This window comes from Siphateles boraxobius, unplaced genomic scaffold (genome assembly GCF_051911475.1).
Source record: "Siphateles boraxobius isolate OS27281-9 unplaced genomic scaffold, OSU_SipBor_1 50, whole genome shotgun sequence".
NCBI lineage: Eukaryota > Metazoa > Chordata > Actinopteri > Cypriniformes > Leuciscidae > Siphateles > Siphateles boraxobius.
Window position 1 is genome coordinate 1,818,694 of NW_027509142.1, and position 144,179 is coordinate 1,962,872.

General features: G+C 39.3%; 2 protein-coding genes across 4 annotated transcripts; both read right to left on the reverse strand.

Moving 5' to 3' along the window:
- Positions 1-1,669: 1,669 nt before the first annotated feature.
- Positions 1,670-29,356, reverse strand: tspan2b (tetraspanin 2b). Its single transcript, XM_077204706.1, has 8 exons — positions 29,160-29,356; positions 16,271-16,370; positions 7,863-7,960; positions 6,706-6,780; positions 6,529-6,612; positions 6,089-6,151; positions 5,465-5,548; positions 1,670-4,397 (listed from the first exon to the last, which is right to left on the reverse strand). Exons 1-8 carry the CDS (start codon positions 29,226-29,228, stop codon positions 4,332-4,334), a joined length of 639 nt encoding a protein of 212 aa, XP_077060821.1. The 5' UTR covers positions 29,229-29,356; the 3' UTR covers positions 1,670-4,331.
- A 15,229-nt stretch (positions 29,357-44,585) lies between these two features.
- ngfa (nerve growth factor a (beta polypeptide)) lies at positions 44,586-81,266 on the reverse strand. Of its 3 annotated transcripts, none has more exons than XM_077204702.1 (4): positions 80,927-81,118; positions 74,074-74,202; positions 47,004-47,118; positions 44,586-45,631 (listed from the first exon to the last, which is right to left on the reverse strand). In XM_077204702.1, exon 4 carries the CDS (start codon positions 45,615-45,617, stop codon positions 44,925-44,927), a length of 693 nt encoding a protein of 230 aa, XP_077060817.1. In that variant the 5' UTR covers positions 45,618-45,631; positions 47,004-47,118; positions 74,074-74,202; positions 80,927-81,118; the 3' UTR covers positions 44,586-44,924. The 3 variants fall into 3 exon arrangements, with proteins under 3 accessions (XP_077060817.1, XP_077060818.1, XP_077060816.1); XM_077204703.1 differs by having other exon boundaries at positions 44,586-45,628; positions 80,927-81,099; XM_077204701.1 differs by lacking the exon at positions 74,074-74,202 and having other exon boundaries at positions 44,586-45,628; positions 80,927-81,266.
- Between the last annotated feature and the right edge of the window lie 62,913 nt (positions 81,267-144,179).

A 144,179-nucleotide genomic window follows, 5' to 3' on the forward strand; every position in this document is an offset into this window, starting at 1 on the left:
CATTTTTAAAAAAGTTTCTTGAACATTTTAGCTGTTTTTAAATGTGGAATGCCACACAATTATGAAGTTTGCTTGGCTAATCTATTTGCTACTAACACTGCTGAATAATTAGGAAGCTGTGTATAACGATACATTAAGCAAAACCCTTTTTAAGATGTAGTGAAGTATGTGATTCTTTTCAATTTTAAAATAATTGTAATTTTTCTATCAAAATTTTTCAAAATATTCTATCTGCTTTGTAAGTAAGATGGTGTTAAGAGATGTGAAAGACACTAAAAAACTAATGATAATTTGTTAAAAAATGACATGGAACTTAATTAATTAGTAGTGCAGTGGTTGTACTCAAGCCTGTAAACAAACTGTATCCTTAAGTTAAGTCTTAGCAGTATTGAAATATAACACTTGCATTTATTTTTAGCCCAAAAAAGAATAATAAATGTTTTATACAGTATGTATTATATATGTGTATTATATATATATATATATATATATATGTGTGTGTGTGTGTGTGTGTGTGTGTGTGTGCTCCAATGAAAATAACAAGTTAAAGATTTGAATTACACATGTTGCAGTAGTGTAAAGGAAACACACACATAAACAGACATCTAAAGTGCTTGGTGAGTGTTAACTAAGAACACATCTGAGTTGGTGAAAAGTGCACACTGTGCAGTGTAGCTGAAACTTTAGCCTGTGCGATTCTGCCCAAGAGCTTCCTGCATAGCATTCACTTGCAGCTGACATGCAATTCACGTCAGAAAGACTAAACAAAGTCTTGACTTCATGTACGTGGTGTACGTGATTGTAGCAAGCAGTGTAATTTACAATATTTTTTTCCCTAACTTCTGTATTTAAAGACATATTTAAAAAAAAAAAACTTACAATAACTCTATAAGATAATAATGAAGAATAAACATTTCTGTTTGACTCTGGTGCTCATGTGGCAAGAAATATAAATAGATTATTTAAAAAAATTATACATTTCTGAGCTTTTGTAGGAGGTTTAGGCATTTTTAAATGATTTTATTTCCATTTATATATTTATACATTCTACATAAACAGTTTCATATCAAAAACATTTACATTTTCATGTCAATATTTGGTCAGAAATTAAGATTTGATGAAACATTGAAAAATTACTTGGTGGACCTAAATAATGTTGAGAAAAAAACGTTTTGATATATATGTAGAACGAATGGGGTAGTAAAAGCATTAGTTTTTACCTTATGACTGCAAGCTGGTGCCAAATTCTCTCTCTCTCTCTCTCTCTCTCTCTCTCTCTCACACACACACACACACACACACACAAACACACACACACACACGCACGCACGCACGCACGCACACAGGCACGCACGCACGCACGCACACAAATATAAGACTCAAGCCTGTCATATGATACAACATGGATTCAAGACTGTGCTACTAATATTTCACATCCAGTGTCTTCCATTGCAGTCAGTTAAAAAGACAAACAGTGATGATGTTATGTGATGAGGGTCCCCACTAAGGTCCTGTGGTACACTGTATATCCTACTCGGTTTGCTTAGGAAAGCGCACCCACCTGTGCTCCCATACAAAACTGAATTCAATGGATGGTCCTGTTTACATGGTACGTCTTATCTGCGACATGTCGCTGGTGATATGAAAATCTGAAAAAACACAAGACTCAGAAACTTCAAACAAGTTTATTTGTTCTCGTGCTGCAATGTTCCTGAGAAACTCGAATGCTATTTTTGAACTTGTTCTCCAGAAAATAAATTAAACACACACATTATAAACACTAACATAAAAAACTGCAGTGTTATGTTTACAGTACAAACAATCTCTACATCGTTTACACAAATTGGAACGACACACTAGAAATAGTTTACAACACAGTCTCTACTCAAAAGCTACACGCTCCATACTAGTTATTTTACAGTCTGAACAACCACAAATGGGTTGCTGTTGGGTATGAGGACAGAACTACTTCAACATTGAATGTGAACGAAACACTTGTTTCATGTGTTACTCTCTGTTAGCATCGGCTACGACGTATCCTAATCGCTACACTAATGCCACTTCAACTTGAGGAACTTCAGCAGTGACGCACCAGCAGAAATATATCTGACCAACCAATGGCTGTCCCATTATAAATAATAAAAAAGAGAGATTTTGTCCCTTTTTCAATCCTTTCATGAAAAAAAGAATCATTCAAAAAAATATTAAATGATTAGTTCACTTCAGAATTAAAATGTCCTTATAATTTACTCACCCCCACGTCATCCAAGATGTTCATGTCTTTCTTTCTTGATGATCCCAGCCGAGGAATAAGGGTCTTATCTAGCGAAACGTTCTGTCATTTTCTAAAAAACAACAACATTTATATACTTTTTAACACAAATGCTCGTCTTGCATTAGCTGTGATGCGCCACACATTACGCAATCACGTTGAAAGGTCAAGCGTGACATAGGCGGAAGTGCCGACCTAGTGTTTACAAAGCGAACGTGCAAAGACTAAGTCAAAGGGCATTTGCAAAAAAATAAATAAAAGGTAAAACAACGTTTAGAAGTTTTTCGCCCTACCCTACAACAAGTGACCCTTATTCCTCGGCTGGGATCGTGTACAGCCCTTTGAAGCTGCAAAATTTCGACTGAAGAAAGAGAGACATGAACATCTTGGATGACGTAGGGTTGAGAAAATTATCAGAAAAGTTTTATTCTGAAGTGAACTAACCCTTTAAGTTGTCTTTTCGAATCAATTAAAGAAGGCACCTTAATATTCAAATGTAAAAAATGAAAAAAAAAAAAAAAAAACACTGGCCAAAGCTGCCCTTTATACACATCAACCACACAATACAGATCTTCATGATCACTGCAACTATAGTAAGAACTTATGAAACTCTCACACAGATATGTACACAGAAATTGTAGTAACACAGAAGTGTGTTTTTAAAAAGGCAGTACATCAGGACTGAGTTCAGTATATGGAAAATTTGGTTTATTACAATTTGGAGATAATTTTGAATTTGATCAGTTGAAGTTGAAGGGTAGATGATGAAAAAAAAAGGTCCAACATCAAAACTGTAAGGTAAAAAATGTTTGGGTTCAAAAGTGTGAGACGTTGAAAATCCGGAAAACAAAATCTAATTAAAACCTCAAAATACGCCATATGGTGCAGATGTACCTTGAGTGACCTGAGTTTGTGCCTGTCTCGAGGTCCTTTACCGATCCTATTTCCCTCTCTCATTACTTCCTGTCTTAACTCCATGGTCCTATCCAATAACTGGCAAAATCAAGAAAAAAAAATCAACCTTTTATAAAAGAATGTGTGATATTGTAGAATAGAATTCACATGGCCAATCTTATATTAGGTCACCAAATGCACTTGTAATTTAATCATGCATTTCATATAAATGCATGTTTAAAATAGTTTTAGATGTAGCATGTCAACCTTGAGGACGCTGCTTGGACTGGTGAATGAATCAAACAAATGATTCAAATGCTATTCATGTCTGATCGGTTTCGTCTTCACGGCGCAGATGGTTGGATGCAACCACACACAGACAGAATAAGGCACCAGATAGTGTCAGCCTTGAGTCTTTACTTATAGCTACATGCATAAAATAACCAGGAAGCTCCACACCACAAGACAGTACCGTTATCAGCTGTTGCATAACAGAAACCTCGCCAGAGTTCAATCAAAGTAAGCGGAGCTGGAAATATGTGTTGGTGTGTTTTTCCTGAAGTGGAAAGGACATGGAAAAATCCCGAAGCAATACTTAAGGAGACTTACTGAACAATATGGACTTCAACGATGCAAGGACTCTTCTAAAGATCTCCTGCATGCGAGTTTAGGGTTTGCCATGCATGTGCGTGTCGTTTTGATCATTCATAAATGTTTATCAATCTCTTAGTGACAAAGAAGACTACTTTCTTTGTGTATGAACATTAAGTGAAAGGCATCTGTGGGTCTTCTCACCGTTCCCACCAGCAGTGGGTTTGCCACCGAATACCTGGTATCACATTACACAATATTTTTATCTGACATGTGAAGCCACTCAGCAACAGCCAAGAATAGCATGAACACGCAGATCAGCGTGCACTAAAACTGAAGTCACAATCTAACCTATCTTATTAATACAATTTTTTTTGTTCCACTTGGAAATCCAGCTCGGCACCTAACCAGTAGGCATTAAATAATGACAACCCAGCAATTTGAAAGGGTTAAAACAGGATTATGGACATGGAGTTTGTTTTCAGCTCCTGAGTTTATAGGATGGCAGAAGAACCCCTTGAACTTGGTAGGAATGTTATTGTTGTATATGCGTGTCAGGGCGAGGGAGACTGTGTTAGATCACTTCCCTGCTGTTCCGGATTGCACAGCACAGGACCATACTGAAGATCATGCCAATAATCTGTAAAGAGAGAAGATGTTACACATACACAAAGTTGTACATAACACTGTTTGCTTCCTTAATAATTATCTCTAATCTTCCAGTATACAGTAGTATATACATATATATGTCTTTAATAGCTTTTCGGGGCCGGCAAGTTTCAATCCCTTAGAAGCGTATGGAGGAGTGATCCAGCTCTCAGATTTAATCACAAATATCTTAATTTGTGTTCCGAAGATGAACGAAAGTCTTACGGGGTTGGAACAACATGAGGGTGATTCAATACTGACAAAATTTTCATTTTTGGGTGAACTATCCCTGGCCCTCACCTCTCATCCAATCCTTTGCAAATCCTTTTACCGCTCTACTATTGAAAGTGTGTTAACGTACTGTATTGTACTGCAGCAGACAAGGCAGCTCTCCAAAAGATTATTAATATAGCCCAAAAAAATCACTGGCTGTTCGCTACTCTCCCTGGAAATCATTGCTTGCTCCCACTATCTCTCAAAGGCCAAAAACTTCACCAAGGACATATCACATCCAGGGCACCACTTGTTTAATCTTTTACCCTCAGGCAGACGATACAGATCCTTAAGAACAAGGACCACAAGACTAAAGGACAGATTCTTTCTAGTAGCAATCCAGACTCTAAACTCAAACATGCACTAATGCACTAAAGGCAAAGGTTAAAATACTATTCCAGTCACGTTATTTAACTACATTTATTATTTTTATTCCAATCTCTCTTCTGTCTATACTGCTGTCTAATGTAATGTGCAGTATGTCAATGTGCAATATCACCACTTGAACACTTTAATTATTAGGACTTAAAACAAATGCACTAAATACGAGATTAATGTGAATACTAAGTCTGTAACTGTACTGTATAGTCTAGAGTTCATTGTTGTGGTTATATGGTTGTCTGTTATAAGGTTATATGTATGTCTTTCAAACATCATTCAGGAGCAGCACTCCTAATTTCGTTGTATGCAAATACAACGACAATAAATGTTTTCAATTCAATTCAATTCAATAGAGATGGAAATAAAAATGTACTTAATTGACTACATTGAAATATTGGATTTTACCATGGCTCCTGCGATTCCGATTCCCACATAACCGACGATGAAGAGCTTACTGTTGAAAAACTCTTCAATGGCCACGTCACATTTCTGCAGACAGCGAAACAGACTGATAGTGTGTATCTTTTAGTATGTACCACATCCTTCTACACCAGTGGTTCCCAAACTTTTTCTGCCTGGCTCTTCTTTAGTAGCTTTGGAGCTTTGGAGTATGTCAGAAATAACGTTTTCTGTACAACATAAGTTTTTTCCGAAAGTTTTTTCACAAACTTAATAATTATAGTTATTACAGTCCATAATTATAGCAGAACCATGAATCAAACCATCAAGCTGGTGGGGGGGTGATGATGGGGTTTGGGCGTCCTGTCAACACCACCACCCATACGCAATGGGAAATGGGAGCACTAGCGCACGACCGTTTGATAATCCGCCCCTGCTGACTGTACACTATCCCACGCCCCCTTTTTATAACTCCGCACCACCCAGTTTAGGAACCACTGTTCTACATAATTCAGTGTCAATGCATGTTGAACAGGTGTCACACTAACCGAAGTGTTCACAATTTTCTAATTCTAAACATACTGGTATTTACCAAACAAACTTTCTACTTATTGCATCAGAAATCCTCACCTGGTTTGATCCGATGTCTCGACACATAGTGGGCTCCGTTGAAGGAGAGCCACAGCAGTTCAGCTGCAGATGTAAAGCATCACAAATTCAATCTTCCATGACAAGGTTGGGCAAATATACAACCATTATATTATATTTAGTATATTAGTGTTGTTAGTGTCAACTGAAACTAAAACTATTTAAAACTGATAATTGAAATAAAGCTGAAAAAATACAGTAAAATAAATATTAGACGGAATACTAATTTAAAAAAAAATTATATTTATAAATTATATTTATAGTAATAAATACTGTATAAATAATACAAAAATAGCAGTGATTTATATTTCAACTTATGACTCTTAAATAAGCATATGACATTTCAAAAATAACCATTGTATTCAGTAAATATTGGTTCCATTTAGAGTTAGAAAATTAATTTAATAAAAGTTTAAACTCACAATGATGTGGTAGGACTGGACAGTTGCATTGTTGTTGTTGTCTTTGGCTGATTCGTCATAGAATTGTTTTATTTCCTCAATGATCTAAATGACACATTAATAACAATGCGTCGGACACTTCAGACTAATATAATTCAAAATGAACTCTGAATCAACACATTTCCAGTTTAGTAGTACCTTATCTTTGTTGAGAAACCCAAACACTCCAGCTGCAACTTCTGCTCCAAAGATGACCAGAAGACAGGCGAAAAACTGCCATGCAGGAGAGACACAGCACCTGGGTTACTTCTACTTTATTTTCCATATTTTTTATTAAATAAAGATTCTGGTTGTTTTTTCTTTTTGCTCCTTTCTCAAAATGAAATGTTTAAAACAGCATAAGCATCAGTAAGATATGTATTTGATAAATTATGTTATGTATTAGTTGATTTGTCTCAATCTAAAACATTCCATCCTGTTTGAAAAATTACACATTTAAGGGCCGTACACACCGGGACGAATATCGGCGCGCATTATTCGCCCACGTTTTTCAACGCGTTTTTTGTGTTCACACCAAAGCGATTTTCGCTGACGATGAGCCGAGTGAACATGCAAATTCATTCCCTGACATTAGATGGCGCTTAATGTAAAACAGAAATACCCCAGAAATAACAGAAAATGTTGGAAAAAGTTACAAGCCTATGTACATGAAAGACAATTAAACTCACCATCAAGGCCCATTTGCTCTGCAATACCACTCCATTACAGTTCTCTTTTATCAATATTTTTGTAGTCGCTGTCGCTTTTGTCATACAGTTCATTATGTTCCGACACCAACGAGACCAGCAGCTCTACATTTATCTTGGCTTGCATCTTCCTGGCAATCTGTAGACGCTACCTGGCGTATATATATTATTCGCTGTTACGTATGTGTGCTCGGCAAGACCGTTTTGTGTTTGAGCGCTCCCAAGTTGTGTTTTACTGTAACTTCAGAAACTCCAGACACGTGAGCAAAAGCGCCAATCTCATTGGTCAGATAGTTTTTGAGGCGTTTTTTAAAAAATTACGCTTTTACGGGTGGCGTGTTTCGCGTCGGTGTGCACACTCACATTAGCGCCCTTTGTTTAATCACGAGGCGTTAAACATCGGCGAATATTGCGCGTGAAATTTGTCCCGGTGTGAACAGGCCTTTAGTGCGATATGATATTATCAAGATTTTTAAAATGGTTAAAAAATTTACTAAATTCATTTTAAGTTGACAGCCTCATGTAAGCTTACTGTCAGTTTCTCACTGAGCATTTTCTTTGAGCAATATTGTTTTGTTAAACCAGAAGAATGAGCACTATCTCACTCACCAATCCCAGCAGGCACTGAGACTCCCTCACAGCACCACAGCAGCCGAAGAAGCCCACCAGCATCACCAGACCCCCGGCCGCAATGAGGATATAAACCCCTGCGCAGGACACAAGAACAAAGCAACAGTCAACAAATCACATGACACGTAAAACAACAACCAGACCCACATGTAACACCAAGCCATTTTATGCTTTTTCTGCACCAACTGATGATAATATCTGTGAAATTTTGAGAAATAAAAAGGCCTGTTGTAAAATGTGTAAAACTGTTATTGGTAACTAAAAACAATATTTATTTAAAAAAATATTTTAAATATGTATAAAACTCAAAGAGATGATGGATGTTTTGAAAGCATTTTTTAAATCTGTTGTCATTACAATTTCCCACCAATATTAAAGGGATAGTTCTCGCCCTCATGTTGTTCCAACCCCGTAAGACCTTCGTTCATCTTCGGAACACGAATTAAGATATTTTTGATTACATCTGAGAGCTGGATCACTTCTCCATAGGCTTCTTGAGGGATTGAAACTTGCCGGCCTCGAAAAGTTATTAAAGACATCGTTAAAATAGTCCAAGTGACTACAGTGACTCAATCTTAAGTTTATCAAGCGACGAGAATACTTTTTGTGCACAAAAACAAACAAAAATAACGACTTTATTTCAACTATACATTTCCTTCTCTGTGGGCCTCTAGTCAGTTAACTTAATGTGATTGCGTAGAGCTACGTCACACGTAGGCTCACTATTGACCGACGCTGGTCATGTGTGTGATGCGTGTGACGTACAATAACAGAAGATTACGCTGTTACACTAGTGAACTGACTCGAGGCCCACAGAGAAGGAAATGAAGAGTTGAAATAAAGTCGTTATTTTTGGGGGGGTTTTGCACACAAAAAGTATTTTAGTCTCTTGATAAACTTAAGATTGAGACACTGTAGTCACTTGGACTATTTTAACGATGTCTTTAATAACTTTTCGGGGCCGGCAAGTTTCAATCCCTTAGAAGCCTATAAAGGAGTGATCCAGCTCTCAAGATTTAATCAAAAATATGAAAAAGATGAACGAAGGTGTTACGGGGTTGGAACAACATGAGGGTGAGTAAATACTGACAGAATTTTCATTTTTGTGTGAACTATCCCTTTAAAGCTTGAGGTTTTAAGTGAAGAAATTAAGATTTAAGTATTGTAATCTTACTACTGTAAAGTAAAATAATTAATATACAGTACTTATTACTACAATGCAGTTTTATGTGATAAAATAGTACTGATAGTTGTATATAATATGCAGTAGCCTATAAACATTAGCTAACAATTAAAAATAACAGTAAAACATAGTAAACACTAAAAATGTTACCTTTTAATTTGTTCAAAATTGAAATATTGGCAATAATGCAGATTTCAAATGATGAACTTCCAAGTAGTCCTGTTCCATCGGAGAAACTGCCACTAATGTGACTGTGAACGCCAAACAATAACTTTCTCCAGGTATTAGACCTGTCACGGTTAGGTGGCTATAGTGAAGCGCACAACTCAGTAGATACTCAAACAGATCTTTCATCCAATAATCAACACAAAATTAACAGGAGAATCACTATGAGATAACACTACCACGTACACATCAACGTTAAACAATACAGGACAAAGAACAGACTGAAACCGAGGGCTAAAATACACAGGGGAAACAAAGGAGCTAACGCATTAATTAAAAAGGTAACAGGTGAGTGGGATGAATTAATGAAATAGGAAAACTTGCTCAAAGGAAAACAGCAACTGAACACAATGAAAACTAAGGGGCTGTTTACACGACACTGTTTACAACTAAAATGTAAAACTTTTTATGTGTTTTGGCCGTTTATTTACATGACAACAGGGTTTTGGGTGCCTGAAAATGCAAACTTTTGAAAACAGGTTTCAAACTGAACGGTTTTGAAAACGGTCTCTGTGTAAACAGGAAAAACGCGACTCTGTGAAAACAGCAAAAACGCAAATCTGTGGAAACGATGATGTCATGCACATGGGCATTATGTGTTCAATCTATAGTGTTTCATTGCCATCTAATGGCCTGGCAGCAGAATACAGCGTTTATAGTCGTTTTCACGGATCTGTGTGAACAGGGATCGTTTTGACAATGGTGTCGTCTGTACGCACAAAACTTCTCCGTTTTAAGCATATCGTTGTCGTGTAAATGTACCCTATGGCTGGCCACACACTTGAAGATTTTAAGACGGATTTTGCACCTAATTTGCACTCATAGCGATCGCTGTGTGTGGCCTGATTCAAGGCTTGTCGCAAATAACTTTTTGTCCACAAAATCCTTAATTGTATGTTGTCATTACAATTATTTTACTGCTCCCTATCGCGTCGGGGCCACAAGATCCCAAATCGTAAATTTCAAACATGAGACCTCAGGGAGATCTCGTCTCACTGTGGAAATGCTACTACAATCGACAGACGTTCCGGGCGAATCTTCTAGTGTGCATTCTAATTAGCAGGATTATAATGCTAAAAATCATTTGAAACGGTCTGTGGTCTCCCACAGTTTTAAAATCGGTTAAGATTTTAAATTCCTCTAGTGTGGGCCAGGCCAGAAACAGACTAACAAAGAAGATCAGAGTGGCTAAAAAGCTACTATGAAAAGCTGAAAAAACAGTTCTCAGCCAACGACCCGGCAACACTCAACAATTGGCTGAGGATCTGAATGTGTTTTACTGCTGATTTGAAAAGCCCAGTCTCACACCCAACACCCGTTCTGACCAGCACTTCACACATTCAACACCACCTCCTGCAACCCCCCTCCTGCTATTCAACTTAAGGTCTGCGTGGAGGACGTGAGCCGAGTTAAAAAAAACAACAACAGAAGATCAGGAAAGCTTCAGGCCCAGACAGTGTTTCACCTGCCGTTTAAGGGGGCTTTCACACTAGCACTTTTGGTGCACACCCGGGTTCGAATGACGTCAGAGTTCGGTTCGTTTGGATGATGTGAAATCTGTCCCGCAAACCGTACTCCGATCCGCATAAAAAGGTGGTCTGGGGTACGGTTCATGTGAACTCCAGTACGGTTCGCTGCGGATATGAACGCAATCGAACCAAACCGCGTAAGTGAACCGCTATTGATGACAGATAATGTATAATGTGGTCGACAGGACAGTCGTCAGTGCGCGCGTGTGTGTATATGTGTGTGTGTGTGTGTGTATACACTTACCTTGACGAAAAGCAGGATTGACCCACTGCAAGCAGAGAGATGATTTATGCGTGCCGCAAAAATGGTCTTCGGCTGACAGCCAGCTGCTTTGGAACGATTTTAATACTTTTGTTAATACTTACACAGACGCAAGTGTGTTTCTGGAACTTTTCTTTGAAAACAAAACCAAAGGTTAAAAAAAAAGAAGAACAAATGTGAAGCGAGCAATTCTATCCATTTTGACGCCTTTTCATTCATAGCGCCGCCGGTTACCAAGCAACACGATTATGCGCCAGCTGCAGCTTGATGACGCAAGTGCACCGCGGTTCGGATACAATATAATGTGATTATATTATTGTGACAATATAATGTAATATAATGTGAACACAGTCCATCGGGGGCAGGGGTAGGGGGGACCAATCGAACTCGGGTTCGGGACAGGCAATCGAACCAAGTGTGAAAGCACCCTAAAAGTCTGTGCTGACCAACTGGCCCCAATCTTCACGCAGATCTTCCACAGATCCCTGGAGCAGTGTGAAGTTCCCTGCTGCTTCAAACACTCCTCAATCATTCCAGTCCCCAGAAAAACAAAATCATTACAGCTCAATACATCATTGGACTTAATGACTACAGACCTGATGCTTTCACATCAGTGGTCATGAAGTCATTTGTTGGCCAACCTGAAGGACATTACTGGACACTTGGTGGATCCTCTTCAGTTTGCCTACAGAGCAAAAAGGTCTGTGGATGATGCAGTCAACATGGGACTGCATTATATCCTGCAACATCTCGACAGACCTGGGACTTGCGCAAGGATCTTATTTGTGGATATCAGTTCGGCTTTCAACCTCTAAAGACCCCTCAGTCAACTGGCTGCCTGGTGCAGTCATAACAACCTGGAGCTGAACACGCTCAAAACAGTGGAGATGATCGTGGACTTCAGGAGAAACACCCCAGCACTCCCTCACTCACCATCAAGAACAGCACGATGGCAGCAGTGGAGTCATTCAGGTTCCTGGGCAACACCATCTCTCAGGACCTGAAGTTGAAATCATAGAGACGTCATTGTGAAAAATCCCAGCAGAGGTTGAACTTCCTTCACCAGCTGAGCCACAGGAGCTGCTGACACAGTTCTACTCAGCCAATATTGAGTCTGTCCTCTGCACTTCAATAACTGTCTGGTTTGGTGGCTGAACCTGAACTGAAGGCATCAGAGGACGGTTCAGACTACTGAGAGGATTATTGGTGTCCAACCTCCAGGACCTGTACTCTTCCAGAGTGAGGAAAAGGGCAGATAAAATCAATCACAGACTCCACTCACCCCGGCCACAACATATTTGGATATGTCGTCCGGACAGTGCCTCAGATCACTAGGCACAGGAACAGTTTCTTTCCACAGGATATTTCCCTCTTGAACAGTTAAATGCCTTCCAAGTGCAATACCCCAGTACAATATCCTTGTAAATTCATTAAGTCATATTTATTCATATTATTATTCACAATACTGTTAATATGTTCAGTATCTGTACATTTTTATAATGACTAATCCTATGTGTGTCTTTATACTTTTATATATTTTTTTATTCTTAAAATGTTATTATGTGTCTTGTTATATTTATATACTGGAAGCTTCAATACCAAAATAAATTCACTGGATCACCAGCAGAGGGAAGCACAAGCGTTATTTGATTCCTTCTGTGAGATGACAACATGTTTTTGAGAACAGCGAGAACGCACACAACACTTAAAGGTGAAGTCATTAACTTTCACTCCAGCCTCTTCCATCATCTTACTATCCTCATTAGAGAAAATAGAAAGAGGGCAAGGGGTGCATGAATTCCCATCTGCCCCAACAACAGAGAAAAAGCAGACAGGTTCAGCATCCTCAGACTCTAGCCTCAAAATGTAATCGAGAGACATAAGCTCTTTAGTTCATTAGTTCTTCCTGAGCCATTGTAATTATGCCACTGGAGACCTTGGAGAGGTGGGAAGTCTGGAAATGAGATATAAAATCTCTCTTGAGAGAGAGAGAGGGGGGGGGGGGGGGATATTGCCTCCCTATTTTGTTATGTAGAACAAAAAATTACAGATGTTGATGTTAAAGCTGCAGTCCGTAGTTTTTCCTCTTTGTCGCCATCTCTGTTCGAAATCTGCAATTGCAGTTATTCACGGAATTATCAACTTTACGCGGGTTGTGCCTCGGCACGGCACAGCGCGGATGAATCCAATGTTTTGAGGAGAATGTGCGGCTGTAGGTCGCCGCGCCGGTGTGGATACTGGCATTCACAATCACAGATTATCTTTTTGGAAGTATGACCAACATAAGAATTCTCACAGGAAAATGTCCCCTGAACAAGTAACATCCACTTTTGTTCTGACCAACTCCAGTCTTATGTGTGCTATCAGTTTTTGGTTGTTTATGGGTTAAAGAACTGCTTCATTTTATTGAGCAGACTGTTGGATATTTAGCTAATTTCACAAGCAAGTAGGCCACAAGTACAAAGCTATAGGTAATCACAGCCTTGCTGATATTTTGAAAAGTGTGATATTGATTTGAATAGCTCCCTGAGTGATAAAAACAGAGAAAAGTCCCAGCTTTTCAATCAAACATCAGAAGCCATTAAAGTAATAATTATGGTTTCATTCATTTCTTTAACAAAAATAATCCTTAGGTTTAATGATTAGGAACTACTATAACCTCGGTAGGAGAAATTGTGATACTTGTCTTTGCAAACATCACTAAACAGAAGCATAAAAAAAAAAACAAAAAAAAAATTTGAATTTTCTTGGAACATATACTACTTCTGGGCTGAGAGTGTTACTTACTCAAGCTCAAAAGCCTCTTACCAATTTGTACCAGTATCTCAAGAAAAAAACCCAGAGCAAATTAGAGCGGAAACTAAAATAAAGTGTGACAGAAAGAGTGGAAACAACCTTTATCTTCCCTCATGACAAAAAACAATCTTGTCACACCCTGGTACACACTGTTGTGTACTCCACAGCTGTGGAGAAGACCATATTTTGTCATTAGCTAACTCTATAATCTAAAAGTCATGTAAAATGTGTGTGTGTGTGAGTGTGTGTGTGTGTGTGTGTGTGTGGTGGCTGGGGTGTAGACAGAGAGGACAATGAAGAACTGAACTGAACTGGTCACTGTCAGCATCGTCAGATGGTTTATTCCAAGCGATTAAGGGTTGGCAGGTTAGCATGGTCCCGTTAACCCCTGCTGCTAGATACTGTAAATCATCTTTCTTTATCTATGGCCATTACAAATGATTTAATTGTTCTGACAAAATATAATTAAAGCAACATGTATACTGCAACAGTCTAATGCAAAAGCTGGACTTATATAGTAAGTAGGGATGCACCGATACCACTTTTTAAGGGTCGAGTACGAGTACCGATATTTTTTTCCTGGTACTCGCCGATACCGATACCAATGCCTGTTGTACTGGGGGGTTTTCTCGTTTTATGTGGCAATTTTCTAAGAACAACACAATGAGACTAATGAACAAATCAGCATCTTTATTTTCAACAACTTAAATAAACTTAAAAAAATAAATCATTCTTATTGTGCTTATCACAAATTTTCAAAGCCCAAATTTCACAGTGTCCAATAACCTCCAAAGGGCAAAACCAAGGACATAATGAATGTAATTTTTACCTGCCTGTCACAAAGTTGTCAAAGTTCTAAAGAAATCACAGACAACAAGAGAATCAAATTTGTCATAAAGTGCCAAAGAAATCACAGAACAAATGTTTAACATAACACTGAGTAACAATGTAATCACAGCCGAAAGTGTAAAGTGAAATATTAGAGTGTACTATTAAATCTAGCAACACTATAACTGCAGGAAGAGTGTTCATAAGAAATATAAGCTAAGGATATACGTGAGGTATCGGTCTTTGGTATCGGGGTATTTTTACGAGTACGAGTACAAGTACATGAGCTTGGTATCGGGCCCGATACCGATACTGGTATCGGTATCGGTGCATCCCTAATAGTAAGTCTATAAATATAATCGTACGTGGGTTGTATTTGTATTTAAATGTGACAAACGGGATGTAATAAGTGTGTGTGATGCCTTAAAATTATCCTGTGTTTTATGACTGTGGGTTGCAAATCTTCATCTGAGCTGATAATGAACTAAAATGATTGTTGGTTTAACTTAAAACTAAGTTACCTGGTTGCCTTAAAATTTTGAGTTCATTGAAATTAAAAATTTGAGTGAATACAATGAAGGAGATTGTTTGAATCAACCGAAAATCAAAATATTATGTTATCTGAACCACATTAATTACCTAAGTTGATTTGACAAAGAAAAAAAGTCGTGGTAACAAATTATGAAAATAGTTTTTTTTTTACAGTGTATGTGACTCTGTGACTGGGAATTAACTGAGACTTTGGGTCATGTTCTTTTACACTGGCTTCTCTTCGCAGCTTTATGTACTGAAAGCCATAAATGAGGGTGATGTCACTGACTAAACCGAGCTGGAGGAGGCTGTTGGAGGATAAGTATATTTTCTGACATCATGGAAGTAAAGTGCCCTCCTCTGCATCTAGATATAGCATTGCATGACCTCTCTCTTTCCCACTGTCCTCCAAGGTTAAACAGTTGCGACAGAAAACCTGAAGTCTTGTGGTTTCCTCCGCATATGCACAATTTGAAATGTCACTTCCTGTTTTCAGAAACACCCAACCTTTGAAATGTACAAGAACTCACTGTGTCTGACAAGGGCTGGGCAGAAGGCAGTTGAAACTTTACCACCCTGAGTGTTTCCATCCAGTACTAATAAACACTAGCTCTGTCTGTCATACTTTTATTTCTGTTTTACAGTATGAGCTACAGTGGCGTCCAAAAACTCTGAAACCACTAAATAAAATACATTTTAATTTAATTTAAATTAATACATATTTGGCAGAAGTGTTTATAATCATAATTTTATAATATATATATATAATTATGATTTAGATTAATTAATTATAGTTATTATGTCATAATGTTTATTTTTTTCAAGTGTAAGTTTTGAATCACATAATTTCAATGTTATCTCAGCTCCACTGAATATTTAAATAAGTCAAGGGACAGATCTCAATCAGTATTTTCACAGGTATTTGTTTGGAGAACTGGACATTGCCCTTTGTAACAATACAAAAAAGGAGACATCTGGATATGTGTATGTCCATGGAGAAGTAGTCATGAAATATTATCAAGTGACTGCTTACCGATAAAGAAGGTATCAGGCCCGTCTTCTCCTAAAAGTGACACGGTATTTGGATCAAGTCTCAGCCAGAGTCCCACAGCCAGAACCAGCGAGCCCATCAGCTGCAAGACCAAGACCAAAAACATCTTTAGAAGACATCCTTTCAAATCCAAATCTGCTTTTTTGTTCTTGGAACACAAAAAAAGAGACATTTTTGAAGACTCATTATCAGACAAAATGAATGAGAAACATATGTTGATATGTGCTAAATTACTTCAGCCCAACTAAATTAAATTCCTCAAAATGAATTAATTTGACAATAAATAAATAAATAAAACATTGTCAGACCTTTATCTAAGGCCTTAAAAGTCTGTACTCTCTGACTTATGTTTTCTCTTAGTTACGGAGAAGTGGCAAAGATATTTTTCCACTCTGGCAGGATCCTTCAGGTCTTAAATCTATTAAGAAATGACGACTGAAGGCCAAACCATGAAAGGAAAAGCAGACCGCAGAATTCAGCCACCATCACTCTTAAATGAACTCTTATTACCGCTGATAAAGAAAGCAGACACTCATCAGTCAAAGCACATCCAAAAGACCATCCGTTGGTTTGAGTAGAGTTTGATTCAATTTGCAATGTCCCTCCCAGTTTTACGCTCTTGGTCTCCTGCCACAACTGAGCTTCATAAATGGGTTACACATGTTAAAATGGGTTTTGTGTAAAACCAACACCTCTGAGATGTCTCAGGTCTGAAGGGCAAAGGCTATCTAAAGCTGTGAAAATCATACTTAATATCTGATTAAATAGAAATCCATGAGGATGATGCAAGACAAGCAGCACTTTCCTCACCCTGTCCTGAGTCCTCCAGCTGTCATACCTTCGGGAGACGCAAGCCCTCAAACACTCAGTAACCCCACTGCAGTGTAACATCATCCGGCTGACTTCAGTGCACTGCCCCACCCTGGGTCGCCCCACCCCCCCTCCCTCCAGAGATCAGGGTTAATCTGTAGGACAAAAGACCAACTGTCTGTCTGTTACACACTACGCTATACAAGACAATGAGCGAGTGTGTCTGCGCGTGTGCTCTACTTCAATCATTTTCCCTCTAGCTATTCATTACACACACAAAAATATGTATGTATGTGTGTGTGTGTGTGTGTGTGTGTGTGTGTGTGTATTCACATACATGCACACATACACACGGTTTAATATATGCAGAATAGAAAATAATAAATATTGCAACAGGATTATAATGTATGTATGGAAACATTTGCATGTTATTAATTAGTGACTGTGACAATGTGGACATGCTCTGTAAAAAATTACATTCTTACTCGTTATCTTTGTCTTGTTTTGGCAGATTTTTTCAATACTTTTAAGTCTAAACCTCTCTAAATGTATTAGTTGCTATTTTTTTTATACAGCATATATATAAGTTATATACACTAGTCTAATGTTTAAAAGTTTGGGTTTGGAACTAAGACTTTTTAATATTTTTGGAAGAACAAAATACAGTAAACATTTTTACTATTGTTAACTATTATTACAATTTGAAAGAACTGTTTTAAATTGTACTATAATTCATAATTTAATTTATTCTGTGATGGCAAATCTTGATTTAATACTCAACATATCATTATATATACATATATTATTTCATTATAAACATATCATTATATATACATATATTATTTTGCTGCTTCATATTTTTTAAGGAAAACGTGATTCATTTTTCCAAGGATATTTTGAGGATAAGAAAGTTCAAAATACCAGCATTTATTTGAAATAGAAATATTTAGTAACATTATAAATGTCTTGATCAATTTAATGCATTCTTGTTGAATAAAAATATTATTTTCTTTCAAAAAAATAATACTGACCCCAAATTTTGTACAAAGTAATATCCAATGACTTTGCTTTAAATGTAAATACTATAGTAATGCAAGAATAACAAACAAAATAATCATAAAGTCTCTCATACTGAGTCTAAAAGCTTTAGGTCATGCAGTTTCCACTCTTAAAATTGTTTGTTGGGTCACTTTTTGCTTTCAGTGGTTATTTTACATGTATGGAAACAAGATTTGGCTTTTTCAAGTTTATTGGGAGTTTTATGGTGTCTTTAAACAGACAATTTCTGAGCATATTCTTATGCAACTTCCATACTTTCTGCAACAAACAGAGCTTTCATTTGTAGCAAAGAAAAAACAGGCCACGATTAAACTACCAGACATTTCTTTGATTTTTCATGTTCCAAGTGACCAGATGAACATAATATAAACTAAAGATCATGAGATCATGAGTCTATATTCTCTAATGAAGAACTTGCACTAAACACAAAAACACCAATTATATGTTGGAAAAGAAGGTGGAACATTTCAAACTGGGACGTTACGAAACAAGAAAAATAGAGACGGGGGGAAAAAATAATGAAAGAATTGGTCAACCCAAACCCAGGAAAAGCTGATTAGATCTCCTGGTGGAAAACAGAATCCAGTCAGCTCAGAGGAGTTTCCATCTTTTCATGTGACAAAAATGTATGTCCGCATTCACAGTATGCATTAAAGAGCAGGCAAAAAGTACCTGGACGACCTCGTTCTGGCGAGATTTTGAAGTGTGCATACGATGGACACTATACCATCCCATGAGGCCACGGGAGACGATTTGTGAATGGCACTGAAGCGACGCAACTGACACTGGTAGATCACATGATAATGACAACATGGCGGATGTAGTACATCCAGATTACATTCATACTACACACATTCATACTATTTAGAACATACTTTTTTTAATGGTCGTGAAGTAATTACTTATATATATATATATATATATTTGATTTAATTTTAAATATACAAATACATATATATATATATATATATATATATATATATATATATATATATATATATATATATATATATATATATATATATATATATATATTATATCTTTAGGTTCAGTGTTAAAAATTACATTGTGAATGCTTAGTGAATCAGGACTAGATGTATTATTTTGTTTTTTGGTTTGGACCAAAACACCTAGAAACCTGAACTACAAGTGTGAACACACCCAAAATAAACCCGACTACTACAACTTGACGTTACATCAACTAAAGTGTGTTTTAAAGGTCTGTTTAGGTAGAAATATAACTGCACAATTTCCAATTTGGGAAATTAGGTTCTTGCAAAGTTGTTATGGTAAATTAGGCTGTAATGACTTGAGGGTTGTAGTATTGAGGCGTGTCAGTGGAAAGGGAGAGTGGTCTATTGTCTCACTCTGAGGGGTGTGGTCAGAGAATATCAGGGGACGCTCTCCACACACACACACACTGTACCAGACCAGACCACCTGCTGTTGCTTCTTTGAGTAATTATGGCCTTACATTACCACAAGCTAAAGCAAAACCTCTCAATGCCCAGTTTTCAACACATTTTCCTTTCTATTTGTGTCTGCCAGCCTGAGACGCGCGCACACACACACACACACACACACATACACACACACACACACAATCGCTAACCCTTTCCTATCCCATCTGACCAATCAGAGCAGAGTAGACCAATCACAATCAGAGATGTGACGGTAAAGATATTTTCCCCCCTGTCAATCGAAGTGTGACAAAACCGTTAATACCGGTAATCGCTCATTTGAAAGCAAAACTAAAATACGCACACGGGCATTCATAATGGTGAGGAGCAGAGTAAGCGTTTTCAATTAATTCCTGGCATAGGAATGAACTGAAAACACACGCTCTGTTTTGCTCACTCCGTGCCTTATCAATCAGAGCAGAGTAGACCAATCACAACAGACTGGGTTAGTGCTGGGCGGAAAACCGGTTCAAACCGAAAACCGGTTTATATTTTCGTCACGATATTGATTTTGAATAAACCGCCATACCGGTGTATTTAATTACACAATGTTCGGAACGAACGTTACGCTGCGCGACACTGTTTCAGACGGACCCTTTACAATGTTGCACTTCTAAGCAGCAACGAGTGAGGGTAAACAAACAGCAGTGCTCTGTTACGTTACATGGACGATGGATGCTGAGCGCATTATTGTAGCGCGAAAGTACATTAATATAATGCGCGAGAGCGAATCTCTCTGCTCGTGCGCGGAATATAATGTGCCGCGCTCTCAGATACACGCTGCACTTGTTAAAATAGGTCTATTTTCTCTGGGCTCGTTTAGAGAATCCTGCACTTAAAACGTGTTCAGTGCAATCGCGAATATCTCCTCTTCCCCAGCTAACAATTTTAGGTTATAAGAACGTTTTCATAACGTTCCCATTAAGTTATAAAAACGTTAACGTTATTTTAGAATGTTCTAGGGACATTCAAAATGTCCAGTTTTTTAGACGTTGTATTAACCTTATTTCTTGGTTATAAGAACTTTATTCAAAACGTTATAAGAACGTTCAATTCTCCCGTTATATAAACGTTGTATTAACGTTCTTGCTTGGTTATAAGAACATCATTCAAACGTCATTAGAACGTACAATTCTCCTGTTATATAAACGTTGTATTAACGTTATTTCCTGGTTATAAGAACGTTATTAGAACGTTAAGAAATAACAATTTTAGGTTAAACTGGGCTCTATTCTATTCTACAATATTCACTAATGACAGTAAAATAGACCATCCTAAGTCAATTTACTGCAGTAATTCCTCTCTCAACCAGTAGAAAATGCTTTGAACACCTGATTATGCATGAAAATAAAACCCGTCATAAACCGGAAAACCGGCATAATTTTGAAAAAAAAACGTGATATAAATTTTTGGTCAAACCGCCCAGCACTATACTGGGTCATCTGACCAATCGGAGCAGACTAGACCAATCACAACAAACAGGGCCATCTGAACAATCAGAGCAGAGTAGACCAATTACAACAGACTGGGTCATCTGACCAATCAGAGCAGACTAGACCAATCCCAACAAACAGGGCCATCTGACCAATCAGAGCAGAGTAGACCAATCACGACAGACTGGGTCATCTGACCAATCAGAGTAGAGTAGACCAATCACAACAGACTGAGCCGACCGACCAATCAGAGCAGAGTAGACCAATCACAACAGACTGGGTCATCTGACCAATTAGAGAAGAGTAGACCAATCACGACAGACTGGGTCATCTGACCAATCAGAGCAAAGAAGACCAATCAAAACAGACTGGGTCATCTGACTAATCAGAGCAGAGTAGACCAATCAAAACAGACTGGGCCATCTGACCAATCAGAGCAGAGTAGACCAATCACAACAGACTGGGTCATCTGACCAATCAGAGCAGAGCAGAGTAGACCAATTACAACAGACTGGGTCATCTAACCAATCAGAGCAGAATAGACCAATCACAACAGACTGGGTCATCTGACCAAACAGAGTAGAGTAGACCAATCACAACAGACTGGGCCATCTGACCAATCAGAGCAGAGCACAGTAGACCAATCACAACAGACTGGACCATCTGACCAATCAGAGCAGAGTAGACCAATCACAACAGACTCGGCCATTTGACCAATCAGAGCAGAGTAGACCAATCACAACAGACTGGACCATCTGACCAATCAGAGCAGAGTAGACCAATCACAACAGACTGGGCCATCTGACCAATCAGGGCAGAGTAGACCAATCAAAACAGACTAGTCCATTTGACCAATCAGAGCAGAGTAGACCAATCACAACAGACTGAGCCACCCGACCAATCAGAGCAGAGTAGATCAATCACAACAGACTGGGCCATTTGACCAATCAGAGCAGACTAGGCCAATCCCAACAAACTGGGCCACCTGACCAATCAAAACAGACTGGGTCATCTGACCAATCAGAGCAGAGTAGACCAATCACAATAGACTGGGCCATTTGACCAATCCGAGCAGAGTAGACCAATCACAACAGACTGGACTATCTGACCAATCAGAGCAGAGTAGACCAATCAGAACAGACTGGGCCATCTGACCAATCAGGGCAGAGTAGACCAATCAAAACAGACTGGTCCATTTGACCAATCAGAGCAGAGTAGACCAATCACAACAGACTGAGCCACCCGACCAATCAGAGCAGAGTAGATCACTCACAACAGACTGGGCCATTTGACCAATCAGAGCAGAGTAGACCAATCCCAACAAACTGGGCCGTCTGACCAATCAGAGCAGAGTAGACCAACCACAACTGTCTGGGCCATTTGACCAATCAGAGCAGAGCAGAGTAGACCAACCACAACTGTCTGGGCCATTTGACCAATCAGAGCAGAGTAGACCAATCACAACAGACTGGGCCATTTGTCCAATCAGAGCAGAGCAGAGTAGACCAACCACAACTGTCTGGGCCATTTGACCAATCAGAGCAGAGTAGACCAATCACAACAGACTGGGCCATTTGTCCAATCAGAGCAGAGCAGAGTAGACCAATCACAACAGACTGGGCCATCAGACCAATCAGAGCACAGTAGACTAATCACATTCAAAATATATTTATATTATATATAAATAAAATATAAATAAATTTAGTACATTCAAAATGTATTACTATATCATTTATATAACTTATTAATGTAATTTCAAATAACACACTACATTTCAAATTATAATCCAGTACTTTAAATATGCTGCTTAACAAAATAAGTGTACTTCTTTAAAGCACAGCAAAATATTATTAAAACAATGATTTAAGATGTACTTTAAAGTACAAGTGACAACTTTAAGAATGCTTTCTTCAATACACAATACACTCAAGCTGGCTTTTATGCCGTTAATATCATATTATCATATAGTCTGAAACGTTTTTGAAAGTCTGGGTTTCTGACAACATAAAAAAAACATACATGAAGGGCCAAGCCATTACACCAAGACAATTGTAATGGGACTTTCATCAAAAAAAGAAGAGGAGTATATAAAACTGCCCGCACTTAAAGAATCACTCATAAACACGCACGCAACGCCCATATACAGTAACACACTAAGTGCACATCACACACACCGCCACAAATATCCCTACAGACATGAAGTCTTTCAAACGCCTAATGGTGTTTACCACAAAGCCACTCTTGTCCTGTTAGCATCAATTATCATAACTCATGTGCCTCTTCCTCTCCTAATGTGCTGGTCTTGTCCGGATCAAGTCTGTGTGGTCAATAACAACTGGTGATTAAGAAATATAAACCACACCTGGGTCCAGTCAAGTCAAGCACATATAAAAACTGCAGAGGCTGACTATATGCTGTACACCTATAGTTACACTTGTAATTGTATGTTTACTTCAAGTAGTGGCCTTGTTTATCTCAACACATCAACTCATCATTTTATCATAACTGCAAAAATGAGTTATAAGGCATTTAACTGGTTACCAAAAATGGCATGGAAGCAGTACAGCCAAAAATAAAACATTTGGTTTCCTTTTTTACTCAATAATCACATTATTGCTCTCGCAGTAAATGGGAATCATATAGTTTGTTGTCCTGTCTCACTTCATTTGTCTTCAGAGACAGTTTGCAACTCTGACCTCACTCATTTATGTCTTCCTGTCCGTTGTGCCAATCTGACAGCATTATTAATAATTAATCAGGCTCTCTGATTCAACACACATCAGGGGAATATGATCTGCTCCCAACAGACCATCCAGGATAGGACAAATTCTGTTTATGGGCACTGCATACACTGAACACAAATGAAGCAATGGATCATGTCACGGATATTGCCAATATATCTTCATTTTTATTGAATCCGGATCTTTCCTAAATGAAGATGATAATCACTGGATCTTCACTGGATAATTTATGAGGCTTATGAGCAGAGAACAAGCTAATGTAAACAAACAGCCAATGCATGCTAAATGCTGTCAGTCAGACAACATGAATGATAATATCTGCAAGATTAATGTGGCTCTAAACAAGCCAGAGACACTATTATCCTCTACAATTTCTTCTCTTTGTCCTATTCTGTCTAGTCCAACTGTGCCCATTTTCCATGGCTGAGCTGCCAGGTTTTAGCTGGGAAAAAAGAGACTGTTCTGAGGCTATTTAGGTTTTTGTGTCACACTGAACAAAGCAGAGCTCCCATGCAGAGATGTTCCTCGAATTCATCCTTTCATTTATTGTCAAGAACCTTCCAGCTACATTTTAAAGAGAAGAAGCAGAGATTGTTAATCTAGGATTGTTAATCCAACATCTTCTCAAAACAGAGCTATGGGAATTTCAGCACTTCAGTTTGATAAAACAGGGATGTTGATCAAATAACTGTGTTGTATCTCTAAAAAGTAGACGTTATTGAGCAAGAAGTTGTGTGTTTGCATAAATTTAGCAACAATACTCGTGCGCTCACTGGTTAACTAGGTCATGACTCATGATCATTCCAACTGTCTCTCTTTAGCTCTCTCTCTCTCTCACACACACACACACACACACACACACACACACACACACACACACACACACACACACACGCACGCGCACGCGCATATTCTCCATTGTTGCAGCTCCTCTCTTCCCGGTCTGTCAGTAACGCTCTGTTTAGTTCATGTCGCTCAGAAAAGCTCAATGTGCTCTGATTGGTCGGCTGGATCAGTGTGTTGTGATTGGTCAAGCGGTTCGAGTGTGTCTGAGAAATGTCTTACCATAACCGTGAGTTTCAACGCACTACTGACTCAATCAGGCCCCGCCCCTTTATTCTGCGCATGCAGTGGACAGGAATTATTTAAATGAGGAATATTGTGACGTGTTCGTTCCCAGAAGAAAACTCAAGACTACAATAGAGGCGTTTCCAGGAGTTCAGAAACAGTGTTACTGATATAGAGAATAACTCCCGCTGGAGGGACTTTGTTACTTTGCAGAGCTTTAGATATATTGACAATATCTGTGATATGCTGTTCATTTCCTACAGAAAATCATAAAGACTTGCCAATCAGATTATGAATGCTAAAATACAGTGTTTTTATATGATAAATTATATAACGTAACTTATTTTGTTACTGTAAATTTCATTGATTTTTGGTGTAATATGGTGTTACTCTCCATTTCTTTGTAATTATTTGTGTAATTTACTTAATTATTTGTTTAAATTTCACAGAAATATACAAAGCAACTGCAAGTAACATTGAATTGAACATGAACATTTGAGGTAGAAATATTAAAATACACTGTAACAAATGTGAAATTTACAGTAAAAATGGCAGCTTTGGTTACCTTTACATTTTAGGTTTTACAGATTGAACTTACATTTACAGTAATTTTGCCAAATCATTACTGATATAATGTTAATATACCAAAATGCTAAAATCTCTTAAATCTGTTTTGTATTTTCTTGTAAAACACTCCAATAATCTTTGTTTTATTTACAGTGTATGCAGCTTACTATTTTTACATCAAACTATGCAGTATTAAGCAATAACAAACTGTTCAAACTGTGCTATTCTACAGTGTTGTCACTGTATACAGTTATTTTGAATTTATTATATGCAGTTTTGCATATATGCTCCATAAATAATCATTCATAATCATTTAACGTTTTCAAATATATTTTTTGCAGACTTAATAAAATAAGTAACTTCTTTAATATGCCCAACCAAGAATATTAGTTCAATTTATATGTTTGCTCTTCCAACATTTTATTGGCAGTTTATTTAACATTTTGGCGAATTATAGTAGATCATCTAAATATTCAAGATTCAAGAATCTTTATTGCCATTATACAAAGTTCAGTGAAATTAGAACAGTCTTTACAGTGCAAACACGTATAACTAGTGCAAGTTAAATGTCCATTTTTAAAAGAATTTAAATGATTATCGGTGAAGGCATTAGTGTAAATTAAGCCAGTTATTCCATAACGATGTATAAAGTAGAAAAGCCGTGCGAGTATTGAGTATTGCAAACTTATTGCACAGTTATGGCATATAACAGAAGAGCCGTAAGTGTTGCATTGTTTTGCATACTACTGGAAGTGTGCAATAGTGTGCAGTCAAGTCAAGTATTGCACGATCATACAGATACAGATTGCACAATAGGCAGTAAAATACTGCATAAGGTATTGCACACAATGGGAGAGTAAATACAACAAAAAGTAAACATATACTGAGTAGTAGCCTATAGAATGTAAATAATTCTATGATTATATTTGTGATTAGAATGAAATTTAGCTCCCAGTAGTTACTGGTATGGGGATGCAGAGGGCATGGTAATGTAATACAAAATACTAATAAAGTTTTACGAGAGTTCTGTTATTGTGGAAACAGAAAAGGTTTCAAAATTTCAGACTTGTTTTAATGGGAATCTAGGCGTTTCTGTGCATAAACCACATTCATGTCAATTAATGTTAATAGGCCAAATAAATTACACCAAACAGATGCACCCAAAATCAGAGCTCTCAAACCCTCAGACCAATGCATTTCCATGACATTGTTCACTATAGAAATACTGTGACAGAGACATTTAAAGATTTTATAATTTTTTGTGATAAATTACTATTTTAAAATTTTGATATGTCCAGGTTTACCATGCATGCAGGTAAGAAATTAACCAAGGCTTAAAGAAAGATAAAAGAAAAACACCAAAATATAAAAGCTGTTGCATTTCATTTCATTCCATTTTTTTCACCTCAGATTTTCTAATATTGTATTCGAGAGTAATTATTCTAATCACTCACGTTGAGAATTTATTATAATGCATGGTTGCATGATTATTAATTAAAGAAAGGTTGCAAATTTACTCCAGAAAATGTTTTACCATGAACTATCATGTGTAAGAAAAGTTTATGGTTAATCAGATAAAAGTGTCCTCAATGAAAAATAGTCATCAAACTGTGCTTCCTGTGCCGTAGTTAATGCGGATATGCAGAGCAGTGTTTCATTAATGAATGAATCAGTGTTTTGACAAATCTTTTAGACGTAGAAACCATTATCATGCACTTACTCAGTTCACTAAAGTCGTTTTAAAAGCACTTGACTACTGCCATCAAAGACTGGCTATACTTGCATGAAATAGCATTTCAAGTGGAGTCTGTGAAGGGAAATTTTATTGGTTATGCCAAACGAAAGAACACACTGTTCATGTAAATGAGTCGCTTCGTCTGAACGAATGAACTGGGACATGTCAATGAACTTTAAAGTCTAGTTTAAAAGTAAATTGAATAACTGAATAAAAAACTAAATGGAATAATTCATTGTTCATGGATGAACTGAACTGAATGAATGGGGCGTCTTTCTTGAATGAACTGACTGACACTGCTAATGAGCGAATTAATCGAATCATAAATTAGGATCTATACAGACCAACAGGGCATTAAAGCCAACCTGAAACAGGTCTTTTCTTTTCTATTGTGACAAATATCTGAGTGAAACACAGGGCTCACAAGTGTCATGCAAGACCTCATTTCGGTCTTTTGTCACGCACTCACACCACACATATGCGGAAAAACTATTTATAATATATTTAATATGCCGCAGCACCCAAAATTTCTTTTGCCGCGCCGCTCTCACTATGGAACCGGCAGAAATCAAGCGCGTCTCCCCTGGTTTTCTTAGGCCCCATCCACACTACTGCGTTTTAGTTTAGAAACGGAGAATTAAAACGAATACGATCTCCGTCCACACCAGCGTTTCAGCTGCGTATTAGAACTGATCTCCGTCCACATTAAAACGACTGAAAACGCGGATCACGTCACCATTCACTTACACTGGGCATGTGTGTGCCGGTGTAAACAGGAAACGGATTGACTATTCCTCAGATTTCGCTGAGGTTGATAAGTGCCGATCTGGACATTCAAAAGTTTTCGCACCATTCTTCAGGAACTACAACTTCATTGATAAAATTATCCCACCATGCGCTGGTTCTTCCCGGCTTAACTCAAAACCGACGCTCCATGTACGAGCGTCCTACATGGGGAACTGTACAGAACTGTACAGTTCCACACGGGAACTGTCACAGATCGCTGGAATAATAGCTTGCCTCCGGCGCATAGGCAGTTATAGCATTGTGAAATGCAGAATTTACTTGCACTAACGTAACTGGTAGTCCAGGCTGTTGTTGTGCGTTTTCTTCCATTGTATGACATCCAATCAGAAAGCCGAGCGTGAGCCTCTGCGTGAGCCTCGCTTCTAAAGTCCTCCGTTTTGACCCGTCTACACTAAAACGCCCTCCGGAGATTCAAAACGCAAAACGGGGTCGGCAGCGTTTGTAAACTTCTCCGTTTAGATCTTCGTTTTTGCCGTTTTAGTGTGGACGGGAGGTGCAAACGTAGCAAAAGGTCTTCGTTTCTAAACTAAAACGTAGTAGTGTGGATGGGGCCTTAGTCGAGGGGTGTCACTCTTGCCTGTCTTCATAACTTGAGAGGGCTTCTCGAACAAGAACAAATGTAGGGCGGGAACTGATTGGATGGTTGTGGTTTGCTATTGGTCGATCTAATGGGCTAAAAAAAAAAAAAAAAAAACATAAATTTTGATTTCCTGGTGGACTGTCCAATGAGTGAGTGATTCAATGAATTTACACTAATAAACAAAGCTCACTGCTCGCCTCCTACTGGCACTAACGATATCCTCCAGACGGGTTTACTGAACTTATCAGCGAATGAATTTAAACGAATCTATTCACTGAACAGATTCAAAAGATTCAAAGACAGTGGGGAGAATCAAAACACCCAGTACTAAAGTACAGTGTCCGGCTGCTGCCCTCCAAACAAACACACGCTGAAGGAAAAAGGGGCGGATTTTCCTCAGTGGAAAATCTGATTTGAGTCGTACGAGCAGTGACTCTCAGCCTCCCCCCGAATCAAGCTTTAAATTCCTGCAGTAGCTGTGTAAACACACTTAACAGAACGAATATTTGACTTGAAAGTGCACGCAAAACTGGCTCCAGATATAGACTACAAAAATACCACACATGATGGCATGTAAACACGACACTAACGTTACTGTATTAGGTTACTTACCCAGAATATAAAGTTGAACACGAAGAGGAGATATTTCACACATTTCATTCCGCCTTCAACTTTCCCCATGGTGAAGGTACAATGGTGAGCGACGACTCTTTCAAAAACAGTGAAATGCGAAGATGCTGTTGCACTGCACGAGCCCTGTCAACATCTGTACGAGTAGCAGCGGGTGATTTCTTCAGGGCGTCTCTCTCAGACTGTCCCGCCCCTCTGAATAATGTGTCGGGGGGACTCGAGGGGGGTTCGGGACGGGCAATGCTCCATCCAGACACTGCACAGTGGCTTCTTTCATAGGACTGCGCGATCCCAGACAAAACAGAGAAAGCTTTTAAAGGCTTTTTGTTTGGAGAGCTAAATAAACATTTAGTTTCACTCTTAAACACCAAAATGATCAGAAAAACTCAATCAGAGGTGCCAAATCAGAAAACTGTAGCGGTCTAATTTAATATTATTTTGTAGGCTATTTACAGCTTTAAAAGTGTATTTGGTAAATGTCAATTTGACATGTTAAAGTCGGCATGAAACAGAATTTGCGATATATTTTCTTTACTTTTGTGATGTTTAGCCTATTCATAGATGCCACCTACGTCACTAGAAATAGAACGCCGCCATATTGACGACCGATCTCGACGGGCGTCGCCCAAACTGCCCATTTGAATGAGAGAGAAAGACAGAGATCGACGGATAGAATTTTAATTTTAGGCTCCGATCCCAATTTGCCTTCCATGATATATATATATTTACCTTGTGCATAACCCCTCCCCATCCAGTGGGGATCGCTTGAAGGCTTTCAAAGAGTACAGACGCGTATCAATATGCTTTGGCTGGATGGGTTACAAACGTTAAAGTGCAGCACCGGACCATCAAGGATTTATATTTAATCATGGGAAATGTTGGTATTATAAAAAAAATTAAAAAATGTATGACTTTGGTGGTAGTTTGCTCTGACTAGGCAGCGAGTTGTTAGCTAGCCAAGTGGCTCAGCTGGTAGGTAGGTAGGTATGTAGGTAGGGAGAGGGAGAGGGAGAGGGAGAGGGAGAGGGAGAGGGAGAGGGAGAGAGGGAGAGGGAGAGGGAGAGAGGGAGAGGGAGAGAGGGAGAGGGAGAGATGGAGAGAGAGAGAGAGCTGCCTAGTCGATAACTTTCTCCCAGTTTGCTGTAGTGAGTTTTGACTTCCTCAGGGCTCAGACACTATTGCCTTTGCACTCTAGGCCTAGGCTTTGAAACAAATTTCATATTGATATTGATTAAAATCGAGAAATCAATCTTTTTAATCCAGCCCTATTATTTTGACATTGCAATCCTCAATACCTTTCTCGTCTCCTTGCTAAAAGTGCTGCCCTAGCTACTGGGTCTGCATTAACTTTCTGCCGGTGCCTAGTAACTCTCTCTTTGTTTGTGGGCATCTAAAATAAATCAGTTACACATCGAAAAAAAAGACAAAAATACATTAAAACATTAATATTTATAAAGATTCATATTTTCTTTTAGTACTAAACATCCCTAATTTTTCTGAAATATACATAAAATGCTAAAAATGTTATCTAAACAGTGACACTGTCATTCAGTGTAATGGATGACACTGTGGTGTAACAGACAATTTGCATTACACCGAATGACAAAACATTACCCTGAATGACGAAACTTCTACTTAAGCTAATATTGCAGGCTAACAACTAGCCACCTATATTAAATAGTTAACTTGACCAGAAAGGTTAATCGTAATTATTCACAACATCTACTTATTTTTCAAAAACTCTAACAATAAAAGTGTTTTTTTGGCATATCACTGAATGACAAGTGTTTTTGTTAATCAAGTTACAGCTATGTAAAGGTGAAATTATCAAATATTTTAAGAGCAATAAACTTAACTTGCTGCAGCACCACAAGATGTTCAGGGTGCCCTTTGATGATGTCACAGACTGCTTGATGACTATTGGTTGTTTATTTAATTTAAAAATTGCTTCCTGATCCTGGTACACTGAATGACCTGTGACAAGCTGCATATTCGGGACAAAAGTCCCCCAGTTATTTCAATACTTAAGGAAAAAAAATAACACATAGTCCTTTTAATATAATACAGCCAACACTTATGTGAACATGCCAAGGAAGCAATTTTTTTTTTTTTTAACATGGCATTTTATACGTTTATTTAAAAATGTAATAGTAAAATCAAAGTCCGGACCATTACGCTGAATGACAAATTTACACTTTGGAGCATTATTTTACTCATATTTTGTCATTTTATTTTCACAAAAGTTATTTGAAACATGAAAGTAGACTCTTTACTTGCATTTAATATGTTTTTTTTTAAATGTAAAATCCCTTTTGTAAATTTAATTTGATGCGGACCAAAATGGTGACGTCTCGTCTTTGAACCTCCCGCATTTCCATGCCCATCTCGGGACTCGGCCGTGAAGCCAGTGCTGAAACGGTCTCATCTGTAGCAACCCGAGCGGTGTTACCGCTGCTGCTGCCATATGCCCCATGAGCCTCTGAAAGACTTTCAGTGGGAACGCTGTCCTGCCTTTTAACATATTCAAGCAGTTCAGCACCGAGCAAGTGCGTTTCTCTGTGAGGCGTGCTGTCTGTGCGTCCGAATCCAACTCCATACCAAGAAAAGAGATCCTCTGCACAGGGGAGAGTTTGCTCTTTTCCCAGTTGACCTGAAGACCCAACTGGCTGAGGTGCCTGAGCACTAGGTCCCTGTGTTCACATAACTGATTTCTCGAGTGTGCCAGTATGAGCCAGTCGTCGAGATAGTTGAGGATGCGAAAGCCCTGTTCTCTCATGGGAACAAGGGCCCCCTCCGTGACGACACGGGGAAGCAGTGACAGCCCGAAGGACAGAACCTTGTTCTGATATGCTCGACCCTCGAACGCAAAGCGCAGAGACTGTCTGTATTGTGGGAGAATCTACACATGAGAGTACACGGCCTTCAGGTCGATCGCTGCAAACCAATCTCGGGGACGGACGCATTCGAAAATGCGTTTCAGCGTGAGCATTTTGAACAGCAGCTTGTGAAGACTCACACTCCTATTCACGAAAAAGAACTGACGGAAATCAAGTTGGCATGAGCTTGTCTGGGTTCATTATGAAATGTAAGACATAAATATGCTTTCTGTGTTGCAGTTTTGACTGTTATACAAATGCAAAAACGTACAACATTTCATGTTGTAAAATAGACAGAGATGGCATTTTTATTACTCAACAGGTATGTAAGGTAGTTTATTTCTACAGATAAATTGCCATATGTAGCTCTCTAACAGTGTTAATTGTAAAGCATTATCTATTGTGAAGGCTCATTTCATTATAGCACTGTGCTGGAATTTATTTCCAAGGAAGTATCGTGTCTATTAATGGGTAAAGCTACAGCAACGTCTTCAGCTAGTCAGCTTGAGATTCTTTCCATCTAAACTGGTTAGATTTCTTAAAGGCCCCCTGAAATCAAAATCATTTTTTTTTAGCTTTTAATATGAATATGATAGCCTCACGATTATGAATAAGCTGGTGTATTCCAAAACAATGACACAATTTGCATGGAGATACTGTATAAGCATTCAAAACTTACAGTCTCTCACTTCTGCTAAAATGGATCCCAATGCTATAAATACCACCTGGCCAAAGCGACCATTGACACATGGCGGAGCAATATGGGCTGGAGATGTGTGTTCGGTTGCTCAAACACTCAAGTTTTATTCAGTTTTCCAACTGTACGTTGGTTAAGAATGAAATGGCTAGAATTTATTCACACCTCTATTGAATCCAACGTATCATCAGCGTTCGGATTCGCTTCCATGATGCTGTCAAATATGACTTGCAGTCTGTGAGGTAAACTAATACTATTGGCTATTTGAAAAGGGGGAGGGGCCATTAAATATATCCCGCCTTAGCTTCTTGGAAATTACGTCAACGCATCATGCAAAGGCACTTTAAGGGTCTTTAAGCCACACCAAGGGTCTTTAAGCCGAGTAGTGAATGTTTTATGAGCAGTAGGATTAATTTAATCAGCATGCATATTACATTTCATAATTAAGATATGCAATATGCATATTGTAGCCTATAATTAATCTGATTACATTTTTTTCACATTTCTTAAATTCCAGTCACATCCTGTCAGTGTTCTTGGCAAGTGTGGACACTTAATTTAGCCTGCTTTCAAAAATATGGCAAAACAGCAAAATTAGATTAGATCAGGATTTATCCAGTTTAGTTGTTTTGGAAATCTACCTGTTTGTTATTATCAGCATTGCTTTGGTTTCACTTACCCTTAGGATATCTGCAAAAAAAGAAAATGATTTGAAATGGAAAATAAATGCATGATGCAAATTTTTTTTTTCTCTCAGATCATTTATTTTCTCGCATGTATTAAAGACACAATTCTAGCTCCATACATGAGCCAGTGACCGTGAACCAGTAATTTATTAAACCCGTGTGAATGCCGTTTTTTGTTTTGTTTGTTTTTTTACCAAAGTGTGCCAGGACCAGGCTCACTTACAATCATGTAGCCCAGAACTAAATTAAGTTTTTTTTAAATCATTTTTTTTTGTTCAAATAGCCTTTGTAATAAATATCTTTATTGTTTCTGCCTTGACAGAGAAGGTGGGTGAAATTGTGTTCACTGTTTCAGTTACAGATGAATGGAGAATACGTCATTAGATTATATCTCTCATTAGATTAGCATGTGCATGAGACCCCTCCGAGACACATGTCCGTGCTATTTTTGATCAAAGCAGCCAGGGGTCTGCACAGTGTCTTGGTTAATTTACCTCATTACCAAATGAGCCGGGCAGTCTCCTAATCCAATCTCAGAGCAACTATAATTTATCTTTTTTTATAGCTCCGATGTCTCCGTTATTCTGTTTAAAACAGCACAGATTTTCCAATGTGCTTCTATCCCTCACAGCCTTGCTTTCCTTTCTGCTGTCAAAAATTAAATATTGAGCTTACTTACCCTAAAGTCAATAAGCATTATTTTTTACGATAGGCTACATCGTTAATCCAGTAGGTGGCGACAGGCGACTGTGAGTCATTTGAATCATTTAGGCTACTCAGAAGCTGATTCATTCAATAACTAAACTGGATTTGCAGCATATTAGCTACCCCAGCCAACTATTCTTTCTACCATATTTTTCTAAGGTAGGAATAACAATAGTAGTATGCAACTATGCGGTTATGAATTCAGCCATCTTCTTTTAAAAATAATCATTGAATCATTATCCACCATTTGTTCAAATCGAGAACATCCAAGAACAAAACATCACACCTGTGTGTTGCTCGTTCGGTGGTGAAACGGCTATAGGGACGTCCCGCGTGACGTCACGCCAAATGGAGCAGCCATTTTGACGGAATAGAAAATGCTATACCGCCGGTGATAATACAGCTCGTCGCGAAATATTTCTATCATGCCCGAGCGATGCTGTGCAATTGGATGCGATCAGATACGTGATCATACAAAAGGAATATCTTTATACCGTATCCCAAAACGGAGAAACAAGTGGTTGGCGGCAATAAACAGGCAAAACGCTGATGGCGGTGTTACTGTTTGGCTTCCAACTCAACACAGCTTTGCACTCTTCATTTTGGATCAGGTAAGTTGTCCCCTCGAAGGCTAATGAATGATTTCTCGGAGTTCGGGATCAAATGTTATAAATCCACTGTTACCATAGACATCCGCAATGTGTGTGTGCACACTACCATTCAGCATAACATAACAGGGCTCTCAAGTGTCACGCATTGAGCGTGACAGTCACTCATTTCGGTCTTTTGTCACGCTCTCCCGCCACACATTGTATTTCACACGCTGAAAAACTATTTGTAATATATTTAATATGCCGCAGCGACCAAAACTCTGGCCGCGCCGCTCTCTGTGGAACCGGCAGGAATCAAGCGCGTCTTCTCTGGTGTTGTTCGTCGAGCTACACAATAGCCAATCAGAAAATAGCACTATTGTATCTGGGTAAGATTTAACAACAACCAATGAAAAAAAATGTACATTCTAATGGTGTATGGGTTGACTAATTTTTTTTACGTTTTTTTTGTACCAGTGAAACCAACATTAGCTAGAAACAGTATTAAAGTAGTAGTAGAGAGTAGAGAAGAGAGCCGTGGGATTGCTCAGTTAGCTTCAGAGTCAGTAACGTTACTGGTAAATGCATTTACCTAACACACTGTAGCCCAATATCAAAACGTTTTTATGTAATTATATTATTAGTATAATAATATACTAATAATATATATTACCCACGGCAATTGATCTATTATTAGGGGTGGCCCACCCCTATTAATGGATCCATTGCCACTGAGTAGCTGACGGATGTATTCCGTCAAAATGGCTGACACGCGGCTAGGGGTCACGTGACTGGGATATCCCATAGTGACAAAACCGGACAAAGTTACATCTAAAATGTAAGTTACTCTATACTAAGTTCTTGTTTTTTGAACTGTTGTTTTAAAACAATATCACATATAACGTGCTCCATTTTTGTTAAGTAACTTCTCAGTCCATAGTTGTAACTGGATATTTGACTTCACGTGCAATCGGAAACATCGTAAATAGTTCCCTAGGTAAAAATTGCACATGATAAATATTCTTTATTAGTCCACCCCCCACCCCCAACAAACGTTACATCGCCTGTCTTGTCATTAAAACAGTGCATGTTTACTAGGGGTGCATAATACTAGCATCATGTCATGATTCGATACTTATAACGATATGAACTCGCAATATTATTTCGATACTCCAAAAGGTTAACAAAAAATGTAGTGTTTTACATTGGGGTTGAAGATTAATTGGACTTGGTGCTGGTAACCCAATGCACAGGAACATTCACTCAGAATTGCGAGATATAAACTCATAATTGTGAGTCCAAAATGTGAGAAATGAACCCACAATTGCGAGAAAAAAGTCAGAATTTTTGAGATGAAAGTCGGAATTTTTATTTTAATTACGTGGTTGAAACTTTCATAGAAAATTCAGCAGCTTCAAGAAGGTGTTTTACCTTTCCTATTTACATGCTCATTCACTAGCCTGACTACGTCAGACTTCCTACTTCCGCTAATTTCATTTCGCTCCTGTAGTCAGTCTGAGATAGCAGCCTATGTTTCTGTTTTCCACCGGCCTGAAAACAGCCTGGCCAATCAACGAACAGAGGGCGGGCTGAAAGCCGTGACGTAGTCGGTAAGCGCCGTGTTTAAGATTAGGTCAGGGAAATCGAAAACGACCGCTGATATGGAGACGCGGATGCAATTCGCTCTGTTGTGGAGAATATTCCCGGCATTAGCAAACTGAAGCCCGAACACGAAGAGTGTGTATTAAACATTTTGAATGGAGGTGATGTTGTGGCCCTACTCCCTTTGGGAAAAGTTTAATTGATCAACTATTACCGATCGTCAGCGAGAGACTGGGGAGCCTTTTGACAGGTCAGTGTCTCTTTTCTTTTCCAGGTCTTAAATACCGTAAAACTTCAAATAATAGCCCGGGCTTTTATTTGCCCAAATCGTCGAACTGCACCGGCTTGTACTTGAGATAGGCGTCTAACTTATATGAGACAGGCCTTTATAGTTGAGATGTTGTTCATTGAGATGTTGTTCCTAGAGTCTATAATCTCTAAAAATCTCCAAATGCTCCACGTGAAACCGCGGTCTTCCGACCTCTTACTATCTTGTCGATTGATTTTTATGAATATGCGCGAGGGAGAGAGAGCAAGACAGCGCTCGTGTTGTTTGTAGACGTGGGAGTGCGCGCGCGCGGCCGGGGCTCTCTCTCTCTCTCTCTGCTCGTTTGTGCCCTGTCAAGCGCAGCAGTCATTCTATTACATCACTCACAGATCAAAAAAGTCGTTTACAGCCATGTTCACTCGGGTATTTCGCTCGCATCATCAAGTGTTTATAGTGGAAGTTCGATCATAGATTTGAGTTCGATGCATGATGTCTGTGGTTCGATGCGGCTGTGTGGTCGCATAACATGCGTCATAAACAAACTTATCTGATTGGCTTACGGGTAACCAATGATTTTAAACTTCAGTACGCGCCCCCTAGCGAGAGAGAAAACACTTCTCTATTATGCTATCCCAGACTCTGTGTACGAAGCAAAGTGAAGTAGCAGAGTCTGGTATTACCAGGCTACTCATTCACAGCCCTCCTGATAAAAGGTGATATTCATTTATTAATTAATATGTCGTCATTCATTCTCACATGCATCCCAGCCATCAACCGAATAATCTGAAGGTCAATTTGGCATCTGTGATCCGAAAGCATAAAACATATTCAAAAACACATGATATCTCCTAAATGTGTTGACCACTCAAGGTCCCGCCATTAAACCACCAGAGTTGTTCTGTAGGTCCCACAGAAGTCTACTTGCTTCCTCTGAGAGCACTCATCCTAGCTTGGACTGTATCCTGGTAACTGAAAAGCCATATCCTGGCGACCACAGCGGGAGAGGGGAGCAGTTGAGATCCATCCTTTGAGATTCACAGAAGAGCAGACAAGTAAGCAATAAGAGCTCTGCCTTTATTTCTGTAATGACTCCAGAATACATTATAATGAGTGTAAATAGTGGTCATGGGAAGAAATGGGTGTTGTTGAAAAAAGTGAATTTGTGCAAGGTGAAGTGAATTTGAAGTAAAAAAAAAAAAGCCCATTTCCGTTGTTGCATTTCTTCCAACTGTGGGCCATTAAGTCCTGAGACAAATATAAGAAGGTTTGCATGTTTAAAGAGGCACTTAACAGAATGATATGAGCAGATGTGCTGTTAACCCTTAGAGACTGGAAATAAGCTAATCACATAATGATGTGGTTCTGTGTGTGTGTGTGTGTGTGTGTGAGTGTGTGTGGCCTGGTAAACCCTACGTTATGGGGACAAAATGTCCCCACAAAGATCGCAATATCCGAAATCCTTGTCCTTGTGGGGAAATTTTTTGGTTCCCCTGAGGAAAACCGCTTATAAATCATATAGAATTATCTTTTTTAAAATGTAAAAATGCAGAAAGTTTTCTGTGATGGGCTGGTTTAGTGTAAGGCGATAGAATATACAGTTTGTATAAAAATTCATTAGGCCTATGTCTAATCAAAGTCCACATAAAACATGAAACACAACGTGTTTGTGTGTGCGGCCGCACGTGTGTGTGCTTGTGTGTATGTTATTTTGTACCAGCCTTCTTGTAGAGGAGATTTCTCAGGGGCTCAATGACTGCCTGCTACTGCTCCCTTCAGAATTATCTGCAAACTATATTTATCACAGCAGCAGATCCTAATTCCTAAAATTATGGAAGCTAAACTTCAAACATTTTCAGCAACAAAATATTATCTGTCCTGTCCATTATCATCTCTGTGAGATTACACAATAATAATCTTATTTCGAGGAGGACATACTTTAAAAATAATGACCGTACTGTCAATTTTCAACTAACAAAGACCTCTCACTTTAAAGAGACAGTATATATAATATTATAAAAAAATTGTGTTTTCAGGTGAACTGTCCCTTTAAAGTGAGAGGTCTTTGTTATATATATATATTAATAAATACCTTCTTAATATGAATCTGTCTTTGGATAAAGTGCTTGAAGCATTTGAAAATAGTTTCTCATATTTATTTAATTTATTTATTATATTTTTATTTTTATTTTTTATTTATTTATAATTTATTAACTAAATATACGGTTTCATTAGATTAAAGGAGGTTAACAAATAACTCCTCAGTGACCGTTGAGATGTGTTATAGTTATAGTTAAGTATTGTAAATTATATTGACAAAAGATATGCTCACAATACAAGCAAAAGACGTTTGATTCAAATTTACAGCATCATTGTGTGGATCGTGTTCTGTCTGAATTTGTTGTGTCAGAAATATGTTTCTTTGCTCATACAGCCCATATGGTTTCTAATATGTTATTTTATAGTCTATTTATAAGGGCCGCCTGATTATGAAATGTAAATATTGATTAAAAAAAATGGCTTTATTGTAATGGGAATTAGGGAAAATGTGCTTAATTGTCATAGAAAATTTCAGCAAAATTAGGTCCTGAAAAATGCTACATTTTCTTTTTGTAAAAATGTCATGTTTTTCTTTTTAATTGTTGGGAGTAATACAGCCAAGACATGCTGTTGTGAGATTCACCTGTCATCCAACATTTACAGACTGCATACACACTTCTGAGCACAAGATGGCATACTTACACTATATACATGGAAATCATACTTCAAACTCTGATCAACAACACTGTTTCTGAGCAGCGACAAACACAGTTTCCCTTATGATATTCTTTTAAAAGCGCTTATTTCTGCTGCCATCTGTGGAAGTGGCACTCTTGGCAGATGAAATTTGAATGATGAAAAAGTCAGTCAGAGCTAATAATACCTATGCTTTGGTCATATCGAAGAAAAGTTCAATAATAACTACATAATTGTAGCTTGTTGTTATTCATCAAACTGTTGTGCAGTAGAAACCTTTAGAGTCTCTGGTGATGATGATGATGATGATGATGATGATGGAAAACTATAGGATAATCATATTATTATGTAACCAGGCTTGAGGCAATTCAAGGAATGCCTATCAGATAATTTTCTCATTTCAAAGACAAGTCTTGGCATGACATAATTCTGTTCTCACAATATTCACAGAAAAAGAAAGTAAGAGTGGCACATGTGTTTTTGGCAGCCTTTATGTTATCTAATACCTGCTATTGTTGAGCGTGACACTGAGACCTCAACAGTGTCTCTCTCATCAGCCTGTGCAGCTGCAACAGTCTTTCCAGTCCAACCACCCAGTGTGTTTCTGAACATTGCACGCCATTACCAGTTACATCTCCGCTGCACTTGGGCGTTTAATGCTTTAATCCAGTTATAATGACAGTGACACCGTAAGTAGTACTTAAGCTGTTTAGTGCCCTTGAGTTCAGCTATTCTTTACAGCATGGCCTCGTTCAGTTCACTTTCTCTAATACATTTATTAAATAATACCCTCTTATACATTAATATTAAGTGAACGTATAACTGTCAGTTAAGTGAAACAATAACAACACCTTATCAAGTTATCGTTGTTATTAGTTCATTAATGTTATATGCTTTTTTAAGGGTAATTTTATGTTCACACTACTGTTCAAAAGTTAAAAAATAAATACTGTTCTTTTTAACTTTTTATTCATCAAAGAAAATGAATCAGCTCAACTGTTTTCAACATTGATAATAATAAGTAATGTTTCTTGATCATGAAATCAGCATAGCAGAATGATTTCTGAAGGATCATGTGACACCAAAGACTGGAGAAATGATGCTGAAAATTCAGCTTTGATCACAGGAATAAATTACATTTTATGATATTCCGATATTCCAGTTATTTTAAATTGTAATCATATTTGGTCCCACTTTATATTAAGTGGCTTTAAGCCCCGAAAAATAAGTACAATGTACATCTGTAATTACATGCAGGTATTTTCAAAATATAAGTACACTGTAAAAACATGTATCAAATTATTAATTTCAATGTTAGTACATAGTATCTGAAGCCACTTAATATAAAGTGGGACCTAATATTTCAAAATATTACGGTTTTTACTGTATTTTTGATTAAAATTGTGATCGTAAGAGACTTTAAATGTTAAAAACATCATACCAACCCCAAACTTTTGAACGGTAATTTTGGTAAAAAAGTATCTGACATTGAATAACATCATCAGCTGATTAATGAACTAATAACCAGTGTAAGGGAAAGTTACTTTTAAAAGTAATGTTGTAATATTGCGTTATGTAAATATATTTTATGGAAAGCAATGTTACAGTACTTTTGCATTACTTTTTCTCACCTGAGCTGGGCTTGCTTTAGTTTTTAACAACACAAAAGTTATATTTTTGGCAAATGTAAAGGCCTTTTCAAAGCACAGGTGAAATAAATAAGCCTCAGGATAAAGGAAAAATAAGTTCACGCCTGTACAGTAGAGGTCGCAGCTCAAACAAACCTTTCAGCTGCGCTGCCGTTCTGGATGGAGGAGAAGAAAGTTCAACACTAAAAAGAGACACAAATGTGATGTTTATCTTAAGTGATTTTTACTTAGTTTACATTAATTTGCTTAGATTAGTTTGGTTTAATTGGATCATCAAAGGTCAGAAGCATAGATATTGGTTAATAAAGTGAGATTAAATCAACCCGATCTCATGAAATGCATCTCTATAGCACGCATTGTGTTTACCGTGCAATTTATACACGGGAATGAGTTTTTAGGTTCATATGATACGCACTGTGAACCCCTTGGCTAGGATTAGTGGTTGGGGGTATGTGGGTATACCACGCCATTTCGCGTATAAATTGCACGATAAAAACAATGCTTGCTATAGAGACGCTTTTCATAAGATCAGGCTGGTTTAAATACATAAAGTATATTTAAGATATTTAATTATTGCAGATTTGCGTAATATTCTGCGTCTGCATTTCACAGTTTTTATTCATTTTGAGGAATACAGAATGTGTTTTGTGTACAAGTGAGATGAGTGAATGCTCACATTAGATCTACAGTAACCATCATGTTTACACATAGCGCACACACACCGCATCTGAACTCACTCATGATTTCTCTCGATATATGGGGACAGGAGAGCTGTCGGGCAATAAATGGGAAAACTTATTTGAAAAAGTAAGGTATTTTATTGCAAATTTAAAAGTAATGCATTACTTGTTACTTGGAAAAAAAGTAATCTATTTACGTACGTCGAGTTACTTATAATACGTTACCCCCAACACTGCTAATGACAATAAATCAGCTGATTGTGTTAACATTATCTCTATGATAAAGTGTTGCTTTTGTTTCACTTAACATAACTGACTTGACACGTCAATGAAGCAAGAATGCAACATCAGTCTGGCAAAATTATTGATTTTTTCTCGCTCTGCCTCCTAAAAAAGAACTGCCTCATGTAAACCGTTTGGCATTTTTAGATCCTTTTTTATCAAGATGACCATTGGACGGTCTCCACAATGTCGGCAATTTCAGGTTTTACTATCATCAAGGTGACATTTGGTCTCCACCTGACCCACATACATATTCTCTCCCATGCTCCTCTTCTCTCTCCGTCTAAACTCTGTAATCAGAAAACATAAACATGTTCTTGCACGGACAGAGGCTCAGTTGGGACATTCTCTCGCAGACTGCCGCCAGGACCTTCATTAATTCACGATGCCCATGCACGATTCCAGATGCCGTTCAGCGCGTGCTCCTCACCAAAGGCAAGACAGCTGCTTCGCTTTACATGTGATCTCCTTTATAGCTGGAGATGCACTATTAATGCCGATCTGTTTTTCCCATTGTATATCTTCTTGACGTGACCCAAGAATCCAGAGTGAGATTCTAGCCTGAAATGTCTGCTAGACGTTCCAGGCCACCTTGCATGGCTGATTGCACTATGAGTGCAAGTTTTGTCTCATTTATTTGAGCTCATTTTTATGATCCTACATGGATTGGAAAGGAAAGAACACGAGGGATCCCAGATAGTCCCTTAGTAGCCTATTCCAGATAATACATTCATCTCTGAGCGGGAAACAGACAGGGATATGTTTTTTTGGAGTGCAAACTCTACGTCAGTGGATGAACTTATGATACACCCTTGCACATCTGACAGTAACAGTTGTTGCTATGGGTTATAAACAGCTACTCACTTCAATTTTACCTTATTAAAAAATTTACAATGCATTAGATTGCTTTCATCAGCTTTAAAAAGGGACATTTCCCAAAGTCTGTAATAGTTTTCCAAATGAGATTCTTCATATTCCTAGATTTGCATGTAAAACATTATATAATCAAGAAGTTATGACAACATATGTTCTTACATTGCTTTAACTCATCAAAATAAGTTGAGCAATTTTCAACTTTTTTTTATTAGTTATACAAGATTCAACTAATTTTTTGGTGGGGTCAGTTTAATGCATTTTAGGTTGCATTAAACTGAAGTAAGTTGAAATGACTTCCAAGCATCCAAGTTGATTGTACTTAAAAATTTAAGGCAGCAACTTTTTTTGCAGTATACTCAAATGAATAATGTTAAGCTGTTTAATAGCTAAAGTATTAGAAAAGCTATCTGTTGCCATTCTCATTCATCTCATCTGTGTTTTTCTTGGCAAACACCAACAGTTCTTGAAGTATGTGACCTGAATTCTGCTATCCGTACAATGTAAACGATTAGCTTATAGGGACTAACTGCTAAAAGTAATCAGATAAACAACCTGGATCAGTTGGATGGTTCAGTGCAAAGATGTAGAGGGATAGAATACAAGGATTTGTGGAATTGTTTTCCTGCTTCAAACTAAACCCTTGTGAAAGAGAAGTACCGTGTATCATACTTTTTAAAAGGGGGAACTCAATGTAATATTTTCGGACACTTAATTGCTTATTAATTGCATTTAATTTAAATTCATATCAACTTCAATTAGTTGAACTTTAGAGTTATTTTTGTCTCACTTAAGGACTTAAATGCATCTTTATATATATTTTCAGAATTATTTCTTTTTTAAATACGGTTAAAGTTACTGCTAAATGTACTGACAAGCATGTATGGTAAACAAATATACTTTATGTAATTTCTATTGAAACTTTTATGTCATGTGTTTAAATATATTTGTAATTGCACAGTTGTAATGATGAAAGTGCAATGATGATAAATTTTAAATATTTAAAAACACAATTAAATGCTAGTGATTTACATATGCTTTAGTAGGTTAGTCAGCACATCAAAATAAGTGTACTTTAAAGCCGGAGTAAAGATTATTAAAACATAATTTAAAATGTGCTTTAAAACAAAACACATCAATTTTACATCAATTCAAAAGTGAACTTACTTAAAAAGTGTACTTAAGTGTGTTGAAAAACAATATGAACATTATTTGGGCTTTTGATTTAGTAATATTATATTATCTTAAGTACAGCCCCACCCCCCAATTACACTGTTAAGTTTTAATCACAATTCTGATTTTTTTCTCGCAGAGAAAAAAGTCTGAATTGCGAAATATAAACTTGCCGTTCTGAGAAAAAAGTCAAATTTGTGAGAACTTTGTGAGAAAAAAAAAGTCTAACGTGCAATTCTGAAAGTCTAAATTGTGGGATAAAAAAGTTGCAATTTTCTCTAAAACAATTTTATTCTGTAGTGGAAACAAGCTTCCATATCCAACAAAATCTCATTGTAATTCTGAATTATGTTTACGTTTTGGTGAATTGATGGCTAATTCGTATGAATTTGCATAATCTAATTTGAACATTTGCGCAAAATTCGCCTATGCCTCGCTGACGGTTGTTTATGGATGGACCTTCACGCTTTTTCATACAAATTCATAAGAAATCTGCTTCTCGTAAAATAGTTAGGCTTTGCACTAAATTAACTGCTTTTGTTAAAAAAAAATAAGTTTGAATGATCATTAAATGAGATTACGACAGAAGCAGTCTTGCATTGACATACTGTAGTGAGGTGTTTAATAAATAAGAGCATCAACAACACAACAAAAGCTTGCTTTATGTATACTGTATATACACATATATATATATTTATATTTATATTCTGACCGTATAAACTATATAAATATGTCATGCAGTCCTCATAACTTAAACAACCAATAATTTACAGAGTGAGGTAGGGTAGGAGGGGAGTGGGTTGTGATGTCATGAGCAGAACAGAAAAGGGGCGGAGTCTCGGATCACCAGTACGGATGTTATTATTGACGGGTGGGAGGGGCTTGCGACAGGAGACTGCAGTGGGTTGGCTGAGACACCAGTCAATACATCACTCAATGCCTCCATGAGTTGCGGCTGAGCACGCACACGCAAGCGCCGTTGATTCGGATGAACCTCCAGGCGATCTGTTTTTTGTAGTTTGTTGTTAGCGCACGTACATAGGTGTGCGTGTTGGTGCAATACGAGTTCCAGTGCCGGTTGTCAATCCCACGACAGCTAGAGGTTCCAGCTTTAACTCCGCTGGCTCCTTTACCTGTCTTGGGGGCCCCGACGGGTTTCGACACGCGGCATGTGGTCTCGAAGAAGAGTTGCTTCTTCACGACGTTGTTGATGCGAACGTGTGGCAGCACCGTGACTTCATTGCCCCCTAAGTCTGTGGCAAGGGTCAGGTTGTCGACCCAGTGCTCTTCGCTGTCGCACACCGAGTACTCGCCGCGATGCAAGAAGTCGTTAGCCTTCCGCCGGACACGTGGGCGTTTGGGGCCTCCCGTTTCATTTTCCGTAGGGACCACGTCGCTGAACAGCACGCGAGGTGAGCGGTAGCGGCGCTTGTTGAAGAGTTTCGGGTCCACGGTGGGGATTTGGTCTTCATAATGCGAGTCCTGCTTGGATTGGCCGTGAGGCCTAGGGGAGTGTTGTGCTGCTGCGTGCTGATTGGCTGGCCCCTGCGCCTGGGTGTGGCCTCCCATGATGAGTGCAGCCTGGATGCTGATCAGGACGAGCAGGACCAGCGTCAACGACCTCATGGGCACTCGTCCTGCTGGCAAAAAGACAAAAACAATCATTATCATGGAAGTGTGCATAATAATTTCTCAAGTTATTAGAAACACTTTCTGTCTGTAAGGTGGCCTGGATTCCTGACTGTTTAAAAGGGCAGCAGGAAAAAATAACTGTTCATATTGAAGATATTACTGAGCTATGCATGGAAGAATCTGGCATCGGTGTAATTTTCACGAAAACTGTCGAGAATGTGTCTAGGGCAATTTCAAAAAGCGAAAGGAAAAAATAAGAAATATTTTGAATAAAGAAAATGATCAAATGTTTTAATAATCATTAAAATAATCTCAATGTAAAAAGAAAATATTGATGGCCTTAAGAAAAACAAAATAAGATTAAAGAAATGAAATTACTTGTTTATATTTACACTACCATTCAATATTGGCGGTTGGTAGGGTTTTTGAATGATTTACCAAGGCTGCATTTATTCACTCAAAAACACACTAGAAAAATAATATTGTGAAAAATTATTACAATCTAAAATAGCTGTTTTCTATGTGAATATATATTAAAATGTAATTTATTCCTGTGATCAAAGGTGAATTTTCAGCATCATTACTCCAGTCTTCAGTGTCACATGATCCTTCAGAAATCATCATATGATCTATTTGATGAAACATCTATCTAATCTAGAAACATTTATTAAGTTGTTGTTCTAAAGAATAGCATTGTTTAAAAGAGAATTTTTTTTTGGTCTTGGTCAATGCAGCGTTGCTGAATAATAGTGGAAATTTCTTTGGTTACACTTTATTTTAAGGTGACGTAGTTGCATTGTACTTACTCAAATAAGTACAGAGTAATATTAATTAACTACACGTACTTGCTAAAGAGTTATGGTAAGGGTTTGTTTTGGGGTTAGTTACTTATAATAATGCATTCTTTACTGCTATTACAATAGGAACTACATGTAGTAATGTGTAACTACGTCACCTTAAAATATTGTGACAGTATTACCATGTCTTTTAATAAAATTATAATTATTTTTTAACATTATGCATTCCAGTCTCTCTCTGTGTGTGTGTGTCTGTGTGTGTGTGTGTGAGTGTGTACTTGTTTAATTACTTTTGATGGCCAAATGTTTAAAACTTGTATAGTGAAATATTATGACACCCGAATCGATTAGTGAGGACATTTTACTGGTCACCACTTTTAAAAAAAGCATATAAATCATCAAAATTATGTTTTTATTCAAATATAGTGCTTTGCGCGTATTTCTGTGATTGGTAGGTAGGGGTTTGGTTAGGCGATAGAAAATATCATTAAGCTGAGATAAAATCAATGGAAGTCTATCGAATGCCATCACTAATATTGTGAAACAATGCTGTGAGTGTGTGTGCGTGTGTGTGCTCACTGACCTGTGAAATGTTCAGAGTTGAAGTGAGGGCCCAATGGGCTGCTAGAGCCAGAGTCCAGTGCAGGCTGACCCCCAAGCGCCTGCCATCAGGACTGGCCTGTGTGTCTGCTTTTATTCTGTAAAACACACAAACACAGAGCGTGGCTCGTTAGGTACAATAACATCCAAGCATATGCGTTGAGTGGTCTGATATAATCTTCAAATCTGCATAAGGTCAACGAGGAGTGAGTTATACATATTCTGAAGTGTTTACAGTCTAGATTGAGCCTGCAAACATAATTTTCTCTCAGTATTCACATCAGAAATGATGTGGCTGCGTGAACCCAGTGTGCAACAGTAAGGTTATGAAAGATCTTCGAAGAGAAATCGATTTTTAACAATAAAAGCTGTGAGGTTGTGGACTGCTGATGTACATGTCAAAAAAAATAATCCTAATGAAGCACTACAATACCCCACAAAGCATTGTAAATGACAGCCTCGAGTCCAGACTCTTAAAAAAACGGATTATATTGATTTTGCAATGAACTTAAAAATATATTTGTTTTTATTTGCAATGAGATAATTCTAAATGAACAAAGTCTTGTACTTTTTAAACTTTTTTTCCATATTGTACTTATTCTGATTCATCTTGGAGGTGATTGGTTTGTTTCTTGTCTGTTATATTTTTGAAAAGGACAAAATAAATGCGTAAAATATTTCGGAAACCACACAGAAAGGTCAAGGTTAGACTCTATTTACCCAGATGCTCACCCTGGCCATGAGTCACTTCCCCTGCCTGCAATGTTTAACCACCTAAAGTGTCATTCCATTAAAAGTGTGAAATTTTACACTTCATAATGAGACCTCTGCCCCATCTGAACCACACACTAGAAAGTGTTTCATTAGAAAACATCCATCAGGCTGAGCTTTCTCAATTGACATTACAAATCGCCACATATGGAAGCATTAATAGAGTTAGCAAAAACAAGGAATTCATTAAAAAGAGAACTCAATAACCAACATAACTTATTATTGCATCAACAACAATACATAATGTTAAATTCAGTACAATCCAACTACATTGGATTAATATTACCTGCACAGCTTATAAGCAAAATTTCCAAAAGCAATCCAAAGCAATTTAGTTCTAGCCCCTGCAAACATCAGCCTCTTGCATATTTACACCACAAATAAGAAACTTCCACACAAAATGTTTTGTGACAAAAGGTACCACGTAAACAGGTTCATTTAAAGTCAATATTCTTTGAAAAAGAAAAAGAGAGAGAGTCCCTGCACAATCTAGTGTACTGTAAAACAGTCACGTATTGGACACAGAGAGACGAGCCTGTTTCCAAACACTGCCACTCTATTTATATATAAAGCCAAAGAACAGGCGTAATGCCAAATCTGTGCTGGCATAATCTCTAGGCTTCCTAGTGTGCAAACTTGTAATGGTTATTGTGCAATAATAGTAATAATGATCAAAATGCACTGCACAACATCTAAGCAGGATTCATAAAGGTTTGATGTTGGGATATTTTTAATAATATATGCAATGCTCACAATCAAATCAAAAGCATGAACTGAAAATGCAACCCTCAAATTTGATAATCAGGAGAATAGTGAGCAGATGGTCTGCAATCTGCACACCGTTGCTTTCAGCTGATCACACTTTGTGTGTGACTGTGTGACTATGTGTGTATGTACTGTACTTGTGTAAAGAAAAAAAAATCAGAAACAGACTGTTTGCACTGAAAAACTTTTTTCTTAGCCAGTATCAGCATCATTACTTCAGTGTCACATGATCCTTAAGAAATCATTTGAAGATGATGATTTTCTGCTCAAGATAAACGCACAGTGTAAATATATATATGTGTGTGTGTGTGTGTGTGAGACATACGGATGGATGGATCGAAGATTTATACGGTAGATAGATACTGTAGATATATACTGTAGATATATAGACGGATATATATAGACAGACAGACAGACGGACTGATAGATAGACAGACAGACAGACAGGATTGATTGAGTGATTGATTGATTGATTGACAGATAGCTAGATAGATACAGACAGACAGATATATAGAAATGTCAGATGATAGATTGATTGATATATAGAATAGATAGATAGATAGAAAGACGTACAGACAGACAGAGATAGATAGACGGAGAGATAGATGGAGAGATGAATAGATAGATAGATAGATAGATAGATAGATAGATAGATAGATAGACAAACAGACAAACAAACAGATAGATATAGTACAGACAGAGATAGATAGATAGATAGATAGACGGAGAGATAGATGAATAGATAGGTAGACAAAATGGATAGATAGACAAACAGACAGACAGACAAACAGATAGATAGATAGATAGATAGAGTGATAGAGTGATAGATAGATAGATAGATGGAGAGATAGATGGAGTGATAGATGGAGTGATAGATTGAGTGATAGATAGATAGACGGAGAGATAGATAGATAGATAGATAGATAGATAGATAGATAGATAGATAGATAGATAGATAGATAGATTGATAGAGTGATAGAGTGATAGATAGATAGATAGATAGATAGAGAGATAGATGGAGAGATAGATGGAGTGATAGATTGAGTGATAGATAGATAGACGGAGAGATAGATAGATAGATAGATAGATAGATAGATAGATAGATAGATAGATAGATAGATTGATAGATAGATAGATTGATTGATAGTTAGATGTACATACAGACAGATGATAGACGGACGGACGGATGGATGGATGGATGGATGGATTGGTAGAAAGATGTGCTTTATTCACAGTCACCACTAGAGGGCAAAACTGCGCTAACATTTCATCCACACATCTGGGGAGTAAATAGAGGCATTCATTGTCACTTGTTCAACTCTGCACATGGCAGCAAGGCATAGACTAAACTTTCAAGCAAACAAACAGGCCGGAACCAGAAATTAAAACAATAAAGCGATACAGCCGCACATACTGTCTGTATATGCTTCGCTGTATATGCTTTGCAGCTGAGGGATTCAGCTCACAGACTGAGGCCGCACCCATTGTTTGCGTCTGGTGCTGCTCTCACACACATGATGTTGCCCAGATGTCACCTAACCTTGTTTTCAGTGAGAAGTCTGTCACACAAGGAGAGGAGAAGGTCTTAAGTGTCTGGATTGCACCGTGTATGAACGCCAGCATCTAAATAATATAACATGACAATTTAATGTAGTTTGTAGTGTCACAATAAGATTAACAAAAACTCTTGTTTACATCAAATGCTGTAAACACGTTTTGTGGCCTGTTCTTTGTGTTTGATCATTTGTTTAAGTTTGAACTCAAACCCTAGGAGGAATTTTCCAGGTTCATGAACAGGTTTTCCAGGTTAAATCAACAGCATTTGTGGTATAATGTTGACTACCATAAAAGTTCATTTAATACATCTAATTGCATTAATTTCATTTTTAATAATCATAATCATTTAATAAAAAAAATTGAAATGTGTTACAGTGAAGCCCATGTGAAAGGGAGTGTGCTAAATTGAATTGAATGTGCACTTGTAGTGTACTCCAAAAAAGTATATTTTTTCATTGCATAATGTATATCTTTACTTGCAGATAATATTAATGAAATGAAATGCCACTAGTTCCAGTAAGGGAACTTAGAGAGAGTTCACTTTCATGGCCGTTTCTTTACACACTTAAGTGTACTTTTAAAGTTCAATTTAAAGTTTGACTTTAAAGCACATTTTAAAACATTGTTTTAATAATATTCTGTCTTGCACTTATTTTGATGTGTTGACTAACATACAAAAGCACAAGTAAAGCATTGATTATAACTTTAACTGTAGTGTATTATACAATATTATATATAAAATGTACTAAATTGCCACTTCATCCTACAAATGTGTAATTACAAATATATTTTAATGCATGATACACAAGGCACAATAAAGTGTATTTAATGTATATTTAATATGCTTACCATGTTTCAAAGACAATAGAAGTTAATTCGGAATTTACATTTAAATATGTACAAAAGTCCGACTTTCCCACAAGTACAATCAACTTGGATGTATAAGTCATTTCAACTTAAATTACATTAAACTGACTTTTTTTTACAGTGAATACTGAAGTGAGTCAAAAAGCACTTCATTCAGTTCATATACATTGAAACTGATACATTTTCATTTAATTAACAAATGCAATTAAGTGTCCAAAACATATTGCATTCAGTTTGAACTTCTTTTTAAAGTATATTATTTCTGTAATATTTACTCTTTTTTTATTAAAAGAGAAATTACACTGAGTGTAATTATTTTTCATAAGCGAGTGAATGGGACGGATATATATACTATACATTAAGGATACTATACGTTTTAAAAGTACTTGCCTAAACTTCTTTGCCATGACCTAAACCCCCTTAAAACAACCATAAAAAAAAAATACAAGAACAGTTTTACAGCTCAAATAATACACACGTTTTAAACGAATAATAAATGGTAGTGCTTTAATAAAATTATAAGCTTAACATTTCTGCTCTCCAAAAATTGTCCCCATTCCCTGCCATTATAAATGTGTCAAAGATGTTGTTCATAGAGCTTAATTTGTTTTAAACCTGAAACTTAACTCTAAAAGGCTGAACATATTAACCAAGTTGTCAACTTCTTTCATAAAATGTGTCACAGTTTGAAGAAACACTATGGCTCTGACCGACACTTTTGACCCCAACACATAAAATGTTATGATTCTATTTCGAAAGATATTGAGCTGCTGCTTTCTTGTACCAGTTCAGAAATCCCCGCCAGCACATGTGCAGCATGTATAAACACACACTCATCAAACTGATACACAACGACTAGCCCTCTAGTCCTTTAGTGCTGAGTACACATTGTATTCGAATGCTACATAAATTAGCTCTGAACTCTCTTTGGCGAAACCTATATAAACACACCGCGCAGCACAGCCACCGAGGTTCAAAATGGTTTACTGAAGAACCCGCAGTGCTCAGAATGCACTTTTTCTTCACTCACAGACTTGCCTAACATCTAACATTCATCACATGACATTAAAACATAGACTGGTACCTGATCAGTCTTTGCCAGAAATTGGTGATGACAGGAGGGGTTTTGTGAGAGATTACAGTGGTCTGAGGTTTGTGGTTGTTATCCATTCTGTTTATTTTAATGGTAAGAATAACACAAGCCATCATGGCCTACCTTCCTGTAGAGGAAAAGAAAAAAAGGAGGCAAGAGGGAAGCTGATCTGCACGTGTAAACGCAGATATTTACTTTTAGTTTTTAGTGCAAATAAACATTTTAAAAATCACTTAAATGTCTTTTTCCCTCAAAACATAATTTTTAAAAATAATTATTATGCATGCTGTCCTGAGGCTCAGAATATTTGTACTTAAAAATCAGTTAAGTTTCATTTCGATGGTCCTGCAAAATGATCCAAACATGCAAAGTTGGTTTATGACAACTACAATAAAGTAGCCTATAGTTATCAATCACTTTTTAAGTGCCATGGAAAGTCAAACTATCTTTACCTAATATTTTCTTATACTGAAAATGTTAATTTCCTGTCATCTCTTGATGTATGTGAAAGCAGGTTTTTCCTAATATCTGTCATTATTAGCAGAAAACATTTTAAACGTGGGGAAAATCAATCAAGTCAATAATTCAAAAAGCTTATTTTAAAGCTCTTTCTTGGCCTTATGAAAAAGTAACATTCTTGTAATGTTTAACTGTTGCATTTGTTACAATAAGAATATAATTACAAGTAAGACCATTGATGGCTCCTCGTCACCATGGTAAGGCCAATGTTAACTTTGTTTCTTTCTTTTTAAATATAGAAGAGAAAAAAGAAAAAGAAAGATAGCCTCCTACACAGTTTGAAACTATAGCTACAATACGCCACAGTTGTAACATGCATCTTTATTGAAAAATCTATTTCCTTAACAGATATTGTAAATTCTACAAGTTAGTCAAAATTGTCCATAATAAATACAATGGATTGTGATAAATTCTTGTAAGGGTGGTCATGAGCAGTTTACAAAGCTGTCTAATTTAATTTGGAGGTCAGCGTTTTTAGTTTATGTGGCAGTTTTAGATCATGTTTGACTTCCCCATAGAGTTTTAAAGTGGCGTTTCTCCATAGCATTTCATTCTCAATAGAATTCAAATGGCCCGCACATTTCATAATCAGCGTTGCAATAGGAACGGCTTGCACCAATCTTATCACACTTTTGGAGCACGCTGGTGAACATGGCGTGCCACTCGTGCAAAATTAAATAATGGGCTTCAACCGCAGTCATATTGCTCAGACTCTGTTTATACCTGGTATTAAGATATGTTGATGTCCATCACAAGTGGACGACGCTAAATACAGGAGTAAACGGGTCTAAAACGTTTTGAGCTTGTCCACTTTCCACCACTTCCAGAGGGAGTTAAAAACACATTTGACTGAATTGCTTTCGTAGTGTAAACGCTCATGTGGTCAAGTGCGGTCGAACAGCCACAAAAGACTGTCTTCTCTCCGCATACTGACCTGAAGAGTAACATTATGAGAAGAGCTCTAGCCAGACAGGATTTTAAGTTTGTTGGCTGGAGACCAAAGTTTGCTTTAAAGATAAGAAATGTACCAAGCACAATTTTCTCTCACCATTCCTGATTTCTAACACACACTCACAGTGTTCAGTTGGTCTTGCAGCTGTCAGAGCAGAAACTGAAGCTGCTGTTCTCCGTGTGTTTTTCCATCATCTCTGGTCGTGTTCATATGTTAAACTGCACAAGCTTATTTCAACCATTAGATTGAAAGATCAGAAAAAGCCCATTAATTTCCCTGCCCATAGACCGTCCCCTCCAAGAAATCAGGACAGAAGTGTACAAAAGAGATGGATTAAAACACCAGGTGTAAACGGGAATGTGTTTCCCTCGTCTCTCACCATTCCTGATTTCTAACACACTCTCACAACGTTCTGTCATATTTACAGGACTGTAATATGAAGATTCTACAAAGGAACATTTATCTTTAGCTACACGAAATGAACAACACATTAAAGTAAATAGCAGGCACAACAATACTGGTATAACCATAGATGATATGGGTACAATATGCGGTATCACATTACTAAACATGCATCATCGGTTTCAAAAGCCTCCGTTTTCACAGTCCACACTACAACGCGAAAACAGCGTTTTCTGATTTATCCATTTGAGGGAGTGTTTTCAAAAAGCTCCGTCTTCATTGACAAAAATGCCATATCATTGTGAACACAAGACCAAAACGGAGAGAAAAAGATGTTTTCAAATGAAAGCATATTATTGTGGACAAGGCCTTATATTCTAATGACTGCTAGTTGACAAGTAGTTGCAAAGTTACTTATAATCAGTAGAATGTTTAAAATGGACCATCGAAATAAAGAGTTAAAAAAAATGACACTGTACAACATTAAACTAGTGAAATGCAAAATAAGGTTACACTTCAAAGGTTATTTCCAATGGTCCACTTTAGACATTCAAATAACTCTCATTAGAATATTAGTAGACTGTAGCGAAACTCTTAGTGGACTGTTAGGTTAGGATTAGATGTTAGGATTGGGGTTTGTAGAATAAGTTGACATGTAGTTGCAAAGTCACTTATAGTCAGTGGAATGTTTGTTGAAGGAGCATCAAAATAAAGAGTTAGCAGATATTAAGCAGAATGTCAACTAATGATTTCTAGTTGACGTGTAGTTGCAAAGTTACTTCTAGTCAATAGGATGTCTAAAGTAGCCCCTTGAAATAAAGTGAAAAGGGGCTGATTTAAAAAACTTAAAAGCAATGGTGACAAGTTAAACACCCTAAAATATCCACTTTCCATTTCCCAAACTCCACTTTAACCAGAATTCCTGAAATCATTCCCATCACCCTTAACTACAATAACCCATGTTTTCATATGAGGTTTAATTTATGCTTAATGACATGGGAAAAGCCACAAATGAGCCTCGTAAAACAAGCCTCTTAAATCTACAATGAGCGATTCTCCTTTAATAACCAGCAATGCTGAGGCAAACGTTGTCCAATTAGTTTTCTTTTACGAGCGTACACTTTGCGCTAATTATTGTTTTGAGTATTTTGACATCATAGTTCTCCAAAAATGTGTCTGTTTGTTTTAGTAACACTTTGCGATATTAAATGCCATGTAATATTGAGGTGATGTTCATAGTTACAGCCTGATGTTAACATTTCTGCCATGTATAATGGTACTATGCTATATGGCAAAACTGTGTATGTTCTGCCCTAAAAGTATGTATTTGCTGGTGGAAAGTGTATTCAACTACTCCATCAAATTGCATCTTGGTACCACAAACCCCTGTTTGCATTTGCATTTAAGCATTAGTGAAAATTAGTTAATTAATTTCCTTAACTTCAGGTTTAAAAACTGTATATGCATTTTTTTCACTATGCACATAATACTGTATCTGAATTACTTGCTACACTTGCCAAACTGTACAGTAAAGTAAACTGCACTGAGTATCCCACAATGCACTGCAAATTATTGATGAATGTCACAGGTTAACCTGGTGACTCTATAAACTTGGACTTACAAACATACACCCATTTCACTGATACTGTGCATTGCCGGCAATATTAACATCTGTGTACACATCAGGAAGGTTTTGGATTTAGAAACAGTTGTTTTTGCCATTTAATTTGTTGTTAAACTTTTTCTCCTTTAATGGTTGTTGTTTTAACTGTTTGGAAGGTTTAAGTGTTGTTTTGGGTGTTTATATTATTTAATTTGATTGTTACACACGTTTTAGTTTGTACCTGTGGTTGGTATGCCCTACAGGTGGGGCTTCAGCCTTTAAATAGGCTTTGCTGGCTGAAAGAATTTCAGTTATGATTGTGGACTCTGAGAAATCTAATACTGAGCAGTGTTGCGAACTTGGGCCATTTGGTTTAGACAAAATTAGCACATTGTTGCTGTTTTCTTTTCTCTTTGTAAAGTTTTTATTTATTTTTGTTTTCTCCTGCACTGTAAATATTTTAGCACCTTCCAATAAAACACCATTTTTGGATTTTGCATCAACTTTTTGTCCAGCACGTCATTTCCCTTTTCCACTCGAACTGGTTGGCCTCCCTACATATGGTGTCAGAAGTGGGATCCTCCCACCAGTGAGTGACGTGCCTGCATAAGGTAATGCCCTGCTGACATGCCACCCAAAATGAGGGGTCAGCCTGTAGAGGGCACAGATGCAGTAATGGACCAAGGTGCTGTTGGAGGTGTTGCCGAGGAGAGATTGAAGCCTGCAGAAATCCCAGCCAAAAGCCAAAGCGGGGGATAGACCATGAACCTCGAATAGCCAAGCTGGAGGACAGTGATGACTGGCAAGGCCCGAAGTGCTTTTGTGGCTATGAACCCCTCACAAACCAGAGACTATGACCAAGTGAAAGCAGCAATTCTAAAAAATATGAAATCGCTGCAGAGACATACCGGTTGAGATTCCAGTCCCTTAGAACCCCTGCCGATGAGACCCCTACGGAACTCTACATCCGACTGAAGGACTTGTTCTCCAAATGGGTACGCTATGAACAAAGTAATAAGAGGGACATTATGGAGTCCCTTGTGCTGGAGCAGTACCTGTGGGTGTTGTACCCTGAGGTCAGGACTTGGGTAAAGGAAAGAGATTCCAACACCGCTGCAGGGGCTGCAACATTGGTTGAGGCCTACATTGCTGCATGGAAGGGACCTGGAACTACTCGATATGCTGGCATCCTCCAATCTTCGAAGGTTAAGCGGGTGGGTTGGGGGTGGGTTCAAACTCTCAAAGTGGCCCTAAAATCTATAAGCCCATTCATTCTAAAACTCCAACATCGGCTACAATTCCCCAGACAACAGTTAATGGAGAGATTGTTGTATGTTATAACTGTGGTGACCCTTTGCCCACTCAAAAAAGCCCAAGAAAACTGGTCTTTTTTATATGCCCCTGCCATAACAGTTAAGAACACAGCCCGATCGGGAGCCAGTCATCACTGTGCTGTTAAATGGTAAACCCCTTTCAGCTTTGGTGGACGCAGGTTGTTCCCATAAGCTGGTACAGGCCCATTATATATCCAAAGATTCTAGGAGTGAAGGAGACGCATTAACATTTTGTTGTGTGCATGGGGATAGCACTGAGTTGCCTACTGCTAAGGATTATATTGAGGTCTGTAATCAGTCATATCTGATGAATGTGGGTGTTGCTACCAAGCTGCCCTATCCTGTGCTGTTAGGTACTGACTTCCCTGTACTAGCTGAATTTGTGCAAGAGACTGTATGTTGTGGCGTTGTCACGAGAGCCCAAGCAAAGCAGCGTACTCAGGTTCCACATCGCTAGGAAATAACACCAGACACACTGCAAGAAATGCCCTTCAGCTATGAGACTAGTTTAGGTGAGTCACGGCCTACAGAGCAGGAAAGAATGCAGAATATGAAGAAAATGCAGGGGGTTGGTTGAGAGGTTGTTGGAAACTTCAGAGCAAGCTGAGGAAGGGGCATAAGAACCCAAACTCACTGAAGCAGACTTAGTTGTCCCTGGTAATCTAGTCCAACTTCTGCTTGAGGACTCAACCTTGACAATGTTTTAAACAGGCTGAGGAAAAGGAGGGTGTTGTGTCTTTGCTTGGTGAGACTTTGTGGTACAAAATAGTATTTTGTACCGACAGAGTAAGGAAGATGGTCTACAGCTGCTAGTTCCCAAGGCATACAGGAATGAGGCATTAGAACTTGGGCATTCTATTCTCTGGGCAGGTCACTTGGCTTTTATGAAGACATTAACCCTCTGGGGTCTAAGGTGTTTTCTGGGACCTGGAGGTGTTCTGACATGCTCTGACATTTGAGCTTTTTTCAGTTGCTTATAAACATATTAATGGCAAAGTTGGGTTACACTTTATTTTGATAGTCACTTTAGACATTCTACTAACTATAAATAACTTTTCAACTACATGTCAACTAACTGTCATTAGAGTATTAGTAGACTGTAGTAGACTGTCAGTAGACTGTTAGGTTAGGGTTAGGTGTTAGGGTTCGGGTTAGGAGAACTAGTTGACTTGTAGTTGTAATATCTGTTGGGGACCAAGAAAATAAAGTGTTAGCAGATATTAAGCAGACAGTCTACTAATACTCTAATGAAAGTTAGTTGACATTTAGCTGCAACATTACTTATAGTTAGTTGAATGTCTAAAGTGGACTATCGAAATAAAGTGTTACCCAAAGTTGTCATTACACTCTATTTAGCACAAACAGGGCTACCATAATATGTGAGCAACATGTATTTACATGTTTGTATTTTTGAGAGAATATTGTTTATGCATGGTTATTGAAAAAACTAAAACTTAAAGTTTCTGAAATAAGGCCACAAAACACATACTAAATATGTGTCTACAAGACTTTTGACTAATGGATGTTGCCTAGAATTTTTGCTTCAAAATGATCTGAAAATCATCCTGCCTAATCATTCACATAAAACAATACATTGATTTAAATTTTGTAAAACACTTTTTGTTTGGAAATGCAATATGCGAAATGGGCGTGACTCATGAATAATGCTCTTATTCACACATGAGAAGACAAAACACCTGGTTAATGAGCCTGTATAATGAGCCTTTCACACAGAGGTGTGTCACTGAGCCACAAGAAAGAATACAAGGACAAAAGAAAAAAATATATATATATATGCTACAAAATTAGTTCACAGTTAGAAACATCTAAAAAAAAAATTTATTTTTCCACTTGTATTTTTGCTTGCAAATTGTATAATATCTAAGGTGAACATTTCTAGCAATTGTGTAGTTAATTCTCATACTGTATTTTCAGAAAGTTTGGGATATGTATCCTCTCCCCAAATTTGTCACTAATAAAACACAATAAAAATAATTTGAAGAGAAGGCTTATATTGACCTTTTAAGATTTTGTTTACATCTACCTTGTGAATATATTATTTGCTATTTTATTAGAAAGGTTACAATTACAGCAACAATTAAAATAACAATATTTCAAGTGTAATATTTCTTTGTAAAAACTAAAGTATACATTTTATCACACGTATTTCAAAGTTAAGGATTCATTAGTTTGAATAAAGCCTACATTGGACTATACACTATACACTATAATAACATCTTAGTTGATGACTTTATTTTTGACAAAACAAACATAGCCTAATATATTTAACATTTGAGCAGAAATTGGTGAACAAAAGCTTATTTGATGTGGCAGTAGTCTATTTTACAGTAAACACTTTATAATCTATATCCAAAACTATGAAATGAAATGTTGTCTTCATATTTCGTCTTTAATATCGTTTGTTGTTTTTATGATAGCCTATATTAGGGCATATAAATATTAATTTGCAGTTTAATACGTTGCTTATACAAAGACATTTTTTTCAACATATTTTAGTCGATTTTTACTCATCTCAGTATAGCAATATAGTTTGGTAAAAGCTGTTCAGTTCATTCATTCACACACAGACGCGATTCATAATTAAACAGTCTTTTTGCGGATTACATAGACTACACTAGGATATCGCGATTAGAACAATTATAAAAAAAAAATACTTCTCAGATGGATCCGTTGCTCCTCGAAATGAATTTAAACCAGCACTTCTGAGGTAAATTTCCCAGGATTATTCCTCACAGCCTTGCAAGTAAGTACTGTAATCTGATAAAATTTGGTGTGCTGATCTCATCTCATTTGATGGGTGTTTACACCTTTGCATGTGTGTTGCCTCAGATCATTTGTGTTTGAATACCGCGCGCTCTCCGTGGGCGTGTCAAATTAAAAGATAATGAGATTAAATGAGAGCGACTGACATCTCTCTCTTTTCATATAGATTACATAAACAGAGAATATTTGTTTTGTTATGAATTAGATCATTTAAAAGTACAAACTTAAACGATTATAAAGATATATTGCTCATGCCTGGGTGAACAGTAGTCGCTGAGTTTAAAGTTTAAAGACGTGCTCAAAAAAAAAAGCTCACTGTGACGGAGAGCCAGAAAGCACACCTTGTTTATTTTCTTAATTTTACAAAAGGACAATGTTTTATTTAGATTGTAATTGGACACATAAAAAAGTAGACATTTAACAGTAAATTTTTTCATATTTCTTAAGTCTGTATGACCAAAAATGACGGAGTATTTTAGGTCTATTTTGCTTCTATGTGAAAAAAATCGAGCAAAATGCGCCAGTGCATTTTCAGACCCCAGAGGTTTAATGTGAATTGCAAAAAGATTTTACTTCCTGTAGTTAACACTCCTTTTAAGTGAATAGGAGTTTACCTAGTTGGGCCTGTGAAAAAAGAGTCAGAGAGGGAACCGATTTATCTTGGTTAATTGTGATTAGGCTATCAGGTATCCTGAGGCATACCCATTACGAGAGGTCCCAGCTAAGCAAATAGTCACTCTACTCCTACGATTTTTCTCGGAGGTTGGCATACCTCTGGAATTGCTCACAGATCAGGGCCAAACTTCATGAGCCACATCCTACAAAAAGTATATCAATTGGGGGGCATAGAGTACGAACCACCCCTTACCATCCGCAGACTGATGGTCTTCTTGAACGTTTCAACCAGACCTTGAAAACTATGCTGAGGAAATATGTTTCTGACACAGGCAAGGACTGGGACAAGTGGCTTCCATTCCTCCTATTTGCATATAGGGAGGTGCCTCATGCATCTACAGTGTTCTCGCCATTTGAACTGCTGTATGCTCACCTTGTCAGAGGGCCTCTGGATGTACTCAGGGAGAGTTTGGAGGCCACTGATAAACCAGACAAGAAAAACATTCTCTTCTACATACTAAAGATGAGAGAGCATCTGCAGAAGACAACAGCCCTTGCACGTGAAAATCTCCTGCAGTCTCAAAAACGACAAAAGTGGTATAAATGAACAGGCACATCCCATACATTTGAGCCAGGTGAAAAGGTCTTGTTGTTGTTACCAACGAGTGAGCTTTAACTGCTAGATGGGCAGGTCCCCTACCAAATAAAGTGGAAAGTGGGTCCTGTGACATGAGATGGAGATCCCATCCAGGACCCAGCCCTTGCAAATCTTCCATGTTTCTATGTTAAGGCTAGTGGTATGCTCGTTCCACACAACCAGAACCTATTTCTGAGGAAGTAGCGGGAACTGGAACTGCTTTGTTTGTGAGGATCCGTGGAGGGAGATGAGGAAATAGAGGAACAATACCTGCCTGGTCATCAGGGGAACAGTTAGCTTAACTTTGAGCACCTGGAAGATGGTCAAAGGCAGGAACTTCTACAATGCATCCCAGCCCAACTCTTTATGGAGACACCTGGCAAAACAAGCCATATCCACCATCACATCACTCTCAAAGATGCCATACCCATTCGTCAACCAGTATTCTGGGTCCCAGAAAGACTTCTTCCAGTTATGAAGGAGTTGGAGACCATGCAGAGCCTTGGTGTGATTGAACCTTCAACCAGTGAATGGAACAATCCCATTTTCCTTGTGCATAAGAAAGATGTCAGTCTTAGATTCTGTCTGGATTTCCGCAAGCTCAATAGTGTGAGCAAATTTGACCCGTGTCCCATTCCAAGCATGGATGAGGTATTGGAAAGTCTTGGAAGAGAAAAGTATCTCACCACACTTGACCTCTGCAAGGGATATTGGCAGGTTCCACTAAGTTCGGAGAGCAAGGAGGTGACCACATTTAAAACACGCGTTGGACATTTTAGTTTCATGTCCTTCCCTTTGAGCTTCCTGAGAAGTTTGCTGCGGCATACTTAGATGACATAATCATCTATAGTCAGACTTGGCAGGAGCATATGCGTCATCTGAAGGACGTGCTACTGAGAATTAAGAATGCTGTTCTAACTATCCGCCCAGACAAATGCACCCTAGCCAGGACTGAGACACAATACCTAGGGTATGTGCTGGGTCATGGAGTAATATGTCCACAGGTGGGGAACGTGGAGACCATCAAGAATGCAGAACGGCCAGTGACCAAGAAACGGGTCTGTTCTTTCCTTTGACTTGTGGGGTGGTACAGGCGCTTTATCCCCAACAAACTGATTTAACTAAAAAAGACAATCCAAATAAAGTTAACTGGACCTAAAGGACTCCTTATGCACAGAGCCTGTTTTCAGAGTCCCGACTTTGAATAGACTTTAACTGTACAGACCGATTCTTCTGAGCATGGCATTGGGCCTGTACTGCTGTACTGCTTTAGAAACAGTTGTTTTGCCATTAAATTTGTTGTTAAACTTTTTCTCTGTTAATGGTTGTTGTTTTAGCTGTTTGGGAGGTTTAAGCGAACGTGGGCCATTTGGTTTAGCCAAAATTATCACATTGTTGCGGTTTTCTTTTCTTTTTTGTACAGTTTTTTTTTCTCCTGCACTGTAAATATTTCAGTACCTTCCAATAAAATTTTGCATCAACTTTTTGTACGGCACGTCATTTCCCTTTTCCACTCCAACTGGTTGGCCTCCCTACAATGAACACAACTCCACCACAACTTTTTGTTGACTTGTTATTTGTCTGGACTGTTCTAAAAATTAGGGATGCACCGATATGAACATTTTGGCCAATACCGATAATTCTTTATATTCGAAAGACGATATATTGGCCGATAAATCTAAAAGTTTTAATCTAAAAAATCTAAGTTTTATGTAATTTTGAGAGCCTGATTACAAAAACAAAAGTCTCATCATTAAAAGCTATGTCCAAAACAAAAGTATAATGTTCTCATTATAATTTTATGTAGCCGATACGACAGACTTGCGCTGCACATGTTGCACTTAACTGTATTTTCCTTTTTGAAGTCAATCATATTTCAAGCAGTTCAAAACCATCATGTTGAACAATGCGCATCTGAAGTGTCTCAGCTGAAGGAAATAATCCATTATTTATCAGCTTTAATATATCGGGCAAATTTTCTTATTGGGCTGATAACGATAACATTAAAAATTAACATATATTGATCCCGATATGGTGGCTGATATATCGTGCATCCCTACTAAAAAAAGCTCTTTTCATTTCCAAGATGATTACTGGACACAAATATTTAATGCAGTAACATAGCGTTGCAGTAATGTGTATTGATCGACATACTGTTTAATAAATATAGTAGGTCCCACGTTATATTAAGTGTATTTAACTATAATGTAATACATTTATTTAATCATTTGATACCATTCATTTATTGTGTCCATACATGTTATTACATTGTAATTATATATTAATTAAACCTGCCTGTAATTATGTCTGTAATTATGAATTACATCTTAACCCACCCTCAAACTTACCCATACCACCAAACCTGTCATAAACTTACCCATACCACCAAACCATACCACCAAACCAGTCTTAAACTTACCCATACCACCAAACCTTTCATAAACTTACCCATACAACCAAACCTGTCTTAAACTTACCCATACCACCAAATCTGTCTTAAACTTACCCATACTACCAAATCTGTCTTAAACTTACCCATACCACCAAACCTGTCTTAAACTTACCCATACCACCAAATCTGTCTTAAACTTACCCTTACCACCAAACCGGTCTTAAACTTACCCGTATCCACCAAACCTGTCCTTAACTTACTGATACCACCAAAACTGTCCTTAACTTACCCATACCACCAAACCTGTCCTTAACTTACCCGTATCCACCAAACCTGTCCTAAACTTACCTGTATCCATCAAATCGGATATGTGACTAAATCGGATCCAATACTCATTATACTGTCAGTTCTCAAAACTTTTTTTGAGCTATAACAATAAAAATAAAAAAGGAAAACAAAAGTAGAACATGAATTTGTAAATTGCAAAAAACACATTTTACATTATGTGCACGTGTGCACTTTAACACAAATTATGTAACGTAACATCAAGAGCAGAACAGACACATGCAATTTCATTTCTGACTGAATGCATGTAAGTAGATTTACCTACCTGTTAAAAGATTTGGTTGTGAGTGTCAATAGTGTATTTTGTCAAAGCACACAGCTCTTCTGAGGTGCTGACAGCGCATCCGAGATAATGAAGCGGTGCTAAAGACGGATTGCCTCTTTTATCAACAAATGACAAAAGGTAAGAGAATAAGACGAAGAGAAGCATTGGAGAGAATGAGAAATAGACAGACTTCACAGAGTTATTCTCTTACAAAAATACCAAATGATTTGAGCTCCTGTTGGCACAGAACGTTGCCTCTCTCCTGACTAAGTGTTGCAAATGCGTGTTATCAAGTGTTTAATAAACTGCTATATAGAGGTCGACCGATAGTGGATTTTACCGATACCGATATTTAGGTTTGACCATAAATGCCGATAAACGATAATTCAACCGATATTTTTTTTTAAATGGATACTGGATTAAAAACAAACATAACACTCACAAGTAAAACAGTGCTGAACTGAAATGTGCTAAATTAAATTCTACAATTAAGTTCTACAGAACAAACTCTATATAGAAAATTATTTAAACATTAAAATATTACAAGTTTCGTTAGCTATAACCTAGAAACATACGTGAATTTCATAGGTAACACTTTGCAAGTCGCATTTGTTAACAGGGATGTATTAGCTAGCTTTCATGAACTATATGCATTATGCAATATACGTTTTTACTGCATGTATTAATATGAGCAATACAATTGAACCTTTATCATTCATGTTAGTTCATAGTACATTAACTAAGGTAATAACAGATAAAATAAGAATTAAAACTCCATTTCAAATGCATTAGTAAATGTTGAAATTAACAAACTAACAATGAATAATACTTCTACAACTTTTATTAACCTTAGTTAATGCTAAAAATGTAATCTTATTGTAAAGTGTTACCATTTCATATAATTCCAAAGAGTCATTCTTAAAGATGGCCATTAAAATTTAAAATAACAAGATGTATTGTAGTGATAAAAAAAAGAACTTAAATCGAATGCATTTCTGATTTGTTTATGTTTCTGTTGGCTAACTTACATGAACATATCAATGTTGAGAAAGCAATCACGTCACTAGTTTTAAATATGCAACTTCGTCGCCTAATGAATGCATAAAAGTGACCAGCTGTATATAAAATACTGCAAATAGATAGTAACAATTGCAACATAAAACATTTGGGTCAGGTCTGCGTGTGTTTTTGTCACATTGTTTAAACCACTTGACTGAGGAACTAATGTTAGTGTCCTCTCAGCCTCGTCGGCAAACATACTTTTGTTCTTTCTGTTCTGATGCAGCATCTAGTCAACAAATTAATTACTTTATAATGATATGGCAATATACTTTAGTGTTATGTATTCATACGTTTCACTGTCGGTGTTTTAAATGCGCTTCTGAAGTGCCACCACTCTCTGTGCTGTTCTCTCCTTGCTGCGCGCAGCCTCACGTGCTAACGTAAACAACTCAGCCAGTGATAGTTTGTTATTTGTCCTCTAGAGGCCGCTCTCGCTCTGTATAATGCCAGCAGTCTCTTCTCAGTGCTCTCGTACAGTGTAATGACTCCGCATACTTTTTCAGCCGCTCTGGCAACGGACGCAACCCGGAGTGGATTTTTACCGATAACGATAGTTACACCAATCAACTATCGGTGCCGATTAATCGGCAAAACCGATGAATCGGTCGATCTCTACTGCTATATAAAGAAATCCAGAAAACACAACCGAAAAATGCTTTTAGAACAATGTAAGTGTGTTTAGATTGTGTCGCAACAACATTATGTACTTTGCAGTGCATTAGTAGTTCACGCTTAATGCATCATAGCTGGAATACGCTTAGTTAATGATGCTAATCTGTGAATGTAAACTCATCTGATTGCTATTTTGATATATAATTCTCTCGATCTTTTGTAATCATTATTGATACACACCAGAACTGCATTTAAAGGGATAAATGCTTCAGCCAAAAATGAAAATTCTGTCATCATTTATACACATTCATGATGTTCAAACCCATATGACTTTTCAATTGTGAAAAATAGAAAAATGTTAAAAAATGTACGGCCACTTTTTTCCATGTAATGTGAGTGAGTGTGGACATTTTAAAAAAAACAACATCCAAAAAGCACATTTAAAATGTCATTTAAAGTAGTTCATATGACTATTTTCCAGCATATTCACTGAAAAATTTTCCTCTGCGTAATGAGGCACCGCTATTTGTGTGCATGTGGACAGAGGAGGGGAAGATTTTACTTAAGCTTTGTGTGACGAGAAGTTTAGGTCTTATGACTTGGAAAATAGTATTTAAAAAAAAAAAAAAAACTTTTATATTCAGTTTTGCTGTATGAAAAAAGAGTGACAAAGACGTTCAGGATATTTTTGTTTTCCATATAGGTTTTTAGGATGAGCAAATATAAAGACAAAATATTAATTCCCTTGAAACATTAAATACTATGAATAGTTTTTGTTGGAAATGGTTCCAGTAAAAAGCCTTAGCACAACAACAGTCCTTGAAATTAAAGGAATTATTGTATTTTGTACTTTAAATAATTGTGAATATAAATAAATATATACATATGCACATGTACACAGACAATTAATGAACACACTTTTAATTTAGCTCAGCACTTCAAAATCAATTCATCTCGTATATCAAATGATGCTTGCTGTACCTTAAAATGTATTTACTGACAATAATCAAACAGAGTGACGGCACAACATAGACTGTGTAAAAGCCTAATGCACTGTTATAACAGTCTTTACTTCAATGAAAAGGTTTAGTAATAATAGGATAATTTTTACTCACCCTCATATCATTCTAAGCCTGTATGCTGTTATTTATTCAATGGTAAACAGAAATTTTGAACAAAAAGGGAGAATTTTGAAATGGTACACAACAGCACTTTTCCAGAATGATAGTTCATATTGACCATCTGTCTTAAAGGGACAATGTGTAATTTTTTAGGTATTTTATTATCTAAAATCAATGTTTTTATTCATAAATATGTCCTCAATGGTGTACAAATACCTCTGCCAATCATCTGACTTATCCTCATTAACGAAGAATTTATTATCTTTATATACATGTGACTGGTAGGTCCACGGAGGCTTCCTTGTCGTTCCGCCATCTTGAAAAACTATAATAGCAGAGAAGGTCAAAAAGTACTAGGCCAACACGTTTCCACAACGCGTTTTCGTTCAGAGCCAGCGTCACGTGACTGAAGCTGCAGAAACGGAGGAACAGAGCAGTGAGAGGCGCTTGTCACTGCCCCGGCAAGTTTAAAAGGCTGCATTGCACTGTTATTATTCATACTGTAACATTCGTTTCTTCATTGTGTCAAGTTGCAGTTTGTTTGAAATAACTCAACGAAGTGCTATTAGAAGACATCCTGTCATAGCTTTTTGGTACATAACAGCTACCGTAGATGCAACACGCATTTGAAAAATCGAGGCGCTGGAGAGCACAATTCGTTGTGCTGAATGCAAAATACAATTTCACCACTAGATGAGAGAAATTCCTACAATGTCCCTTTAAGTCAAAAAAACTGAGGAAACCCGTTGTTTTAAAATTAAGTAGACTTCATGCGTAATTGACCCTTCGCTAAGCCCCGCCCTCCCTAGTTACTGTTGCTACACCTGACAAGCTTTCGTGCCTGGCACATCTATTACAGTGTGTATGCACCGGTGTCAGACATTCCCAATTATATAATTACTAATTTTTGGCGAACATGTGAAATATCCGAGAGAGCAAGACAAAAGGGACTGCAGTATGCATTCGAGGGATATATCCACGACATAATATGCAACCGATTACAGAATAATTCCATAAAAGCTAAAAATTGAAGCTAAAGCCTATAGTCCCAGCGCAAGCAGCAGCCGCCTCATACACTGAACATTCAAATGGGAAACACACAAATTGACGAACAGCTATGTTCATGCACAGCAGGGTAAGTGAAATGTGAAAATAATCTAATAATTATAAATCAAACATCTTATTCATAAATCTTGTGGAATAACACTAACACCGGGAGAGCCACGATCTGATTGGGTTAAAGTTACTCAGTCAGGGGTAGTAGGCTGTCGATTAACAAAATGCTGAAATATATTTTAAAGTATGTCAGTGAGCCTCTGTCTTGTCTTTAATCGTCTTATTTTACGTTAAAGTATTTGCATTATGAACAAAGAACCGTCATTATTTCCAAGCAATAGGTGTTTTTGTTAATCCTGTCGACATGTAGTTGTGAATGGGGTCTCCCACTGCTGGATCACGCCCATCATTTCTCCTCTTCGCTTTTAGATTTTTGGGAAGGAAAAAAATTCCACTCACCCGTCCAAACTTTTAGGATACCGGGTATCAGATTTGCACAATCCATATGCACAACGCTTTGGCTTGTTTCCCTCGCTTGAAAGCTTGCCAGACCTCCCGCGCCTAGTTACGGTTGCTAAGACACGAAAGGCCAGTGGCGGTTTTCGGGCGTGGCTTAGCGAAGGGTCAATTGAAAAAATTAAGTTATGTGAACTTGACAATTCCGCATAACTTAATTTTTTCAATTACGCATTTTTTATTTTTTTCTGTAATTTTAAGGCAACAGGTTTCCTCACTTTTTAAAGTTAAGTCAACTGATCACTTTTTACAGTGTAGCTCTATATGGAAAAGAGCTACATGGATATTATTAAGAATGTCTCTATTTTGTGTTCCAGGACAATTTAAAATCACTTGGTTAAGTTTTAACTCCAAAATCAAACTCAAACTCATTTCCTTGTAATAAAAATTAAATCTGTGGAAAATACCACAGTAAAATTGACAGCAGATAAATGTTACCCTGACCTGTATCTGCACCAAGATCTAAGGCATCCATCAAACATTGCATAAAGTAGATCTTTCACGGTTATCTTTGGGGAATACACATGAAAACGAGACTTCCGCACACAGAATTCAGCAGAGGATGTGTCCAAAAAGCTGCACTGACTTTGAGGAATGATTGTATGCATTTCTGTTGAAGAGCTGAAGAATAACATTGGACCGTCCAGATGGAATACCAACATTATTAAGTTAATGATGAGTTGCACAAACACATATGGACACAGATACATATAGTGCGTACACACACATGGATGTCTGTACATCGTAAATTTGGCAGAAGACAAAGCTACCATTGGGACAGCTGTGAAATCGTATTTTAAACACAGCTGCTGTTTTGTAGACAGTAAAACAGTGAACAGGAAGTAGCGTGAAATTTGTTTAGGATGTGAGAGCATTGTGGTAAAAATCTACCTTTCGACCACTTTTGTCCAAAAATTCTCATAAAACGAATACCTGAAAATCTATTCAAATGCATTAAGTCGAAAAATTACGAACTTGTTTCATTGCTTTTTTTAATTCTTATTATTTGATAGGGAAATCACAGAAATGACTAACACACAAGAAAAGAAAACATGGAACCAAAGTTGTTTTTTTTTTAAATATAAAATTAGCAAATTTTCAAGGCGATATATACATTGTTTTTGAATACAGCACATTCTTTGGGTCAGTGATGGTTGTACAGGCTGTTGTCTTTCTCAAAGCTCTCAGGCATGAGAAATCACTTGAGGTGAGCTCTCCAATAGCTCACAGGACAGCCAAATGTTTCCCAAACAAACCTGACGACTTCCTGGATAGGCTGACAGCTAAGATCATTTAGAGCCTTTGCTCCAAACAATTTAAACAGATGGAGACGAGAGGACAAGGGGCTGTAACTGAGCATTGTACATCATTTGTGTCCCTTGGTCAAGTCAAGTCTTGGTCAGAATTCAGAGTACTGCTGTACTGCTTTTAGACTTTAAGCGTTTCTTGATTAAATCTAAGCACTGCTGCAATGCACAACTCCCACTCTGAACAGTTAATTTGATATGGCTTTGAGCCTTGTGTTTGGTGCCAGCACTAAATGATGGGAACATTAGTTCATTTGTTTTCACATTGTGATGCAGCCAAATCGACTGACTGCTTTTTGAGAAAATGTAAGTGTTTCCGATTTTACTGTGAGCTATTTGTTATAGAATACTTCTGATTGCTAGAGAAAAAAAAAGCATTTTGGAAAAAAGAGATGAGCAAATGCACATTCAGTAATAATTAAAATAACACTGAAGTAGTCTAAAGAAGTCTAAAGAAGGTTGTAGCATTGCTCAGAAGTAATGTAATTTCCTTCAAAAGTGATGTCATATCCTTCAGTGTTAAAATATGTTCTCATATCCCTGCTTAAAATCCAGAGAAGTCTTTAAATAAGCCACTGGTAAGTTGACTACCTAAAAAGTGTTAACACTGTGGTGCTATCAAAACATCGGTCTGTTTGTTTGAGTATCCCAAACAGGGGTGTGTTTCCCAAAAACGTAGTTTGCCAACTATGGGCGCAAGATCTATCATTCAAAGATTTGGTGTTTCCCAAAACTGTAGTTAGCATCTCACGTTTGTGTGGTTGGAGCTACAGCTCTCGACCTGTTTTTAAAAGCAGTTACTTGTTAGGATTTATAGATTTTGCTCTTGGAAAAAATAAGCAAGCTTACATGTAATACATTCTGTATCTATACACATTGCAATCTATGTATTTTAGGGTCTGTTTACACGACACAAAACATTCAAAACAAATTCAACTAAAACGTAAAACTTTTTATGCGTTTTGGCCGTTCATTTACACAAAAGCGGCGTTGTACGTGCCTGAAAACGCAAACTTTTGAAAACATGTTTTCAAATCAGAGCAAATCTCTGAAGAAAATGTTAAGTGTTCAGTCTATAGTATTTCATCACCATCAAATGGCCTGGCAGCAGAATACAGCGTTTTAGTCATTTTTGCTGATGGGGAATAAATGGGGATGGCTTTGACAATGGTGTCGTCTGTACACGGAAAACTCTTCCCATTGTTGTCGTGTAAATGTAACCTTAGTGTGTTAGCAATCTGACATCTGTTCATGACCTCATTAGCGATGATCCTATATTGTTGGATCAAACGACGGAGGTTTGGCCATGTCACTACTGTTTCTGGAAACATGACGCAAGACGCACATCCAAAGAAGCACGCATGCTCCTTGTATGCATGTCCATAAATTAACGTAGGCTATCAAACCTACAAACTAAGTTGAAAAGTCAGATTTGAAAGTCAGATTTTTGCGTTTGGTTATTTTTGATTTGTTAATCTCAAAACTGTTATTTGGTTCAATAACCTGTCCGGACATGCTCATTGTTTCATTCCATGCTACTTCAATGTCCATCTTGCATCATCATCACGGAACTAGAGTAAGGCAACTAACTTAAGGCAAGTCATTTCACTCACTGGCCATCTTTTAAATGCCTCTCTGCAGATATTTCAGTCATGCAAGTGCAGCTTCTATCTCTTTGAATGGGGAAACACCAAATTATCCAAAGCTGTTCACCAAGCTTACGATTAAATTTCAGATTTAAAAATCACCAATTAAATCTGACAACAACTGTTGTCAAAATAAATAAATTTTGTTTCTAAATGCTCAAACAAAAACAGATTTTTTTCAGGCTGGACCAGCCAATGTGCTTGTGCGTGTCTCAGAACAATGGTAGTTGCAGTGATTCAATGACTTTACCAATTGACAATTGGCTCTTTTATTTAGAGGGTGCGACTTATTCTGCCATATTGCACATTGCACTTTCTCCCATTCATAAACATATGAGTGCACCGTATTTGTACATCTAAAGTCTTTGGTTTGATTCTGTGAACTGGCTCGACAGGTAAACCAGCTTAAAAGAACGATTAGTTCAAGAATCAAACCAATGGTGTGATTTTAGGGTGGGGCTAGATGTTTATCAACCAATAGCAAATAAGGGTAGTGTTCCACAAGTTTATTTAATAAATACAGCATTCCTTTACTGAATGTTATTCCAGTGTTCTCAAAAACTATTAAGTGGAAATGTATTGACTGGTTATTCAACATTGTTCGCTAGCAGATAAAACAGAACTCCTTTACCCAATTTCAGAAATATTGCTAATTCCGATCTGGAAAATCCGATTTTATGCATGTATTTTTAAAATACATGTTACGGTTTGCGAAATGTCATACCGTCGCTGTGTGTATACCACAACGATATTATTAAAAGTGGAAATGTGGTGGTTTTGTTAAACATTTAGCATTATCAGCTATCAGCTATAAAAATATCATTTTCCATTTAAAGAAAGAAAGTTGACTTGTAGAGCAGCCTTCTGTCTTCTGAAAGAACAGAGCTGACTATCCTATTCAGCAAAGCTCTGAGAGGAAGCTGTAATTAGCAAATACAGCCAGGGTGAAAAGTAGCAGCTGATCCAAACTCATAATGATAGACATTTTAAGCCCAAGGCGAATGTTTTCTCAGTTTGTTTCAGGAGATTTTGGCATGTCTCGTTAAGAGGCTGTTATTGTGCTAATTGAAGTCTGAGTGAGGTTAAAATTGTATGAGGAAGTGGGAATCATTTTTCAATGACATCTCAATGAATATTACATTCAGAGTTATTATGAAAAGAAGATGAGCTAATTCGGCACAATTTATAAGATCATTCAAATGGTGGCTGATTGCTAACGGTTAGATTATCTTTTCACACTGTACAAGACATTCAATCTAACTTGCTTACAACTTCAGCTTCTATCTCAAATGAGCCATGATATTTAGTTTCAAGCGTAATTTAATGGTGTTTTAAGACCACTTTTTAGTTCCAAATGAGATTAAGTTGCTTTAGAGAAAACTACACATCCATGAGACCATATTATAAAGCCACAATTTATGGACCTACACCAGGCCCTAAACACTCAAAACTGGAGGAATTCACTAAGAATGAATCGCACCTGATGATAACATCATATTTTTGCATTTACTAAGATTAGGGAGACTAGCAATAGCCATTGAAAAAGACGCAGAATGATGTCTTCACTTTTAGTGCCCTGTGAAACTGGATTTCAAGTGGTTATTGAATAAGTGCAAAACCATGTAGAAAACCATGTGTAAAAGAGCTGTTCAGTAAGTTCAACCCATTGAGTTGCTTTAAAATGTCCTGATCCTTCAGCCTACCATTGCTAGAGACTTCTGAAACTGTAAGTTCCTGGCTCATGTTCTTTGGGAACACATTTGTTTGTCTCTCATGTCTCACGAGGCCCATAACATCTCAATGGCTTGTGAATTTCAGAAGTGTGACAGTGTTTAATGTTCTCCTAATGAACTCTCCCATACTGTCATTGCAAGAGCCAACCAGTCGGACCTCAAATGAGCTATAAAGTTGACCAGGAATCACTTTTCTCACTACTACACATTAATAATTGTTCCACTGTTTTTTCAATTCCTGTATGATTGTTGGTGGGAAGACCTTGAACGTCAGACTAACGTCTTTTCCATAACGCGAGAGTTTTACAGCCTTGACATTCAACAGTTTCTGCATGACACATGGCTATGTTTTAGTTAATGCTACGCCATATTTCCCCTCAGTTGGTGAGAATTTGATTGTTCACTCTGGAATTGGAGACAGGCTTGCCAAGCAGGAATTCTTGTTACGCTGATGGGAGGAGAGCTGTGTTCGTTCCTCTTGACTTGGTCTCAATGGGTTTAACATCTTTCATTGTGACCGTTCCTGTTCAAAACAGTTGCTTTAAACTTGACCTTTCGGCTGTCTGCACTCATCTTAACATGATTTACAATAGCTGACAGCCAAGAAATATATATGGTTTCATGTGCAGCCCTCGACCAGACGGCTGACATAAAGGTTCCTGGGTTTGGTAAATAACAGAAATTTCTAAGTTACTTAAAAAAGGAATGTTTCATAATACTACACTGCAAATACTGTAGTTCCTAACAACTGAACATTTTACAGATAGTGAGCATATACTGCACATCCTCTGTGCATTTTGGAAAAAGTACACTTTAGCATATTTTAAAACAGAACTCATTGTAGAAATAATATACAATAAAATAATATACTTAAGTGCAAACTGAATGTAATATTTTTGGACACTTAATTCCATGTTATTTACAATTGATTAAAATGTATTATATCATTTAAATTTATATTAAATGCAATTAATTGAACTTAAGAGTGCTTTTGACTTGTAGTTGCATGATTACTTCTATTGTCTTTGAAATATGGTTAAAGTGTACTGTTAAAGGGATAGTTCACCCAAAAATGAAAATTCTGTCAGTAATTACTCACACTCATGTTGTTCCAACCCCGTAAGACCTTCGTTCATCTTCGGAACACAAATTAAGATATTTTTGATTAAATCTTGAGAGCTGGATCACTCCTCCATAGGCTTCTTCAGGGATTTAAGCTTGCCAGCCCCTAAAAGTTATTAAACATATCGTTAATATAGTCCAAGTGACTACAGTGGCTCAATCTTAAGTTTATCAAACGACGAGAATACTTTTTGTGCGCAAAAAATAAATAAATAACGACTTTATTTCAACTCTTCATTTCCTTCTCTGTGGGCCTCGAGTCAGTTCACTAGTGTAACAGCGTAATCTTCTGTTATTGTACGTCACACGCATCACACACATGACCAGCGTCGGCCAATAGTGAGCCTACGTGTGACGTAGCTTTGCGCAATCACACTATGCTAACTGACTAGAGGCCCACAGAGAAGGAAATGAATAGTTCAAATAAAGTCGTAATTTTTTTTTTTACTTTTTAACTTTTCGGGGTCGGCAAGTTTCAATCCCTTAAGAAGCCTATGGAGGAGTGATTCAGCTCTCAGATTTAATCAAAAATATCTTAATTCGTGTTCCGAAGATGAACGAAGGTCTTACGGGGTTGGAACAACATGAGGGTGAATAAATACTGACAGAATTTCATTTTTGGGTGAACCTTTAAAGCATTCGTGGTAAACTAAAATTTATCTTGTCATTTCTATTGAAACTTGTATGCCATGTATTTAAATCTAGTTGAAATTACACATTAAAAATGGTAATTTACTACATTTAACATATATTACCTTAAAATGTGATATTGAATAACGCACTACAGCTAAAAGTAATTTACATGTGCTTTAGTAGTCAACAGATCAAAAGGAGCGCACTTCTTTAAAACACAACAAAAATGTGCTTAAGTGTGTTAAGGAAGCATACTCGGTTTAAGTTAAATTAAATGGCCTTTTATTTAATTACTATTGTATTATCTGCAGTAAATATACTTTTAAGATTTGAAGTACACTGCAAGTGCAAATTTAATACAATTAAGACCGTATCTTTTTCACTAGGGTTGGGCCCAGCTGTTGATGCGTACTTCAACAAATATGAGATAAAGTGATGTGCGACAGATGTGCCAATTCCCTCTTGGCTAATTCTTATCTTCTTATGCACATATACTTTTTTGATTAGAATGGTTGAATTAAGTTGTCTACTCTAATGTAATTGCCTTTGTTTTAATACGATTACATTTTGGAGTTTCTAAAAGTAGTGACAACAATCTTTAACTAGCTCTGCTGTTTTCAAAAGTGTAGCTTTTCCAGCAAAATGGTACATTTTCCCACAATTACCAGTGTAGTGTTACAAAAATTGCATTATTTGGGGAATCATGATCACACGTTTCATGTAATTCATTAGCTTCCTTGTGATTTGGTTACGAAATATTTAAAATAGATATTGGAGTAAATGCTTAGAAATGTCTATATATGTTTTTGATTCGGTTAAATACATTATTGTTAGGCTACTTTATGTACAGACCACCAAAAATATGAAGGCATATATGTATTTGACAACAATACTGACATGAGCTTCAAAATGGCAAAAAATCCAAGATTTAGTTAAATCCACACCAAACTCGATATATAGTTCCAAGTATCTGACTGCCAGGATTGACCAATCAGAATCAAGTATTCCAGAGAGCCACCTAATATCAATAAACAAGTGATGATGTTGAGGCTGTAATCTAGGATCGTTGGTGCTTTTAAAAGTAGAAGTCAAGCTATACGTCTGCATTGTTGTTATGTTATGAGTCAGATACCTGTTCTGTGAGATTTCTAACCTTAGATAATGCATAAGAACACTGTTGTTACAATGATAACATCTTAATGCAAACACAAAATTAGGCTTATTGAAATAAGGGGGTGTCCCAGCTAGTGAAAACCAGTGATCCATTGGTTAGCATGACTTAATCATTACACTATCTATTTGCAAGATCTACATCAACATCTCTTCAAATAGCCTGGAGGTGTAAGTAGGTAGAAGGCTTCACACAACTGTCTACAGGTTGTTGCTAGTGAGCATTTATGACTGCTGGAAATGAGCTCTAAAGCCATACAACCAATCATACTGAGCAGCTGTGAGTGCCAACAGAATGACTCAGGCTAGAAGGTTCACGCAGACACGACTGGCCAGACATGCTCTGTAAAGGTGCGTGATAATTCTTCTTAGGCCACACACAGCGGAAATGTGGGAGGTTGCAGTAGATCCCATAGATCTCAAGGCTGTGAATCCAATGTGGAACTCATTTTGTGAGAAGTTAGCAAGAAGCCACACATATTGTCAGACATTATGAAGGAAATCTACTAGTGCAATCTATTCGTAACCAGTGCACACACTCACTAAAGGAATCACAAATTGTAACAGAGCAAACAATCTGAGCAAAAACAAACTAACACAACCTGAACCGAAAGCAGTTAATTTAGAACATTTAGAAAATAAACTCCCTAAAACACACTCTGACTGGTTTATTTAATGCCCATCAGACATTACAGGCGTTTTCTGTCATTTGTGCAAATTTTTCCAAAAGTCATGAACTATAATTTTGAAAATATAAATGATGAAGGTATTGTTAAAAGGTGCCACGTTTTTTTTCATGTGAACATAATGTTACAATCTGAAATCTTTTCATTTGAATGAAATCCAACCCCTGTGATATAAAAGCTCCCAAATTTGAAGATACACTTTTGAAAATTGAATAACTGCTGCACAAAAGTGGTGCAGCAGTTTAGTGAATTCGCTCCTTAGTTTACAATTGTCAAAATTGTAATTATCTGCAATTTTCCATTTTATGACTATTCATGAAACAAATAAAAGCATTTTTATATTAGCCTAGGTGTTGCATTGATTTGAATTAACTGAATCATCCACAATATCTAATTTCATGAAAAGTATGATGAGAGCTTTTGTATAGGAAGTAGTTATCGTGATAGATACGTAGATGTGTATTTCTGCATATTGAAGTGATTTCAATGTGCATGCCCAATGCATGCTTTTGGTGAGCAATTCATTAAGTTACAGGATAACAGTAAATATTCTCACAGCTGTCTGAATCATCTGTTAATCTTAAACATGAAAGTACATGTCTACTCACCCATCTGCAGTAGCAAAAAACAAAGTAGTAATGTAAAGTCAGGGCCCACAAGGGGAAAGTGGTTGCGGCAAGTTCAAAGCCTGATTGTGTGTGTCAGTTTAGTGTATGTTTTGGAGAAAATCTCATGTAGAGACAAGCACTGCAAAACATGTCATCTGTCCATGAAATAAAAACAGAAATGCAGTGGGTGGGGTGCAGGTAAGGCCATCATGCTCTGCGGTTGTTATATGTCGAATTAGGGCATATATCATCTGTTAAGCAAACTTCTCCCAATTGTTATTTTAGTGCAGATTGTCGACCTGAAAATGAATCATTAGTCACTTGTGCACATCCTCTGCTCTCAAGGATTAGATGAAACATGCTTGTGTTTTAGCTGAACGAAAGGGAACATCTGTGAGACGCATAGATGTAACCTTTAACATACAGTACAAAGAAAATGAAAGTTTGCAAAATATGTAGTATAAACAGTGGATTCGAAGAATAAGTACATGACAACGATGTACTAAAAACGGAAAATGTTTTCCTTTTGCGTTTTTCACATACAGACGACAACGTTATCAAAACGAGTCCTGTTCACGGATCCGCAAAAACGAGTAAAATCGCTGTATTATCCATGCGAGGCCAGTAGATGGCGATGTCACGTTGTAAAGAAACACTACACTCTTATAGACTGAACACGTAATACACATGTGCTTGACATCACGGTTTTAACAAATTTGCGTTTTTTTTTGTTTACACAGAGACAATAACGGACGATTTACAGACGAATACACAGTATGTACTTTTTTTAAGTAGTGATGAATAAAATCAAATGCCACCCTACACCATAGCAAAACTATAGGCGTTATTTACAGAATTGTATCAGCCAGCACAGCAACTGGATGAAAATCAGAGGGAATTCCATGTAATAAATAATGTGGAGATTCACAATTCACAGATTTTACACCAACATGTCACATTCTGAGACGTTGCTTCAACTTTAAACCGAAAGAACAAAGTGTCTAAAAAAAGAGAAAAACTTTCATTTTAATGTTCAAAACAATGTGATTATTCTTTCCAATAATAAAACGATATGTGAAACAATATGTAAAATAGGTAGCAACAAAAGTTTCTCATTGAATTTACTGAAACTTCACTGAAATGTCTGTGGTGACTAATAAGATAGTTTACATTTGAAAAAGCAAAATAGAAACCTTTTCACTATAATTTCAAACTTTTCAGTGCCAATGTCATTTGAAAATCAAAAATATGAAATCATTTAAAAAAACAGCTGTTGTCTTGAATATAAATATTAGAGAAACAAAGCTGCAGAACATTTTAATTGTGTAATTCCTGCAACAAAACAAAGTAAAGTGACTATTGTCAAGCACTTGGGATGAAATTCATAGCTTGACAAAGAATTGTATGATGTATTTGGAACAGAGGAATGATATCCTATAAACACGTTGAATGAAATCGCATCAGGGTTCTAAATGAGAGACATATTTTTGGAGTGAGTTTATAGGCTTCTTGTGAATTATTTCATGAATACATTCTAGCATCTGTCTGGGCATGTAAACAATCCTCTTCGCACAAAGATTCTTTTACATTTAGATGTCATTGCATGATCTAATTTACTTAGTTTTATCCAAAGAACCCTCCAACTGAGAAAACATTGAAGTTGAACAGCTCTTTCAAAGATATGGGAATTCTGGCATTGCAATGATCTACTAATAATTATGCAGAAACTTGTAATGCTAATTTGCATAATTTGTCTGATTTAACCTCTACCAACAGTCATGCTTGTAAAGCACATGTTTTCGTTATCTTTTAGCACTTCTTTACTGACGTTGATGGATTCCAGCTTCGTACCTCATTATACAGTCATTCTATTCATTTATCTCTTTCACTTCCCTACTCGAATGTTGCGTGAATCACCATGGGAACAATTTTCAAGCTCTTGTGTGGCCATAGGGGGCATTAAATTTTGCTCTCTGTCGGAGGTCAACCTTCCCTGCACAAACAAACACAGCTTATCCTAAACAGAAGCGCTCCAAAGCAAACTCTAAAAAACTCATAAAACTGTCTTGGCAGGGCTGTCCAAACTCTGAAATCCATCAGAAGATTCTATATATTCCAGATAATTTCAGCCGGATGCCAGGGAGAGTCAAACATGACCCCAGATTCAGGTTTTTAGGCTGAGCACAGCTATTGGTCTGCAAAAGTATTTTGTGTGTGAACATGGAATGTTGGGCGAGTAGAACTAGATCCACCTCATCTATTTTGTTTGGCCAGATGGTCAGTGTGGTCTTATCAGGCCATATAGTCAATGGGTTATTTTATATACACACGGCCATTGCCGGTACTAAACTATAGGCTCGAGTCGTCGGCCTGGGTAACTTAAACACCCAGGGGAGTTGCTGGCAGTGGCCCACCTGCCTCATTAGAAGCCCTCATTACCTCTCATTACCACAGCGGCACGCTACGCTACGTGAGCACAGATCTACAGAGAGAAACCTTTAATTCAGGCTCAATGGGAAACCTGACCCTGCTCATGAATAATAATAGCCAACATCATTGTATGGAAGGAAAATAGCACTGTCCATCTGCCTCAGGACAAGAGAGCATCTGGGAATTTCAAAGGCTTCACTCACTCAGTGTCAAGTAAACTTTGGGTTCTATCCAAGCTGATTTTAAGGGGGCCGTCAGCTTGCATTTGGACCGAGACACCAAGGCAAGCATTTCTGGGATATTATCAAGAGATACATTATATGCAGTACATAATCACACCTATCATTTTATTCTTTGTGTCCTGGCTTAAAACGGGACTTTATCTTTTACAGATGTTGACTGAATTGCCCAACCTGTTCTGGACGGTATGGTTTTCAGTTCCTTATGTATTAAAGAGAAACTTCGTTTTTGCATGTGCCAACTTAACTGATCTATTACATCATTCTGCCAAAATATTCATAAAATCCCTCTGCCTGGGAAGCATGTCTGTGTTGATTTCTCCCTGCTGTTCTCGTATTCAGACTTCAACTGCGGTACTCAAGCCGGCTGACATGCTAACCACAGCTCCTGCCCAGATGAAAATTATAAAATCTGTAACGTGTTCCATGTCTCAGAGAGGAATGAGGCAACGACAGTGAGACCCTCTGGTTGTGTAACATGAGTGGTATGACGGATAGATGGAAAGAAACAGAGAAAGAAGAAGTGAGAGGTTTTATGTTTTGGGGTCTCTAGACTTTGGAGAAGAATTCCTTTCTAAACTAGAGGTCCCCCATCACCTATCAGACCTCCTTGTTCATCTCCTCATGCTTCAACTACATGCCGTTTCACACCCCAAAACACTCGAGGTTTCATAAAACCACGTTATTCCTTTCCAAACCATATACTTTGGTTTGGAATTCATTCAGAAACAGCTTGTGGTTTTCTTTTCTTTTCTTTTCTTTTCTCTTCTTTTTTATTTATTTTTATTTTTTTATAAATCCTTTAATTTTTTGAAGTTGATAAAATAAGCCCCACTTTTGCTGGTCCCCTCCCCTCTAGATACCATCTAGTATATCACTCAAGTTATTTCTTTTCAATGCATGCATTGCTTTTCTTGTCAACAGCACCTTGAGTCTTCCTGTCATAGGATACGGGCTTATTTCAGATTAAAAGCTTCCCCTTTGCTTGTTGACAGGTAGCAAGTCCATTCACAAGCATTCCACAAAACTCATAATATCAGACATCAGCACCCAGTGCTGCTTACCTCACAGCTGCTCTCCTCTCAAGTTTGTGAGACGTCAAAACTCCAAGTTAGTTGTATTCCAGATCTCACACTCTTCACAGGTTTATCCCCAAAGCCCGGTCTTGTTCAACATTACAAAATGTGAGTATCCAGGTCCTGTGCCATCCACTCCAGCCCTGCTCCCACTCTCTCTTAAGGGAAATTGATTGTTCTGAAAGTTGGAGTCCCATAGCTACTCCCCTGACCTCCACTGCAGGAGCCAACAGGTCCTAGTGCCTCCCCTTTCCCTCCCTCTCTGCCCCTCCTTTCTCTCGTCATGTCTATAGGCTGCAGAATCCGTTGTGTAGCGCTGAGAATAAGTGGTAAGTAGAGCTTTGTTTAGGCCCCGTTCACAAGATGATTCACTGTCGTGATTTGCTTGGCCCATATCAGCCATTCAGATCTTGACATTTCCCTAGTCCTGTTAGTCATCATTGGAATTACTTACCTCAATAGTTGTTTCAAACTCTTTTCTTGAGTCATTCAGTCACGATCCATTTTGCTCTAGAATTTCATAAGCGCCTCAGGAATTTGCATGAGAAAATATGAGGCAGTGTATTGCAGATGCAGAAAATGAGAAACATAATAAAGGAATGACAGAAATGGCGTTTCTTTTTTTAGTACGACTCCCACAATCAAACCACGAAGGAGAATAAAAGCCAGCAGATGGAACCGCTTTGATAGGGGCTCCAACTATAGTTCAGAGGCCCTGAGTTGAATTGAATTTAAAGAAGAATTACGCTCACAGGAAGTGGAGTTGGCCGATTTTACTAAGTGAGTATGACATGAAGAGTTTTCTCACAGTGAACAAAAACCTGGCATTAATAATTTTGGATTGGAAATTCCCACACAGAAATCTTTTCAAATTAAAGTTCATCCAGTGGTTCCATTGTTTTATTCATGTCCCTTTTGGGTGTTCAACTTAAAAGCATATATAATGCAATTCGATACCCAGCACACACCCAGCTTTGAACTGGGCCAGTTCACTCATATATCATAACAGAGGGGTCTCATCTCATTTTTATCACTGCGTCTTTCCTTTACCTCTCTGACTTTAAGTAAACCAGGTTCAAACATTCACCTGCCTCTTCAATGCAAATAATAATGTCCTTAACTAAAATATCAGTTTTAATCAAACAAAGAATTGGAAAATTATTTTTGGATTGGTATTAGCACAGTCTAGCTAACATATGAGTTGACATAGCTAGTTGCTAACTTTAAACAATAGAACTCTGTTCAAACAGCCCTAAACCGTGTTTTTTTTTTTTGTGTGTGTCCAACCAAGCTGTTTCCACTGGTCTGACTGGTCTGGTATGATACATTTTGTGGTGATTTAGGCACTTTTTAGCATTTCAGGCTGAGAGACCAGCTATATTGTACCAACTGAATACCAGCTTGGGTAGCTTGGGAAACCAGCTAAATCAACTATCTTTTACCGTTTAAGTTTTACACCATGTTGACACCGGACACGAGCAGTGGGACGCAACGCAACAAAATCAAAGAAAACCCATTATAATCGGTGATACTTTTCTTAAAGGGATAGTTGACCCCAAAATTAAAATGATCCCATAATTTACTCACCCTCAAGCCATAGGTCTTTATGACTTTCTTCTTTCAGGCAAACATAATCAGAGTTATATTAAAAAAATATCCTGGCTCTTCCAATCTTTATAATGGGAGTGAGTAGAGTTTTTGAAGCTCAAATAAAGCACATCCATCTATCATAAAAGAAATCCATACGGTTCCAGGGGGGCTAATAAGACCTTTTGAAGTGAAGCGGTGCATTTTTGTAAGAAAAATATCCCTATTTATAATTTCTAAACTATAATCACTGTCTTCTGGTAAATATGCTATATGCGAGTCGAGTTCCGGCGGAAGATTGGTAGAGCTCATATACATACCATATAAAAAGGCTTGAGGGTGAGTAAATTATGGGATAGTTTTAATTTTTTAGTGAACTATCCCTTTAAGTACAACAAAAACATGCACTACTTCCGATGGGAGTACAAATTGGTTTGGAACTTTTGCTTTGACGCGTTCGGTGTAGACAGTCTCAAGACGTTGTAGCGCAGTGCGACATGACAAACGTCATGCCTGGAGTAGATATGGTGTTGCCTGGAATATGAATGGTGCTACTGTAAAAATGACAAAAAAGGTGCTGCTCTCCAAGACTATAAAATGTTAATGAATTCAGTTAGTATCAAATCTACTAGAACAAGCACTTAAAACAACAGTGAGTAAAACTTGACAATAATTGTACTGGAGCTGCATAACCACTTGCTTTGTGAAGCATCTGACACTTTTTGCTCTTTGCGAGTCCATGGCAATGTAGGAGAACTGTTATTGTGTTAGGGCAATAGACCAAAGCTTTCAAATATGTGTCAATTGGATTTTTGCGAGCTGTCTTTACAAGACCAGTTTTAGTAGTGTTGAGTTGGAATGTGACCCGGTAGCCGGGCAGACCCCTTAACCCTTCCCACTGGTTCATGGTTGGAGGGGTGGTTGGAGACAGCAAAGTCTAAACAGTCAAGTGTTCTCTGCATTTCAGTTTTGCTGAAGCCGTAATTGTGTGCAGTGTGGCAGCTGGGGTTGAAGACTTCCCACAAGGAGTGTTTTCTCATTATGGACGATGATATAGTACTAAACTTTGAGAACCCAAATGCTTTAGCCGTCCAAGGATTTCCAAGGTCTGTCTCCATGGTAATGCACCCAAAATGTCAAAACACACACTATATTTATCTTAGCAAGCATGCTTGAAATAAATTGACACTCCCATGTGACTGACTTTTAATCCTATGCTAATCTAATGGTGCTTTCACATTTGGCAAGGACCCAAGTCTATTATTCCTTAGAGACTGGTTGGTTACACTTATGCAGATGCTTTTATGCGAAGTACACTTCAAAGTTGTACTTATATCAGTTCATGCATTCCATGGGAATCAAACCTATAACTTTGGCATTGCTAGCACATGCCTTAGTGTTTGAGCTACAGGCATTGTAATGTGCACTAAAGGAGGTGGTCTGAGTACAGTTCATGTGAACTCAAGTGCAAGTCACAGTTTTTATAAATGCAATATGTCTTAAATCACAAAATTAACATATTGATGATCTTTAAATTGCATATTTGCATTATTGTATAGTAATGCTTTTTTCATAGAAGAATGTCTCAGAATAAATTGCCCTTACAGAGAACTTCAAATCATTTGCATTATTTTGCAATATGGTGGTTTGGACCCAAAAGTACAATGTGAAACAAGACCAGTGGGACTGGTGGAGGGGGTGGAAATTAACTTGGGGTTGGTCAAATAAATCAAACTAAGAGTAAAAACAGCCTTACATGTACATGATCCATCACAACATAGATGGGGATTCACTAAACAGTAGCTTTTATTGTCCAAAGTCTTATCGTCAACTTAAGTGCTATACCACAAGGACCATATACTACATTCACTACAATGAGGGTTGTGGTTAATGAAAGTGGTTGGACCAGTTTTCCCTAAATGACGTGGGTGATGCACATTATAGTGTTTAGGGTATGTGAACCTGAATGCGCACTTTTTTTTGTTGCTATGTAGTCGAGCATGCGAATTTGACAACCTGCCAATCATTACTCTCAAGCCTGGAGTTCTTTCTAGGGGGTTTACCTTAGTAAGTCATTGATTGTAGTCAAATACTGTAACTCCTGTAGGGCCATAAGGTTGAGTCACTGGCTGAGGTTGGAGCGGTTTGTAACGTCAGTGGGGCGTGGAGGCACAAGCCCTCGGATTCAAGGATCAAGGCAGAGGGAGAGGCCCAAGGTGTTTTCATGTTTATCGCTTCCATGCGCTGGCTCCGTGCCGAGAGAGCTGGAGGCAATGAAAGGAAGATTCTAAGAAAAAGATGTGCTTGTGATGAAGATCTTTCATGCTCTATCAGATCTCCTGCAGTTTTTCCTGGCTTTGATGTCAGTCACTGGCCAGATCGGGTCAGTACTGCATTATCACAAAAGTCAATAATTTGCATGTGTTTTAAAGTCTTGCCTTTTTATACCATCAAGCTGTATAAGATGAGTTTCTGTGTGTGCACACTCACAGGAAGCGCCTATCAGTCAGCGCGTGAATGCCGAATTACATACTCTTTAGAGTCTTATTGTGCTTCTACACACTTAAATACACGCAAAATAAAAATAACAAAAAAAAAAAACACATCTCAGTGAGTATTCTCATAAACACATTCAGTTACATCTTAAGTAAGTGTAAACAGTTAGGAGAACATTGGTTGTGTATATTGGATCTGTGCATTATATCTTAAAGTGACAGCAGCATAACCCCAATCTCATGCCAGGCTCTTATTTGCTGACTTTTCATCAGCTTTTAAAAAAATGCAGCCTCGAATTTTGATTGAGAGGCTTGCTTCTTATTTTAATTTGTCCGACCAGCTTTTAGCTTTATTCTTAATTTTTTTGACTGACAGGACACAGAGGGTTTTAATTTAAAAAACCCAAGTCTCCAACACTGGTTCCCCACAAGCCTGTGCACTTTCCCCGCTACTGTTCATTCTATATACGGATAGTTGTAGGTCTTTTAAAGAGGATAGTTTTCTTGTCAAATTTTCGGATGATACTGCTCTGTTGTCACTTCTCTATGGCACAGAGTTAGATCACGGTCGTGCACTTCTTGATTTCGTTAAGTGGTGTGATGATAGCCTTTTAGACCTTAATGTTTTTAAAACCAAGGAGCTCATTATCGACTTTAGGAAAAAAGGGACAAATACTTCATTATGCAGGATTCATGGTGAGGATGTAGAGATCGTAAATCATTATGAATATTTGGGAATGATTTTCGATTCTCAACTGAAGTTTGAAAGGAACTCTGAATTAGTGGTCAAACGGGCCCAGCAGAGAGTACATTTATTATGTTGGATAAATTCTTTCGGGGATTCTAAACCTATACTGTGTACTGTGTATTTGTCGTATATTGAGAGCCTTCTTACTTTTTCTTTCATTTGTTGGTTTGGTAACATCTCAGTGAAGGATTGAAACTGTCTAAATAATATTGTGAAACTCTGCTCCAAAATTATTGGAATTCAAATGTGCGACTTAAATTCTCTTTCGGAGAAACCGGTTCTTCAAAAAGTAAAAAGTCTGATGAATCAACATCATATTCTGGGGGATGAATTTGTTCTTATGCCATCAGGTCGGCGTAACTTGCAGCCCCCTAGAAAGACTAACCGCTATGGAAGATAATTTATTCCCTCAGGAATCAGTCTGCTAAATTTTGAGCTGAGGAAATAATTATGGACTGATCTGTTCTTGGCACTATGCACTTTGGGAGCTATGGATCTGAACTTTTGATGTTTTTTATTTAGAAACTGTCTTTGGACCCGGACCTTATCATGTTACCCATACACTTTATGCTATGGCTGTGTGAATGGTTGTATGTATAGACGGTGTACTGTAGAAACTGAATTGCCCTTTGGGGATTAATAAAGCTATCTGTATCTGTATAATAAACCTCAAACAACAAAAGAAAAAGCGAGAATGACTTGCTGGTCATGACTGAGTAACTTTAATAATTATCATATGAATTTTTTAACGTTTTTAACATTTATTACTTATTAAATTAAATGTCTGCAGTTGCTTTTTCTTTAGTATTCTATAGACCTACATGAAAAACGGGTTATTTCATTTGTATTTCTGAATAATATATTTATTTTTCCTTTTGCTTGAAATAAAATATTAGACTGTTTACCAGTTTTCAGTAGGCTTGAGAACTTTTTACATAGACTAGTCGGCTGGTATTTTTGTTTTTGCTGTTTGTAGAGACATTATTGTTTTAAAATAGTGGCAGCTTCTAATTTCATAGGAAAATAATGTTTCAGTAGTTAAACATGTGTCAAAACTAAAAAACGACAACAGAATCTTTAGGGTTATACTTTTTTATATACTTTACCTTTGTTACTATAGCTTTTTACTATGGTAAATAGGCTACAGTAATCAGGTGTGGCTTGAGTATATAGGCAGGCAGGGCAAAGCAATCAACTTAAAAACATAGATGCATACAATAAACTTTCAATAATGTAATTTATTAATTTTATATGCATTTAAAAATAAAACAGTTTTGAGTTGGCCCTGTCTTATGGAAATTACATGTAGGAACTTTATACACAGAGCATGCCTGTGTATGGCCCCTCACAGCCTCATTTTTATCCATGATAAAATTCAATATGACATCTACCCTGACTAAGGTCTAACCATATGTCATATACAACCCGTGCAAATTGCAAAGCCTCAAACACAGAGAAAGGAGGTGCATTTTCGGCTCTTCAGATCCCAATAGCTTTTTAGATTTGAAATGTGTTTTGCTGAGCAGGATACTAATTATGACATGATGTGAATTCAAAAATCAAAATTTGCAATACAGGCAAGATGCAATACAGGTTTGCTTGCGTTAGATTTAAAATGTAAGTTAATGTTAAAAAAAAAGATAATGAATTAATGAAATACAGTGTTGTTTAGTTGGACTTGTACTCTTGTGAGCATGACATGAGAAATAGTGCTGTGTGATCTAAGTTTAAAAGATTTTTTTTTTTTGTAAAATGCCCCTTCCACACTTTGGTGCCCTATTTTTGTTTTGTTTTTTTGTGCCAGTTAAAGACATACATGTATCATTTTTTTTGTTGTTTGTTGTTGTTAGTGGTGGTAGTAAAGAGCACTGTTACCTAAATTCACAGTCAGTGTTGCCTGTGAGTGCCATCTAGAAAAATTGCTAAAGTTAATAATTACTTAGTTTTCTGTGCTTAAAAAGAAACAGAATGTGTCCTAATGCTTACTTAAAAAAAACATCTTTTTTAAAAGCTTGATGCTGGTCGCTATTCGCTGCCATTACATGGCCAAGCGTTTATATATATTTTTTTATTTGAATTTTTGTGGTCTGAAAAAGAAAGAAGGGCCATTATGCATTAGAACAACACCAGAGTGAGTAAATGATGAATTAATTTAAATTTGTATGTTAACTATCCCTTTAATAATACACAAATTTAAAGAGCGAGTAATTTCTTACCACAGAGCCATAGCGTTACACTGTTCAGAGGAATCAATAGCAACAAAACAGCCAAACGGGAAACTAGTACTGTGTTTGTTGCAAAATAATGACCAGGACATGTATCCCATATTTTAGTCCTGGACTGTACTGTGTAATTGAGTCATGCCTCCTACATTCATGGCTATGTCAAGAGCTGACATATTGCTGCCTCCTCTTCACTCATTGACTCCTCATCTTCTTCATCCCACCACTCTGCGCTTCAGAAGCTTGCTATTGTCCCGTCAAGGCCGGCAGCAGAGAACAAACACCCTCCTCCACACTCCCATTGAGCTCTTCATATTCGCCTGCTCTCCAGACACTGCCGGATAGAGGGATTAGGCAAAATAAACAAATACAACAAAGAGAATAAAAATCGTATTATTTTCCACAGAGAAATTAAGTATAGACCTTTATTAATACGTATAAGTATTACACAGTTGGTTACAGAATTACCATGAGATCATGGTGAGACCATGAGTTGTTAGTCAACTGTATATGGCTTCAGTACCAGACTGTTTTAAATTCTACATGCAGTCTTTTCCTTTGTCCTTTTAAAAATATTTTCTCTTTTCTCACATTTATTTTATTTGAAGCAAAAACATATTTATTAATTTAATAATTTATTTATTTAGTTATGATATACTTTTTGCTTCAAATCAAATGTTTGCAATGTTCGATCTTGTTTGGTTAAAGGTTTATAACAGTTTATGTAAGAATTTATAAAAAGGATTAATGGAAAGAATATTTCCAAAACCAAGAAACATGTGAGGCATCACTGTTTTGCTCAGTGAAATCAAGATTTTAAAGGTAACCACAAAAAAAAAAGTATGCTATGGATTCAATAAAGTATACCAATGATGTTAGTTTATTCAAGACGGCAGCACTTTACTGGTAGTCAATTATGAATCCTCAATCTTTAAAATGATTGTATACCATAAATTGTGAAGCACTATTTATTACCAGTTATTAAATTATGAACTTAAATGCGTCACATACAGGGTTTTTGGCATATTTAACTGCTTCAGAACAAACAAGCCGAGTCAAAGTGACAGCAATTAGACGCATTCCTCGAATGCCTATTCAAACCACAAATCCTGCAGGGCAAATAGGGAGTTCTCATTTACATACTGTGTGTGCTGCTGTCAATGATTTCCCCACTACCCAATGTCTTCCCGTCACATGGATAATGCTCTTTTGCATACTTTTAAAAGGATACTTATTACAGAAATAATATTGTTTAAACTGCTCCTATTATGCTTTTTTGAAGGTTTCTAATTTTGTTTTTGAGGTCTCCTACAATAGATTTATATGCATCAAAGGTAAGAAGAAAAATAAATAAATTCTCTTAATAAACAATGCACATCACCTCATTTCTCAATGCGTCTGAAAATGGTTGGTTCAAAGATTCTCTCTAAACCCCTCCTTTCTGAGAGCTTCCTCTCCTCTGATTGGTCAGATGGCCCAGTCTGTTGTGATTGGTCTTCTCTTCTCTGATTGGTCAGTTGACCCAGTCTGTTGTGATTGGACTGCTCTGCTTTGATTGGTCAGTTGACCCAGTCTGTTGTGATTGGACTGCCCTGCTTTGATTGGTCAGTTGGCCCGGTCTGGGCTGCGTTCAACCCTGACAAAAAGTTGCAAAACTTTTTTAAACGGAAACGGTTGTGCATTGAACGCCCTGTTGTGATGACTCAAAGAGTTGCAACTGTGGGAGCTGAGAAGGCGATTCTTTGTGTTCTTTTTGAAGAATTTTCGGAGCCTGATGAAATTGGTATAAATATGTGTTTAATACTGCAAAATACACTCAATGTTACAGTCACGGCCCTTGAGAACATCCCAATCAAGTGAAGGGCTTTGTGGAAATTGTGGTTCCTAATTATTGTGATCCAATATTTGCCTCGCATTTCAGGATGAAAAGACAATCATTTCAGGTAAAGGATAATCCACTTCTTACCTCCGAGACGGTTTTATGATCTATATTACATTATTATTTTTATTGTGAGTATTAGGTTTATCATTATTGCTGATCTACTATATTTTTACTTACGACAAACATGTCATCTAATATCTTCATTTGTTGCGAATACCGAGCTGCAGCGGACACATTTGTAAACGACTTTACTTAGACCCATTGTGCTGGCTGTCTCTTTAATACCGCGTAGTTTATAAACATGTTGCTGCTGATTGGGCTGACATTTTTGACACATCAACCAAACAAGAGAAAACGTATCTCAAACCTATTGCACACTGTTTCCAGGAAACATCCCGGAAACCGTAGCAAAACTCTGCGCACTGGTTTGAGCTTGAACGTGCCCCTGTTGTGATTGGTCTACTCTGCTCTGATTGGTCAGATGTCCCAGTATGTTGTGATTGGTATTACTGCTTGAAATGTAATATTCAAAAAAGTATAATGTGGTACTTATAGAATATAAGTATAGAATATACTCAAAATGAATGTAAAAATTTTAGACACTTAATTGCATGTTTACAATTAAATGAAAATTAAATTAAATGCAATTAGTTTAAATAAATAAGAGTGCTTTATGACTCAGTTAAGTTGGGCTTACTTATATGTAATCATCATAAAGTGTACTAATGGATGTCATGTATTTAAATATATCTGTAATGATGAAGTTGCAGTTTTGTACAATTAAAAAATCGTTAAATGTAATAAGCACTAACACACTACAGTTAAAATTATCATCAAGTAGCCTACTTTTCATGTGCTTTAGTATTTGTCAACGCATCAAAAAAGTGTACTTCTTTAAAGCATGACAAAAGATTATTAAAACAATGATTAAAATGTAATTTGACATTTTTGCATAAGTGTTAAGAAAAGATAAAAGTGTATACTTTATTTAATTACACTTAAGTGGCATTTTATTTCATTAATATTATATTATCTGCAAGTACAGTGTTTTAAAATGTCTGATTCCCAGCTCCATGTTGGTGCTTCTTCTCTTCAGTTCACTCCACTCATCAGTTCAGGGAACTGGGAGGGTCATGGCAGAAGCTTCATTTTGTGCTCCGTAACACATTTTTGTGTTGATTTTGATGTTTGTTTTGGATCGTTGTCCTGATGGAAGATTCAACCATGGCCCATTATAAGATTTCTAGCAGAGGCCGTAAGGTTTAGATTTTTTATCTGTTGGTATTTGCTAGAATCCATGATACCATGTATCTGAACAAGAAGTCCAGGACCTCCAACAAAAAATAGGCCCACAACATTAAAGATCTAGCAGTATATTTAACCGTAGGTATATGGGATACTTTTTATCCCTGTTTGCACCGAACACATCTGGTGGCTTTTCTGCTAAAAAGCTATTTTTTTAAGTTTCATCTGTCCATAGAATCCGGTCCCTTTTGAAGATCCAGTCGTGTCTGACAACTGAATATGCTGGAGTTTGTTTTTGGATGAGCGAGGAGGATTTTTCTTGAAACCCTCCTAAACTACGTGGGGATGCAGAGGTTGTTTGGTTGTTGTTTTCTAATTTCTAAAATAAAGTAATCTCCATCTGTGATTCTTGGAGAGTCTTTGGCCACTCAAACTTTCCTAATCACCATGCATTATGAAAATATAGACACACGTCCTCTTCCTGGCTGATTCGTAACATCGTTAGGTGATTGGAACTTCTTAATTATTACCCTCATGGTCAAAATGGGGATTTTCAATTATTTAGCTATTTTCTTACAGCCACTTTCTATTTTGTGATGCTCAACAATCTTTTGATGCACATCAGAACTATATTCTTTGATTTACTCATTGTGATGGCTGATTAAGGGAATTTGGCCTTTATGTTTCCTCATATTTAAACTCCTGTGAAACAAGAAGTCATAGGTAGACAATTTCATGTTCCTAGTCACCCTGGTGTGCTAAAATCTTAATAGGCAATTCTTAATGGGAATATACTTCAGAGATATTTTATATTGTGATATTGTGGCCAACATGTTTTGGAGAAAAATATTTATTTCATAATGTGACACCCCCCCTAATTATCATAAACTAAATCATTTTTGTTCCATTTAATGGGCCTCAAAAATGTCATTGTTTTTAAGGTGCAATCTTTATGGCCGCAATGTTTTCCCTTATTTATAAATGACAGTAACAACTGCAAACAAGCAATAGCATCAATAACACTCTTGTCAACAATGTTTACAACAAGTAACAACAGCAAAATACCCTGCAGAAATAGGTAATACAATGGCATCTTGGGTGAATTTGCTGGTTGGGAAGTTGCCAAGGAAATAGCTTCTTTGTGGCGTTGTCAACAGAAATCTTTCAAAACATGGATGGAATATTACCAGATCCTCTCGTCCATCCCTACATTGAGGGGTCTGATGTGGGGTTCTAAGGTAAAATATGGAGACTGATATATTTGGAAATGTAAATGGTGGTTGCCTGTGCTAAATTTTGTATTACAATGATTCAAGGCTTCTTAAACAAGATAAAAATGTAGGGTGGGACATGATTTTGTCCATTGGGAATTGATTGGATGGTTGTGGTTTGCTATTGGTGGAACTCATGTGAGTGACAGGTTGTCCCGTGCTCATGCCAGAAAATGTTACTGCAAGAGGGAGGGGAAGTCACTTTGATTAAAGATTACGAGGGCACATGAATTAAAATAAAATAAAATAATGATCTGCATGGATACATCATTTATAATAAACACAGTGTGCTTTATGGGCAGCGTGCAGCCTAACATGCTTGGACAACTTTATGAAAACCATTAAGGTAAGATTTGTCTAAGGTTTTGTTTACTTTGCCACACCTGGTATCAGGAAGAAATCCTGATGCCTTGTCTTGTAGTTGATTTTAGCTCGCTCGTTCATGTTTTAATTCATTTCACGTGCGCAATGCAGCCAACCCAGATAGAGTGTATACATCTACAAGCTGTCTGTTGAAGAGCACTTCTGGAAAACATTTACTGTGTATAAAAAAGCAATTCCCTATCAGGGAACTCGAGCTGCGTGACAACGCTTTGGGAACGCCCCTGCGTGAGTGCGTCATGAAGCACGTATGAAATCAGTCCAATGGCGAGACAGAACGTCATAGGCGGGTGACGTCATCGACCAGGAAACTATATAAGCACCCCAAAACACAAGCGCGTCAGCTTCTGAGTCTTCAGCAAGCGCTCGGTGTGTGAATATATCAGTCATTGTCTCAAAGTGTTTTTGTCTGTCCTTAGAAATTGCTAGGCAGGAGCTTTTCACATATAAAAAAAACTATAAAGAGACGATATATATATAATATGGCGAGCGAACTGCAGTTCAGAAAGCGTGTTCATCCCTGCCCACGTTATATCTCGGGTGGGGACACTCACGATCTGTGTGCTGTTTGTATGGGAGTGCAGCATGCCCAGTCAGCTCTCGAGGGAGCTGGTTGCGAGCATTGCGAGCGTATGTCAATGAAAACGCTCCACTCCCGCCGAGCCCTCTTCGAGGAGAGTGGTTCGGTGAGCGCTCCCCGCGGTTCGGGTCCACACCGAGGTGTCGAGGTCATGGAAAAGACCAGTGTCATCCAGAATATTTAGCCAGCAAACATCTGTTTATTCAAATATTTCTGGGGCTAAGAATTATGGTTATGGGCGATGCCTAAGGCTGAAGAAACGCTAGCGAACCATCTATCTCCAGATACGGCATCTTCATTTAAGACACCGGCATTGCCCACAAAACCATTAAGAAATACCTCGGTTTTGGTAGGCAAAGCTTACTCGGCGGCAGGACAAGCGGCAGCGTGCTTACATATTATGTAGATATTACAAGCATATCAAGCAGACCGATTAAAAGATATGAGTGAGGGGGATGAAATTAGTGCTGACGTAATTCGAGAATTACGTCAGGCAGCAGATCTATCTCTCCGTGCCACCAAGGAGACGGCCAAATCAGTGGGCCGTTCTATGGCAGCCATGGCGGCAACGGAGAGACACTTATGGTTGAATTTATCCAACATGAAAGAAAAGGAAAAATCTTTTCTCCTGGACGACTCGCTTTCAACTGCTGGCCTCTTCGGTGACTCAGTGAATTCGGTCATCGAGATGTTTCAGGAAGAGAAAAAGCAGGCGGCGGCGCTCCAGAAATTTCTCCCCCTCCGTTTTCACCGGCTGTCGAGTAGCTCCTCACACCGGGCGCAACAGAAAAGGAGCGTCGCGTCCAGTGCTCCTCCCCAGCAAGACTGAGCCGAGGCGTTGCGCTCTCAGACGAGGTCTTCCAGGGGCAAGGCCAATCTGTGGACGGTTATTGTCGCCAGGAAGGCTTCGTCGAAGAAGAAGCCCTGACGCCAGAAACGTCAGGGTACTGAGGGTGGTCCCCACCAAGAGAGAAAGGTGTTCGCCGCAGTACACGGCGCCCGTTCTCTCTCGGTGCCCTCAGGGGCCCGTTCTGCCATACCCCGCCTGCGTGCCGGGGCGTAGACGGTCCCAGTGAGCGCTTTCCCGAGGGACGCTTGCCCGCTCTGAGGAGCGGTTTAGAGTGGTAAGACCAGTTGTTCCCTGCCAGTGCGCCGTTACAGGGCACTGTGTCTGCCGCATTTCCCCCGCATTTCCCCCGATTGCTCTGCTCCCAGGAGTTCTGAAGAGGGTTCGCCGGGACGGGGTCAGTCTACTGTTGGTAGCCCTGTACTGGCCGGCCCGAGTTTGGTTTGCGGACCTAATTTCTCTCCTCGACGGCTCTCCTTTGGAGATTCCGATGAGGAGGGACCTTCTCTCTCAAGCGAGCGGGTCGATACTTCGCCCCCGCCCAGATCTATGGAGGTTGTGGGCTTGGCCTCTGAGGGGTCCCAGCTCATAGAATCTGGTCTCTCGACTGAGGTCATGGAGACCATCCTCCTCTCCAGAGCTCCGGCCACTAGGAAATTATATGCCTTGAGGTGGAAAATGTTCACCTCTTGGTGTGGAGAACACCAGCTGGACCCAGTTGGTGCAGGTGCAGTGCTGGAATTCCTTCAGGAGCGTTTCTCCACAGGGTTATCCCACTCCACACTGAAGGTGTATGTGGCGGCCTTATCTGCTTACCACGTCCCTTTGAGTGGAGCTTCTCTCGGGAGACATCCACTTGTAACCCGTTTCCTTTGTGGCATTTTGAGGCGGAGGCCAGCAGCTCGCACGAGGGTGCCGACCTGGGACCTGGCGGTTGTTCTAGAAGGTCTCTCTCTAGCACCGTTCGAGCCCATTGAAGAAGTTTCGGAGAAATTCCTCACTCTTAAAACTATCTTTCTTCTGGCTATATCTTCATTAAAAAGAATAGGAGATATCCAAGCTCTGTCGGTCTCTCCCTCGTGCTTGGAATTTGCACCAGGCATGGTGAAGGCTTTCCTCCTCCCTAGGCCGGGATACGTTCCCAAGGTACCAACCAATGTGGTCAGGCCTATTGTACTGCAGGCTTTCTGTCCTCCTCCATTTCTGACGTCGGACCATGAGAAACTAAATCTGCTTTGCCCTGTTAGGGCCCTAGATGCGTACGTCCACAGAGATGCCCTGTGGAGAAAGAGTGAACAGCTATTTGTTTGCTTTGGACCCCCAAAGAGGGGCTGTCCAGTATCTAAGCAGAGGTTGAGCAAGTGGGTGGTCGAGGCCATTTAACTTGCCTACGAGTCTGCCGGTCAGCCTTCTCCTTTGGCTGTCCGGGCTCATTAAACCAGGAGTATGGCTGCCTCTAAGGCTATCCTGTCAGGAGTATCAATCCAGGATGTTTGTGATGCGGCAGGCTGGTCTTCACCGCACACATTCGTGAAGTTTTATCATCTCGACTTCAGCTCCACTCCAGGGGCGCAGGTGCTTTCGTCCGAATGTGCGCTCTGACTTCACACGATGGTGCTCGTATGGCGACGTTGTGTATTAGCGTTCCCAAAGCGTTGTTACGCAGCTCGAGTTCCCTGATAGGGAACGGCTCTGGTTACGTATGTAACCCTAGTTCCCTGAAGGGAACGAGACGCTGCGTGTCTATGCCATACTCCCAGCATGCCCGTGAGCACTTGCTTCAGTCTTATCAGAAGCTGACGCGCTTGTGTTTTGGGGTGCTTATATAGTTTCCTGGTCGATGACGTCACCCGCCTATGACGTTCCGTCTCGCCATTGGACTGATTTCATACGTGCTTCATGACGCACTCACGCAGGGGCGTTCCCAAAGTGTTGTCACGCACCGTCTCGTTCCCTTCAGGGAACTAGGCTTACATACGTAACCAGAGACGTTTTACATACATTCTAAATCATGAACATCTTAAAGACATTTTCTTAATGTTCATTTAACATCTGAGAGAAAATCTTTTAGAAAGGTACTGCAAATGAGAAAAAACCCTAAAAATAAAGTATATATTCCAGATGAAAATGTGCACAGCAAAAAGACATCTTAAGGTGTGTGTGCTATCAGAAAAGTTCTTACCTTTCTTACCTTTGTGAAAAAGAAGTGCATGACATACAAGTTTCAATAGAAATTATATTAAAGCACATTTTAGTAATACAATTTCAAGTTAAATCATGTTTAAAATTAAGATTACAATCTTGCACTAACATAATTTGGTATTGTGTGCTTTATTTTTGTAGTTACAGGTATGTAGAAAATTACTTTAAGTTGACAATTTGTGAGAACTTTATCTTCTGCATCTCACAATAAGGTGGAGACATTCGCGAGAATGTGATCATTTGGTTGTTCTTCCTTTCATGTTGGTGATAGTGATGGGTCGGTCATGAACGATTTGTTCATTTTGAGCGAATCTTAAATATTAACTACCGAGTTGTCTCAGAGAGTGATTCATTCATTTTCAGTGTTGGGAGTAACGCGTTACAAAAGTAATGCATTACAGTAACATATTACGTTTTGCTGTAACGCAGTAGTGTAAGGCATTACTAATCAATTTTCAGTAATATTTTACTCGGTACATGTTCGGTAAGGCTTGCGTTACAACAGACTTCTATGTTTTAATTGTAAAACAAAAAACAAAAAAAAAAAAACAGCAAGACCGCCAGACATTAACGAATGAAAGATGCAAGTAGGCTAAATTACCTGTTCGTGGTCAGTCAATAGCCGCGTGTGGTGTCCAAGTCTGTAATTAAAGACTAAATAGCAGCGTCTGATATATTTGTATAGCGATTTATTTTTTACAGGAGTGCCGTGAGGTATGATTTCGGCCTCTGTGCTCACGCTGGCCAGAGGAAAAGCGGCTAATGGTGAAGATGGCATGAAGAAGACTACATTCGCGAGATGGACGTATGCGCATTAGGCTATTCGTTCTGTGTTTTCTTTCTAAACAGTAAGGCTATGTTTATGTGGTATTTTTCATGTTTTCATCACGCAATCATGTTTTTGATGCCGTGGTGACGCGTTGATGTAAGGGCGGCGGCGCTGCCGATAAAGCACCTAAAAGCTGTCACAAAGAACCGGCAAAAGCAATGATTATGAATATGTCAAATATAGCAAGGAGACATGTTGATTGTTTATTAATAAAGTCAAGATGAAGTTGACGATGCTGACTCGCGATCTTCGCAGTAGGCTAGTGAATGCACCAGAGAGAAATGCACATTTAATTTCATAAGCAGAGAGCAGTCTGTTTTCTTTCGTTTTGAATTGTTCTGTTTACAAGTAGAAATTTCAATATAGATATATTTTTCAGGTCCGTACAATTGATACAAAACGAAATTCGCTTTAAAGAAAGGCTTCGTGTCTTCTGTGTAAGGTGTCTGTGAAAGTTTTAAAGCAGTCTTTTAGTGCCGCTTCAGAGCGGTCTCGTCCGTAACGGAGAACTGTCACGTCTGTAACATTGTTTTTTCCTCATAAATGCGAACACGAAAAATAAAATAAAATGAATATTTTATGTTCTGTGCAGAGCCAACCCATCTTCATTAGATTTGCGCAGTGTAATTCACAGAATTACAACAACAAAAAAATCGTTGCCTCCTAAAAGTTTGATTTTTTTTTTGTCACAGATGACTGTCGATTTCCCTAATATTAAATATAAAACGCATGTGTAGACTGATATTTTTCTAATGTCTGGACTCCTTTCTGGGAGGAGCCTATGGATAAACAGACTTTTCAATATTTTGGTATTAATGCATTTTCTGAGAATTTATATAATTATATACGTTTTGACAGCAAGTCTGCAAATGTCATGTCCATAACGCTGGAATTCCCAAATTTTAAATAATTTATCCTCAACTAGTTTTGTGGTGTAGGTCTACATATTTTATAATGTTAAGTTAACTTCAAATAATACTAATAGTAATTTAAAGATGTGGTAGCATTGGATCTGGACGGTATGGATAACGCTGGGAGTTGGAAGGGGTGTGTCACCATTCTGCAGGTTCGTGGATCTGAGTGTCGCGATTTCGGCTTCATATCGCATATCGTTACAGCCCTAGTCATTTTAGAATGTTAATTTCTACTTCTGTATAGTTATTTTGGTGAAAGTAACTAAAAAGTAATACAGGAGTAATGTAACGCATTACAATTCTGAGACCGTAATATTGTAAGGTAATGAATTACTTTTAAATAACAGTAACAAGTAATGCATAATGTATTTGTAACGGGTACCGTGGCGTCGGCACCCGTGAGGGACAGATTATTCTCCTGTAACACAGGAGAGAAATGAAGAGACAGTGTGTCACGTTCAAGCTCTCTGGAGTAATTTATTCACAATGTGTTCATTAAACAAATCTCTGTTTCTCAGAGTCACATTATGCTTCACATATCACATTTTCAATGTCTTCTTAACATTATAATGACTTTCAATGTTCATGTCAATTCACAATCTGCAATAAAATAAACTTCTCAATTTCACATTCATGTTTACTGAGTCTGTATTTTTATATTTCACACTATTCATCAAAAAAGAAATACAAAAACCATAGCAAAGTACTTCAAATACTTCTCTTAAATGATTAATCATTTCTATTCACAATATTTTACCAGTATCACATTAATACGATGCTGCAAATCACTCTCAGAATTATTAATATACTTCAAATATAACTTTAAACCTTATTTAACACATTTACCATTATCAATCGATCTTCAAAACACATATATAGTACGTTAAACAATACCTATTAACCTTAAAAGCTTATAAAATACCTTCATGTGCATTTGCATAAGGAAAAATGTATATTTTTAACTGACGCGCTCACAAACGTTACATGTGCGTTTCAGTAGGCCGCTAATCGGTCGAGCTTTTCTCTCTCGCTTAAATCAAACTCAAAAACAACCTCTGACGAACATCACTTCTCTAAAACAATTCACTTATATTCTAAACACATTTCAGCATGGTTAAATTCAACTTTAAAGTGTTTTTATACATTTACCCACCTGTAACACAGGAGAGAAACGAGGAGACAGTGTGTCACGTTCAAGCTCTCTGGAGTAATAAAAAACTCACGACTCGCACAGCTTAACACCCATTGCTCGACTCTGCCCCTAACGGTCAGGAGTAGCATTGCACACTTCTCTCTTTTTCTTTTAAAAGGAATCACATTAGAATAAAACCCTTCTGAATGTTTCTTTTCCCAAAAATAACACAATAACATATTCAAAATGAAACCAATAATTTTGAGTATATGTAAAGTACAATTACAATACTTTTGTGATCGTCACACATTACAGCTTGGAAGTAACTTGCACAACACTATTCATTTTGTGTTGACCACGCATGCGCAACATAGGTTCTGTACAGGACACAGACATGATTAGTTCATCTCTCATTATTTCTTTTGTCACGTGATGTGACAGAGCTGGAGTCTGGACACAGAAATAGTTAATAATTCCCAAATTTTCTTAAAAACAAGCACGTAGTGTTAATTTAAACTCAAATTATAGCTTTTTTATTTTTTACCATTTATAATTTTTAGAATTTCTGTCATGATGGTTCTTTTCCATATGAATCTGGTACTAAAGAGTTGGTAGTACTTTAAACTTTATCTATGATGGGGAAAAGCACTTTGATAAAGATACCTATATATAGCCATATAACAACATGCAGTTACGTGACATAAAACTGAACGACTCGAACCCGAGAGATGAACTAATCAATTCTGTATCCGGTACCGACTGCATAGCTTCAGCCTGTGGGGCTGTGATGAATGAACAATTTGAACCCGAAGACTCAAAAGGTGAACTAATCAATTCTGTATCCGGTACCGACTGCAGAGCTTCAGCCTATGGGGCTGTCACGTGATGAACGAACGATTTGAACCCGAAGACTCAAAAGGTGAACTAATCAATTCTGTATCCGGTACCGACTGCATAGCTTCCGTCTATGGGGCTGTCACGTGATGAACAAACGACTCAAACCCGAAGACTCAAATGATGAACTAATAAATTCTGTATTCCGTACTACAGACTGCATAGCTCAGTTTATGAGGATGTCACGGGATGAGCCAATGCTTGTGCCGCGGAGTTGGACGCACCAATGGCTGAGCAGCGTAGCTCCATGAGCCTATGGCATGAAAGCCCACCAGAGCCCGCCCAAGATTGGCGGGGCTACCCCACTGTATAATGCGGGCATTCTGCCACAGGAACTCAGATTAATTCTCCTTCACATCTTCCATTCGCTGGCCATCGAAGAGCCTTGCAGTTGATCAAGCTGAATCAGCGCACCGGTGTCCTGCTATCAAGCTTACTGATTGGCGCTCTGCAAGCTAGCATATTGTTGCGCTACACGCAAGCTGATTTAGCAATCTCCCCTGTGGTTTTCCGACATTTCTAAAAGAGCAAATTCTGAGCAAAATTTCAAGCGCCGTTGTTTCAAAAGTCGGCAAGGGCATTACACTACCTCCTGCCCAATCGCTCCAGTTCTGCATTTGCTTCCAGTCGCCAAAAGAGTATGCCGGCTCAGCAGCCCACAAAGCTTGCGCCCTCAACCACTCAGCCTAAGCCAGAGTCTGAGACTCGACAGTGTTCCTGCTCCGGCAAGCGCTAACCCTTTCCGAAACAGCAAGGTCCCCGCCCTAAGATAACGGTGGATCCTGCGCCTCAGCCAAGGCTCAACCAAGGGTCATACCCCTTCCATGCTCAAGGTCTATGTGGCGGCAATAGGATCATTCCACGGTCCTGTGGCCGGCCAGTTCGTAAGCAGGAACAACTTGATGGTCCGCTTTCTGAAGGGGTCCAGAAGGCTAAACCCGCCTTGCCTCAAGGTTTATACATGGAACCTATCTACGGTCCTCAGGGCTCTCAAGGGCCCTCTTTTCAAGTCTCTCCAGTCGGCCTAACAGCATAGCCTGGTCCCACCAGATTGGACATAGAGTCTGGCACCGCTCCATTGACAAGGGTTAACTTCCTTGTAGGCGGGTACTCTATTGAAGTCTAAAACTATTAGATTTGCCCAGAGTCACTCTGGATCTGCCATAACCAATCGCTAACGTTTGGTTGTGACGTTTCCCTAGCGTTCGCCTTAGCCAACTCATTCACCACTAACGGAGCGAGCTAGAAAATCAAACTTTTCCCGAACCCAGTGGGAGGAGGGCCAGTTAACAAGTTAGGGCTTATGTTTTGGGCTTATGCTTAAGCATAGGGCTTATGCTTTGCTATGCAGTTGGAAAACTTTTACTGTTGTTTTACATGAAAAAGTATTTTTTTTAAGAAGTGCATAAAATATAAAGTTTCACAAACATAAATACAAAATACAAACATTGCTCAGAGTAGCATAAGCCAAACAAGGGAGGATTTAAAGGAAAGAGAAATAATTTTTTTTCTTTTTTTCTTCTATGTTAAGTGCTCACGGAAGAGATGAGTTTTCAGTTGTCTTTTGAATGTTGTCAGGGATTCTGCATTCCGGAAAAGGGGGGAGATCATTCCATTCTGGAGAGTGATTTTGTGGCTCTCTGTGATGGTACCATGAGCCGTCGCTCATTGACCGATCGTAGGCTTCTGGCAGAGATGTAGACTCGTAGGAGCGAGTGAAAGCAGGAGGGAGCTGAGCCTGTGGTCGATCTGTAAGCAAGCGTCAATGCCTTGTACTTGATGCGAGCAGCAAGTGGTAGTCAGTGGTAGCCCCTATTAACTTAGGGCCCGCTTACACGACACCGTTCTAAAATAAAACCCTTAATGCGATCCGGGCGCTGGTCCTTCAAAGGCAAAGACAAAGTGCCTGGTGGCTCGACAACGCAAACCATGAAATAGGTTCCAAGGTACAAGCCTTGAAAAAATTATAATACAGAATTTGTATCGCTTCTGCGTAGCCAATTGAACCACCAACGTTTTTTTCAGTACAGAGGTATATGGAAGGGAAGGAGGCCTTTACAGGGGAGAGACTAGTTGACACTTCAGGACTGCGTTGTCGTCGTGTCCAGGCGCAGGTCCTTCATCCGATCTGGAGTGTGTGTGTGTGTGTGTGTGTGTGTGTGTGTCCAGAAACAGGTCCTTCATCAGATCGTGTGTGTGTGTGTGTGTGTGTGTGTGTGTGTGTGTGTGTGTGTGTGTGTGTGTGTGTGTGTGTGTGTGTGTGTGTGTGTGTGTGTGTGTGTGTGTGTGTGTGTGTGTGTGTGAAAGTGTAAAAGTGTGTCCAGGCACAGGTTCTTCATCAGATATACGGTCACGAAACAAAGACTTTCCCACTGGATAGTGGATGCAATTGCGGTAGCTTATGCTTTTATAGGCCTACATTGCCCTATCGGAGTAAGGCACACTCCACCCGAGGCATGGCCTCATCCTGGTTATGGTCCAGCAAATTGTCTATTGGCGACATCTGTGTGGCGGCCGGCTGGTCCTCGCCATCCACCTTTGGCCAGATTGACTATGCCGCTTGATGCAGACATATTAATAGAGAACGTACTCTGTTACTGATGTAACCTTGGTTCCCAGAGATAACGGGAACGAGTACTGCGTAACTTGCTGTGCAATCATGCTGCACGACTTGGTTTTCTTCCTCGAGTTAGAGCTAATGGCCGCATTATATAGAGGGGTAGCCCCGCCATAGGTTCGTGCAGCCACGCTGCTCAGCCATTGGATCGTCCAACTCTGGACGGGGTCATGCAGTTACACTGCGTGATTCTATAAGCTTTGGTAAATCAGAGATAAATTTGTTTTCCCAATGTGTCTAGCAACCCTTAATCTCAGGGAAAAGAGGTTACATTAGTAACCAAGTGCGTTTACATCTCTAAACCTTCACCTGTCATAAAACATGAAAAAGTCACATTATGATTTGGTTTATTGTTTTTGTTTCGGTGCAGAAATGCAGTACATTTTATGTAGTGTGTCACCATATAAAGTTCCTGAGAACGTAAACTTGAGGCATCCTCTGATTTATTTTATATTTATTTATTTTTGTGTCGTTGAATTATGTTCCAGTTCCAGCCACCTGGTGAGTAACTGTTTATTACATTGCTAAATCCATGTTTTTATCCTATTGGATTTTGGCAAGTGTTAATTTTACACCCTGCCCACAATGTTAAAAAATTTACTTTTTCATGTAAAACAACAGTAAGAGATAATTTTCTAACTGCGTAGCAACACAAACAAAACATAAGCCCTAACTTGTTAACTGGGTCACAGCTCTTCAGAGCACATGCTAATGTTTGTGATTGGAGCATTTGAAGAACACTGGAGAGAAGACTAGTTTGAATTCAGAATAGGGCCATTGTTGTACTTAAACTGATTTGAAGCAGATCATAGAGCTCCACTTGTGGAAACAGCCATCCAGTATGAAGGTTCACAGCTGGAAGGGCTTTAGACCTGGAAATGCTTATGCAAGGAGGTGCAGGGTTAAACACACGCACGCACGCACACACACACACAAACAAACACACACACACACACACACACACACACACACACACACACACACACACACACACACACACACACACACACACACACACACACACACACACACACACACACACACTCATTTCAGTGCGCATGTTCTTGAGTGAGTGAAGGTGAGAGACAGAAGTTCAGCAATTCTTTTCCCTTGTAAAAAAATAAAATAAAAAGGGAGAGAAGTATTTCTCTGGTTATTTTCTTGTTTTGCCTTCTCACAAATTTGTATTTTAATTAGACGCGTTCCAACTTTATATAACAGCCGCTCTGAATAATATTGCAGTTTAAATTGTATAGCACTTCAGTGAGCGCTGTCCAACAGCTAGTTTCGATTCCTCTCCCATTATTCGGTTGATTTGCGTTTGCTGTGTTAATTGCTGGGCAGAAACAGCAACTGTAAAACAGATATAAAGTCGAAGAGATCCAGAACAAGGCCAGGACAAGCGGTCAGTCCGTGAACGAGACAAGAGCGCGCAAGTCGTTTTTTTTCTGAATATCCAGTTCTCCTGTTGTTTCAGTGTAGTATCTACCAGCAGGTAAGGTTGTTTTCGATTCTCTGGTTATTTTCTTGTTTTGCCTTCTCACAAATTTGTATTTTAATTAGACGCGTTCCCACTTTATATAACAGCCGCTCTGAATAATATTGCAGTTTAAATTGTATAGCACTTAAGTGAGCGCTGTCCAACAGCTAGTTTCGATTCCTCTCCCATTATTCGGGTGATTTGCGTTTGCTGTGTTAATTGCTGGGCAGAAACAGCTGTCCTCACTCAGGCGTTAGTACGCATTATATCTATGTAGTGCGCGCGCTGTCGCGGAAGCGCCAGCGGAAGCGCTCAGCCTCCTCGTGTGAAGACCGACTCGGGTAAAGACCATCGACTCTACCTGTGCGACTCCACCGAGCAACGACACCAGCTACGCACTTAAGTATCTTCTTCTCCCTTTCCTTTCCTACTTGTACTCTATTTCCCTTAATCAACATGTGCTTTCAATACATTCCTGTTGTCTCTCGACAACGCACTCTCATCACGCACAGAAGGCAGCGCAGTACTGCTAATCTGCGTCCCGTTCCCTCATCCACACACACACCTCTCTCTCTTTCTATGGGTCTATGGAATTGTCAATCAGCAGTCAATAAAACTGACTTCATTCCTGCCTTTGCATCTCTTTCAACTCTTAATATCTTGGGCTTGACTGAGACCTGGATCCGTCCAGAAGACTCAGCAACCCCTGCTGCTCTCTCTAACAACTTCTCTTTCTCTCACACCCCTCGCCAGTCTGGTAGGGGTGGGGGGACTGGTATTCTCATTTCTAACAATTGGAAATACTCAACTCTCTCCTCTCTATGCAATAACAACTCATTTGAATATCACGCTATTACACTTACAACTCCCTTTAAGATCGAGATTGTAGTCATTTATCGCCCCCCAGGTCAACTGGGAAGCTTTGTTGAGGAGCTGGATGTGCTGCTGTCCTCTTTCCCTGAGGACGGCACTCCACTTGTAGTCTTTGGCGATTTCAACATTCATCTAGAGAAGCCGTATGCTACAGATTTCATCTCTCTCCTAGCCTCATTCGATCTCAATCGGCTCATCACCACAGGTACTCACAAGTCAGGCAACCAACTGGACCTGGTCTACACACGCAACTGCATCACAGACAACATTTTGGTGAAACCTCTCCATGTTTCAGACCATTTCCTCATTACTTTCAATCTACAACTCACTATCCACACTCCACCAACTCCCCTACCAGTTACCTTCAGACGAAACCTGCGCTCACTTTCTCCCTCCCGTCTTTCCTCTGCTGTGTCATCTTCTCTTCCCTCACGCTCACAATTCTCATCTCTAGATGTGAATACCGCAACGGATACTTTATGCTCCACATTAACTTCTTCTTTAGACACTATCTGCCCTCTCTCCTTCAGGCCAGCACGCGCTACCCCCTCTAACCCCTGGTTATCTGAAGTTCTTCGGGAACACCGGACTAAACTCAGGGCAATGGAGAGGAAATGGCGCAAATCAAAAGATACATCTGACCTGAGTATGTACCAATCTCTGCTCTCTTCCTTTTCTGCTGATGTTCATGCCGCAAAATCTTCATATTTCCACAACAAGATCAACTCCTCCTCTAACACACGAACACTTTTCAAGACATTCAACTCTCTCCTCTGTCCACCTCCACCACCACCCACCTCCTCGCTAACTGCTGATGATTTTGCTAACTTCTTCACTAACAAAACAACAACCATTAGCAGTCAGTTCTCTCCTCCACACACACAGGAACCTAGTCCAACCTCTCCCACAGCCAATAACCTTCTCTCCTCCTTCTCTCCTCTAACCGAGGAAGAAGTATCTAAACTTCTCCTCTCCAGTCATCCTACCACCTGCCCTCTAGACCCCATCCCCTCACACCTTCAAGCCATCTCTCCCATCCTTCTACCAGCACTCACCACCCATCCTCATACTGGCATTTTTCCTACAGCATTTAAGCAGGCTCGGGTAACCCCACTGCTTAAAAAACCAACTTTAAACACATCACTTCTAAAGAATTACAGACCTGTCTCTCTCCTACCTTTCATTGCAAAAACACTTGAAAGACTTGCTTTTAACCAAGTATCATCTTTTCTGTCTCTGAATAACCAGCTGGATGTTAACCAATCTGGCTTCAAGAAAGGGCATTCGACCGAGACCGCATTACTTTCAGTCACAGAAGCCCTGCGGATCGCCAAAGCTGCTTCCAAATCATCAGTTCTCATTCTCCTAGATCTGTCTGCTAACTTCGACACTGTGAATCATCAGATCCTTCTGTCCACCCTCTCATCACTGGGCATCACTGGATCTTCCCTCCACTGGTTTGAGTCCTATCTCACAGGTAGGTCATTCAGGGTCGCATGGAGAGGCGAGGTATCCAAAGTACATCGACTGACCACAGGGGTTCCCCAGGGGTCAGTCCTTGGACCCCTCCTCTTCTCCATTTACACCACATCACTGGGACCCATCATACAGGCACATGGTTTCTCTTACCATTGCTATGCTGATGACACCCAGCTCTACCTCTCATTTCAACCAGACGATCCCACAGTAGCTGCACGTATCTCTAGCTGTCTGGCGGACATCTCGGCATGGATGAAGGAACGTCACCTGCAGCTCAATCTGGCAAAGACTGAGCTTCTTGTTCTCCCTGCCAATCCGTCTCTACAGCACGACTTCACTATCCAGTTAGACTCATCCTCAATCCCCCCATCAAGGTCAGTCAGAAATCTTGGAGTAATCTTTGATGACCAGCTAACCTTCACAGACCACATTTCAAATACAGCTCGATCATGCAGGTTTGCAATGCACAACATCAGGAAGATCAGGCCTTTCCTAACTGAGCATGCAACACAGCTTCTTGTACAGGCCCTGGTTATTTCTAGGCTTGATTACTGCAATGCTCTTCTAGCTGGTCTTCCATCATGTGCAACTAAACCCTTACAATTGATCCAGAATGCTGCTGCTCGTCTTGTATTCAACGAGCCCAAAAGGGCCCACGTCACTCCGCTGTTCATCTCCCTGCATTGGCTACCACTCGCTGCTCGAATCAAGTTCAAGGCGCTGACACTTGCTTACAGATTGTCCACCGGCTCAGCTCCCTCCTACTTTCACTCGCTCCTACGGGTCTACATCCCTACCAGAAGCCTACGATCGGCCAAGGAGCGACGGCTCGTGGTGCCTTCACAGCGAGGCACAAAATCACTGTCCAGAACATTCTCATTCACGGTTCCATGCTGGTGGAATGACCTACCCACCCTCGTCCCTAACAGCATTCAAAAGACAACTGAAAACTCATCTCTTCCGTGAGCACTTAACATAAAAAAAAACAAACAAAAAAAACCCCTTTCTCTTGAAATCTTCGCTTGTCTGGTTTATGCTACTCCGAGCAATGTTTGAACTTTGTATTCTGAGCACTTATTGCGTTGTTTTTGCCTCTCCACGATGACTCGCTTGGTTTAATCCTCAAATGTAAGTCGCTTTGGATAAAAGCGTCTGCTAAATGACTAAATGTAAAATGTAAATGTAGAAGTAATGAAGAAACAAAGAACTGCTTTAAGCAGTCAGAAACAATTCAAATCATCTTGGGCAATAAAACCCAACCATGTGGTTTTAAAAAATGAAAGAGCTGAATCATCATGTCTCCAAACAATGCAGTGAATGTTCAATTCTCTGCACAGTTCAGACATATTATAATACTGTAGTAAAATTATGATCTGTTCACACCAAGAGTGATCTAAATTTCTGTCAGGTTGAAGCAGTTGAAGTATTTTTTCTTAGTTTTCTTTTCTGTTGAGAGTCTCGGTTCTAAGTTAAGTTTTGCTGCAAAGCTTCGATTAAACGATTCGACTTTCCATCCATCCGTCAACACACCACGTGATTGGCCGCCCAAGACATCTATCCAGGCACGAGGAGACTGCCAGCCAATCAACAAACCCAGGAAACACCCTTTGACGCAGTCAAAAAGGAATCCCCAAAAGTAACACAAAGACAAGAAAGTAGCTCTTATCTGAACTGGTGCTATGATATAAAATGTAATAACCCCGCCTAAGAAATGACAGAAGGTTTAAATTAATGATTGATGGCTCAGGTTGTGTCTTATAAATGCATATAGAAACTTGGGATTTCATTATCTCACTCTTAAAACTCATTCTTTCATCACTCTCTTTCTTTCTGCAACTCATATGAATGTGTGTGTGTGTTTGTGTTAGATATAAATTTTATGTGTTAGAATAATCAATACATCTTGTTTGTATATTAAAGATAAGTGTTCTTGTGTTATGTGCTGATAAATGTAATGTCTTAAACTGCTGATCTAAGTTACCTTGCTAATAAATGGTGTTTTGTAAAAAATAAAAATAGGTATATTGAATTATCAACTAAGATGTTATTATAGTGTTTGCTCCAATGTATATTTAAACAAATTAATCCTTAACTTTGAAATGCGTATGATAAAATGTATGCTTTTTACAAAGCAAGATTACACTTGAAATTGTGTTAAAATTTTAATTGTTATTGATTTACATGTGAAAACTTTTTAATAAAATAATAGCTCAATATAATCCTTATGATTAAATTATTAATTATTGTGTTTTATTAGTGACAAAATTGTTTGAGAGGATAAATATTCCAAAACTTTCTGAAAATACAGTATGCTAATTAACTGCACAAATACTATAAATATTTGCCCTGGATATTATACAATTTGCATGCATACAAAATTTGTGGGAAAAGAGATGTTTCCAACTCTAATTTTGAACCAATTCTGTAGAATGGCCCATATAGACTTTTTGTTTCCAGGTATGACTGTGTACTCAAAATGTGCTTTTGACTTTCATTTATATTTGGATTATATTGTTAACTAAATTCTAAATAAACTACAAGCAATATATAATCTTTTGTCCTTACATTCTTTAGTTCTCTCTCAGTGACATACTTGACTGAAAGGCTCATTATGCGGCTATTGTCTTCTCAGGTTTGAATCACAGCATCACTCATGATCATAACCTACATCCAAACAAAAAGTGTCTAACAAAATTTAAATCAATGCGTGGTTTTCAGTCAGTGTTACTCATTGCACGGCTCGCATGCGGCTCGCCAAGCTTTCATTTGTGGCTCGCATGGCGGTCAATAATACAGTGATATGATCAAGCAGTCACTACAGATATTTCATAAAAACATTTAAAAAGAAGTAGGACTATAACATAACCCATTAAAAACTCAGTGTCAGCTCTATTTTCAAATAATTTTGATTGGATTGAAAGGGGTAGTTTATCGAGAGAACATGTTCACTTGATCGATTGAAAACTGAAAGGACGCTGTCCGTCGCGCTGAACGCGCTGTTCTTCTGATGAATAAAGTGTCGTATAAACGAGTGTCACATCGTTCTATAATTCCCCTTTCACTCAGTATCTGTGAAGTGAAGCAGGACAACGGCTCACCAGTCCTTGTTTCAGATTCTCATCCATAGACGACTGATTTTGGGCCAGGAAACTATAAAGCTTGCCCAAACAAAGCAGCACTAGCTTCTTAAGGTCTGAGCAAATCACTTATAGGTAAGTAAGAGATACGGCAGGTGACGCGGCATCTCGTTCCCTCTCCAGGGAACCGAGGTTACAGTCGTAACCAAGGCCTTCCCTTCCAAGGGAAATGGCACTGCGTCGTTTGACGCTAAGGGAACGTCTATACCAACGCCACCAAAGCGAGAAGTGTCTGTCCTGTGTGAAATCATAAGAGCAGCACTAAGTCGAAAGCACCCAAGACTCCAGTGTAGAGTCCAGGTCCAAAGAGTAAAACCTGACGAATGTGTGCAGTGAGGACCACCCTGCCGCATCACAAATATCCTGAAGGGGCACTCCTAAAATTAGAGTGGGACCGGACAGCCATAGGTGAAGGTTGTCCGGTCGACTCATAAGCAAGTGAGATAGCCTCAACCACCCACTTGCTCGTTCTCTTCTTAGATGCTAGGGACCCTTGTTAGGGGGCCCAAAAACATACAAACAATTGTTCAGCTTTATGCCACAGGGCAGCTCTGTGGACATAGGCATCCAGTGCCCATAACTGGGCACAGCAGATTGTTCTTTTCCTTGTCCGAATCTTGAAAAGGAGGAGGACAGAAGGCCTGCAGTACTATAGATCTAGTCACATTATTGTGGCCCTTGGGAATATAGCCTGGTCTACGGTGAAGGTGTGTTTTAATCATGCCAAGCACAAATTCTAAGCACGAGGGTGCAACCGACAATGCCTGTAGATCTCATATTCTTTTAAGAAATGAGATGTCGAGGAGGAATAGAGCTTTCAAAATAAGAAATCTAGCTGGCACCTCCTCCAAAGGCTCAAAGGGAGCCTGGGAAAGGCCTTGAAGGACAATGGCCAGATCCCATTTTGGCACCCTGGTGTGAGTTGCAGGCCTTAGCCTTAGATTAGCACGGAGGAAACTAAATTTACCCAAAGACATTCCACCTAAAGGAATGTGGTAAGCACCTATGGCCGCCACATAAACCTTTAAAGACCTGCAGTGAACCGCTCCTGCAGGAAGTCCAGCACTGGACTGGAAGACCAGGCAGTTAACTGGGTCCAACTGACGCTCACTACACCATTAAGTGAAGACACTTCACTTCAGGGCATAAAGTTTCCTCATGGAGGGAGCTCTGGATTGTAGAATGGTCTCCACAACCTTGGTTGAGAGACCTGTCCCTATGAGCTGGGTCCCCTCAGAGGCCAAGCCCACAGGTTCCACAGTTATGGTCAAGGGTGAATGATTGAGCCCTCTGCCTGGGACTGAAGGTCCCTCCTGACGGGTAATTCCAGAGGAGGCCTATCGAGGAGAGACATTAAATCGGGGAACCAAACTCTGCCCGGCCACCGTGGGGCTATAAGGCAAGGCAAGGCAAGTTTATTTATATAGCACATTTCATACACAATGGTAATTCAAAGTGCTTTACATAGAAGAAATTAAAATAATCAAAAGAAATCAGAATAATTAAAACAGTTTAGAATAAAAGATAAAATACAGAAATAATCAAATGAAATCAGAATAATTAAAACATAAAATAAAATACAGTGCAAACAGTCGGACGAACAGTGGCACAGTGCTCATTCAGTAAATGCACAGTTAAGCAGATGTGTTTTGAGTCTGGATTTGAATGTGACTACTGTAGGAGCACATCTGATCTCTTCTGGAAGCTGGTTCCAGCTGCAGCTGGCATAGTAGCTAAAAGCAGACTCGCCATGCTTAGAGTGAACCCTTGGTATTTCTAGCCGATGTGATCTTAATGATCTGAGTGATCTGTTGGGTTTATATTTACTGAGCATATCTGCAATGTATTGAGGTCCTAGGCCATTGAATGATTTATATACCAGTAATAATACTTTAAAATCAATCATAAATGTAACTGGCAGCCAGTGTAAAGACCTGAGGACTGGTGTGATGTGTTCATATTTTCTGGCTCTGCTCAGAATCCTAGCAGCAGCGTTCTGTATGAGCTGCAACTGTATTATGGTCTTTTTGGGAAGGCCAGTGAGAAGTCCATTACAATAATCCACCCTACTGGTGATGAAAGCATGCACAAGTTTTTCTAAGTCTTGACTGGAAACAAAGCATCTAATTCTTGCAATATTTTTCAGGTGATAGTATGCTGATTTAGTTATTGCTTTGACATGACTACTGAAACTAAGGTCTGACTCCAGAGACACACCCAGATTCCTGACTTGATTTTTAGTTGTTTGACACCTAGACTGAAGGTATTCGTTCACCTTGAGAACTTCATCTTTGTTTCCAAACGCAATGACTTCAGTTTTGTCTTTGTTTAACTGAAGAAAGTTTTGGCACATCCAATTGTTTACTTCATCAATGCATTGGCAAAGGGAGTCAATGGGTCTGTAATCGTTAGGCGATAGGGATAAGTAGAGCTGTGTGTCGTCTGCATAGCTATGGTAAGCGATTTGGTTCTTTCTCATTATTTGGCTCATTGGGAGCATGTACAGGTTGAATAGGAGTGGCGCAAGAATTGAGCCTTGAGGGACTCCGCATGTCATGGATGTCCACTCAGACTTATGGTCTCCTATACTCACATAATAACCTCTGCCTCCTAAGTATGACCTGAACCATTTTAGGACTATCCCAGAAAGCCCGACCCAGTTTTCCAGCCTGTCAAGAAGTATGTTGTGATCGACAGTGTCAAATGCAGCACTGAGGTCGTGTAGTACCAGCACTGATAATTTGCCTGTATCAGTATTTAAGCGACTATCATTTATTATCTTTATGAGCGCGGTCTCTGTACTGTGGTGCGGTCGGAAACCAGATTGAAAATGGTCAAAGTATCCATTCGAGCTTAAGAATTTGTTCAGCTGATTGAAGACAACTTTTTCAATGATCTTGCCTATGAAAGGAAGATTTGAGATCGGTCTATAGTTGTTTAATATGGTCTTATCCAGATTACTCTTTTTCAGGAGGGGCTTGACAACAGCAGTTTTCAGGGAGGTCGGAAAACTCCCAGAGAGAAGTGAGGCATTTACCACTTCCAGGAGATCTGCTTCTAAGCTGTGTAACACATTTTTGAAAAAAGATGTGGGAAGTGCGTCAAGGGTGCAGGTTGATGTTTTTAGGTGCTGTACGGTTTCTTCCAAAATTTTGCCATCAATTTCTTCGAAATCAGACATAGTGGCTACTTTCTCGTGCTGTTGTCTGATCTGCCTGACCCCAGCGCAACTCAAGGATGAGCTGATCACCTTTCTGATATTATTGATTTTTTCAGAGAAGAAAGAAGCAAACTCACTGCACTTTCTCACTGAGAGCATTTCACTGGGAATCTGGCTTGGGGGGGGTTGTCAGTCTCTCTACAGTAGCAAAAAGAGTGCGCGTGTTGTTTATATTGCTGTTTATAATATTCGAGAAGAAAGTCTGTCTAGCTTCGCTTAGTTCCTTATTGAAAGCATGGATGCTGTCTTTGTAGATGTTATAATGGACTACAAGTTTTGTCTTCCACCACATGCGCTCTGCTTTTCTGCATTGTCTTTTCATATTTTGCACTGCTGTTGAGTTTCTCCAAGGTGCTTTTTGTCTGCCACTCTTCTTCCTGACTTTCACAGGAGCAATATCATCAATTACACTCTTAACTTTTGAGTTAAAAGAATCAAGGAGAAAATCAACAGAGTCAGCAGATATGCTTGGTGTTAAAGATATAGCCTTCATAAATAGTACACTAGTGTTCTCATTTAAGCATCTCTTCTTGACAGACACAGATCTAGCTTCAATGGCAGGAGAGACCAATATATCAAAGAAAATACAAAAATGATCAGACAGTGCTACATCCTTAATAACAATTGATGAAATGTTTAGACCCTGACTGATAAGTAAATCTAGAGTGTGTCCACGATTATGTGTGGGTCCATGTACATGCTGAGTCAGATCAAAAGTTTTTAAAACAGTTTTGATTTCTTTTGCCATATTGTTTTCTGCATTATCTATGTGAATGTTAAAATCTCCAGCAATGGCAAAGCAGTCAAACTCTGAGGAAATTGTTGATAACAGTTCTGTTAAGTTCTCAGCAAAAGCTGGAGAGTATTTTGGAGGCCTGTAAACAATGATAAGTAAAATGCGTGGAGCACCTTTTAACACAATACCCAGATATTCGAAAGACGGGTAATTCCCAAATGATATTTGCTTACATTGATAGACATCTTTATAAAGAGCAGCTAAACCTCCGCCTCTTCTGACAGCTCTGCAGACACTCATAAAAGTAAAGTTAGGAGGGGCTGTTTCATTGAGGACTGTTGCACTGCAACTTTCTTCTAGCCAAGTCACATTTAGCAACATAAAATCCAGGTTGTATGTGGTTATTAAGTCGTTGACTAAAAGTGATTTATTTTTAAGTGAGCGGATGCTTAAAAGTGCTAACTTAACAGTCTTACTTTTTTTCCCCACAGCAATCTTGGTATGTCGTGTAATAGGCACCAGATTAGATGGGTTTGCTGTACGGCTTTTGAAGGCCTTAGACTTTCTATCATGTAATCGAACAGCAATAGAAAAAGATACAGGCACACTGGGTTCCCGCTTGTTCTGTAAACATTTGAGAAAGTTATTGTTATCATAGCGGGGACCCGACGCATATCACTGAGAGCTGGTATCAGTTGTTTTTGGTTCACCTCGAGCCGCTGGAGGGGGGTGTGGGCCCTGGCGCTGTGGCAGAGGCCGAAGAGCTCTCACAGGAGGAGGGGGAGAGCGTGCTGGGCCCGCAGGCTTTGGTGGTTGTGGGGCCTGGCGTTTTTTGGTTGGTATCTGGGGGCTCGCAGCAAAAGAGTGGGATAGTCTAGTTCCAGCATGCACCAGTTGTTCCATTTTCTCTGAGAAGCACAGAAGTGGAGATGCTGGAGAGAGTGATAATGTTTCCGGTGAGAGGGATTTTTGCCCTGGTGTTATTGGCGGCTGTAATATACTGTCCTGATTTCCCTGGCTGTTTTCCAGAAAGTCATCCTTGGGTGCTGTATCTTGGAGCAGTGCTGGTAAGTCACAGTCTGTCTGTGGTGAGCTCTGTGGTCAGGGATCAGCTGAGATTGTGTCCGTGAGCAGAGGTTGTTGTGGCTGAGTGGTGTTATCACTGTCCTTGTGTGATGTGTCAACCGCATGTCCATTCAGGTGCTGAAGTGAAATCCTGTGGTCATTCATACTGTATCCAGGTGTGTGTGTGCCATTCAGGTTGAGTGGATTGGCACACATTGCAGAAGGATGACGGAGGGAGAAGTAGATATTGTCCTTTAGCACTCTTGAACCAAGTTTGTTTGGGTGGTGGCCATCCTGTTGAAACAGTTGCCTCTGACTCCAGAAAAAATTGAAGTTGTCAATAAAGTTCACTCCTTTTATATTGCAGGTTTTTTGCAGCCATGTATTAAGCCCAAGCAACCGTGAAAACCTGTTTGTTCCTCTTGCTGGGAGTGGTCCACTGATGAATGTTTGAACTTTCAGTCTTTTAAGTGTTTCAAAAAGTTCATTGAAATCCTTTTTAAGAAGTTCCGACTGCTCTTTATGAATATCATTCTTCCCCACATGAATGATGAGTCGATTTGCAGTCTTATGTTTCATCAGAATGTTCTGAAGTTCCCTGTTTACATCAGATGTTGTTGCTTGTGGAAGGCAGCACGTTGTTGTATCCCTGCTATTAATGTTTCTGATTACGGAGTCGCCCACTATCAGAGTCCTGGGCTCGGCTGCACTGTGGGCTGAGTGCCGCTGTCTGCTCGACCTTGAGCCCCAGTTAGCATCAGTGTTAGCTACTGGCTGATTCAGTCTGTGTGCGATCACATTCATCAAATTTGGGGATTCCTCATTCATTAATACTTCAAATCTGTTCTCAAGATGTATAGGCGGTGGTAGGAGACCAGTGATTGCAGTCCTTGTCAGAGCCGTATCTGGGGTAGAGGATGCTACTGCAGTAATATGTGATGCTCGTGACAATCTGATGTCTCGAGTGCCTTTGGGTCTCGCACCCTGTTTGTGCCATCGATTAGTAAAACGATCGGCTTGTTTCTCTACACTCAGTATGGCCTGTCGAGAAGCACTAGATTCATGGGAATCACCGGCTGTATGCTGAGGACGTCCATGACGAAGCTCTGTTGTGTATTCCGTCTGGTTTGTTGGTCCCGCAATTAACTTTGTTTCAAGAATTGCAATCCTTTGTAAAAGTCTGTGGCAGTTGGAGCAGCAAGTAGATTCCAGAGGAGGCATTTTCTTATCCTTATGAATGTAGGCAGTTGTGTTTTCTCTTCCCCGGGATGTAAGCTTTCAGTGGGAGGCTGGTCGAATAAAATAATTCTGCTTTTTTTGTAGTAATCCAAGCGTTTGAGCACTGTGCTGATTTGCTGAAGTTAAAATTAGGTGATAAAAGGAGATAAAATATAGAAATATAAAAGCGATAGAGCAAAGCGCGGAGCAGTAAGCGAGAGCGTCCGAACAGTAGCTGAGCAGGAAGTACAACTGTCCCTGCAAACTCTCTCCAGAACTCCCGGGAGCAGAGCGATTGGGAGAAAAGCATACAAACGTAGCCTCAGCCATGTCTGTACCATCGCATTGAGTCCGAGAGGAGCTGGATACATGAGGGAGAACCAGAGTAGACATTGAGACGTCTCTGGAGACGCAAACAGATCCACTTGAGCCTGGCCGAACACCCTCCATTTCTGCTCCACCAACTCGGGGTGGACCCTCCATTCCCCGGGCCTCAGTCCCTGTCTCGACAGGATGTCTGCTCCTATATTCTGGACTCCAGGGATGTAAGCCTCTCTGAGTGACAGCAGCTTCCCCTGAGACCACAGGAGGATTTGGTGCACCAGTTTGCAAAGTGGATGCGAGCACAAACCCCCCTGATGATTTACATAGGCGGCCACTGATGTGTTGTCTGGGAGGAAATTCTTGAGGGCAAGAAATACAGCCAACATCTCTAGGCGATTGATGTGCCAGGAGAGATGATGGTCCCCCCATAGACCCTGAGTTGAGCGTCCTTCCAGGATCGCTCCCCAGCCCGTGAGGGAGGCATCTGTCGTTAGCATCCTGCGATGACAAGAAGCTCCCAACACGGGGCCCTGGGACAGGAACCAGGGTTTCAGATGCAGTGGCGCCAGAGCTGCATCTATGCATTTCGTGAAAGTGCGGGGTGACATTGCTTGGCCAAACGGAAGAACTCTATATTGGTATGCTTTGCCCTCGAAGCAAACCTCAGGAACTTCCTGTGATATGGAAGGATGGAAATGTGGAAGTATGTGTCCTTGAGATAAACTGAGACAAACCAGTCCTCGTATCTGATCTGTGGCACGATTTGTCTCAGTGTTAACATTTTGAACTTTAGCTGCATGACTGATTCGTTCAGAACGCTCAGATCCAAAATGGGACGCAACCCCCCATCCTTCTTTGGTATGATGAAATACCGACTGTAAAACCCGGTTTCCCTGCTGGAGGGAGGTACATGTCCTATGGCCCCTTTTAAAGAAAATTAGCATCTTAGCCATTAACTATGTTCTGGGCGAGGTGAGCAATCATTTAAATATATGGAGATTAAAGAAACTTTTCATGGTCAACATGGTGCTATTATTATTGAACTGATATCTTTGATGGGCAAATATAAAATAAAAAATATAAGTGACTAAGCAACCTAGTAAATGGCCAGAAAATATGACATTGTGCTATCTGCCCTTTGGGAAAGAGTGTGACTCATTCTGTTATGAAGGAATTTTGATTTATTCCTGTGTATGTGACATTCCCTGAGGGCAAGATAATGGACCATGTAAAACCTTTAAAGACTTCTGAACATCCTCTTTTTTTTTAACACTCACAGAAACAGTCCTTATTCAAAATGTTCAAACTGTTATATAGCCTAATGCACACAACAGTCTTGCCCAAAAAAAACCTTTGATTTCTTCCTCTGCTTCATAAAATGTTTTTCAGGATTTTAAGGGACCTTTACAAGTCATCTTATGTACATTTTAAGCTCTATTAATAACACTGTAGTGTATATAGGAATTGCTTTAGCAATTACCCCTGAAACCACATCTTCACATTGGCAAGGGAATTTCAGATGCTTTGGAACATCAGGTCATGTCTTGTTTTGATTGTCCAATTGATGTCCTCAGCCACCCAGAGTGATGTCAGTGTTTTAAAATTTATTGGCTAGGTTGTTTAAAATGGAAGCACAACACCCGCTTAACTGGAAGACCCCACTTCAGACTGAATTTAAGAGCAAAATGATTCAATTGAACTCTGTCATAAACACAGCACCACTGATAATGCAGAATGCAAATATACTGCACTGTTTAATATCACCCACAAACAGTCACCATATCTTTAGCAGAGGAAAAGTCATTGCAGTCTATGTTGGTTGAAAGCATTAGCCTTATCAGCTGCCTTAGCACAAGGGTGCACATCAGCTTCTATAAACTCTCAACAATACTGAAGCCTGAACAATGACAAATGAAGCTCTGCTAAAAAAAATGCTATAATATGAAGCTGGAATGATCAGAGCTGCATCTGTTTTACCAATTCTGAGCTCTTGGGGAATAGACATCAAGAGGAGGAAAAACAGGACAGGCATCAGGACGAAGTTGCAGGGGAAGTAAAACATCTCTTCCTTTCTGTCGGTTTCTTTGCTCCTCACTGGAACTGTCCACCCAGACCTCAAAGATCTCTGCCAGAGTAGTGCAAGGGCAGATGGCCTTTGTTTGAGTTTTGGTGGCATCATGGGAAAGCATTCCTTGAGTTCTAGCAAGATCAGGGATTATCAGAGAGTAGTTCTTACCACCAGCACTAGAGAATCAGCTTAGTGATCCTGGACTTTGCAAGCTAATTGATTGCTTTTAAGAATAAATAAAAAGCTTGCACAAATTAATTAATTTAATAAATAAATAAAAATTCCTTTTACCAGGAAATCCTGGCATTTCTGTAACTGTACTTGGCTTAAGTTTATAACACTACTGTGGCTTCCAGTTCTATACATATTATAGTGCCAAATATTGATTATATCTCCCTTCAATCTAAAGCAATAACTTATTCCCATCTAGATGACAGTCAAAAACTTTTCAGATTCTTCACTTACTGTGACAATTTCCAATTTTCCAGAATGAGATCACTGTCTGACTCACATTTACAGGACTTGATGTCAAACAGTGGAACATCCAATATGATTATGCTTGTGCGTGGAGTAAAAAATCTTGGAAGGAAAGTTTTTTTTTCATCTTAAAATTTACTGTAAAAAAATAACCACATGTCCACAGTGGTGAAGCAAACAGAGCATAATATCCATTATTGTGTTTGTAAGAAAAACCACACTGAATGATTCAGTCATAATGCCCCCAAATTACAGAGATTTGGGTATTTCAAAAGACCATTTGATAACTTGCCTAGATATTTTAAATGGTTAGCTACACTGTGAGAGGGAGGATTGGTTAAACCAAATGAAAAAAACTGTATTTGTGAAAAACTTATTTAATATGCACAGCATGGATTTTTGGAGTCCAACACATTTGGACTAGCTATACTGTAAGTGTAAAGCTACATGCCAAGATATATCTTAAGATGCCACACACTAACATAATGAGTGTTCTGGAATTCCTAACCTAAAGGAAAGAAGTACAGTCGCCACACCATTGACATCACAACCATAACCATTTAAGCTCTTGTGGTGCAAAGCATGATACATGCTCAGACCTTTCCACATGCCCACAACACATTTCTGTTGGGTTTCCAACAGCATACTTTCCTTAATTGTTCTGCTCTGTGTGTGCGAGTTTAGCAAAGAAAAGCTACAGTGCCAAACTCTTTAACTCCTGAGTCACTCTGTCCTGAAATTAGGCAGCCACACATCATGCTGGAGAGTCAGCAATTGAAGTCTACTGTGGGTTTTTATATTTCCCCACAAATGATAGCTATGCAAAACCACAGCAGTCTGTTTCTACTTAATATTAGTATTTCGTTGTCTGTGAAGAAAGGAGAGAAAACTGTGTGTTGTTACATGACCTCAGTAAGCATTTTCACCCAGACTTTATGGAACACATGAACTTTAACAGTAATTGCTTTGTGTGGTTCCACACTGAGACTCTCTCTGGCTGAGGTTTACTCTTACACTGTCAGAGACATTCAGTCTTTTGTTCATTAAGTTTCACTATTACGGTAGTACTTTTAGTTTGAAATTCTTAATTTCCTGTGTTCTTTGTTCATGTTTCCCTCTTTTATTTGTTTCTATGTGTAATGGGACATGGTTGGGGCACTACAAGTCCCATCAGCCCTAGCGCTATATAAGGAAGTAGTTAGGTTTGTTCGCTCTCTTGCTTCCTGTCAGTAATCGTGACTTGTGGATGAATGAATGTCGCAGCACATTTAAAACTTTAACTGATGATTGAGCACTTTAGAAGAATAGCGGACGAGCAGTGATGTTAAATGCTGGCGCAGCGTCATTGAGAGCTGAACATATGATACACACTGTTAAGGAGGGTTTTGGCCAGATTATTGCCTGACTGATTGTTGCCTGTGTGTCAGTCAGAATAACGGATGTTAGAGGGATGCACGGTTACCGTTTGCTTTAGGTTTAATTTTCTTTTGTTTATTTTATTATTTTGTTGGATGTTGGACCATAATTATATAGGAAAAACCTAGGCCATAAAATAATCGATGGCTTCATGGTGCTGACTTCTTTGTACTTCTGGCATTACCCACTGTTAATTAATTTGTTTTTCTTTCTTTTTGTAGATTTCTTTTTAACCCAAAGATGGCTGCTGGGTTAACCTCACTGTGTGGATGGCGGTGGTGAGGTGGCTGGGATCGTGTGGTGGTTTGGTCACTTTAATTGTGTTTCCTCCTTTTGATCTATAGGTTTGCAGTGTGATTGCTGTGATCTTGTTGTGGTGAGAGCACTTTGAATGCCACTCTGTCTTCACGATATAGGTGGTCCGTGGCTATCGGGGGGTTGTTTTTATATAGCAGGAGTTGGAAGGTTATCAATATCCAACATTGAACCTTGTTGTGTTGAGAGGTTAAAGTGTCATTGCCAGCCAGTAAGCACCGACATGCCTTATCAAGCCACCATTCACCAGCGCTGCTTAGAATGGATTGGTAAGTAGGTCCAGATTCAGCCAGTCCATAAACTGGCAATAAAACCTGTGGCCAAAATTCAACCAGTTTTGGAGGTCCACATATACCTAACCTTAACCCGGGCAACAAGGAGTAAGGTGGTGTGGGTAACAGACCAAGGTTCGAATATTGTTGGTGCATTACGACCTTACTGGTGCTTGGACTGTCAAGACCACATCTACAACACAGTCCTCCGACATGCTTTGGAAATCAAGTCAAATACTTGTCAGTAACAGTCCCAGAGGTTAGTGGAACATTGCTGGCTGTCAAGAAAGTAGTCCGGTTTGCTTAACCTTAGCAACAAGGAATATGATGATCGAGATTTGCTGGGTTGGTGGAGTCAATCAACATGAGAAGAACATTCCTTTGTTGTCAAGACCCGCCCGTCTGGTGTTGAGCATACCTGCAAGCAGAAGTAGCAGCGAACGCGTTTTCAGCACAGCAGGGAGGACGCTGGAGGAGAGGAGGACATCGCTGAAGCCTTCAACAGTGGAGGCTATTCTTTTTCTCCACAACACTCGCGAATAAACAGTGAATGACGACCAACGTACATGTAGACTCAGTTCAACTGATTTTTTATTATTTTTTTTATTATTATGCAACGTTAGCCAGCTGGCGAAGAGTTCTTTGAAACAATGTTCTTCAGAAAAGTTACTTAACATCAAAAAAAGGTAGGCCATACATATTTGTTGATCCTGGGACAACATTCCTGTCCGAAAATTTAGTCCCTACTCATAAACCTAACCGTACCCACAAGTTATCCCTAAAATCAGAGGGAAATTATGGTGAATAACACTGATATAGAATCACCGAACACTGGAGTCTAAACTTAACATAAACTGTAAACCTGTCCCTCAAATCTGATTCGTTGATTGGAATGTTGTTCCAGAATCAACAAAGTTGCTGATCCAGGAACATGTTTTACTTGATTAAATCACATTCACTACTGAGTATCTCCCAAGGTTTTTTTATCTCCATTTCTGTCACCTGATGGAGTCTGGGTTCTTTGCCACTATCGCCTTTTGGCTTGCTTAGCTGAGGACAATACTGGATGAGAACCGAACTGAGCTGGATGATGACATCAGTGTTTTCTCAAAAAAGATTATTGAACTTGTTTCATAATTAATGATCTGTAATTAATGAGGCGCTATTAGACAGTTTTTAACTTTCTTTCACTTGTTTCATTTTTTTTGTTGAAAAGTTGCTATTTTTTTAAATATATATTTACTAAGGTCCTGTTTTCTATTAAAGAAATGTGAATGGTGATATACAGTATGATATCAGTGCCATAATAGTGATCCATATGATTTCACTGAAAATCCCCATTCGCTTTCAATATAAAGAAAAGATTGGCCAGAAATACAATTCTTGTATTCTGTGGAATAAAGAACATATTGTAGATGACATAGGGTCAGTAATTCCTTGCAAATCTTTATTCTTGTGTTAATACTACACACATGGGAAGAAAAGCTCCATGTGGTCATTGCAGAGGGGGGCCCCTGCTTAACAATGATGCTAATAAAATGTTATTATTTGTGGTGTGTCTCATAACATGGTAGGAAGCTAAAGGTATACAAAACAACTAATTGTGTGACCTAAAACTGTTCACTGCTCACACCTACATCTTAATGATGACTGGATATGACTTTTAAATTATGCATAAATGCATTTTGTGAGAGTAATTTGCTTTCATTGATTTATTTAATTTTTAGTTTAGAAATGAAGCATGTAAAGGGAAAAGTTCCTAGTACTATTTGTATAACCTTAATATTTTTTAAACCCCAAAACTTCCCCATCCACTTTTCGCATTCCACGAATGACGAATCGTTAGCAGTTATTTTTTTCTCATACTCCAAGGTCAGTTGTGTTACGCACCAAAAATGGTTTCATTCCCCTGTTTTATTGGCTTGTTAAGATTTTTGCACTGAGATTTTAAAAGCCCTTGACAGTCGGTTGTCCAAGATGTTTAACCACATGGGTTTTACAGCAGTGAAAATCTAAACACAAAGCTGTACGTTTGACCTCTTTTGACGTGTAAAAAATGAGCACTGTAATAGTTAACCAGTCACTAGACCTAAAGCAGCTTGTGGGCACATCAGCCAACCACAGAACCGTGAACTAGACTATTTTCCCTTTTCATGCATTCTTATCGGCTGAATGTTACGCGTCACTTTCCAATATTGTGGCCTCACCGTGTGCGTTTCTCAATCCTTCAGAGGTATTTCAATGATTCAGTACATCATTTAAATGGCATTTTAATGGGACATGTTAGATAGGAAAGGTGCAAAGATGGGTTAAACAGGGCTTTTGAGGTCAAATAAAAAAATAAAAATAAACCTTTTGAAAACTTTATGAAATAGTAGTACTTTTATATAAATATAATCAGAGGCGGGTAGAGTATCCAAAAACTGTACTCAAGTAAAAGTACAAGTACTTATACAAATATTTACTGGAAGTAAAAGTAATAATCTTAATAGTTATTTGAGTAAAAGTAAAAAAGTATCCAATGGAAAACGTAATCCGTTACTAACATAAAAAAAAAAATCGGTTTTCAGTTATTCTCTTGGTTACGTATGTTGCCCTCGTTCCCTGAGTAGGAAACGAAGACGTTACGTCGGTTGACGACGAATGGCGGAACCCCATTCGTCAGACCCCATTCGTCGTCATCCGACATAACTCGGAGTGACAACGAAAGGGATCGTGTCTCGTTTACGTATGTAACCCTCGTTCCCTGAGTAGGAACGAGAAATTTTCAAATTGCTTTGAAAGGGAGTTTCCCCACTGCGTATTTGTTATGCAATACTCGTTCCCTACTCTCAGGAAACAAGGTTCCCTTTCGTTGTCACTCTGAGTTACGTTGGATGACGACGAATGGGGTCTGACGAATGGGTTTTCACCATTTGTCGTCATCCGACGTAACTCGGAGTGACAACGAAAGGGAACCTTGGTTCCCTGAGAGTAGGGAATGAGTATTGCATAACAAATACGCAGTGGGGAAACTCCCTTTCAAAGCAATAATTTAAAACGCAGTGCAGCTATGCACAGCAAACACAGCAGAGTGTCTAGCTCGCTCATTGGCTGTGCTGCTGGAACTGCACATCCAATGGCCGACCGCCTCAGACGACAAACCAATCAACTGACTTGGCGCCGAGTACGTCAGAGTGCGGCTAAATGGGCGTGGCCTGAGCCTATAAATATCGCCTATTTCGGCTAATATATCATGTTTAAATCAACTGAAGCAACACACCTGACAGAGTACAATAGTGCGGCAGGCTACGTAATACTCGTTCCCTACTCTCAGGGAACCAAGGTAACGTTAGTAACCGAGTACGTTCCCTTTCAAGAACGGTCACTGTGGGGACGCAATGTAAAATGCCGCTCATTAGCATCTGGCTGAATAACTGTTGCCTAGGGACCCCGAGACTTAACAGAACAGCCAAAAAGCTTTCTCCCAGCATAATACACTAACCAGACAAAGTCGGGTGTATAAAGATTTGGGCTCATAACAGTCCCTTGTGCTTATGGACAGTACACACTAGCCAGATAACCAGACACCGTCGGATCAAATATCACACAGAGAGGACGATGGCCTGCAGGCACGGTACCTCTAAATTATAAAACGGCGAAGACCATCCAGCTGCCGCACAAATGTCTTGAATTGGAACACCCCTGGACCAGGCCCACGAGGAGGCCATGATTCTCGTGGAATGGGCTTTCCCGCCTATGAGACAATCCTGGCCTACAGAGGCGTACGCCAGTGAGATAGTCCACTATCCGTCTGGATAATCTCTGCTTCGTAACCGGAGCCCATCTGGTGCGGTCACCAAAGCAAACAAAAAGCTGTTCCGTCTGCCTGAATGGCGCAGAACGCTCCAAATATATCTTAAGGGCCCTAACGGGGCATAGAAGGTTAGCCTCCCCATCATCCTCTGAGTGAGGGAGCGCTAATAATGTAATGACCTGAGCTCTGAACAGAATTGAGATCACCTTAGGTACATAACCATGCCTTGGCTTGAGAATGACTCTAGAGTCATTTATCCCAAACTCCAAGCAGAAGGCACATGGAGAGCGCCTGCAGAACACCCACTCGCTTGACTGATGCCAGAGCCAGCTGCAGAGCAGTCTTCAGCGAAAGAGGTTTGCGATCAACCGACTGTAAAGGTTCAAAGGGGGGGCCCTTCAGGGCACAGAGAACCGTGGAAAGGTCCCATGCCGGTACAGTAGGAGGCCTAGGAGAGTTTAATCTCCTGGCACCGTTTATAAATTTTGATGCAGAATTTTATTTTATCTTATCACTTCGGGTAGGTACGCGAACCGAAAAATTCCACAACGCTTTATCTGTAGAGTGGTATAGGGATCTTCCATAGGGAGAGGCTAGTTGGCACTTCAGCACTGCATTGTCATCGGGTCCAGGCGAAAGTCCTTCGTCAGATCTGGAAACGGCCTGGATCCGGCAGGCTGCGGGAAAACCTCGGGATAAACAAAGACACTAAAATTAGAGTAGATGCCATTCTTCTTATGATGTAACGAGTACATCAGGATTTAAGGGAAGTGTTCCCAGTTCCGACTGACCTAATCTAAGCAGCCTAATATTGAATTATAGAAGTCTATAGAGTGTTATGTGAATGCTAGGTCAAAGAGATGTGTTTTTAGTCTAGCTTTGAACTGACAGACTGTGTCTGCTTCCCGGACAATGTTAGGAAGATTGTTCCAAAGTTTTGGTGCTAAATAGGAAAAGGATCTACCGCCAGCAGTCGATTTAGATATTCTAGGTATTATCAACTGGCCAGAACTTTGAGATCGAAATAGACGTGAAGGACTATAATGCATTAAGAGCTCGCTCAGGTACTGGGGAGCTAAACCATTTAGTGCTTTGTAAGTAAATAGCAATATTTTAAAATGTATACAATGTTAAATAGGGAGCCAATGCAGTGTTGACAGAACTGGGCTAATATGGTCGTACTTCCTGGTTCTGGTAAGAACTCTAGCGGCTGCGTTTTGAACCAGTCAGTGAATACTGACCATTTTAGAGCATAAAGGCGTCTCGTGGACGGCACTCTAGCCGCAGTGACGGTGTTCACAACCCTCCCTGTGAGGGCCCCAGATACCCATTCAGGGGCCACACCTGAAGGGCCCAAAGGTCGGGGCGAGGGTGTTAGATCTCCCCGTTCGCTTGCGAGAGGAGATCCTTCCTCAGCGGCACTGGCCAGTGGGCAGTGTCTGCCATCCGTGCTAGCTCTGTATACCACGCTTGGGTTTTCCAGAGGGGGGCCAATAGGAGCGACTGACCACCCGCTCTCCCTGATCCTTCTGATGACCTGAGAGTTCATAGAGACCGAAGAAACGCATACAGAGGGCGTCTGGCCCAGAGCGTCCCTGTTCTTTGAAAAGAACACTGCACAGTGAGCGTTGCTCTCTGAGACAAAGAGGTCTACCTCTGCCCTGTCGAACACAGTCCATATCAGACGAACCGTTTGAAAATTGAGAGACCACTCGAGAGGGGGAGGGTTGTCTCGAGACAGCATGTCCGCGCCCATATTCTGGGTTCCTGGAACGTGCGCAGCTATCATGGAGCGCAGGTTTGCATGTCCCCAAAGGAGGAGCTTTCTGAACATGGCGTACAGGGCGCCCGACCTGAGGCCGCCCTGGCGATTTATGTAGGACACCACAGACATGTTGTCTGTGCGGACCAAGACGTGGTGCAATATTTGTAAACAAGGTAGTAAAAAGTAAAAGCAATATTTTTAATAAGGTAGTCTAATATTTTACTCACTAACAAATTACTGACAAAGTAGGGTAGATTTCAATAAAGAAGCAGCGTGCCTCACGCGAGCAGGGCTTATATGCTTCGAGAATGGACACTGCAATAGTGATATAAAACACACACACACACACACACACACAGGTCTTTTAACTAGAACTACCAAGGCGGTCATTTTGACCGTTTTTGAATTGTACAGTGTAATAACTTTGTTAAAATAAAATCCATGTGGCTGTATGACTCTGACTTTTCCTAAATATGTGTATATTTTATTCTGACACTGTTATTTTATTAAAATCAGAAAACACAAAACAGTTCTGTGTATTTCTACCTAGAATGGCCATGGCGGTCATTTTGACCGCACGCATTAGATATCATAAAACGTCCGTTACATTTCCCGCCTCTGTAATGAGAGTCCCCCATGCATAGCAACGATTTGTCTTTTTTTGTTCAGGCTATTCCGACGCTAATACATATTATACATTTGAGCTAACAAAATGTCATCAAAAAGAACAATGACAGCCACAGAGGTTTTAGCCATGCTTAGAATGCTTGACGATGAGGAGTCTGATGGAGGAGCAGATACGGATAGGGACAGCGATGTCTCTTGGTCCCTGGACAGTTCATCCAGCGCTGAGAGTGATTCAGATAATGAATTCATTCCCCGTCGAAAAAAGAGCCGGCTGGACATCTCCGATCCTGGAACCGACTTTGTTCCATCGGATAATATTCCAGGTATATTTCTCTTCGCTATCTTTTTATACTTTGCTAGGCAGACTAGCTCAATAATCGTTGTAACCTAACTTCAAAGTAAAGTTATCCATCTCTAACTACCTAATGCAGGCTATAACTTTACCGATCGGATCGGTTATCATATTAATTTTCCCCTCACACACCCACCACTGTTACCAACGCAAACACGCAACTTTCCTGATGACCGATCCAGTCATTCACATTTTTACGTCAGGCACACACCTCCACCGGCACACACACCTTTTCATTATTATTATTCTATTGCTATTATTATTTGTCAGGCTATTAGAAATCATATGGGCTAATTAGTCCTATCAAGATTATGATTTCATGAATAACTATCACTATCACTATCATTATTTAAAAAATAATTAGTCTGTTCTGTTCTTTTTTTTTTTCTTTTTTTTTTTGCAATAGTGCAAAATCCTGATCCATCAAAATGTGCCTTCTGTGCCAAGACAACGCAGTCCGCCACGAGATGACGAGCCTGGCCCAATAAACCTACTTTCAGCCGAAAGGCGAAAGACGGCACAGTGTGGACCTATGTAAAGTTGGGTGAAGACAGAGGAAGGCGACAATGCCAAAATGTAATAACAGAAGCGGCAGGCCCCACAGCGCACGCCAAGCGCAATATTGAAGATGCCCTTACAGCCTTTTTGTGTTTGGTGGATGATGGCATGCTGAAACACATCAGGGACTGCACTGTGGCTGAGGCCCATCGAGTCAAGGAGGACAACCTATGGGACATGACAGTGGAAGAGCTAAAAGCCTTCATTAGTTTAATTTACATTCGTGGTGCGCAAGGTGGAAAAGGGATGGATTTGGCGACCTTTTGGTCAGCCGAGTGGAGCTGCGCTTTTTTCAAGGAGACCATGTCCCGAAACAGGTTTCAGGAGATAATGCGATTCCTTCGTTTCGACAGAAGGGAAACCCGACGCACACGCCTGCGAGAAAGCAAGTTTGCCCTTATGAGTGATGTTTGGGATAAATTTGTCCAAAACTGCATCGCCTGCTACAAGCCTGGTGCCGACATCACTGTGGATGAGCAGCTATTCCCTACAAAATCAAGGTGCAGTTTCATACAGTATATTGCAAACAAACCGGACAAATTCGGAATCAAATTCTGGCTTGCTGCGGATGTCGACACCAAATATATGGTAAACGGTGCGCCTTATCTTGGCAAAGACGAGACGAGGAGGCCAGGTCAACGACTTGCAGACAGTGTGGTGCTGAAAATGGTGGAGCCATACCTGGGGAAGGGAAGAAACGTCACCACCGACAATTTTTTTACTTCTTTTGAATTGGCAAAGGCACTTCAGGCCAAGAAAACCAGCTTGGTTGGCACGGTAAACAAGAGCAGACGAGAGCTCCCCCCGTGCATAAAGGCGCAAATGCCGCTGTTCAGCACAGAGGTGCTGAAAAGTGGCGATGCAACACTGGCCGTGTATCAGAAAAAAAAAAAAAAGAATGTCTGCATCCTCAGCACTCTCCACACAGCTGTTGGCATCACAAGTGGCCAGAAAAGAAAGCCAGAGACGATAACATACTGAAACAAGACCAAGGTAGGAGTAGACGTTCTAGATCAAATGGCTAGAAAATATTCAGTAAAAGCACTCTCCCGTAGATGGCCAGTAGCTGTGTTCTATAACATCCTTGACCTGGCTGCAATCAACGCACACATATTGTTCAAGAAGTGCACAAATGAGCAAGTTTCACGGAGGGACTTCATCATGCGACTGGCGAGCGAACTTCGCTCCGACCACATGGGATCAAAAACCTCACAACTGGTGGTGCGAGAGCCAGGACCCGGGCAGGAGCAGCAGCAGATGGAGAAAAGGCGGCAGTGCCAAGTAAGTAGGAACTGCAAACAAAATAAAACCAAAGAGACATGTGCCAAATGTCGTAAAGTGGTGTGTGGGAGCTGCACACGAAAGGCGGTGTTTACCTGTGTGGACTGTGCATAAGCGTCAGTGAATGATGCAGGGTGTTTGCGCCGTTCAAATGAGCTTTGGGGAAAACTTTTCAACCTGATTTTGTTCATTAATTTTTTTTTTTTTTTTTTTTTTTACTGAAACTAATAGTTCTAAAGCAGTTTTCTTTTTTAGCTAATGTTCGTTTTTTCTTAACCTGTTTTTGTGTACTGTATTGTGCTGCATACTGTCCATGAAAGTGTTTTACAGTGTATTCAAATGTAGGTAGTGTTTTTGTTATTGTATATGTGTTATAAGTTATTGTATCATAATATTTGTTTTTATTGTACAAAGAAAATAAGAAAATATTTATCAATTAGCTTGGAAAATAAATGTTCACATTCATTTGAATTTAAATGTTGTGTCCTGATCTTTATTATTACCTATCGTAACATTGTAAATCCATTTATTTTTAGATTTTGTATTGATTATTGAACTTATCTACAAACAGGGCTGTACTAAACAGCTTTGACGTTTCCTAACTTTTTGCATGTCTAATCATGTGGTAAGTCCGGTGAAAAAAAAACATTTTTTGACGCAAAACTTTCCTCACATAGAGAGGCAGCACGTGTCGGGACAATCATTCTTTCGTGTTTGTTTTAAGCGGTTTTAATGGGGATGACGTCATAACATGACGACAGGAATTAAATGTTTCATCGGAAAACTTAAAGAGAAGGTTCAAATGTAGTTGTGGCATGATGAAAATGAAGTTTAGTACGGCAATATGAACGTCAAAGTATGAGCGGTCAGAATGACCGCAATGGTCGTTCTAGTAGTTATGGAATTCCGGTAGTTCTAGTGTTAAGCAATATTTTTAATTAGGTAGTCTTATAATATTTTTCTCAATGACAAAGTAGGGTAGATTTAAATAAATAAGAACAATTTTTTTTGCTTATTTCGCAGTAGATTAATTTAGATTGATAATAATGGGTAAAAAGGATAATACAATTTGTTTCTATTATTCTATTTTCCACAATGTCAAAGCAACGCAGCTTAACCCGAAATACAAGCTCAGGCATGCACTTCTGTCCATACGAACTCTGCTGTTCTGCGCTCTAGCCAGAGAATACTCCCGTTGCAGGAACACTTTTAGTAGTCCAAGAAGACGCAAATATGTTTATTAAGTAGCTATAACAAAGTTATATGTTAAGTATTATATTTCACCAGATTTTATAGTGTAAAACATATTCAACTGCGAATGAGAACCGTTTCGAGGGGGATGCCAGGTGTGCAAAAAAACACGAATATTCGAATCTCACATTTTCAAATCGAATACCAAACCACCAATCGAATATTCGGGTCCAGCCCTACAGATTTTCCAAATGGTCTAGTATCATAGACCTGTGCGCCAGTAATTCAGGCTTTGACTGAGACATGACGAGCCAGTCGTCGAGATAGTTCAGCACGCGCACTCCACGTTGCCTCAGGGGAGAAAGCGCGTGCGGCCATGCACTTCGTGAAAGTACGAGGTGCTAGGGACAGGCCGAACGGCAGGACTGTGGGTGGGTGTTATCTGAATGTGAAAATAAGCATCTTTCAGGTCTACCGTAAAAAAAACAATCCCCACGGGCGAACCTGCGCAAAGATTTGTTTGATAGTTATCATTCTGAAAGGGCTTTGTTCAGATGACTAAGATCAAATATGGGGCGGGAGTCGCCATCTTTCTTTGGCACAAGAAAATAACGACTGTAAAACCCTGACTGACTCAGCGCAGGGGGAACCGGCTTGATTGCCCCTTTTGCTAGCAGATTTGCACTTCGGTGAGAAGCACGTGAGCCTCATTGCTTCTCACAGAGGTCTCGACGACCGCCTGAAAACGCTGGGGTCTGCGAGCGAATTGGAGCGAGTATCCTCGCTTTATGATGTTCATAACCCAGTGTAACACATTGGGGATGGCTTGCCAGGCCAGGGCCCTTGTGGCTAGAATTGGAACATTTATTTGGGCTGGGTCACCTAGCATAGGGAGACCTAACACCATTATGCTGAGATTTGTGCACATATTCTCTCTCAGAGGAGCGTGTCTTATGACGAGCTTGGACTGGTTTGTGAACACCCATGTCCAGCTCTATCAGAGCTGCTGCTAAAGCAGTGACTATCTGTCGTGGCGCACGCTTTGCAGTGGGTGCGCTGACTGCAGTGATAGTGTGTGGTATCAGTGGCGCGTGCTTTATAACCGGCTTGGTAACTGATTTGAAAACATTCCCAGCCACCCGTGAGCGGGGAGCTGTAGGGGAAACATTTATTTCTCACTCTGTTTGAGCTGCTGTGGGAACAGCGTTTGTCTGTAGCGGTGCACGCTTTACAGCGGGCCCATAGACTGCAGCTTTAGTTTGCTCTGTTTGAGCTGCTTTGAGAACAGCGTTTGTCTGCAGCGGTGCGCGCTTTACAGCGGATCCATTGACTGCAGCTATAACATTAGTTTGCTCTGTTTCTTTGTGTTTATCGGTTCTCTGATAAAGGAGTGTTATTCTGCAATGGGGTGCGTGCTTATAACGGGCCCTTGCTGCACTCAAGCATCACAAACACCCAAGCTAAGATGGTACTGTGAAGGATGAGCGAGCTCTCTTTGAAGGTGTTGAATAACACCGGAGAAAAATACTTTCTCTGGAGATAGTGAGTCACGCAGGAGGCGAGGCCGACGTGGGCTCACCTGTTCTGACGCTCATTGTTCGCCTGAATCATGCTGAGGATGCACGAGACAAAAGGCGTGTGCAAGGAGGGGCACGCGCAACCGTAGCTCACTGACGTACAGGAAGCTAGCCGCGAGCGCCGAGAGAATGGTGGCTTGTACACGCAGTGAACAGCCGTGGTGAGAGAAAGCAGTTTCAACTTGGATTGATTCCGCATGAAAACACACGTGTTGTGTCTGAGTCACGGGGAGGGCTCTGCGTGACATGCAGAACGGAAGGGCGCGATAGCTCTCTTGTGACGTAGAGAGAGAAAGCCGCGTGCACATCAACCGCATGCTTCTTCGGTCACGGCTCAATGAGAGAAGGAAGGGGGAGAACGCGCGAGAGAGAGCAATTTCAGCGCGCGCTTTACAGCGGGCCCTGGCACAAAAGGTCTCTTTAAATAGAATGCAAGTCACGTGGGGCGTGGCCAGCGTAGGCTCACTTGCTTTGGACTCTCATTGACACACTAACCCTCGCCGTTGTGAAACAGGAGGGCGCGAGGGGCAGGGTTCGCTTTCTGTAAGGAAGCTGGCCGGGAGCACAGTGTGTACAATTGTCATGCAATAAACTTCACCTGCTGTCAGAGCCGGGATCCGAACCCGGGTCTCTGGCGCGGACCCAAGCATGATGTGTCTGAGTCACGGAGAGGGCTCTGCGTGACGTGCAAAATGGGAGGCCGCGGTAGCTCTCTTGTACGTAAAGAGACACATCTAGCCGCACGCTTCTTCCGTCGAAGCGGGGGGGGGGGACGCGAGAAGCGGTTTGCCGTCCGAAAAGAGAGTTAGCCGTAAGCACGGGAAGTAAATAAGCAGGCTGTACCTTCTGGAACAGCCGCCCTTATGAAGTGCGGTCTGTGCGTGGGGAAACCTGGGCACAAGCCGCGCTCGAGTGTCCTCCACAGCGTCACGATGGGCAGAACCTCGCAGTGGGGACAGGCGAAGAGTGCAGCTTCCGCGTGGATTGGCCCCAGGCATCTAGCGCACTCCCCGTGTCCGTCTTCCTCGTGCAGATCAACGCCACACGAGGTGCACAAAAGATAGAGGCATTTGCTTTTTACAAAAGCTGAGTGTGAGCATAACAGCAGAAGTAAAGGATATATTTGATGTCTCGCCGGATGCCTGACGGGAGCAGCGACAGGAGAGGTGAGCTTCCGAGTGAGTGAAAAACGCTGTCTGCTGTATAAAGCATACTCCAGCTGTGCTTTTCTGGCTGTTCGACGGCGATAGCTGAGGAATCAGGGACGTGTGTCGCTGAAGTTGAGTAAATCTGATATATTGGCCAAAATAGGAGATATTTATAGGCTCAGGCCACGCCCATTTTGGCGCTCTGACGTACTCGGCGACAAGTCTGTTGATTGGTTTGTGCGTCTGAGGTGCTCGGTCATTGGATGTGCAGTTCCAGCAGCACAGCCAATGAGCAAGCTAGACGCTCTGCTGTGTTTGTTGTACATAGCTGCACTGCGTTTTAAATTATTGCTTCAATATTTCAAGGAAAAGGAGTTCCCCCACTGCGTTTTTGCTATGCAATACAAAGTGACCGTTCTCAAAAGGGAAACTACTTAAGTAGCTAGTTATAGTTACTTCGGATCATAGTCTATACAACAAAAATATGATAACATTTTAATATTTAGATGGATAATACATTTAAATGATTATTATCATAATTAGATATCTGTGCAACAAACACAGAAGAGTGCATTATTTCTGGCACCTGTAGCCCAAATATCATTGCATATTCTTTGCTTTGTATAAGAATGTAGCATGGTGGTGGGACTCAACGGTTGAAAAAATACCAAATCGTATAGTGGTAAATAAATACCAAGCTGACTACGCCACCCCTCTTCAGAGAGAGGGGAAATAACTACCCAAAGTAAATAGGGCACACAGGTTCGTTACCATGGAGGGCAAAGAGACGTGGATATCAGTAGAAAAGTTAATTTATGAAGTTCACATCAATAGGTAAAACCTTCTGGTCACTGTAAGGCAGAATGTCACACACACATAATTCGTACCACACTGTTCATCCACACACACGATAAAATAAAATAAAATAATTAACTGTGTGATGGCTGAGGCTCACTCGTAGTGGGGTAGGCTAGCTAAGTATCTAATTCAAAAGCCACACGCACACACGCACGCCCAGTGAGGTGTAAGTGGTTACAAGCTGCAAACAACACTAAGTGCTTAAAGTACCACCACCAGAAGGCAAGAAAAGCTAGCCTCCCAACCCGGGGTCCATCAGCCTAAAATAAACAAAAACAAGATTAATGAATACACTAAGCAAATGATACTAGACACAACTAATAACAAAATTCAGAGTGGTTGGTGATACCAAACAAGGGAACACTAACTTGTAGACAAAACAAGTTCACCAATCACAGGGCAACAAAGTTGCAACTTAACACATTGCACAATAATCAACATCCAAACTAACTAAAAACAAAGTAAATAAACAAACAACTTAACAAACAGGCAGCCAATGATAAAATGACTGAAGGGCGAGCCCACGTACACAACTTCGGCACCTGCAGCGGTGAACAGATCGATGGTTGTAGCAGTTGTAGGATTACACATTTATTTAAATGTTTTAATTTAGGTTCAACAGTATTTTAACTGAGAAAGTGCACACACTGTTTTCCATTTTTGAGGCAATCAAGGTTTTGGACATTAACCTCTTGTCACATCTCAAAGGTCAGCTGGGCCTTTTGTTGATCTAATCAGGCTGATTGGATTAGCATCTCAAGGCTCTGAGTTACACTGTTACCTGATGAAATCAGGTAACCAGCTGAATCATGTACTTTCCTTTACATGTTTTGTTCAAGAGTCCACTCCTCTATGAAATTAATCCACCCCCTTGAAAGGGTATATTAACTAAATGTATACTGCCTTAGTTAGACTTGATTGAGATGACTACAGCGACGAAATAAAGAACTTATACCTCAACAATCTCCTGGTCTGCAACTCTATCTTTTCTACACTTGAGAAGAAAAAGTTCACAACAGATGGTGCCATGACCCGGATGGAGCTGAAACACCAGAATCCAGAACTGAATCTCAACAAAAGATTTCAACAAAGACTGAATTCCAGACTGAATCTTGAAACTTCAAGCTGAAAAAAGAATCTCAACAAAGAATGAACTTCTGACTGAATTCCATACTGAATTTTGAAACTTCAAGCTCAACAAAGATTTCAACAAAGAATTATCTTTCTGACTGAATTCCATACTGAATTTTGAAACTTCAAGCTCAACAAAGATTTCAACAAAGAATTATCTTTCTGACTGAGTTCCAGACGGAATCTTTTCATTCAAACAACGATTCGGTGAGTTTCCCTCTATTCAAAGAACCAGACCAGTACAAATTTTGTGCCTCTGTGCCGTCAGAGAAAGAGTTATCAGACAGCTGTAGTGTTTGATTACCTAAAGTTATCCTTTAAAAGTTGTCTTTTAAAGATGAAAATATATCCTCTGTTCAGGCAGGGACGTTTTTAACATCACATGTTAAAAAGATATCCTCTGTGTCAGGCAGGGAAGATTAGTATTAATTTGCTAATTAGTTGTTTTGTTGTTTGTTACCTTGTGGTGTTACCCTCTAAAAAATTTATTTTAGAGAAGAGAGTTTGATCCTCTGTTCAGGCAGGGAAGATTAATATCATTTGCTAATTATTTGTTTTTGTTTTTTTTATTATTTTGTGTTGTTACCCTCTAAATTATTTTAGAGAAGAAAAGTTTGACCCTCTGTTTCAGGCAGGGAAGATTAGCGTAACATGCTAATAGTTTGTGATGTGTTGGTAACAAGGAAGTTTAACAATAGTTGATTTGTGTTAACAAGTGTACCCTCTGTGATCAGAGAAGTTTAGTGTTTGTTTGTGTGGTAACAAAGAAAATCCACAAAATGATTAAGAAAAGTGCTAGACTAATCTCCACAACTAAAAAAGGTGGTCTTGCAACTCCTTTGTGGTCAGATAGCGAATTTAAAACACTGTTAGGAGAACAGATGGATCTAATAGTCACTGAAAAAGTTAGACAAGAACTAACACAGAAATATGAGATTCATCCAGACAAAACTTGGTCGGTAGATGAGTGTAAAATGGTACTAGGAGCAAGTATTCGCAAGAACAATGTGAAAGGCATAATATGTTGCCATAGAGAATTTGGTTTAGCACTAGCTACAGAACAGTCTAAACGCAACTCAGAGCTAGAGAAACAGATCAATGAGCTCCGGGCTAAAGTTTCCTCTTTAACCAAGAAATTGAACCGCAACAAAGATGCAGAAAAAACTGATGTGGAAGAAGTAAGTCAGCCTGATAACATTTACCCTGATTTACGAACGTTCTTTGAAACAGATGTAGCCGTCCAATCAGTCACTGATAAGCCTGTAAATTCAGTTTATGTGTGTGGAGCTAGAAAAAGATCACAGGGAATTGAGGAAAATGAAAGTGTTTCTACCCACCCTTCTGTAGTCCGAATACAAACTGTCGCAAAAGCCCTTGGACCTAAGGATATAGAACGACTCTCTGAGAGTTTACCCTCACCACGTAAACAGTTTTCTGAATTTAGAAGGGCATTGATCAGCAAAATTCGTCTATATGACATGTCGTTAACAGAAGTCACACAGTTAATGTCACAAATTTTAACTGATTCTGAATTCAACAGTTTTGAATCTGCAGTGACTTCTGAACTACAACATGCCAGTAGAGGCAATATGAGAGAAGGTGTTTTGAAAATCCTAAAGACTATCTTAGGACCCAAAATAGACTGGTCTAGAGTTACTAGCTGTGTACAAAAGAAAGAAGAAATGGTAAATGAATATACTGAACGGTTTTGTCAGTCAGCCATAACTTACAGTGGAATAGTGGATGATTCTGAAAGTGTGCTCGATGACAAAGGACCACTAATTCGTATCTGGTCAGATGGCCTTGTAGCCGAATACAGAAGAGCTTTGCCATTCCTAGATCTAACTTGGTCTAACAGAACTCTCAGAAGTAACGTTGACAGGTTAGCTGCATGGGAAAGAGATGCTGATGTTAAAACCAAAGTGAGAGTAGCAGCAGCAGCTACATTTAGCACAGCAAAACAAGAAAACAGGTGGTCTAAAAAAGAAGGCAGCTGCCACTATTGTGGAAGATTAGGACATTGGGAGAAAGAGTGTAGGAAGAAATTGCCAGATACAAAAAGAAATGCTATGTATAATTCTGCTCCTTCTCAGCCTGCTTACAACCCGGAAGCAGTTCCGCAAGTCTCCACTGTAACTTTAGGACAGCTTGTTCAGGCTCTTTTAAGAGCACAAAAAGACCAGGAAAAAAACTAATTGTTGGGGCTGTGAGTAGCTACCTTACCCCTGTAATACATCATAATGACACAAGAATTTTTGTGAAAGGTAGCATACAAGAGAAAGAAATTGATTTTTTGCTTGATACAGGTGCAGAAATTACCATAATTCCTACAAAATTGGCTAAAGGTTAGACATTCCGTACAAGAAAACCAAATTTTCTTTAACTGGCGTAATAGGTGAAGATTCTGATTTGTATGAAACCCCGCCCATAGATGTACAATTTGGTCCAAAAACTCTGACTACAAAATTGTTATGTGCTCCATTAAATACAGGTGCAATTTTAGGCATGGATCTCCTGAGACAAATACATCTAACTTTAGACGTGTCCTCAGAATCTGCTAGCATTAAAATTTCCTCAGCACAAGTTTCTACCAATAATGTGATCCCTCCTGAGTATGCTTTCTTACAGAATCATCCAATTTGGGCTAAAGACAAGGATGATTGTGGTTTGTTGACAGGTGTAGAACCAATTAAATTGACGGGGACTCCACCCCCGGTCACCAAACAATATCCGATCAATAAGGAAGCTATACAGGGGATCAAACCTATTGTAGAAAAGTTGCTGATGCAGGGAGTGCTAGTTAAAACCAATAGTCCCTGTAACTCGCCCATATGGCCCATCAAGAAATCCAATGGGACATGGAGACTTACAATAGACTACAGAGTAGCCAATAAAAATATTGATAAAATCACCCCTCTAGTGGCAGATCCTTCCACAATTTGTAATGGCATACCATTAGAGAGTAAGATTTTTTCAGTAATTGATATGTCTAATGGATTCTTTTCTGTACCGTTGCACTCTGACAGCCAGCGATGGTTAGCTTTCACAGTTGACTATGAGCAATACCAGTGGACACGTTTACCACAGGGATTTCAAAACTCCCCAACCATATACCATCAGGCTGTCAGACGTGATTTGTGTGACCTAGAATGTCCGGTAAAACAGTCCACTATGATCCAATATGTCGATGATATTTTGATTGCCTCAACAGATCACGAGGTACATCAAACTGAATTGGCATCATTGTTGGACTATTTGCATAAGAAAGGACACAAATGCAGCTTGCTAAAAAGCAAGTCACATTTCTGGGTCAAACAATTGGTGCAGGAAATAGATCCATTACACAGGATCGAGCGGCTTCAGTCAGAGCCATACCTCCGCCTACTACCATTAAAACACTCCGATCATTTTTAGGAACAGCAGGTTACTGTAGACCTTGGATTGAAGACTATGCCTCAATTGCACAGCCGCTCTATGACTTGTTGAAAGGCCATGGTAAAGATTCTGATACTGTTTGTATGGAAGAATGTCACCTCAAAGCGTAAAATGATTTGAAGAGAGCACTATGTCAAGCACCAGCATTAGGAATTGCCCAAACTGATAGACCATTTGTGCTTTATGTCCATGAACATTTAAGCTTCATGACTGCATGTCTAATGCAAGATCATGGGGGCAGTTTACGCCCAATTCATTACTATTCTGGTAAACTTGACATAGTAGCTCAAGGTATGGGCCCATGCCTCAGAACAGGACAGGCAGTGCATCTAGCGCTTCAGGCTTCATCAGGAATGGTGTTAGGACAGTCTGTAAACGTAAGATGTCCGCACGCAGTGTCCGCATTAATGAATCAAGCAAAAGTCACTTCTGTCACTTCCTCTCGCTGGGGAAATTGGTTAGCAACTCTCACAGCCCCGAATATTGTCCTACAGCGCGCACCTGTCACGAACCCATCCTCATGTATGATGTCTGCAATGACTGAGAATTTGTTAGAGGATGAAGGAGAAATGACTCACGATTGTGTTACGCTTACATATACACCTACGAGTGTAGTCAAAGAAACTCCCATAGAGAATTCAGAATTTGAGTTGTTTGTTGATGGGTCAGCTCAAGTAATTGAATGTAACAGACGAGCAGGTTATGCAGTAACGTCCACCACGGAAGTGTTAGCTTCAGGACGTCTTCCAGATCATTTTTCAGCTCAAGCTGCAGAACTAGTAGCCCTAACAAGAGCATGCACGCTAGCTTCAGGATCAGTTGCTAATATCTACACAGATTCCAGATATGCTTTTGGGGTAATTCATGATTTTGGTGTCATTTGGCAAACCAGACAGTTCCTAACTTCTGCTGGATCCCCCATTAAGCATGCTGAATTAGTGAAAGATCTAATGTATTCCATGAAACTTCCAAAGAAATTAGCAGTGATCAAAGTGAAAGCACATCTCACAACTAATACTACAGAAGCTAAAGGTAATGCTCTTGCTGATATGGCAGCTAAACAGGCTTGTTTCTATGCAACTGTACAAGTGTGTTCTGGTAGTGCAGCACAGAAGACAATTATGCCTCCTGAATCAATAATTGATCTGTACAAAGACGTTCCTCTGTATGAAGCATGGACATGGTTAGACAAAGGAGCCACAGTGGATTCATCCGGTTGCTAGACCAAAGGGGGAAAGTATGTTGCTCCCGAATCACTGTTGCCATATTTGGCTAAACAAATACACAATTTGGGTCACAGTGGTCAAGCAACGATGAATCACAGGTTCTCAAATCAGTGGTGGAATCCAAAATTCAGAAATGTAGCCACAGAAACAGCCAAGAGGTGTGTTACATGTCAGAAAAATAATGATGTACCAGCAGCCACTACACCAGCAGCACATACCCCAGCCCCACCAGGACCATTTCGTCACCTGCAAGTTGATTACATATCATTGCCTCGTTGTAAGGGAAAAACTGATGTTTTGGTAGTAATAGATAAGTTCTCAAGATGGGTAGAAGCTTATCCAACAGGGCGTGCTACAGCTGCACATACTGCTAAATGTCTTGTCACTGATTTCATTCCCAGATGGGGATTACCAGATAGCATTGACTCAGATCAAGGTACACACTTCACAGGAGAGGTAGTCAAGGAAGTGTCTAGAATGTTGCAGATTAAGTGGAACCTTCACTGCCCCTATAGGCCACAAGCATCAGGACAGGTTGAACATGCAAACAGAACAATCAAAATCAGGCTAAGCAAAATGCATCAGGAAGGAGTACCATGGGTCGAAGCACTGCCAGCAGTACTGTGTAGTATGAGAGCATCACCTAACAGAACAGTAGGACTGAGCCCTCATGAGATTATTACTGGACGCCCCATGCAGATGCCAGGTGTGATTGATCTTAGAAATGCTGATGTACACATTGCCTCAGATGCCCTGATTGCTTACTGTGAAAACCTAACAAAGGCGGTACAGAGTGCCAGAGGGAGAGTTGAGTCATGTTGGCAGACTCCACCAGAAGGTGGACACACAATCATCCCAGGTCAATGGGTCATGATAAAGTCATTCAGAAACAAGCCGTTAGAACCTAAGTGGCATGGGCCACATCAAGTGATGTTGATTACAGCAGCTGCAGTATTGTGTCAGGGAAGGAAAACCTGGACTCATGTGTCACACTGTAAAGTAGCTCCCCCACCTACAGGGATAGGATAGGACACGAACCAGTGAGGAGCCGAGGGAAGAACCGATTGCAACAGGCGTCGGGGGCCAACCCTTCGGTGAAGAATCCCTCATAGGCCTTCCCATCCATTAATCCATCCTCACCTCACTGCGTTCTTTAGGTGTCATAATTAAGAAATAGGGAAAGAGGGAACAAAAATAGCAGACTCCGAAAAGTTTACAACCCTAGTGTTTGAACAAATACTGCTCCACTGTCTAGCAGAATCAGAAAAAGTTCACAATCCTAGTGTTTGAACAAATACTGCTCTACTGTCTTTTGTTTTTATTTCTTACTCTGTGCAGACACCACTTGATGACTGTCTGGGACCCATACGCACCAACCTCCTCACCTGCGTATGAAGCCGAGCCAACTATCACAAAAGGATAAAGAAAAGAAAAAGAAAAAAAATACACAACGCAGAGACTCACATACGAAACCTTCAGTCATCCATCAACATGATCAAGATTGTCGTTCTACTAAGCATCATAGACATCGCACAAAGTGTGGACTCCAGAAACAACATATTCTTAGAGCTGATGAATATGTCAAGAAACACCTTGTTTGCTGGGAAGAACGTTTGCATGCCACACGCACCTTCAGTAGGAGCAGGAATCCCATGGGTGGCCCACCCTATCTCCAAATTTGACACGTGTACCTTATTCAATCATCATACCAGTGGATTATACAACAAGGATACATGTCACAACATAACAATTCCTCCCGCTTCTCTGTTACATTCCAGGATTACCATCCTGCAACCTAACTTCAGCTACTCCCATCATGACAGATCTACTCCTGCCAATGATGTTCTATTGGTGCGTGGAAAATTATGCTCCAGCATAGACTCCACTGGGTGAAATTCCTCGTGAACGTTGCAGCTTTGTGATTGAAAGAGGAACCGAATCCCATGTGTACGTTACTACCACAGATAAGAAAGAGGAAAATGACTTAACAGAGTGTTTCTCCAGAAACCCATCCCTACCCATTTTTTTTTGCAATAAATCAGTTGTGTATGATCTCTCCACCAACTGACACTTTTTGGTTATGTGGAACTTCTGTCTACAGCATCCTCCCCAGCCAATTCAACGGAAGGTGCACCCTGGTTTATGTTCTACCAGCTATCAGAGAAAATACACACTCCACCCCAAGCTCCCCACAGCTACAAAATTCAGCTCCTACCACTAATGAAGCAGATGGCTGCATTCCAGGACTCACTTGTGCACAAACATGGTGGTCAAGAACTCTTGGAGCATTAATACCATCTTATGGTGTCATGCGAGCCCTTGATCAAGTCAGAAGCTTATCGAATTCTGTACAGAAATTGGCCAATGATACGGATTTGGCCCTTGGTAACATCACGGACACTCTCGCTTCGCACAAGATAATGATCTTACAGAACAGAGTGGCCTTGGATTACATTCTAGCGACGCAAGGAGGAGCCTGCACCATCATCGGACCTGAGTGCTGCACCGGGTTAATGGATCCAGCAGAGAACTTGAACAAAATCCAACAAGACATTCTTGATCTTTCAGCAAAATTACATCAGATGACTGAAGATGAGTCTTCATGGTTCGGAAACTTGATTGGTAAACCCTGGCTGTGGATAAAGGAAATAGCAATTATGTTGTTGTTTGTTCTACGGGCGTACTATCTATGCGTCCACAGTATCAAGTGTTTCATTCAACATATGAATCACGCCTCTCTCGAGAAAATCACAGTTCCTACCAGAAAAGACTATTACCCGTAGGGATGTCACGGACCCTAAAATTGCATGTTTGTTTAAGTGTCTAAATTTGTATTTTGTGAGAGTTATTTAGAACTCTCAAAGGGGGAAATGTAGGATTACAAATTTATTTAAATGTTTTAAGTTAGGTTCAACAGTATTTTAACTGAGAAAGTGCACACACTGTTTTCCATTTTTGAGGCAATCAAGGTTTTGGACATTAACCTCTTGTCACATCTCAAAGGTCAGCTGGGCCTTTTGTTGATCTAATCAGGCTGATTGGATTAGCATCTCAAGGCTCTGAGTTACACTGTTACCTGATGAAATCAGGTAACCAGCTGAATCATGTACTTTCCTTTACATGTTTTGTTCAAGAGTCCCCTCCTCTATGAAATTAATCCAACCCCCTTGAAAGGGTATATGAACTAAATGTATACTGCCTTAGTTAGACTTGATTGAGATGACTACAGCGACGAAATAAAGAACTTATACCTCAACAATCTCCTGGTCTGCAACTCTATCTTTTCTACACTTGAGAAGAAAAAGTTCACAACACGGTGAAGACATACAACAAAAACAGTAAATACAACTCGACATTAACTCTTGTGTAGTGTAATAACTGTAGTGTATAAGCACTGTTTGGCCTTTCTAGAGATTAACTCTGGGTTAGTTTTTGGTTTGCCAGTTAATTGTCCAAAAGACCTGTATTCACAGAGTTTGGTAATTCATATTGCGCAGTAAACCAATAGAAGAGCATCATTGTCCCGACTTTTATTTGTGTTATTTGAACAGTATCAAAACACAGCAGGAACCACTGACAGTGAAAATTCTTCACATGTGCTCGCACTCATAACATGTGCTCGAACATCTGAACCCAAACAATAATCAAATGCACATTGACAGATCATCTTCCATCTGTTCTGAAAAGTGTAATCAAATGTATATATTACTGAAGGCGAATGTAAACTAACTGTGTCTAAGCAAAGACATTCGTTTTCAAGACGAACAGGTCGCCAATGCTGCACAATACCCACAAATTGCTGCGGGTCTGCGGGCATTCATTCATTTAATGTATAAATTAACGTTTATGTCCAAATATAACTGGTAATTTCATACTTTGAAGTAGTGGTATCGTCACATAATAATCTGTTTTGTAGTAAAATGTATTATCTGAATGAACTGAAATCGAATGCAGCTTGGTCACAAACATCATATGCAGAAGTTCGACTAGTAAAGATCTTCATCGCAAGAAAACAATAGGATGCATTTGCAGATTTAGGTTTAATTTACTGTAGGTCCACAGCCTCTTCTTCCAACACTCTTGATGTTCTGAACATGTACGACTCTGCGTGAGAAACCACTTCAGTGCGCACAGGATATTGAACAAATAATTCAAACTGATTTGCGAACCAATTCAGACAGTTTAGCCAAATTGTTTGAACAAGTCTTTGAACAGAATCGACTTATGAGAATCATTTTTTTAATGGGGCATTGCTCGTGTGATGCTTGGAATAAATGGAAGCTTTAGCGTTAAGTTCTGCCAGGAAGACTCAATTGCTACGTCACTTATTACCTTCTCATCTATCCAATCGTGTCTAATACTTGCGGTAT

Bases quoted from the DNA above. Each gene is read 5' to 3' on its own strand.
- tspan2b (XM_077204706.1), bottom strand. From the start codon at position 29,228: ATGGGGAAAGTTGAAGGCGGAATGAAATGTGTGAAATATCTCCTCTTC. The intron at 16,371-29,159 runs GTAAGTAACCTA...TTGGTCTTGCAG, and splicing joins TGTTCAACTTTATATTCTGG to CTGATGGGCTCGCTGGTTCT. The intron at 6,152-6,528 runs GTGAGTTTAAAC...TTACATCTGCAG, and splicing joins TCCAGTCCTACCACATCATT to CTGAACTGCTGTGGCTCTCC.
- ngfa (XM_077204701.1), bottom strand. From the start codon at position 45,617: ATGAGGTCGTTGACGCTGGTCCTGCTCGTCCTGATCAGCATCCAGGCT.